The sequence below is a fragment of the Pituophis catenifer genome, unplaced genomic scaffold, assembly GCF_029215685.1.
Source record: "Pituophis catenifer annectens isolate HBS135680 unplaced genomic scaffold, rPitCat1.0.hap2 SCAF_8, whole genome shotgun sequence".
Classification (NCBI taxonomy): Eukaryota; Metazoa; Chordata; class Lepidosauria; order Squamata; family Colubridae; genus Pituophis; species Pituophis catenifer.
In genome coordinates this window covers 56,525,006-56,669,184 of record NW_027256888.1, presented here as the reverse complement: position 1 = coordinate 56,669,184, position 144,179 = coordinate 56,525,006, and the positions used below count along the sequence as shown (strand labels likewise).

General features: G+C 36.1%; 1 protein-coding gene across 2 annotated transcripts; it reads left to right on the top strand.

Moving 5' to 3' along the window:
- The first annotated feature begins 49,216 nt into the window (after positions 1-49,216).
- On the top strand, positions 49,217-121,254 carry FBXW7 (F-box and WD repeat domain containing 7). Of its 2 annotated transcripts, none has more exons than XM_070948739.1 (11): positions 49,217-49,756; positions 91,537-91,619; positions 94,798-94,939; positions 98,442-98,576; positions 105,091-105,214; positions 105,766-105,902; positions 109,126-109,239; positions 112,436-112,617; positions 113,684-113,909; positions 116,381-116,591; positions 119,488-121,254. In XM_070948739.1, the coding sequence occupies exons 1-11, from the start codon at positions 49,277-49,279 to the stop codon at positions 119,754-119,756; spliced, it is 2,103 nt and encodes a 700-aa protein (XP_070804840.1). In that variant the 5' UTR covers positions 49,217-49,276; the 3' UTR covers positions 119,757-121,254. The 2 variants fall into 2 exon arrangements, with proteins under 2 accessions (XP_070804840.1, XP_070804841.1); XM_070948740.1 differs by lacking the exon at positions 49,217-49,756 and adding an exon at positions 68,651-68,953.
- The last annotated feature ends 22,925 nt before the right edge of the window (positions 121,255-144,179 follow it).

The following is a 144,179-nucleotide window of genomic DNA, read 5'->3' as shown; positions in this document are numbered from 1 at the left end:
GGTGGTGGGTGTCCTGTGACTGAGTGGGCGTGGCCAACTCAAAGTCACACAGCCACGCCCACTCAGTCACAAGACCCCCTCCCACCAAGCCACGCCCACAGAACCCGGTAGGAAAACTTTTTAAATTTCTATTCTGCCGGTGTGTCCTTCCCTTTCTCTCGTGGCTCTGTCCACCCGCCCTATTCCCCGGAGTTGGGGAATGGTGCATTCCCCGACTCCTACTGCCCACCTTTCTCCCGCGGCTGTCTGTCAGGGAAGGCAAGCGCCTGAAAGGTACCAGAGTTGCTCACTCTCCTTCTTGAATGAGCCGCTCTGGTCCACGCGCCGGCTGTGCAAGCGCACATCCAACCTGCCACTGAATTAAATAAACAGAGTGCACTTGCGCAGCTGGCGCGTGGACCAGAGTGGCTCATTCAAGAAGGAGAGTGAGCGACTCTGGTACCTTTCGGGCACTTGCCTTCCCTGACAGCCAGCCGCGGGAGAAAGGTGGGCAGTAGGAGTCGGGGAATGGTGCATTCCCCGACTCTGGGGAATGGGGCGGGTGGGCGAAGCCTCCAGCTTCCATTGCTACTGGTTCTCCGAACCACCGGCCATCATCGCTACCTACTCGCCCGAGCCGGTCCGAACTGGGAGCATTTCACCCGACCTCATCCCATTCCTAAGAAGTCTGTAAGGGGTGTACCAGCGTGCTTACCGTCTCTGTCCTAATATTTCTTTTTACTTTTACTCTTTTCATGTATTCAAATTATGTTTATACTTTTACCTGTTATCTTATATATGCTTGACAAATAATAAATAAATAAATAAATGTAATTTGTGCCATTATGTATTTACCCTGCCTCTTCTCCCCCCTCCCCTCCGCATAAATGGATATGTGTGTGCAAGATGGGGCAGATGGAAGTGTTGAGTGGAAGACAAGGGAAAAACAAAAATAAAAATCAAACACATTCTTTTCTAAAGGATTAGTGGAAAGTGCATGTTAGCTGACATTCTAAACTCCCATCATTTCTACTCATCGCATTTCATCACTGTTTTCAGGGCTGAAAATCTGTGGTTGTGCTGTGGTTCACTGGTGTTGCAATTCTTTTTGAACTGGCCTGTTTCATTCTTCACAGCTTCATAGTTTTAAAAATTCTTGAAGATTTTGACATAATTGTTGAATTATTTTTGTTTCCATTGTTTTGAATTAATTCTAATTTGTTTTGATTCTAATTCTATTAAGGAATTCCACATTTTAATATGAAAAACTGTGTTATGATTTTATAAATATTTAAATTTAACAATTTCTGTAGAATTCAGTGTCAAATAGGCCATTATCTCCTTTTAAAGAAACAGCTTTTCTTTCCTATTAGCATGTCCACGTTAATCAGATTTTATGTAACCATAATATGAAAAGTATTGAAGCATATTATTTGCCCTGAAATATAAAAAATAACAACAAATGAACTAAGTGTCCCTTTGTGTAAAGAATGCAGAATAAAATATTTAAAAACTGGCAGAAACTGAAGCAGTTTTCTAGCTTTTATCTTATTAAAAAGGTGGGTAGAGGAGCAAAAATTTAAGATATAATTGCTGGTCATATATGAAAAACAATAGAATCTAATATAGTGCTTCTTTGGTGAAAAGGCATTACCACTTTGACTAGAAATGTTTATTTTACCCCAGAATTTCTTTTCTTTCCCCTTATACGGTTTTTTTTTCATTTTTGCAAAGTAATGGTCCTAAGCATTTCTGTCTTCCAGTACAGTATAATTTTCCCCTGTTGAATTGTTAATAGACTAAGCAACACCTTTTAGCAAACCTTTTTAGCATGTTAATTGAATAGAAAGAGGTTCAGCTATTGCCAGGCAATCTGCAAAATGAAGATAAAGTTCATGAATTGGAATTTATTAGATTTTACCAATATTAAACAGTCCTCAGTATAAACACATCGGGCAAACTTAGCATTAGATTGAGGGGTGCCATTATAGTTATGTTGTTTCCAAATAAACATAATTTGCCACAAAAACCATGGTGATGCCAAAATAACACAAGTAGTGACAACATCACTCAAATCGTGACATCTGAAAAGATACATATGTTGTGGTATTTGCATGATGATACCCTTCATGTTTCATCATTTGCTCCCCCTTACTGTTTCCTGCAGATGCCCTTAAAATACTGTTCGGGAAGACGTTAAGTAATTCACTTAAAAGTACAGATAGAAACAAACTCTTTTGTCACCGTCCCCCAGCTATTCAGTTACTGGATAATGAAATTATAGATGTTCCAGTCAGGACTTGTTCCACAACAGAGGTTCATCCACCTATTTCCCTGCAATTGGGTTACTGAAATGCACTGTGCATAAGGCTTCTCTTGAAAGTACTAGGGAATTACAATTATTTTAGTATTGACCACTATTATAACTGACAGATGGTATCATGCTACAATGTGGCTCATTTCATATGGGACATGAAGCCATTCTTGATCAGCATGTTGTGCAAATTTCTCTCGGCAAGACAGGAGATAATGCAATTTATAACCAGACTATGGAATTATAAATAAAATTATCTTTCTACAGTACTCTGAGAACTGACAAAAGTTGAAATTACATAGACTTTACCAGATCACACAAATAAATAATATTAGTGCTATTTGCCTTTGAAGGAATAATCTAATGTTAACTCAGGTTAGAATGCATACCTCTTTCTACAGAAATAGGCATTGTTCTTAGAACAAAGATCTCATGCATATGTATTTTTTTTTACCTGCACTTCTCTTTCTCCTGGAAATTCCAATTTTAATCTGAGGTTCTGGGAAAATGAGTTGGTTGCCTTTTTCTCACCCTAACAAGTACCAAACCTGGATGAGATTTATTTGTTCAGATTCCCTTTACAGCTTTGACAATATTTAGTGGCAAAAATATGCAAGCATGCTGGAAAACAAATGTGAGGCTCTAGTGGTAAGGAGAAAAGCGGGCATCTTAATCCTGACTCCCATAAATTCTCAAGCTTTTATACATTCTCTAGCCCATATTTCTGCCTTGGAAATTGTTTGATAGTTTTATGGCAGCCAACATCCATCTCTTTTCACAATACTTTTCTTTGGTGCTCTCCCTTTTATACCCTTGCAAGTGGGGCAGATAGTCTACAGCTTGTGTTAGCAAAAAATAGAACATCAAGACTGATAAAAGTGAAGAAAAGTTTACAATCATCTTACAAATGTACTGTGAGCTTGAGGTGTGTGCTAAAATAAACATGCTTCCCTTGCTTGGGACAGAGCAAAATAATAAAATTTATAAATTAAATATTATTTAAAATAAAAATAGGGACAACATAATTTTTCCCTTCCATTTTAGCAGTTTCCTATGAAAACCATCACTATTGAAGAACATAAACCTAGATAATTGTAGAGTGCTGTGCAAGTCACAGAAAATGCCTTTAAAAGACTAAAGTTATAAAAAAGAAATGTTCTTGAGAAAGACAATGTTTACTGCTTGCTCTTGTTTATAATACTCTGATATAACAAGCTTCCAAAGTAACCCCCCCCCCAGCATATACAATTCACTGGGCACACAGTACATAAAAAACAAGAGACAAATGCAGATACTAAAATCTCAAACTTTATTTATTTATTTATTTATTTATTTATTTATTTATTTATTTATTTATTTTATATACCGCCCTTCTCCCTGAGGACTCAGGGTAGTGTACAGCCAAATAAAAACATAGACTACAAACATTAAAATACTATTAAAAAGATATATATATATAAATTTGGCCCCGTAATTAAAAAACAATGACAAACCATTTATTTATTTATTTATTTATTTATTTATTTATTATATTTCTATACCGCCTTTCTCCCGTAGGACTCAAGGCGGTGTACAGTCAAGAAAAATATAGACACACAAACATCATAAAATTGCTAATTAAAATTATTACTTAGTTTGGTCAATTAAATAAAACCCAGAATTAGATAACATTTAAAAAATCATTCACATGTTCGTATGTTTAGCCCCGCCTGTTGGAACATCAGGGTCTTGAGGGCACGGCGGAAAGCACGGAGATCAGGGATATTCCGTATCTCCGGGGGCAGTTCATTCCAAAGGGTTGGCGCCCCCACAGAGAAGGCCCTCCCCCTGGGAGTCGCCAGTCGACATAATTTGACTGACGGTACCCTGAGTAGTCCCTCCCTGTGAGAACGAACTGGTCGGTGGGAGGCTATTGGTGGCAAAAAACGGTCTCGTAGATACCCAGGTCCTAAGCCATGGAGCGCTTTAAAGGTGATAACTAACACCTTGAATCGCACCCAGAAGACCACCGGGAGCCAGTGCAGCTCGCGTAGGAGAGGTGTTACATGGGCGTAACGAGCTGCACCCATAATCACCCGCGCCGCTACGTTCTGGACCAGTTGGAGCCTCCGGGTGCTTTTCAAGGGGAGCCCCATGTAGAGAGCATTACAGTAGTCCATACGGGAGGTAACTAGGGCATGAGTGACCGTGCGCAAGGCGTCCCGATCCAGAAAGGGACACAACTGGCGGATCAGGCGAACCTGATAAAAGGCACCCCTGGCCACGGCCGTCAAATGATCTTCTAAAGATAACCGTGAATCCAGGAGGACACCCAAGTTGCGGGCCTTCTCTGTGCGGAGCAAGATTTCATCCCCTATTGTCAGTGATGATACTAGCTGACTATACCGGGACGCCGGAAGCCACAGCCACTCGGTCTTGGAGGGGTTGAGTCTGAGCTTGTTTCTCCCCATCCAGATCCGCACGGCCTCCAGGCAACAGGACATCACAGCAAGGGCATCATTGGGGTGGTCTGGGGTGGAGATGTATAGCTGTGTGTCATCAGCATACTGATGAACACTCACCCCAAAACCACGGATGATCTCGCCTAGCGGTTTTACATAAATATTGAACAGAAGGGGTGAGAGGACTGACCCTTGTGGCACCCCACAAATAAGGTGCCTCGAGGTCGACCTCTGCCCCCCTGCCAACACAAACTGCGAACGGTCAGAGAGGAAGGAGGAGAACCACCGAAGCACGGTGCCCCCTATTCCTAACCCCTCCAGCCGGTGCAGTAAGATACCATGGTCAATGATATCAAAAGCTGCTGAGAGATCTAATAGGACCAGGATAGAGGAGCAACCTCTGTCCCGAGCCCTCCAGAGATCGTCCACCAATGCGACCAATGCCGTTTCCGTGCTGTATCGTGACCTGAAGCCTGACTGGAACGGATCCAGATAAGACAACTTCATCCAGGTATCGGGGTAGTTGTCGCGCCACCACACTCTCAACAACCTTCACAACAAAGCGAAGATTGGAGACTGGACGATAATTTGATAATATAGCCGGGTCCAGGGAAGGCTTCTTGAGGAGGGGCTTCAGAACCGCCTCTTTCAAGGCGGTGGGAAAGACACCCTCACTCAGAGAAGCATTTATAATCCCCTGGAGCCAGCCTCGTGTAACCTCCCGGGAGGCCAGTACCAACCAGGAGGGACACGGGTCCAATAAACATGTGGCAGCGTTAAGCTTGCCCAGAATCCTGTCCACGTCCTCAGGAGCCACAGAGTCAAACTCTTCCCAGATAACGCTCTCAAGACCTGCCCCCGTCTCCTCCCCTGGATCTACCCAATCGGAGTCCAGGCCTTCCCGAATCTGAGCGACTTTATCATGCAGGAATTGTACAAAATCCTCAGCTCGACCCTTTAAGGGATCTTCCCGTACCCCCACCTGAAGTAGGGAGCGGGTCACCCTAAACAGCGCAGCTGGGCAGTTCTCTGCAGATGCAATAAGAGCGGAGAAGTAGCTAGACTTCGCCGCTCTTATCGCCACTAGGTAGGTCTTAATATAAGATGTCACCTGTGTTCGGTCAGATTCAGATCGGCTTGTCCTGCAATCGCTCTCCAGGCGTCTTTTCCGACGCTTCACCTCTCTCAGCTCCTCGGAAAACCAAGGAGCCCAGACGAGATCGGCATCAGATCAGAGGCCGCAAAGGCACAACGCGGTCCAAGGCCCCAGTAGCCGCCCTGTCCCAGGTGACCACCAGGTCCTCAGTCGAGTTGTGAGCCAGAGTCTCAGGAAATGGCCCAAGCTCCATCAGGAACCTTTCAGGGTCCATCAGGCGCCTGGGACGGAACCATTTGGTTGGTTCCGTCTCCCTGCGGTGGGTGGAAGTGACTTGAAAGTCCATGTGAAGGAGAGAATGATCAGACCATGACAAGGGCTTGATGTCTATATCCCCTATTCTTAGATCATTCAGCCACTGATCAGAGACAAAAATCAAGTCCAGAGTGTGATTCCCCAAGTGGGTGGGGCCTTGAGCTACCTGGGTCAGGTCCATGGCCGTCATGGAAGCCATGAACTCCCGAGCCATCTCTTTTAAATTAAAAACATTTAAAAGTGTTAAGCCAGCCCGGCTTGCTGAAGAAAAGAATTAAAGCATTAAATGTGCAGACACGCATTAAAATAAAGCCTAAAATCCCATAACGATGCTGAACTTGTTCCACTGTATCTTCCCAAACCATCCCTTGAATCAGATGTCCCTTTCTGATTCAATGTTACATTGACTTGCTTTCAGCTCTTGTGTAATGTCCGAGTTTCTGAGTGTAATGGGAAGAGGTAAAATTCATTTTGTCCTAGCCACCATTTCTTGCAGTTCTTTTACCTATTTGAGACTTTAATTTTAAAATGATTGCTTAAGGGCATGACTGAGGGGATTCCTTTATGTTTCTTTACTTGGGCATGACTGGATTGGTTTTTATTGCTTGACCACTTGTTTTCAGTCATTATCAATGTTCAAGTTAGTATTAAGTCTTCTGCCTAGCTAACGGGGTTGATTCCATGTCTGGGAAGTACTGCCAATCTTGTAGACATTGTAGGAAGACAGCCATGTGTCAACCTATGGTACCAAAAATCAAAAATTGCATCTAGTGTCAAATGAGTTGTAGCTGCAGTTCATGATAGCTTATGCCAGTGATGACTAACCTTTTCTGGACCGAGTGCCCAAAGCGCACAGCCCCCCAAAATGCAATGTGGGTGCGCACCTCGCATGCACCCCACCCTCACGCATATGCGACAGAGATCTGAACACCAGCTGGCTGACGGGAGGCACGCCCGGAAAACTATTTTTATTAGATGCTGCAGCAAATGTGTCAAAAGTCTTGCTATTTGACTGCAATCATCAGATTCACTAGATTAGCCATGTGTTAAATATAATTTGTTTAAGAGTAAGTATGGGGACATTTTAAATAGCAGATTGTAGGCAAGATTCACATAAAAAACCCAAGTATGGTTCTTGCCAAGCAATGTAACTTATAGTTTGTGGATTATAATAGTGTCAATCACTCAGCATTTTCTTAATTAAGAAAATCTAGAAGCCCATGTTAGTATTTACAATGGTATGGCAATAGTAACGAAGCACTTAGTTAAAACAATATGTGAAGTGGGGAACTCTATTGTTAGCATGATGTTAACTTCTCATTCCTTCTTTCTCAAAATCAAACTTTTTAACAGAATGGTGTGCGATGAAAGTTAATGATTCAAGTCATTTGGCACCTAAGTTCATACAACACACTACAGAATTATTTGTGAACCATTATTGGTTTTTAATCATGGTGTGCCAATATGGTATATGCAATATGGTGTACTTTGTTTTGGGTTCACACAACATAACCCAGAACACAGAGTACATCATATTTTATATACATAACAAATTAGTTCCATGGCTGAGGAAGTAATTGAACCTAGGAAGCTTCATTTACGGTACAGTGAATCCAGCAGGGAGCTTACTTGTGTGAATCCAAAAAGCCCTGCTTGAAGAAACGGGAGAATTAACCATAGTAAATGCTGTCAAGGAGTATAGCCATTCTATCAGAGCAGAACCGGCTGCTTGGTATTAAGATCTCAACTGACTATCAAGTCTGTGTTTGGCAAATCCGGCTCTCTGTCCCACCCCCAACTGCTGCTCCCATCTTCCATGTTGATTAGCCACAACCGCTGCCTTATTAACGAAGTAACCCTCTTTACCGAACTCCAGCCTCTTTGTTTAATTCGCCAACTGCGATTGCGCACACCCAAATAAACGGCCAGGTTTCACACCCCGCACTCCCCCCCCCCCCCGGCCTCAATGATTTATCCCCGCGTCCGGGATTACACAACCCCTCCACGAAGACACGCAGCCTTTCAACCTGTTTACGTCATCCATTCGCGTCCGTAAGAGGCGGGTGGAAGGTTCCTGTTGCCAGGCTACGATCTATGTCATCTCCCTGCGCCGCAGTAGACGGGCCGTCCCTTCTTTTCCTCCTCCCTCCCACCGCTGGCTGTATGCGAGGGACGGCAAATAAGCGGCTCTGGACCACCGGGCGGACCGTCTCGTGGTTCCGCGTCCCTCTCTCTTCCCTCCCGAGACCGAAGCGGGCTCTCCGCGTCCTTCAGAATCCGTCCTGCGGAGTGAGCGGAGCCCGCACGGAGAATTAGTTACCCACATGCCTGGGTGCGGGGCGGGAGCGGCGCTGACCCTGGCCGTCCGGCGCCGCTTCCGCGCTCCGTCTGCCTGGTTGGGGCCCTAGCACCACCGGCGGCGGTAACTCGGGAGTGTATGAAAGCGAGAGCCGGTCTGGGGCCGCGGCCCGACCCTCTGGCCGCCTCCCCCTCCAAGGCCGGGGGTGGCCGGACCGGTCCCGGGGGAAGCGGCGGGTAGCGCTGTGGTGGAGGCGGCAGCGAGAAGAGACTCCCGGCCCACCGCTGCTGCCCCCGCCGCCGCTGCTACTGACTTTCCCAGAAGGCTTGAGGCGACGAAAGCTTCGGTGACCAGTCCTGGAACGTCAAGCGGTGCCCGCCTCGGAAGCCCCCCGAGTGGAGGAGTCCGGCTCCTCTCGAACTTGCTGCCCAATCAGTCCTGTTGGCCGCTTCCTTCTCCTCCTCCTCCTCCTCCTCCTCCCCCTGTGGGGTGAAGAAGGGTGATCCCGGCCAATCTCTCCGCTTGGTCCCAGCTCCGCTTCGTTATCCCTGGAAAGCCGGTTGGACGCTGCTGCTGCTGCTGCTGTTGCTTTAAGCTTCCGAAGTGTGCAAGGCGAGTGGAACGGAGAATGAAGTTGGGGGGGGGGGTGGGGGGGGGAAGAGAGGGAGGTGGTGTGGGAGGGGGGGCTCATCTTAGCATCCTGGGGTCTCCAGGCCCGGTAGTTGGGTGATGCACGTGGTGCTCCCCCCCCTTCGCCCCCCTCCTCCTCCTCCGCCCGGTGTCGCATGAGAGAAGGGATGGGAAGGATGCCGGAGAGAATGGCTGGGCTCTTATCCTGAATGGCTCCTGGTGGGAATATAAAGGGCAGCCGCTGTCCCTTGTTTCATATGCGCCTCACGTTGCAGGACTGTCTGCATGGTCTGCTGCGCTCGGTGACCCACCCTGTTAACTACGGTGGGGAGTTCTCCCTCAGGGTCAGCCAAAAAAGAAAAGAAAAGGGGGGGAAAAAAGCGTTTGGTACATTTTTGAGGGAACTTTAAATGCCTTTGTTGAACCACTAATGAGAGAAGAGAAGGGTTTAAGAGGGCCAGTTAAGAAACTCCGACTGTTTTCTTTTTCTTCTTCTTCTTCTTTCCCTAGAAACAAAGTACTGTAGTTTTAAGTACACTGATCTCTTGCACCATGGAGGCAATGATTCGACTATAGTGGGTGATGAGAAGTATTCTGGTTTAGCATTTTACCTTTAATAGCGTAAGCTTTATTTATCCAGAATGGGTTCCACGGTTGTAATAAAACTAAAGTGCATTTAAATATATTCTGTCAACACAATGGGCAACTCCATTTAATATTAAAACAGTAGTGTGTTATGAAATAAAGTTATCAGCAGTTATAGTATTCTGATTTTAATGTTGCTTAAAAGTTGGGGATTCCTTGTATTTGAGGAATCAAACATACAATGCAATGAGTCTTGCATTCCTCTATTGCAAAGTTTTAAATTCTATTTTAAAGTACGTTATGTTGCTTCAAAATCCCATATATTGTCTCAAACAATGAAAATGTGTATAATGCCTACTGGTACATTTGTTGCAGAATTAGATCTCTATTTACTGTAATCTTGTTCACCAGATGCATAGAATATTATTCTGAAAAAAAACCATATTTGTGTGTATGATTTATTGTATATAAATTGTTTGTATAATATACTACCAACATAAATGTTTATTTTGCTAAGATTAAACTCCATGTGTGATGAAATGAGCCTTAGTTATCAAAAATTATCCCATAATACATTTGCTGGTTTTAAGGATGACAGAGGACTTTGCTTTTGTTTCAACTAACACGATGATCTTCTCAAAACATACCTATGAAGTATTTGGTGTATACTTTTGATTATATGTATAGTATGTGAAGACTCAGGTAATGGAAGGGCAGACAAAAACAACTGTGACTATATATTTACTTCTCACTAATTGCTACTAAATTCAGTGGGAAATGTCTCTGAATATATTATTTTTTCTGCATAGTATTTTATAAATATACTATTTTCTGTGCACTGATTTTAAATGAATGTAGGCATTTACATCAAAGCAAGCATAGTTTCATTCACATAATTAAATAAGGCCTAGTTTGCTTATCCATGATTTATTAAATCACAATTGTATGAGTTTGCAATGCATATGAAAACATAAGGGGTGTACAGTATACTGAGTCAAAATAAAACCACATTGGGTGGAAGTTGAGTCATGGCAACTGTACTTCTTTTCCTTTTTAATTTGAAATATTTCATTACTTATCCAGTAGTGTCTTATTTAGTATTACAACGGTAGTTCAAATATAATTTGGTTATAAAAATTAGTTTTTAAACTTTATTGAGATAAATTAATGATAGAGAATGGAAAGGGCTTGAGTAAGAATGATTTTTTAAAATTCTACACAGTCTACACAATAGTTAATATTATATTTTTATATTTTCTATTTAGAAAGGTTAAGCCTTAAATTATAGGCTTACTACAGAAGGGATATATGTAAGAATGAATTGGTTTACTCTGGAAGGAATAACAGGTTACGGCCTCTTCTGTCATCTCTTTATTATACATGCAATCCTAAAAGAGTACCTTAGATAATAAATTTTACTGGATTTAAGAGAACATGCTTCTGAACAAACATTGTTTGAATGATTGGGTAATTGCCAATCTTGCATCAGAAAATAATGGAAATGAGAGTATTACAGTTTTTATAAAGTACATAAATTACTTTTATTGCAGTCTTAATGTTAAAGACTGATAGAGAAATACTTATTACGTCTAGGAAACTATGAAATAGATGCTTTTCCCAGATCCTTCTAATTAGTTCTAATTAGTTTTATTTTTTTTACTTGATCTGAATTTGCCCTTGTTTTCAGAGGTTACAGACCAGCTTGCCTTTTTGATTTGACTATTAAGCTATTATGGATATTACTTGGCATATCCCTGTTTTACCTACCCTGGTTCAAGATAACAATATTAATTTCTTATATTAAGTTTTATGAGTTTATCTGAAGAATAAGGGCAAGATTAATTCTTACACTTGGGGCAATTATCCTTTTTACTTCTCTGTTACCTTGTTCTCTCCTAAAATCTGCTCTGCATGGTCTTTCAAACCTCTGAAAGTAGACGTTATCTATGATGTTATCTATGTTATCTATGAGTAACATAGAAGGAAGGATATTGTCCCTCTCCCTTTCACTAATGAATTCAAAATAATAAATATATGTTAAAAATATTTATAATTGGCTAGGTAGTTATTAATCAGACAGTTTGAATACTTTATGTGTAAGAATGGGAGAAAATGTGCATTCACATATACAATATAGAAAATAAGTGAAAAGGTGCCTCTGAGATGTTTATGTAATTATGTGGATTAATCCTCCTTGTTTAAACAAAGCAAATGCAATCTTTTTAAAGCAGAATTATTTCATAAGGATTCAAAAAGTACACAAAAAGTACAATTTAGAAATAAATTATATAAAGTTTTTAAAATGTAAGCTTTCTTACTATGTGCTCTGATCTACCAGTCTTAAAATAACTTTGAAGACATTTAATGAGAAATCAAGTCCAATAGTAAAAGAACACTGAATAATTTTACTGCATGAAATTGACATAATTTTCAGGTATCTAAGTATGAAAATATACATACTAGTGTTCTACTTATTCATCTCTTTTTCTGAACTCACTAGATTCAGTGGTGAAAAAAAAATCAGTTCCTGATCACTATAAGAAGTAACGGAAACTATTTCACTTGCCAAATTTCTCACTGATATACACAAAATATTTCCTGAATGGATTTCAGCTTCACTTGAAGTGTATGAAAGTCCAAGTAAAGTACAACATGATTTCTAGCTTGTTATAAATGTTAATTGATGCTGGGGTTGTATAGCAAAAATTTCATATAACTATAATTAAAAGCTGTATTATAATCATGCACAATAGGACAGAGTTCTAGTTTTCAGTTAGCATTTCACAAATTTGTCAGGGTGTTTTGATTACAACATACAAATTGTTTTGCTTTTTAACATTGTGTTGAAGATATAAAGAATGCTGGATATCTAGTTTCTGAAAAGTGGTGTCCTTAGATAATAATACACTTATAAGCAATACATTGTATTTTTTGTAGATAGAAAGGTTGTAGATAGATTATCAGTGGGTTCAGGTTCTGAAATTGTTTTCATGTTAGTTTACTATGGGCAGAATCTTTTTATAATGTTTTCAAATTTGATAAATATTCTCTGTTAGTTATAAACAGACATAAGATCCTAATCTATCTTTGGTGATAAGCAACTTGAAGATCTTTACATATGTAGCCTTCAGTTTGATAGTTTATATGAAAATACTATTTAAAATAATTGGTAGTTGTTCAAACTCAATGATTTTGAGGTAAGGAAAAGCTTTGAAAAACTGTTACTTGTATAGTAAAAATTAATACTGTGGATCATTTTCTATAATCAATATCTCCAACCTTGTGCCAACCAGATGTGACCATATAAGACAGTGATGGTTAACCTTTTTGCCATCGCGTGCTAGGAAGGGGGTGGGGTGGGGGGTTCGCACGTGCATGTGCCCACACCCATAATTCTACACGCTCCACCCTGCGCATGCATGTGTGACCCCCCTCCCCGCCCGCTCCTGGCACACGATGGCCCGGTAGGCCCGTTTTTCTTTCTCACCTGGCTCCAGATCCTCTCTATGCATCTGGAGAGGGCAAAAACAGCCTTCCCCATCCCCTTGGAGGCCCTCCAGAGGCAGGAAACAGCCTGTTTCCCTACTTCTGGTGGGCCCAGAAGGCCCGAAAATCAGCTGGCCGGAGCTGAGCTGGCGTGCCAGGCGACATGGCTCCGCATGCCACCTGTGGCACGTGTGCCACAGGTTCGCCATCACAGATATAGGATGTTAAGAACGGAATTTTTGACACATCAGGATGATTTCAAGACTGAATAAAATAGTCTTAGTAGGATTGAAAATGACAAACATATTTTCTTATTTAGACAAATGAGTTTTAAACAAATATACCAATGGTATAAATAAATCATTTAGGTGTTCCTTACAAGTATACTGCATGTATAAAGATGTTTCAGTATTAACTGCAATTGAGGCCAAGTTTGTATTTCAAAATATTTAATTGACCATTGATAATATTACTATAATACAGAGAATGCTTGGTATTTAAAAGTTATATTTTACCATTTTACTTATAGTTTCATTTTGCTGGTTGTTGTTTACCCCTAATAAACTGGAAACAGAATAAAACCTAGATTTTTAAACAGGCATGTTAGTATTTAAAGTTATAGTTTGGAACTGCATTTATAGAACACAATTTACTTTAATCTACTTAAATATTGCCTATCTACTTATGTGCTGCTTTGTAACTAAACTTCTGCTCAATCTTGAACTGAATACAGAGCATGACTTTGTGTGTTGTATTGCAAATGCATATTATTTGTTCTGTTTTAGTCTCTTCACAAAATATATGTATCTGTGATATGACTTAAAATAGGTTGGTAATTGTTATTATTAGCTATTTGCTGTTCTACAGTTTGTTGATTTAGTTTTCTGAATATTTACTGACTTTACTGAATTCTGTATCTCTGGATTGAAATTTAGAGTAATGAAGTATATTCTATAATAAAGAATTAAAGAATATTTCGTGTATCTACATTTTTAATACGAAATCACTGGCTTCCTAAAAGTTGTTCTAAGATGGTCCAATCACAAAGTGCGATTTACCTCATGAACTTCTGCCTTGAATAACTCATCAGTTTCAACTCAGGCAGTTAAAAGTAGGTTGTAAGTTGTTTTTTAGCACTCATCAGCTAGGTATTAAATTTATAGATTTGGATACAATATTATACAGGGAAGTATTGGGCAGTGATTGTGTTTGCATGATATGCTAAAATAATGAACAAATGTTGTTTTTATGTGCACTATTTGTACCTCAGTAACAAAATTTACTGCTTGTTTTGACTTTGTGTGCTGATAACTGAAAATTACAACCTGTGACATGTTAAGCCACAAAACCTGTTTGAAGGGCAGTGTATGGTGGAGAGTTAAATTGTAGTATATATGTATTACAAGCCATGTCTTTTAGCTTAATTTGTCCCTTTGACTGGACATTGAATATCCTTACTATTATTTACCAGGTTGCATCACACTTTTATATTGCCATACTAATTAGCAGAGACAAGTCTTAACACACTTTTGGAAAACCAGAGGAGTAGGTGCTCTCCTTCTGTGGGTAAGATGGTCCAAGTGGCGAAGGCCACAGGAGAAGGCCGTCCTAGAGCCCGCCAGTCAAGGGCATTGTTTTACTTGCACTTGCCTCAAGATATATCGTAGATGTATTTTTACCAATGTTTTAAAACATACTTGACTTTCCTAATTTAATTTTTTATTTGCTGGAAGGAAAAAGATAGTCAAGATGGCTTTCAGAAAAAAGCTGGAAGTTTCCAAGAACAACATACACATTGAGTTTGGATAGGCCCAGAAAAAAAGTTGACTACATGAAAATGTGCAAATGTAAAAAAAACAACCAGAAGCATCAACTATACAAAGTGAAATTAAGTTGGAATTTATTTTTGCTTAAAACTGCAGCTTTAAGTATAGTAGATATCTATAGAAGAATTAGTATGGTAGATTCAAAGGAGATAAATGATGTGGATGGATAAGAAAAATGGTATGTTGAAATTTAGTTTGTAGTAATGTAGGCTTTAATCAGTTAAATAAGCTACATATCTTGAAATGTTTTTTTTTAATTTTTGTATTCCTTTTTTAAATATGGTCTCAAATAGCATTCAAGTAACAAAATTGTGTATTTAGATTGAGATTGTGATTTCTTCAAAGCTGGCAAGTCACTTTAATGAAAGAAATATTTTCTAAAATAACAACTGTTATATAAAAATTTAAAGCTAAATTTCTCCTGTAATCACTATCTGTAAATAGGAATGGTTGGGGAACTTTTAAATAGTTAGTCTAAGTTAGTTAATCTAAGTAAGTGCATAAATATTGAGGATTCACAAGACCAGTGCATTGCTGATGGAAATTGCATGAAACTTAAACTGTCTTCATAGTACCATTAATGCCTTTCTACTGAAATACTGTCTGTAGCAATTCAGAATCTCCTTATTTAAATTTAATTGCTTGCCCATAATTTATGCAATACCATGTTCACAGTAAGTACAAGTGATTTGTTCTTCTTTGCTGTAGACATTTTAGAAAAAGAGTACAACGGGACAAAAGAGAAGTAAACAAGATAAAATAATAAAAATATAAATAGTAAATATCTGTAGTAAAATACCAATAAGTAAAACAAGGGATCTAAAATGTCATTGAATGTATATTAAACTCAGATCCTGATTCCACCTGCCTTCATATTCCATATGTTCTATATAAGCAGCCAAGTTAACAAATGATAACAAATATCATTTCCTGAGATCCATTTGACCTCCAATCCTGATGTTCTTTAGAACAACTTTGTTTTAGAAATGGCTTTTCAGAAACAGTCCAATTAACTTACTGCCTGAAAAATAAGAACTGTAGTTGCATATTGCATTATCTTTTTCACAGAAAACATCCACTTGCACACATAAACAGAGACATGGTAAAGATAATCCTCAAATTACAATCATTTAGCGATCATCCAAAATTATTAGTGCTGAAAAACATGAGTTATGATCAGCCCTCACAATTAGGACCATCTCAACATCCCTGCAGTCATGTGATCATGATCCAAGTGCGTGGCACCATTTCCCATTTATGCGAGTGGTAGAATCCCAGGATCATGTAAAGTCAATGGGGAAACTGGCAGCGAAGATTCTGTATCATGGTCATGTGATGTCTCGCTTAACAACCTTGGCAAAAAACCCAGAAAATTGGGTATAGTCATGGGATGGCTCACATAATGACTGCATTTCAAAAGAACCTGGTCCCAATTTTATCATAAGTTGAGGACTATTTGTATACACACACAGCTCTCTGGTTCCATTAGAAACATCAAAAAAGATAAAAGGTTGTAGGTAAGGGCTTATATTACTGAAAGGGAAAAGAAAAAGAAAACTTAAGTTGAGGCAAAGGAACAAATAGCTGCACAAAAGAAGAAATAGTTTAGTCTATTCTCAAACTTTGTGACTTCCTAAAATGATAAAATATTTTTCTGAGCAATGAGTTGAACTAATGAACATCCTTTTCAGTCTAATCTGTTTTGATTGTGAGAATCAAAGAAAAAAGAAGCTTAAGAACTGAATGGTGAATAGTTTAGCCCATTTCACATTTTGAAATAAGGTAACTGAAGCTTTTATCTTCTACTGACACTTGTATTTTGATTTTACCCCCTCAGTAGTTTTACTTGTTCTAAAAGCCTATGGTACAGATTACACCTCTTTCCCTGAATAACTGCTGCTGATTATTCTAAGCATTCTAAATTTTGATTTTATAAGTAGTAAAGTCAAAACAAATGCCCCCAAAACCAGAATTGAAGACTGCTTTCCTTCTTGTAAAAACTCATGCATGAATTAACACACTCTCATGATTGGCTTCTCAAAATTTTATTTTACTGGGCAATGTCCTTTTCCTCCTCTAATTTTTAATGATTGTTATTTGGAGTTTAATGGTTGCCTTCTATACAATTTATAATTTCTGTATTTCTGGCCTCTGATTGATTGATTGGCTGTCCATCTTACCATAGGGTACCTCTGGATGGCTTACAATATTAAAATGATAAATCTGTATAATAAAATACTATAAAATTCAAAACACAATACACAGCCCTTGCTAAAAGATAGGGAGAGACTAGGATGAGCAGGGGGAGAGGTAGGATCTGTATATTAATCTATTAATCTGTTTTATTAATCTCTGAAGCCCCTCCTTTAGGGGGCGGGTTTCAAAACCCGTTGCTACCGGTTCGCTCATGGGTGCTTGCATGCGCACGTGATGCTTCTGCGCATGCACAGAAGTGTACGGATGGGTGGGCGGAGCCTTCCGCTGCCACTGCTACCGGTTTGCCCGATCCAGGGCAAATCGGTAGCAACCCACCAGTACCCTCCTTTGGTTCCCTAAGCCAATTGGCAGAGCTAGGTCTTTAAACTCTTGCAGAAGGTCAGGAGAGTTGGAATCAACCTAATTCTGGGGACAAGAACTTCCAAAAGGCAATTTTATATACAGAAGAAGCATATAAGGGATCCTGTTGCTCATGAATTCTCTTTGCCTATTTCTTCTCTCACGCTGTAACTAGAAGATCCAATCATACTGTATATACATAGTTTGTTAGGTTTGACTTAATTGGAGAGATTTATAACACTTCTGAGAAATATGTAATACAGAATTAGCTTAAGAGAAAGGAATGAAAGCACTTAAGATTTGTGCTGACATAGGATACTTGTAATAGTAAATTATTGCTGAATATTTAACTATTGTTTACCACTATTCTCAAAAAAGCCATAAACGTGATACATGCATATGCATCAACATATAATAAGTGGGTTCCTCCATATTTTGGATTTACATGCCTCTGATTCCAAAACATTTTCCTTGTTTGGCAATTGAGCCAATCTATTTCTGACATTTCTGTGATGGAATTAAAAATGCTGCAAATCCAGTTTTCTGAAGTTGTAGAGACTGGGTTGTAAAGGTTCATGCCAAGACACTATCATGTCATTATTTATAATTATCTTGAGTTCGAAATGCCAACTAGTGGACCCTGCATGTAATGGGAGAGTGAGATTGCTATTGTCAGCAATTCGTATTTTTTTTCCTCATCCATTAGTTAGATGAAAGGATTGCTGTGATGGTATAAGTTTTGAAGTTGGTTCTGATAACCCAAAAACAAATAGTGTGAATATGAAAGCAACATTATCTAAATTTTCTCTTTTGTAGCCAGTCTAGCATAGTTATGCTATAATAATTGTTAGTAAGGATTAGTAAGTTAGTAAGTTAGTATATTCTTTTGCTATATTCCTACTATATGAAATTCATCATACTAATATTATTCAACCTTAGAAAGAGAAATACCTTGATTTGCAGAAGTGGATTGTTGATACAGTATGTGTTCTCCACCATATTTATGTTGGCTATTTTTTGATAGAAAAAAAAAGAGGTTTTTCAAGTGATTTAGACAAAATTTTAGCTTGCCCTAGTTCCATGGAAATATTATGTGTTGGATTATATTTATGTTAAATATTACAAAGAGCAGTTAAGCAGGCCTTTTTTTACATTTGAACTGAAATGAAACAAATGACTATGATTTGCAACATTTCTCTGTATTAAGAATCAAATTACCATGTTTCTCTGAAAATAAGACCCTGTCTTATATTTTTTTGAACCCCGAAATAAACGCTCGGCCTTATTTTCGGGGAGGTCTTATTATTTTGGGGTGCGTGGACCAAGACAGGCTCCTCTTGCCGTCTTACCTGATTTCCAGCTCTGTCTCCCTAACCCTAACCAGAGGAAATGGGGACATGCGTTTAAATATTTTCGGGGAGGGCTTATTTTTTGGGGGGCGTTTTTAGTGCATGCGCTCAAAAGCCCGATTGCTTATTATCAGGGGAAGTCTTATTTTCGGGGAAATGGTATATTTCTAATTGTTTATTATTCTCTTTGATTTTTTATTATTATTTATAAAATTTATTGGCTGCCCATCTTATCATAGAGTAACTCTGGATGGCTTACCCTCATAAAAATATCTCTACACATATACAGTTAAAACATAAATAAACTAAATTAAACATTAACATCTAAGGACATGGGGGGGGCAAAGTGGGGGAGAAGTGGGATCTATTGTTACTCAATCAGTGACTTCCACTTCCCACCGGGCCCCTAGCTGACTGGCAGGCTCTTACAAAAAGATAGGAGGGTTGGGGCTAACCTCACATCAGGGGGCAAGATGTTCCAGAGGGCAAGAGCAACAACAGAGAAGGCCCTCATCCTGGACCCTGCCAGCTGGAATAATGGGGCTGACGGGACTTCAGCATGCCTTCTCTGCTGGCACGAGTGGGACAGGCCCATCCCAGTGGGATGAGAGGGTCCCTCAAGTAACCTGTACCCATGCCGTGAAGGGATTTAAAGGTGATCACCAACATCTTGAGTCACACCTGGAAGGAGAATGGTAAACAATGCAGCTTTTGGAGCAGTGGTGTCACAGGTGCCATCTTGGGCCCCCAAAACTGCCCATGCCGCCACACTCTGCACCAGCTGTAGCTTCTGAATGGTCTTCAAGGGTAGCCCCATGTAGAGCGCATTACAGTAATACAAATATTTTGGATATTTCATTAGCATAGGATTATTGGCCTAATTAAAATATTTAACACATGAAAGGAAGAAGAGATATTTGATAGTTTGGGATGTTATTTTAATCTTTTTTAGAATGAATACTTGAAATTTGTAATGCTGAACTTAAAATGAACTGTTAGCTGTGAGATGAAAAAATGCATAAGGAAAGGGAAAATTAGATTTAGAGCAGTTTATGTCCTATCACTCAATACAAAAGAAGGGACTCTGCTATGTTTCAGTTTCAGTAATGGGGATGAATCCTGTTGACTGTTGCCTCTTGGACTAGTAAACAGACATGTAAAACTTTGTCAAATACCATCACAGTAGGACTAATGTCTCACTTAAATTTGTTTCAGTCTTTATTTTTGCAGACCAGTTTTATGTTTTTACATATTTGGGATTAATGTTAAAATCATAGTACATTCTTAATGTGTAGTGATTGTAAGGAGAGAGTTTGATTTTTAGTTATGAATAAACTGACCAAAAATAGGGAATTGTTAACATTTTCAACCTATATAAAAATACTAAGACTTTAAGAGACATTTCTAGACTTTGTGGGAAAGCCAGAAATATTGCAGTTTGATGCATTCTCCGATGCTTCTGATGTTTCATAGACTAACAAAAGGTTGCTTTATTAGTAGCTTTAATGAACAAATCGCTTTATTGGCTTAGGCATACTGGTAGCTTTGTCGGTCCAAACAGCAATGAGTTCTTATTTCAATTCACTATTGTGCTCAAGTAGTGAAGTGATAGCCATTGACCTTCTACTAAAGCACAATAAAAAAGTTTTTTTGTGAAGAACAGAAGTACGCAAGGAAAACTGCAATGCCTTCATAGTTTGTGTGTTCAGATAAGCTCTTGTTAGATTCTCAGTATATAGCCTTAAAAATATAGCATTAATTGTCTTTTAGTGGACCTGCTTAAAAATTTAACTACATATTTAATTTGTATTTCATCCATGAATTGTTACTCTTGTATTCAAAACACAATGAAATTTATATAGCTGAAAATAATGTTATATATATAGCATTTGTACTAAATTAGTGTCCTGGATGAAGAATTTTCACGCTATAATTTGAAGAAATTATACTGTGAAATTAAATTGAAATGTTGCTATCACTATCAAATGGCTAGAAAGGACTTCAAAAATAGTACAGAGATGTTTTTTCATAAAGCTTTCTTATAGTGACCTCCCATTCAAGAACTAACAATTCTGTTTATTTTTTTTCTGAAGATAAGCCGTAAATGTCTGGGTGCTTTCATAGCTCTTCGAAACAGCCCTTCACCCAAATAGTTAAAAGTGCAGAATTAAAAGGTGGTGCATATACACACATTTCAAGTTGCTTAATGTCAATTAGCGTTATTACCAGAGATGGTTGTGAATAGATCACAGCCCGCATTTTGTGTCCTATTGATTGTTTATGGGCTAGGTTTCAGCTGAGCGCTCAGTTGAACTTTGAAATACATAACAGTAGTTAGAAAGGAGGAAGCATAGCAGGGCTCCTTTTCATCATCCCAAGACACTTTAGGACTAGCTGCTTAGGATGTCCCTTTTCTAAAATAGAGCTGCAGAACCTATTGTGAGAAGGTGGTTGAGAAATTTCTCCTTCATTCCCGCCTTTCTCATTTATTGGAATATTTGTGTAAATGCGTCTATGAAGTAGCCTGTATGAGAATCAGTTAGGATATCTGAAATTCATGTTCAGGAAGCAGGGTATTTTTTACTAGTCTTTAAATCTTATTTTATATTTCTGCATAAATGGGAATGGAACAGCAACTTGGTTTTGGGTAATATATTTTCTTTGGTTTTAACTGAAATCAGATGAGCATAGCTTGGTTTATCAATAGCTGCAGAAAGGCAAGTGATAGTAGGCGAAAAGTGATGGAACTTGGAAGTAAAGAGAAATTAGATACTGAGGCTTTAGATCAGGAGTGTCAAACTCGATTTCATTGAGGGCCGCATCAGGGTTGTGTTTGACCTCGGGTGGCTGGAGTGGGCGTGGCTGGGGTGGGCATGGCTAGCTCAATGTCACTCATGTTGGGGGTACCTATGGTGGCCCAAGCATCTGCCAGTGAAAACGGGCTCCTGGGCTCCGTTTCTGGCTGAGACGGCCTCCTGCAACCCTCTGCCAGTGAAAACAGAGCTCAGCAGGGCTGCATGCAGCCTTCCTGAGCTCCGTTTTCACTGGCAGAGGCACTGTGGGCTGGTCTTTCACTGTTTCCAGGACGGTCCTGTGGGCCAGATTTAAACACCCTGCGGGCTGAATCTGGTTTGCAGGCTTTGAATTTGACACCCCTGCTTTATATGGAAAGTAATTGACCCAGGAATACAGTAGAAAATAAGGCAAGACTTAACAATGATTAATGCTTGTTGATTATGAGTTCATTAACTTTGCATTTTGACTTTCAGTTGTATTTTTGTATCTATTAAGGCACAGGAGTATATTAATTGACAGATATATTCATATGTGTGTGTGTGTACACACACACACACACACACACACACACACACACACACACACACACACATTCTGGGATAATTCTAGGGTTATCAGCATTCTGACCTTAGGAATGAAAGGATTCTTTCTGTTCAAAAGTGATCCAGAATCTACCAGTCTCTGGCAACTGACAGACTGATAGAGTTTCAAAAAGAGCTGGGGCTTATATCTGATGATCTGCACAGTCCTGTGGATACTCTGGCTGCTACCTAATATAGGGAGGTGGCTGGAGCATTGGACAGAATTGTGTGTGTACAACCTCTCTTTTGTCCCATCATTCCTAGTACTCCCTGTGAGGAGTTGACGGGGTTAAAAAAGATCAAGAGACATCTAGAGCACTGCTGGAGAAAAACAGGATATGAATCTGATCGGGTACAAACTAGAGCTACTATTAACACCTATCACATGGTGGGAAGAGCAATGAAACATCAGTATTTCTCTGCTTTTGTCATGTCCTCAGTATATCTATCACCCAGTGGGCCTATTTAGGATCACCCTAAAACTTTGGGGAAAGGACAGCCCAGGGGTCTACTTTCAGGACCATGTAGAGGAATTTTCTGTGCATCTGGCAGATAAAATTGCCTGATTTTATTCCCAGTTGGATATTAAACCTGTTAAGATGCCAGAGGAGTAAACATACCCAGTTATCTTGGAATAATTTGACCCTGTTTGACCCGAGAAAGTGAACAAAGTCAAAGTCCACCCAGGAGGAGATGTGGGTGGGTCAGACTGATGGTGAATTCATCCTTGATGGAGAGGATGTTTCTGGCTTCTTTAAAACAGGGCTGATGTGCTCTTTCCTTTAGAAGCCTTCACTGTTGCTCTGGATAATTTTTATCCAGGCTCCCACCTTCCTGTTTTAGGGATGGTGGTTGAGAAGATGGTGGCATTGCAAACTCCAGAGAATCCTGGATGAAATGGATTATCCAGACTCAGGTTTCAGGCCCCGATATGGGACAAAACAGCATTTTTAACAGCATAAATAGTATGTGGTAGGAGCAGGATGAAGGTAGTGCATCCATCTTTGCTCTTCTTGATCTCTTGATGGCTTTCAATACCATTGATCAGGATATATATTTAGACCGACTTAGGGGATTGGGGTGGGAGGGGGAAGAGGGAGGGAGGGGGAGAGAGAGAGAGAGAACATACATTTTATTGGTATTAATAAAGTTTCAATATCTATAGATAACTTGATAAAATAAGGTATTACTTTTTTGGACTAGACAATGCAGTTATCAATATACAAATTTAAATGTGAGTTATGTTTGCAAAGGTTTTCTTTTTTAATGAGAAATAATTTCTGCAAAAACAAATTTTACAACTTTAATGCAAAAATATTTTTAATGCACTTTATAATTTCTACTATTTTTAATGTTCTAAATTCTGAAAATCCTGCAGTTGTTACACATATGATTAATTTTCTGATCTAATTACCTTTCATATTGAAAGAGAAAGGCAGAACTAGTGACTTTATAAATGGGCTTTCTTCTCAAATAAACATGATGATTAATTATGAAATTTTAGATATTATTAATACATCTGGATTTAAAGAGAAAAAATGAATGTGGAAATGAATAACTGTTAGTAATATAGAGAGATACAAAATACAAAATTATATTGGGTCACCCAGAAATGTTTAATGTGAATTATCCCCATGAAAGTATGCAAGAAAACTATAATTTATATGAGGAAAGTTATTTTATTTAGAGTTCCATGAAACTGACAACTATGACCATAGTAGTTTAGCATTTCTTTATTCACTTTTGTCCAAAACAATACAGTACAGAAGAAAATGAATGCTATTGACTACAAGGTAGCTTCTATGTTCAAGCAATCACATCCAATGCAGAATTTAAATATGATTATAGTTATTCTGAATTGTTATTATATTATATAGCATATGAAAGCAAGCAGGAAGAAAGAAAAAAGGTTCTCATTCCTCCATTACCATTCTTGTTGACCTCTCTGGGAAGGTGAGGCTGTCACACACTATCGGTCCATCAGTGAGTGGGAGAACATGGTTTGTCTTGTTCATCCTGCTCCATTTCCTTATGGATTGAGATTATATGGTCAATAATGCCTCAGAAGGGTTATGTTTGTAACTTGAGAGAGTTGCCATTAATATGGCAGCAATAAATGGCAATACTAAGTCAATTTCTGATTAAAAGGAAAAGGGAGGGTGTTGCTTCCTACATTACATTACATTACATTACATTACATTACATTACATTACATTACATTTTTTAAATCTCTCAACAAACCTCACATATGAAAGTAGGAAAAGCTACTGGCTAGTCCAGTAATAACTGTTGTCCAGAATTACTGGACTGTTTTTAGCATTAAGTTTTGGTTTAGGTTTTCTTCAGTTCTTGTATATGCACATGTTTTCTCTTTAAATAGACTCTAATTTCTTGTTTCCTTCAGCTATTTTGTCCATATTCCATCTTAATTTATTAGTCATGTCGCTTATTTATATGCTCTTTGTTACCTTTTAAAGCAGGGGTGTCAAGCTCAAGGCCTGGGCCCGGATCCAGTCTGTGGGATACTTGGATCTGGCCTGCGGTGTCACCCTAGAAATAGCAAAAGATCATCCCGCGGTGCTTCTGCCAGCAAAAACAGGCTTCCGAGTGCTGTTTTCGGCTGCCATGGCCTCCTGCAATCTTCTGCCACTGAAAACGGAGCTTGGGAGAGCCACAAGAGCTCCGTTTTCAGTGGCAGAGGGTTGGCAGCCGAAAAAGGAGCCTGTTTTTGTTGGCAGAGTGCTCGGGCCATCACAGGCACCCCTGACACGAGTGATGTTGGCCATGCCTCCCCCAGCCATGCCCCCTGGCTCCCCAGAGATCAAACACAACCCTGATGCAGCCCTCAAGTCGAATTTGACATCCTTGCTTTAAAGAATTTCAGTGCATTATACATAGCAATACTATTTTGACTTATATACCACCCCATAGTGCTTTTACAGTACTTTCTGGGTGATTTACAATGTCCCAACAATCTGGGTCCTCATTTTACTGACCTCGGAAAGATAGAAGACTGAGTCAAGCTTGAGCCCCGCCAGGTTCAAACTCTAGGCTGTGGGCAGAGTTTGACTGCAGTACTGCACTTTAATCATTGCACCACCAGGACTCCTTCATTCTGTTCCTTTTGTAACAAATGATATTCTGCAGAGTGCAAAAATGTTTTAAGAAATAATAAGCAAAAGAAAAGCAACAGAAGTCATATAAAAGCAACAGAAATATAGCTAAATCTAATTTACTTTTAATATATTTCAACTTTTTATATAATTGCAAACCATATTTGCTTCTAGCAGTCCCTCTTTTCAAGTGAAATCATTTTATTAGTTTTATTTTTAATTTCATTCACACTGCTGAAGACTCCTTGCTTAGCCTTTTTCATCTAATTCAAAAACAATTTTTTACTTCAGTCAGTGCCACTTTCTTTCAATCTTAACTGAAAACATTCTCTTTGACTCCATTCTTGCAATCATCTTTTTCTCTGTATACATATTGTATCTTTTATGCTTGCTTTTTTTGTAGCAATCTTTATGTGATGTGTATTTTTTCTCATCTACAATCTTTTTACCTCATTGGTTCATCAAGCATTCTTTTTTATATTATAAAAAAGCATACTTGAGTAGTACTCATAACACCATGCTTTTTACTCTGTTTCAAATACAATCCACAATATCTTTTCTCTCATACCTAATTCATTCTGTAGATATTAATATATCTAGTAATAATATTTTAATATAGGACTTATTTGTTTTCTTCCTGCAGTCATTCTGCTTTCATTTCTTTCACCTTTTTTCTGTGTCCATTTTGACACTATCAACATTTAGAATATCTCATTACTCTTGTATCTTTCACAAATTCTCTGTCTTTTATCATAAATAACCAAAAAGTCATGTTTTTCCATTGATTGCTTTTCCATGCATGAATAGACTTATTCTTAAAGTAGATATTTGAAAACAGGCTGTTTTGTAAGCTGATGATCATCAGTCATCTTATTCATTCATGGGTCTCTGAATGACTGGTCATTGTTTTTGTACATTCATTAAATTTCTTTCAGTCCATTTATATCACCTAACAGAATAATCTTTTAACCTGGGTCACATTACACAGAATGTTGCACAATTTTCCCCAAAACTTCAATTTCAACACCCCAAAATGATCATTTGATCTATTATTTGATGTATTATGAGCTGCGGTGGTGCAGTGGTTAGAGTGCAGTACTGCAGGCTACTTCTGCTGACTGCTGGCTGCCTGCAGTTTGGCAGTTCGAATCTCACCAGGCTCAAGGTTGACTCACCAGGCTCAAGGTTGACTTTGATCCTTCTGAGGTGGGTAAAATGAGGACCCATAGTTGAGGGCAATATGCTCGCTCTAAACCGCTTAGAGAGGGCTGTAAAGCACTGTGAAGCGGTATATAAGTCTAAGTGCTATTGCTAAGTGCTAGTGCTATTATCATTTTATGAAATGAAACAGTCAGCTCTCATTAAACACTGAATTCTCATTTTGATATGTATTCACAGCACTCTAATGATACCATATAATACCTTCTGCGTGTTAATTTTTGTATTCGTTATAAATCCATCTCTTTGTTCCCTGTATGTAATTTTCAAATCTACTCCAACCCATCAGACTACTACTTTTCAGATGTAGTACATTCTTCCTCCTTAGTTTTGCAAGCATGGAATATATCTAATTTTTTTTCTTGTGTTAATTCAAGCTTGCTACAATTTTTTCCTTTCACCATTGAAATCTTTCATACATCTCTAACCTTAACCTTAACCAACATCTGCTTTTAAAATTCTGGGAATTGTGAAGAGACCAGTTAGGCCATATGTCTTATTTTTATCCGCTGAATGCTAAATGTCTTAAATATATCACTTCCCACAAATGTTTCTGTAGGGTCTTCAAATTCTTACAGCTTTGGACTTGGACCAACTCCCTTCTGTTTTTAGTTATCTTCTGGTAGAATATAATTGTAATGCCTTTGGAAGAATTTACATATATGTAATACTCCAAAATCATGTGTGAATATTTCAAATGTTGGATCTAAATAAGTTACAAAAGGAATTTATCTATCATAATATGAAATAGGAGCCAGAATTATTTAACCTTTTCATTAGGCAGGATTATTTGAGATGGCAAATTTAGAACGAGTTAACGATAGAACTTTGCTCATTTTTAGCTTATTGCATCTTTTTCCTTCTGCAGGATGCCATTGATCTTCTTTTAGCAAAGCTGCTAACTGTAATTCACTCTGCAGCCACTTGTGCTACTATCCTTAATTATTTTGACAAAAAAGCCCATTTTTAAGATATTATTATTTTGGATTTAGGTAAAAGTAAGAAATAGCAAAAAAAATAAAATAAATAAACATAGAAAGTAGGTTTTCTCAAAATAAAAACAATGTTAAAACATTCTAGAAAACAAAGTCTTTTTATACCAAAAATATTTCAACCATAACAAAAGAAATTTATTCAGAAAATATATTTCGAAAATCAAATCCAAGTCAATGTAATATGATTAATGAACAGAGTAAGAAAAGAAAAGAGTATTTTCTTTAAAAACTGGAACTAAAAACAAGAATATAAACTTGACCAAAAGAAATTCAAATTGGTAATAAAAGAATATTAAAAAGTTGATTTTGATATAGCAAATGATTCAAGTGGTCCTTGCTTACTGGTGGTAATTGGGACTGCGAAGTCCGATGCTAAGTTGTAAGGCATTAACATCATGTGATTACATCAATTTACGATAGCAGTTCTGGCAGTTGCCATCATTAGGTGAGTCTGTAACCTCCTGGCTTCTCCATTTACTTTGCTTGCCAGAATCTGGCCATGGAGGTTGCAAATGATCATGTGACCATGGAATGCGGCAAGTCGCTTACCAAGCAGCCAGATTGCAATCACAACATTATGTGGACACTATGGCCTCAGTTACAATAAACTGTCATAAACATCCCTCACTCAGCCGCATTGTAACTTTTTGAACAGTTGCTGAATGAGTGGAGGATAAATGAGGATTACCTCACTTAAGAGCAGCAGCTAAAAATACTTTAATATATTCTAGGGGAAATCAAAGCGGACATGGTGAGACTATAAGAAACAAAATATAAGAATATTGCATAGATACTCAATGAATTAATTGCAGTTGTCTTCACTTTTGAGGATGCTCAAGTGCAAACTTATTTTGATGGGAGGGACAACATAAATGACTGAAAAAGTAGAAATGACAAAATATGGATTTAAAGCCCTTTTTGATAAAATTAAAGCTCTGCAGATATATTGTTTCTCTGTATTTCTTTAGAAAATGATATTCTAAAAAATCAAATTGACAACTATATTAATCCTGAAGAGAAGGAAGTCTTTTTAATCAGGTAAGTTACAGGGGTATATTTTGGAGGTTAAAGATAAGGAATTTTCTTTAAGAAGAAGTATGTTACAGAATGATAGTTAAGTAGTGTGTTTGTAATGAATATTGAGAAAGGAGAGAAAAGTAAATAAATGAGGTAAACTCAGACTGAGCTAACTTAATTGATGGTGGAATTAGACAGAATGGGTGTAGGCTGGAGAGACAATGGGCAGGGTCCAAAAATTGTCCCATGTGAACTGTGCAGCAGAAGGAGTGGCAGAAAAACAAAAATGGAAATTACCTTTTGCAGAACCATTGTGGCTACATCTGTCTGGAGATCTATAGACTTAAAGAACTGAAGTGAAGGTGGAAGTCAAATTGTTGCCATTAAAACTTGTAGTGCTGTTTAGAGAAAAAAAATTGTTAAAAAGATTGTAAACAGTTTTGATGCAGTTTAGGAAAGATTGGGGAAAAGTTTTAGTGCAGCCAGTAGGAGACTGAGTGCAGGCACCCAGTATGAAAGTAGTTTGGGTGGGAAGAGAAAAAGAGTCAACAGCGTAGAAAATCAGAAAGAAGGGCTATGCTGGAGGGCTGAATTGGAGTTAGGGAACTCCAATTAGGTGCACCCGGAGGCTCCAACTGGTGCAAAATGCGGCCGCGCGGGGGATTATGGGAGCGACAGGGCGCTCCCACGTGACACCTCTCCTGCGCGAGCTGCATTGGTTTCCGGTGGACTTCCGGGTGCGCTTCAAGGTGTTGGTGACCACCTTTAAAATGCTCCATGGCTTAGGGCCGGGGTACTTACGGGACCGCCTTCTGCCACCAATTGCCTCCCACCGGCCAGTTCGCTCCCACAGAGAGGGCCTCCTCAGGGTGCCGTCAGCCAGACAATGTCGGCTGGCGACCCCGGGGGGGGAGCCTTCTCTGTGGTGGCACCTACCCTGTGGAACGATCTACCCCCAGAGATACGAGTGATCCCAGATCTCCGGACTTTTTGTCGGGCCCTTAAAACTTACTTTTTTCAGTTAGCCAGGCTGGCCTGATTCTATGTTGGTTTTAAAGTTTGATATTGATTTTTAATTGAAATGTTTCAAATTTCATTTGATTATTTTTAAAATTATTTTAACTTTTGTGTACAAATGTTTTTATTTTGGCTGTTCACCGCCCTGAGTCCGAAAGGAGAAGGGCGGTATATAAATCTAATAAAAGATAAAAGATAAAGAAAGATAAAGGAAGTGAAGTCAGCAAATTAAATTGAAGGACTATGTTGAAGGTGACAATGAGAGTGACCAGATTAAAAGATTGTGTTAGAAACTGGAATTAAGATTAATTAAATAAGAGAGAAGAAAGTGCAGGAACCTAGGTGACGTTAGTGCCAGAATGAAGAAGAGAATAGTGCCAGAATGAAGAAAGAAAAAAAATCTTGTTGAATCTATGGGAGAAAGAGGTAGAAGATTGGATGGATGATGGGGAAGTGAGCAGAGACATGAGAAGGAGGGAGGATTTTGAATATGAAGAATAGCTAAAGAGATTACTGGCACCCTGAGTGGCAGGCAGGGAATTACCTGACTTGTTGTTAAGGCTTGTTGAATTTGGGCTGTAGTGAATGACTTGCTCTGAGAGGGGAAAGTGCTGATGTCTTTGAAGAAGGTAATAATGCATCATCTCAAGAAACTGTCTAAAGATTTAACTCTATTGGTCAATTCTTGCATAGTGTCCAATCTTTTGTTTTTGGGAGGTTGTTGAGAAGGTTGTTGACAGAGTGAACAACCTCTGATGGAAACTGATCAAGGAGAGATTCAACTTAGAAATAAGGAGAAATTTTCTGACAGTGAGAACAATCAACCAATGGAACAGCTTGCCTTCAGAAGCTGTGGGAGCGTCATCACTAGAGGCTTTCAAGAAGAGATTGGACTACCATTTGTCAGAAATGGTGTAGGGTCTCCTGCTTGGGTGGGGGGGTTGGACTAGATGACCTACAAGGTCCCTTCCAACTCTGTTAATCTGTTAACAACCTAAATTCTTTCCAATCAGTGTTCAGACAACAGCATGGGATAGAAATTGCATTGGTTGCTCTTGTTTTCAAAACAATTGAGCCCAAAGTTTCTGTTGCTAAGTGACACATTTGTTAAGTGAGTTTTGCTCCACTTTACAGCCTTTTTTGTCACAGTTGTTCAGTGAATCACTGTAGTTGTTAAGTTAGTGACACGGTTGTTAAGTGAATTCCCCATTGACTTTGCTTATCAGAAGGTTACAAAGTGTGATCACATGACACTGGGACACTACAACTATCATAAATATGAGTCAGTTGCCAAGGACCTCAATTTTGATCATGTGACCATGGGGATGCTGCAATGGTTGTGTGAAAAAGGTCATAAGTCACATTTTTCAGTGCTGTTGGAGCTTTGAACATTCATTAAATGAACTATTGTAAGTCGAGGACTACCTGTACTTTTTTTAAAAAAAGTTTGTTACAATTAAGATGATGATGATGATTTTTAGCTGATTTCATGAAGTTTGGTTGTATCATTTTATGTTGTAATATACATACATTATTGTTTCAGTATTCATAAATATATTTACATCCAAAATGGTTATCACACATATCTCATAATTTTTAAAGTTATGAAATTACTCACATTTGTGGTAATGAAATCTTAATATTAAATGATATTAATGCATAAGCAGGTGTAATAATAAATATAAGATATTTTTGTCTTAAAAGAATTGTTTTAAATATTGAAGTAGATTCATTATGCAGTTAATGACTTGGTTCATACATTGTACTAAACTAGAATGGGTTATTATTTTGGTTTAGTATGATGTGTGAGTTTACTGAGTATGGTTCAGCGTTAAAGTAGCTTATTGTTTCATGTTCAACAAGTCATGTTTAAAAGTTTCATTTAGTGATATTGATGATTTAATTGCTTTAGAAAAAACTGGTTCATATTTAGTATTTGCTTCAAAACTGTGTTATTTGTATGTTTGTCACTCAGATTTTATGCCTCTCAAATTATTTGTGAAGATATCTATGTAAGCCATCACTTTGCTTTATTTCTTGGATAGTTTCCTATGTGTGGTCTGTCACTGGCTCCATCTTTATGCATCTTAAGAATCAATAGTACATTAAGGAGACTGACATGAGGTGAGAGGGAAAGAACATAAATAATGAATAACAACCTTAATTGCTAATCTTTCATTCCTGTTAGGGGAAATGTAAATTTCATTGAATAGCTATATGTTTTATATTCAGTGTAGCCCAAAATTATTATAACTAGTAATCTTGAATTATATGTAGTATAGATTAGAAGCAGTTTCTCTTTTAACTAGACAAGTCGATGCCATTAAAATGGCATTGGATCTCATGCACATTAAAGCCTGATTTTCCTGAAGATAAATGACAAATATAGAAGTTGATGAAGCAGCCTTATTAAGTGGATTATTTTCATCTCAAGTCAGTATCTGTGTTCAAAGCAACAGCTACATTTTTACAATCTTCCAAAACCTAAAAACCTGAAACTTCCTTTGCCTTCTCTGGGCCAGTACAAACTGATCCTTACATTTTTATTTAAACCATGGTAACAGGTATATGGTTTTTTTTTTGTTTTTGGCCAAGTTAGAAAAGGTCTTTCAAAATTGCATAGGATAGCTTTAATAGTATTTCTTAGAATTATGTACCTGGACGTTCATGAAAAAGGTGAATGTGGATAACAGTCATGACATTTTTTTTTTGAGATGTAGGTGCAAGAAAAGACACTTTAAAGTTATCAGGTGAAGGATAATCAATGAACTTTAATTCTGCTTATGTTTTTTTATTAGCTTTCTTTGATTTCATTGCTGCATATCAGTGCAACCCTGCATAAGCAATAATACTTTATTAGCTCACTAACGTGATGACACAAGATGCAGTTGACTTTTTCCAAGTTGACCTAGTCCATGTCATCTTGAGTGATTCCACTTAATATTACTTTACATTTTCCCTGTAATGTTTTTCTCTGATGAATAGCTGTGTAGAATCAGCACAGGAAGAGCAAAGTCCTTGGCAATACCAGCTCAGTTGCATCTGCAGATGAGGATTTAAAATTCTATGCAGCAGACAGTACCTCCAGCAGGCGAGTAAAAGGTTACTGCATTATTTGCTTGTTTGCATGCAGAATCTTTTTAAAAGGCTTTTTTTAAATTTAATTTGCACTGGCTGCTTGAATTTAAATATTACTGGAAAATGAATTAATAAAAATGTGAATATCAAAAGGGCAGAGGAAGGTTGAAGGAAGAAGCAATGCTGGCACAATATAGCTGTAACCAGTCTCTGTGGAGGGGAGGAGGCATAACAAATATAGCTTTTGATGCAGAGTGAAAACACGAAGTTTTGCTTAAATATGTGTCCTTAAGCTGCTGTCCTGCCCCTTGCTTATTAAATTACCTGATGACTAAGGTTTTAGGTAGCTGCTAATAGTGCTATCAATATAAATGACAATTAGTTCAAGTCGGATTATATCGTACTTAGGTTGAGCATCTTTGTTAATGTGAGTGTGCTCTTTGCAAATGCTTTAATGTATGCTGCATTAAACAAATAAATACATTGCTTTTAAAAGCTGAAGGACAGCATGGCATCTTTTAGTATATAGGGTTTTTCACTTAGTACTGCTTCAAGTTTTCTGTATGCATTTATTTTACACTGTAATTCATTTAAGTGAAATTTGAAAAATTACTGTTATTTAGGCCACTTTTTAAATACTTTATCAGCGCTTTTGTATACAAAGGACAAATATTTTTGTTTACTTTTTTTTCCAACTTGAATGAACTAGTTTGCAAGCATATGTCTAAGTTGGCAATGCATAACAATACAATATTTTCTTTGCAAGAATTTTATTTTTAATTGCTTTGGGTTTTCTTTAGCTGAAATTTGTTTCCCTCTTTGTTATTGTGTTGTCTTGCATTAAGTTGTATCTTTGTTCAGCTTTATGTTTAGAAAATAGCTTTCTACTTTTCAATTTAAGTACAGTTATGTTTGTAACAAAGGCAGTACTTCCAAGTTTTAACAGAGCAAAAAAAAAAAAAAAATCACTCCAAGTCTAATTGATAGATACCCTATCTATTAAACACTTTAAATGGCAGGTATTCTTGCAAATCGTATTTCAATTGTAATTTAAATTGCTCACGGTTTCTACTCCTACCAATGCCAAATAATTTTTTTCCCGATATTAGGCGGAACTTGCATAGTGAATATGGGAACAGAACAGGGCGTGGTTATTTTCTGTTGGCTGCTAAAGGACTGAGCTTTCAGAGCGGGAATAACTTGGACAGAGAATGTCATTGCAGACATGAAGCTACAAAACAACAAACTACTTAGTGTATAGTGTCTGTTACTTTAGTTAATAGCTCTTTTACAAAGCAGTAGACATTATCAAAATTGCTTTTCTCATGGAAGTCTAGTTGTAAAAGGCACTTTAAAATTGCAAGCTTTGCTTAGTGTAGAGAGACTGGCTAGCATCAGCTTTAGAGAACCACTTTAAAAAATTTTTTTGCAGTATTAATTTTTGCCAGAAAGCTGCAGAATGAGGCAGTCAGCCAATTTTGGTTGTTTATGGGCCAGTACCAGTACTGCTTTCTTAAGAAATAAACTCATCTGATGAGCAAGTCAATGTGTGGCTGTGGCTGCAGCATTATTTCTTCTTTAATGAAGAGGCTGGGCCGTTCGACCTGCTGCTCGGATCTCCTCTCTTGCAGCCATATATCAGACCAGTTGCAGAGATTATCCATCAAATATCCTAATCAGCCAAAGAAGGTAATTATTTAGATTTATTTAAAATATTTCTTTTAATATGAATACAATGTTGAGCTAAATATAAGCCACATTTTAAAGTCCCTTTAGGTTTCTTGACCTTGCAGCAGCTATCTAATATGCTTTTGCAATCTCTAGGTTGTGTAGCAAAAGAAATGTGCTGCAGTAATTGATTTTATAATGGAATCAGGTGATTTACTAGCTTCCCTGATAACCACTTGCTTGCTCTGAATTGTGGAACGTTTTAAGAACATCCTGAACTAAAGTATGAAGTTGCTGTAAGAGGGTTAGACATTCTGGAATGTTCTTATTTGAATTAAAATTGCTTAATTTCTTTCTATTGCAGTTCTCCTATATGTACATTATATTCTTTAGAACTTGGGTTCTAGTTTTAAAAATACGTTTTGTAGAATTTTATAATACTGTGTTTTTGTAAACATATATTTATGATGCCAGTTTTAACAATATCCTTAGACAATAAGAAAGATCAATGTCTTTGACCATCTGTGGTTTAAAATAAAACTGTGGCTTTGCAAGTTTGTTGGGTTTCAGATGCCTTCTATTACTGACTATAGCCAAGATAGTCCGGGCAGTTGGCATTTTCTCTTCAGTCCTAAGTGTGTGATTCCAAATTTTATGTCTTGTTTAAAATATGGTATAATTTACATTTATTCTGTTTTTTGAATTAATGGATAAATTAATTAAACATTGTGATTTGCAATTTAAGTTAGTATATAAGTACTAAATAAGTATAAAAACTACTATTGATAAAATTAATGAAGCATACATACATATTTTGCTGTTTTATTTGTTTTTTTTATGTCACTATTCTACATTTTGATATGTGAGAGATCTGAAAATCAACCTGATTCAAAAACCAGTGGAAGCCATATAAATGCAATCTTTGAGCAAATAGGCAGATATTACTAAAACAACACAAATGCCCAACGGAGTGTTTGTTTTTTTCCCTTTGAACGTCTCCAATCTTCTCTCAGAATCTAAATATACTTGCCATTTTTATAGTTCTTTAAGAATCAACATATCATATCAAATGTGTCTCTAATCTAGATTAATAATTATTATTCCTATGTCATAGATAGGTATAGCCATGTGGAAGGAGAAAACTTTTGATTTGGCTTGAATCCATATTGACATAATGGCTTAAGTCACATCAAGAAATCCACCTGTAAGGGTGGGTATGTTGTTTTGTATATGTCCGTGTGTACACACATTAGTAAACAGCATTATTTTATATTAACAGTTCAGCTAATGTGGCTGTTTTTGTACACACCTATATGTATAATACAGTTCAGAATTTTGAAATAAGGAGAAAAAGCTGCTTCAGAGCGCACTAGACCATAAACATAGCAATTGTCTGCAAATTCCTGAAAATACACATACATTTTCTTATGTTCATATGAGATTTGTGTTACTTTGTATCACTAATGTTGTTATTCTGAACTATTTTTAATTTCTTTTGAAGTATAGATGTAATTCTTAAAGATTAGGAAGTATGGGTAGTCTTTGATCTACAACAGTTAGTTTAGTGACCATTCAGTTATAAGAGCACTGAAAAAAGTGACTTATGGTATGACTGATTTTTACACAGCATCTCCATGGTCACTTGATCAAAATTTCAGATGCTTGGCAAATGATTCATATTTATGACAAGGTCATGTGATCACCTTTTGCGACTTTCTGACAAGCAAAGTCAATGAGGAAGCCAGGTACATTTAACAATCATGTTAGTAACTTAACAACTATAATGATTCACTTAACAACTGTGGCAAGAAAGGACGTAAAATGGGGCAAAATTCACTTAACAAATGTTTTGCTTAGCAGCAGGAATTTTGGGCTCAATTGTGATTGTAAGTTGAGGGTTATCAATAATAACTTTGAGATACAGAGATTTTGTATAGTATGTACTGCGGTGCTATTTATTATCAGATTGTGAATTTCAATCAGATGTATTATGATTAGCACCATGGCCTCTTAAAAGTTTTTCTAAAATACCCTATTTGGATAATATTTTGAGGTTTTAATTTATTTAGAATAATAGAGTTGGAAGGGATCTTAGAGGTCTTCTAGTCCAACCTCCTGATTAAGCAGGAAACCCTACGCCACTTCAGACAAATGATTAATCTCTTCTTGTTGTTGGATGTGTTTTCATAGCAACCGATAGGAAAATGCTCCCAAATTATACATGGTTTTATCCTTTTTCTAAACACGTGCCTTGTCCAAATATCATGCTTATTTGGAATTTTAGTTCCAAAGAGAATTGAAATGCAGCTATCTTGGAGGACTACATAAACAAGTAGCTGGTTGGCAAAATAGGAGATCCCAGAGACAGAGGAAATTCAGCGAGTTTCAGATAGTTTATGGAAACTTCAATAAGAGAACCTAGCTATCAGATCTTTATTTTTGTATTTGTTGATGTTTGTGCTTTGTAACTTGAATATTTCATTGTCTTATATCTGTACCAGAAGGTGATCAGAACTGTCTATAGCAGGGGGTGGGTAAATGTGGCCCTTTTACAATCTGTGGACTTCAACTCCCAGAATTCCTGAGACTGCTTGGCTGTCTCAGGAATTCTGGGAGTTGAAGTCCACAGGTTGTAAAAGGGCCACATTTGCCCACCCCTGGTCTACAGTATTCTTCTGTCTTCAGACTGCTTAAAGTAAATGTATACCAGATGATGATTTCCAAAGTTTTGGAACTAAAACTGCCATTAAGCCATATAACACTACCATTCAAAACATCTGGAGGGCATTGGATTAAACTACATATCAATTATTTGTTAAACCAGGCTCTAGGGCAGGGCTGTCAAACTCCTGGCCTGCGGGCCAGCTGTGTCACATGTTGACTACACCCACACCCGGTTTAGCGAAGGGGAAAAAAATCCTGATATCGTGATGCCACCAAGACGACATGAGTTTGACACCCCTGCTCTATGTTTGTCAGGTTCCTTCAAATTATCTATAAAATAAGATATAGTATAAAATATAATTACACAGATGGGATAGATATTTCTATTTTATCTTGATGGCTTCAAGCTTTTCTTTTTTGGGGGACGGTGTAGTATATTTTTAAGGCATCACACTACTTTTCTTCCTCTTCAATCCTGTCTTGATTCCTGGAAGATGAATTGAAATGCCTTCTAAACAAAGTCACAATGATTACAATATTTCGTTTCAACTGCATTTTAAAAAGAACTACTATTCTTTACAATATACTTCAGAAAATATTGCCCTGGGAACAGACTATACTTAGATAATTGTAAATGAATGCATCAACAAAATGGCTAAATGTAATGAGTAAAAGCAAGTTTTCTGACACCATGCAACTTTTTATGCTAGTTGAATAATGTATGATGGCTCACATGTTTAGTATGCTTTCTGTAAGAGGACACATTCACTTCATTGTCAGGGCCAATTTTCATCAACTTCTGAAGTTCCAGAGTCCGTGCCAAATGAATCACATATGTGTGTAACTTATATATTACTGTTACTCTACTGGCAGTGAAACGCAGGTGAAATAAAGTATAATGAAAAACAAATGTGTTTGCATTTTTGAAAAAGGTAGAGATTGGCATAGGACTGACTTTTTCCTAAAGGACAATAATCTTTGTGACAGAATATTCATTTTCCTATAACAACATAGAGGAGTGCTTCATGCCTAAAGCAGGATTAGAATTCAGTCTCCAGATCAGCACCTTAACCACTACACCAAACTGACTCTCCTTTTACATTCAGTCCTGACCTTTACTAATAATCAGCTTCTTCCTTTTCACTGTTTCTCCTCTCACAAACACATTCTTTAGCTTCAATCTCTGCTGAAATGGCCCTTTTGTAAGTAGTGCACTATAATTATTATCCTCTAGTGTTATTGCTAGAATGGAAAAGTTGGTTGTCTCACAATTATGATGTATGTTGTTCTAGGTTTTTTTCTGCATTATCTTGTGTCCCAATATATGAAGACCCAACACTGAATCTACTAGGAAGAGTCTACTAATGTAGCTCATTTAAAACCGAAAGCTATTCAGGCTATTTTCTTTCTCTTGTTAACTCTGTTCTATATGGTTCTTCAGTAAGAATCTTCAGAAAGATCTTTAAAACTTACATACCGGGCTGCTCAGTTAGAAAAATTCCCTGAGTGATATATGTAACAATGAAAAGAAAAAATCCTGTCCTCAGAATTTCAATCTAGAAATATGTTCTAGATATTGATTTTATGATGGGGAGAAAGAAAAGTTTTCCCTAATGACCTGCTGTAATGGCAGTGATTTAAAAATGAAGCTCTTTATGCACCCAAGAAATAGCATGATAAGCAAGTTTTTTTTTCAAAGCAGCTGTGTGATATGTTGAGGAATCTTGGCCTGTTTGGAATCTCCTGAAAGCAATGAGGAGAAGAGGAATCTGTTCTAGTAAAAAATATTATTAGATTGAAAAAAATGACTACATTAGGGACACTGCAACAATTTTTAGTGAAACGAGCAAGCATTCTTCACTAGAAAGCACATATACAAAAAAGACAAAATATGAAAATAAACTAGAAACTAGATTTATATCAATAGTTTGTTCTTCTACATGTACATTTGGTAGCTAAAATATGTAAACCATACATTCTTACGTGTATTGAAAAAGTTGAAATTTGAAATTACAGAATGTTTATTTTAAGCCAAGAGGTTTTAAATAAGATTTTTACTTCATATCAGCACAAGTCTTTAACTCTTTTGCCATAAAAATGTTTTACATACAGGTGAAACTCGAAAAATTAGAATATCGTGCAAAAGTTCATTTATTTCAGTAATGCAACTTAAAAGGTGAAACTAATATATGAGATAGACTCATTACATGCAAAGTGAGATAGTTCAAGCCTTGATTTGTCATAATTTTGATGATTATGGCTTACAGCTCATGAAAACCCCAAATTCACAATCTCAGAAAATTAGAATATTGTGAAAAGGTTCAATATTCTAGGCTCAAAGTGTCCCACTCTAATCAGCTAAGTAAGCCATAACACCTGCAAAGGGTTCCTGAGCCTTTAAATGGTCTCTCAGTCTGGTTCAGTAGGAATCACAATCATGGGAAAGGCTGCTGACCTGACAGTTGTGCAGAAAACCATCATTGACTCCCTCCATAAGGAGGGAAAGCCTCAAAAGGTAATTGCAAAAGAAGTTGGATGTTCCCAAAGTGCTGTATCAAAGCACATTAATAGAAAGTTATGTGGAAGGGAAAAGTGGAAGAAAAAGGTGCATAAGCAGCAGGGATGACTGCAGCCTGGAGAGGATTGTCAGGAAAAGGCCATTCAAAAGTGTTGGGGACTTTCACAAGGAGTGGACTGAGGCTGGAGTCAGTGCATCAAGAGCCAGCACACACAGACGGATCCTGGACATGGGCTTCAAATGCGGCCTTTTGTCAAGCCGCTCCTGAACAACAAACAACGTCAGAAGCGTCTTACCTGGGCTAAAGAAACAAAAAACTGGTCTGTTGCTCAGTGGTCCAAAGTCCTCTTTTCTGATGAGAGCAACTTTTGCATCTTATTTGGAAACCAAGAACCCAGAGTCTGGAGGAAGAGTGGAGAGGCACACACTGCAAGATGCTTGAAGTCCAGTGTGAAGTTTCCACAGTCTGTGTTGATTTGGGGAGCCATGTCATCTGCTGGTGTTGATCACTGTGCTTCATGAAGTCCAGGGTCAACGCAGCTGTCTACCAGGAGATTTTGGAGCACTTCATGCTTCCTTCCGCAGACGAGCTTTATGGAGATGCTGACTTCATTTTCCAGCAGGACTTGGCACCTGCCCACAGTGCCAAAAGTACCAAAACCTGGTTCAATGACCATGGAATTACTGTGCTTGATTGGCCAGCAAACTCGCCTGACCTGAACCCCATAGAGAATCTATGGGACATTGCCAAGAGAAAGATGAGAGACATGAGACCAAACAACGCAGAAGAGCTGAAGGCCGCTATTGAAGTATCCTGGTCTTCCATAGCACCTCAGCAGTGCCATAGGCTGATAGCATCCATGCCACTCCGCATTGAGGCAGTAATTGATGCAAAAGGGGCCCAAACCAAGTACTGAGTACATATGCATGCTTATACTTTTCAGAGGTCTGATATTGTTCTATGTACAATCCTTGTTTTATTGATTTCATGTAATATTCTAATTTTCTGAGATTGTGAATTTGGGGTTTTCATGAGCTGTAAGCCATAATCATCAAAATTATGACAAATCAAAGCTTGAACTATCTCGCTTTGCATGTAATGAGTCTATCTCATATATTAGTTTCAATTTTCAAGTTGCATTACTGAAATAAATGAACTTTTGCATGATATTCTAATTTTTTGAATTTCACCTATATATCTAACTATAAAGATGGATTATTGTTCTTAAAAAGTTTTCCTATGCTGCTTGTGAATTCTGGATTCCTCTTTAAGCACATAAATGTGCATTTACATTATATATTATAATAAAAACAAAATTGTTCTGAACAGTAAAACAGTTATATGGTGGCAGGAAATCTTATTTATAAGAAATAATATTGTTTTAGTCGTGTTAATGATTGAATATATTCTTGGCCTCATTTCATTTCATTCATCTGGAAAGTTTAAATCTCATTACATTAATAGATTAAATTGGTGGCATTTATGACTTTTCTTTTCTTTGGAGTGCATATATCAATTTACCTTGAAACAGAAAGTAATCTAATTAGTTCCGTGAAGCATCTATATTGCTGCTTCAGCTGTTACTAAATATAAAGATGATGTACAGTCAGAAGAATAATTTTTAGGTGTTCTTTACCATAGCTCTATCGTAATAATATACTTTACATTTTGGTCTCAGTAATTTTATCTATTTATCACTTTTCTACCCTGCCATCTTTCATAAAAAAATGGCTGTATTCATTTATCCTATTCACTTACCTCATCTTAGTTTTCTTACTAAAAGAATTTTGATTCCTGTTTATATACCGGTACTTTATTTTTGTTAGCTTTATTTGTGATTTGGCCAATAGTGTTAAATATTATTTGATTCATAGAGGAAAGAAATTACCGAATGAAATACAGGAAGGTAGAATATAAATTAATCTACATGTTTTATTTTTTTGCTGACCCTTTAATTTGGAATTTTAAAATGCATTAAAGGGTATAAAGTGCATATATAAGTTCTGTGTTAAAGATGAATCTTGACATCAGATAACACTATTAATCTGTAGGAAGGGTGGGATCAGCCTTTAAAGAGAAAGTAGGAAAAAACATTTGGGAGAAAAGTAGAAACAGTCCTGTGATGTTTACTGCTGGATGAATGGATGGAAAGAATGAAATAGAGTGACATATTAATTAAAAAGAATTGACTTCTGGAATCTCCAGTCAGACTAGGTCTGTTCTGTTCCGTTCCGTTCCATTCCATTCCGTACCGTACCGTACCGTACCGTACCGTACCGTACTATACTATACTATTCACATAATTTTAAATTAATAGTAATTAGTACATGACAGAACAAATGGTTTGGTAATATATATAGATTAATTTCAGTTATATATGTTAAAATATACAGTACATGCTATTATAAAGCATAATGTTTTATCATTTCAAATAATAGTTACCGGTAGTGGCTGGATAGTGTAGGGGTTCTAGTGCCACATTTGATGCAGGAGACCGGCGGTGGTGGTCAAAATCACTTCTGGTACCTAACTTTGCCCAAGGACCAGTAGGGGTCCTTGGGCAAAGATCCCCTAACGCTTCCTGTCTACCTCAAAATATGAGAGTGACACATGAACTAGGAGAGTCATGAGTGGAGAGGATGTGAAGATGAAAGTGGTCCCAGTGGTAGTAGGAGCACTTGGGATTGTGACTCCTAAGATGGGGAAAGGATGTTGAACTAGGCAAGCCTTGCCTCTGATTAAGCATGGGTCACATTTGTGTTATTATACCTCATACAAACAAACCATCCTTTTCTAACCTGCATAGACATTTCCCCAATTTCTTCAGCTAGCCTGTCTATGATGATGATATAAAGAGAGTGAATTACATTAGGCCAACCTAATGATGTTACCATGAATAATTGAAATTTATTCCAGTTCAGTTTCAAGTACACATACCGGTCTAAACTAGTAAAAAGCACTTCTTGCTTGAACCTGCCCAATTAGCAATATATGTTTGGTCACTTGAGAGAAATGCAGACCTGACTTTGCAAACTTCTCTCCAGAATAGTTAGTTTCTATACTCATACTTCTACCTTTTTCTCCAAACACAATTTCAACTTGTTCATGCTCTTGAAAAATATTATTCAAGACTGACCAAAATATTGGAAAAATAGTAATAAAGGTAGTCCTCAATTTACAACCGTAATTGAGCCTGGCAATTATTAGTCATACAGCATCACCAGACTTGACTTTATAATCTTTTTTTTGGGCAGTTACTAAGTGAATACAGCAGTCGTTAAGTGATCTCATTATTCTCTATGGGGCATTTTTCCCCCCAGAAACTGGAAGTAAATGCAGGTCTTCAGAAAAAAGTGTAAGAACAGTCATATACACCAGGGTGTGATACAAATGGTGCTAAATGTGGGCCAGTTGCCAAACTGCCCAAATGTGGTGACATGATTATGGGGAGGGATGTCATAACTTCAGGACTGTGTTGTAAATAGCTTTTTTGGGGGAGTCCATTGTAACTTTGCGCAGTTGCTAAGCAACCGGTCATGAGTCAAGGATTACGTGTAGGTTTTTTATTCTGTGAAGTAAAAGGAGAACGAGTTGAACCTGGATCTTCCTGGTCTCTTAATTGCAAAACTAATTTTTAAGTAGCTCTGATTAGGAAACTGGAAGAAAGATCTATAGGTGTCCTTGAATCCCTTTTCCCTAGAAATATAGAAACTATATGTTCCAGATTTAGCCAAGACAGATATATCAAATTGAATAGAAAAAAAATTAGGAATTTCAATGTCGTACTGAAGAGGCTCCAGGTGCTTGTAGAGAAAGTCTATCCAGAATCACAGTGTGGATTTTGAGCCAACAGGTCCACTCCTGACATGGTATTTTCCCTTAGACAGCTGCAGGAGAAAAGCAGGGAACAAAGACAGCCACTTTTCGTAGCCTTCATAGATTTTACGAAGGCTTTTGACTTGGTTAGCAGGGATGGCCTTTATAAAATTCTCCCCAAGATTGGGTGTCCACCTCAGCTCCTCAACATCATCCGGTCCTTTCATGAGGAAATGAAGGGCACTGTAGTTTTTGATGGCTTAACTTGAGATTCCTTTGATATTCAAAGTGGAGTGAAGCAGGGCTGTGTCCTCACGCCAACTTTATTCCGGATCTTTTTTGCTGTCATGCTGAAACATGCTTTTGGAACTGCAACAGAGGGTATTTACCTCTGGACCAGATCAGACGGAAAACTCTTTAATCTCTCTAGATTGAGAGCAAAGTCTAAAGTCCAGCTGAAATGCTTACGGGATTTCCTCTTCATTGATGATGCTGCCATCACTGCTCATTCTGCTGAAGACCTTCAACAACTTATGGACACTTTTAGCAAGGCCTGCCAAGACTTTGGACTAACAGTCAGCCTGAAAAAAACACAAGTCATGGGTCAGGACGTGGATTCACCTCCCTGTATTACAATCTCTGAACAAGAACTGGAGGTCATCCATGACTTTGTGTACCTCGGCTCAACTATCTCTGACACTCTCTAGATACTGAGCTGAATAAATGCATTGGTAAAGCGGACACCACATTTTCCAGATTTACAAAGAGAGTATGGCTCAATAAGAAGCTGACGGAACATACAAAGATCCAGGTCTATAGAGCCTGCGTACTGAGCACACTCTTATACCGCAGTGAGTCTTGGACCCTTTACGCACAGCAGGAGAGAAAGTTGAACACCTTTCATATACACTGTCTCAGACGAATTCACCTGGCAGGACAAAGTTCCAAATAGTGCAGTCTTGGAACGTGCTGGAATTTCTAGCATGTATACACTATTGAAACAGTGACATCTATGCTGGCTGGGGCATGTCATGAGAATGGCTGATGGTCAGATTCCGAAAGATCTCCTGTATGGAGAATTAGTGCAGGGAAAGCACCTCAGAGGGAGACCACAGCTGCAATGTAAGGATATCTGCAAGAGGGACCTAAAGGCCTTGGGAATGCACATTAGCAACTGGGAAACCTTGACCTCCGATTGTTCAGCTTGGAGGCTAAAGACGCAGCATGGCCTTCTCCAATTCGAAGAGACACTTGTTCGGCAGGCTGAGGCAAAGAGGCAGTCCCAGAACCAGCGAAATCTGGGGACTGGGCAGGGGATAGAATGTATCTGCCCTCAGTGTGGAAGGGATTGCCACTTTCGAATTGGCCTTTTTAGTCATACTAGATGCCAGAGCACAATACCATAGTCTCTTGAGACTGAAGGAATGCCAATGAACAAAAAATGTCATATCCCCTGCGATTTGAGCTGCTAAAACTTTATTTCATGAATAAATAGATATTAATGTAATTAAGATAATCTTAGAATTAGGGAATCTAAGACAAATTTAACATTTATGGAAACAAATGTATAGAAATATTTTTTTATAGATACTTCTGAATACTGAATATCTGTATACTCATTATTTAGTTTCCATTAGAATGAAAGATGTATTTTAAAATAACACATTAACTGTAGAGGCTGTAGAGGTTTCTTACTTGATGATTTCAGTTACATCTTACGCTTATTTAAAATAATTTATCAGTTACTTTAATAAGCAGAAAGAGCTACCCTCTAGTGGAGTAATGCGAAAATGCATCTGATGTGATATGTTTCTCATTTTTAGTCTAGCTTGAAATCAAATTTGAAATCAAATCATTGCATACGCAAGAGAAATTCAGTGAATAAAAGTGTATTACTTTTGTATATTATTAGGGAACAAAACTTAGCAATACAAGAGTGGTGGTATACTATAGCAAGCTAAAACATTTTCATAACATCTCCCAAAGAATCATACATTAGCTATTTAATTGTTATTTTTTGTTCAAATATAGCATTATTCTCATTACAGTGGATCAATTGGTGCCACATCTCCTGTTAATAAATTAAATTAATTGGCTTTTCAGTGTTATATCGTATTATCATATTGTGATATGATAATGTCGTATGTGGGGTGGTAGTGGTGGTTTGGGCAAAATTTAAAGAACCAAATAGTACTTTTGTATGATCAAAGATCCATTGGCTTTGATTTTTTGATTACGACTAAATTTCTAAAACAGTTTGGTTTAACTGGAGGAATTGAATCCCAATATTTCTTTGAGTCTTTGCCATATTTTCATCCAGTTTTATGCTAATGTTATATACTTAGCCAATTTAAAATGTCAATAGCTAGTTCTTTATTACTTCTTAATGTAAATTAGTATTCCATAATCTTGTTTCTCCTAGGTCTACAAATCTTACTCCTACAGTCAGTAAAGCAAAAAGGCCATAAAGATTTAAAGTATAGTCTCATACTTCTGAAGACTATTGGAAATTACTCTTTTGAACTGAAGATTTAGTTTAAATTTAAAATGAATATTTAAGAAAATATTTACAACTTAAAATATTTTAATAGCACATATGCCTTTTCATTTGCTTTATATAAATGTATAAAATTTTAAGTTCATTGAGAACTATCAATGTCTGTCATGTATATTTTTATATACAGAATAGTGTTTGTTTATACAGTATGCTTATACTATCAAATTGATGACAAGTGGCTTTAAAACTATTTAATATGCACTTTTATTTTCAAGCCATCTCGGTTCTTGAATATTTTTGAAAAATTAGGATTGGGGTCAATTACTACAGCAAATGATTCATTAGGGATTACTACTGGTATTTATTTCACAGTGTTTGTAAAACCTAATTTACAAATATTCTATGCATTTTACAGTAATGCAATAGACAGCTTGGCTGTCTCAGGAATTCTGGGAGTTGAAGTCCACAGGTTGTAAAAGGGCCACAGTTACCCACCCCTGCAATAGAACATAGTAAATACCCTGCTACATCAGAATACCAATTGAAATAAAATGCAGATTCTCGATGCTAATCTTTGAAGGAAGAGCCAATTCTACTTTTTCATGTTGACCAGAGTGGACAACACTCTGGTCATCATGATCATCAGATCTTAGAAGTGAGTTTATTCCACAATATTGATCAGTAATGGAGAAACAATGCTTCTGGGTCTCAGCAGACATAACATCCTTTGCTATTACATCTCATCCCCTTTAGAAAGATCAGGCTATGATAAAATCATATATTGCTTACATTTTTAATAAATTTAGAATAATATTAAAATTTTATTGGTCATGCTTTTATTATAAACTTTTAATTTCACTTAAACATGGAATGATTTTATATTTTTCAATGTCTTTAAAATGGTATGCAGTGTGTTACTTTCTTCTGTTAAAAAGAGTGAATTCTCAGTATAAACGTATGCTAATTTCTTTTCACAGATGTTTGGAAATTAATTTTTATTTATGTAAGGCTAAAAATTTAATAATAAGATTAATATTAGAACAATTGCAGTTTTGTTTGTCTCATAGAAATCAAATTTTAATTTGGGAATCTGTAACAACAAAAACAATATCTCAGTTGCTATGGTCATCACAGTTTCATTGTTTTTTCATTGTCATCACAAGACAAACATTTAATAAATAGTAAACGTGTGTATGTGTGTGGAAAGGGTAGGGAGAGGAGGGAGGGACAATGAGAATGATTTTTTCTGTCTCCGTTCCTGGTTGGTTCAGCCTTTGACTGTAAGTAGACTGAGCTTGATCTTCTCCTAGGGGGAAGGAAAGAACTAGTACTGATTCTCTTACAATGAGGGGTCCTTGGTGTTGTCTGAGCTTGGTTGTTTTCTTGCAGATGTTTCATTACCAAACTAGGTAACATAATCAGTGCTAGTGATTAGTGATCATTAGTGTAAACTAGGTAATATCATTGCTAGTGAAACCGAGGACCTTTCATTTCAACCCTGAGCTACAAATATTCTCCTTTATTGGTTCTCTTACAATATATTCAACATGTGTTTACCATTCAATTGACATTTGCTGAGCATGCATATATGTCCAGGCTCATAGCTACGCAGTGTCTACTCTCATAGCTGTATGTGATACATATTGGTGTTCTCTAAGCTTGGTTGTTTTCTTGCAGACATTTTGTTACCTAACTGAGCACTGATAATATTGCCTAGTTTGGATAATAAAATGTCCTGAGCAGTTATGGCAATACTTTTAATATCAATAGCACTTAGACTTATATGTAGCCCTTTACAGCCCTCTCTAAGCGGTTTACAGAGTCAGAATATTGCTCCCAACAATCTGGGTCCTCATTTTACCAACTTTGAAGGCTGAGTCAATCTTGAGCCTGGTTACTGTGTTTTTCGGACCATAAGACGCACCTAAATTTACAGGAGAAAAACAACGGGAAAAAAAGTTTTTGGCCTCCACATGTTGCGTTTTCACCCTCCCTGGCCCCCAGAAGCAATTTGCAGTGCTCCACACGGCCCGTTTTCGCCAAAAACGGGGCCGTCTTTGGCTTGCAGAGTGTTTCTGGGGGCCGGGGAGGGTGAAAACATGACTTGGGGAGGGTTCAGGAGGCAAAAATGCCCGTATTCAGTCTATAACACGCACCTAAATTTTCACCCACTTTTCGGGGGGGGGGGGAAGATGCGTCTTATACTCCAAAAAATATGGTAGATTCGAATGGCAGGCAGCAGAAGTAGCCCTTAATGCTGCATTCTAACCACTGCACCACCACAGCTTTTAACTACAACAGTTGAAATTCTTTAAGAATTTACAGAATGGTTTTTGAATTGTTAACACTTTTTGTAATCTTTTAGCCAAATGTATAAGTTTGTAAATCTTGAACGATTTTTATGTTGTCAGTTATACATGTATATATTATTTGATGCATTTCCATTCCCCTAAAGTAGTGGTTCTCAACCTTCCTAATGCCGTGACCCTTTAATACAGTTCCTCATGTAGTTACTACCGGTTCTGTGGGCATGGTTTGGTGTGTGTGTGGGGTAATGTGACTGGGTGGGCGTGGCCAACTTTTTTTTTTTTTAACTTTTAAAAGCATTTTTTCTACAACCTTAAGAGGTTGCAGGAAAAAATGCTTTTGGAAGCCTCTGATGATCAGGCAACTCAGCTGGGATCGCCAGAGGCTTTTAAAGGCAATTTTTTTTCTACAACCTCTTCAGCTGAAGAGGTTGCAGAAAAAAATGCTTTTGGAAGCCTCTGACAATCCCAGCTGAGCCGCACGATCGAACCCGCCTGGAACCGGATAGAGGAGCGGTGTCTCAGTTCCTAAGACCATCGAAAATATGTGTTTTCCAATAGTCTTAGGCGACCTCTGTGAAAGGCTTGTTCGACCCCCAAGGGGGTCGCGACCCACAGGTTGAGAACCGCTGCCCTAAAGTATTACCATAATTAGAGAAAATACATCCCATAATCAGTTGTGAAGTAGATTTTTTAAAACAATGGTTGCCTTTTTAAAAATATTTTCATTACACCTGACATTACCATCAATGTCAAATTTAAATGCAATGGTCTATTATTGGGTTATTGTGGGCATATAGTGTGTTGTTCTTAATATTTCCTCCTATACCACTTAGATTTAATTTAATATATAAAACAGAATATTTATTAAAATGCATAGGAACAAGATTTTGTTTGCAGTAAGTTCATTGCAATATAAAATTAAGTTGACATGCTTCATCAGAAGTATTCTGTGTTAAAAGATATCCTTAATATCTAGATCTATATAATTAAAGAGTATAATAAAGTTTATAATTGTGACAATTCTCTTCTTTTTCTCTTCTCAGAATGTAAAAACATTTGCATCTTCAGATAGTTTAGGGAAGGTCCAAGAAGTAGCAAACTGGCTTTTGGAAATGAATCAGGAACTGATATCTGTTGGCAGCAAGAGACGAAGAACTGGTGGGTCTATTCGAGGTAATACTTCATCAAGCCAAGTGGATGAAGAGCAGATGAATCGAGTTGTGGAGGAGGAACAACAGGTACGACAACAAGATGAAGTTGTTGCAAGAAATGGGGAAATTGGTGGAGGCCAACCTGGACTGTGTCATAGAAATGAATCTCAATTGGAAGAAAACAACAACAGATTTATTGAAGTAGATGAAGATTATTCTGGCAACCAAGAAGAGGAGGAGGAAGATGAACATACTGGCATACCAGAGGAAGAGGAGGACATGGAAGAAGAAGAAGAAATGGACCAAGACAGTGATGATTTTGATCAATCTGATGAAAGCAGCAGAGATGAGCAAACTAATTGTAACAGTATCACAAATTCAAATGGTAACATGGACTTAGCAATACATCAGCAGTCATCGCCATTCTATATTAAATCTAAGGTGAGTAACTTTAAATACTTTTAAGTACAGTTTTAGAATGTAGAGAATAAAGTTCCCAAGATGAATACATTCAATTTATCAACTATCCTGTTTCCCCCAAAATAAGACATTCCCTGATAATAAGCCCAATAAGCTTTTGAGCACATGGCAATAAGGCCAAGTGCTTATTTCAGGGTTCAAAAAAATATAAGACAGAGTCTTATTTTGGGGGAAACATGGTATTTGTAGCACCGTTCAAACATTTTTCTTTGAAAGCATAATATCTATAACTAAATAAAAATAGCATTACTATTTCTGTTCTTGCTTTTTAAAAAATCTCTGCTAAGATTTATGTCAAAGAATTTTTCCTTCTCTAATTTCTGAACTAAATGTTCGTAATTCTAAATAGGCTTATTCTCATAATTTCTGAAACATCGGATTTTGCGGGACAATATTTTAACTTCTTACTTTTGTTTATAAATCTGTATTTGCAAAGTACTGGTGCAATAGGCTGTCAAAACCTGGTTGAATAACAAAATGTTTTTTCTGATATTCTGATGTTTTGTTTTCCATTTTAGTATTTCTGGTTTTTATATATTAGAAATTAGGAATTTAATTATCTATGATTTTGCTTGCATGACTTGCTAAGCTATGATGTGGTTAAATCTAGCATGACATCTGAATGTGAACTATGGTTTAAACTGTTTAAGAAAGGCCTTAATTGTAATTTGTGATCATTACTATCATGGGTTAATTCACTTAAAACACAGTGCAAACTCATATATATTGGACACGATCTTCTAGATCAGCCTTTTACCAGAGATGTTAAAACTAGTATAATAGTTCCCTGCCATTCTGAAATGAGAAGTACCCAAAATCTTTAATATAATTAATTCCAAAAATAGGCTTAATATAGCTTTAAAAAGCAAGAAAAAAGAATCATCCCTAAGAAAGATGGCCTTTCAAAAACAATTGCTATTTTAAAAAAATACATTCTATTCACTTTGCATTATCACATTCACCCCAAAAATATAAAGTCTGATTCCTGTTGCTGATCTCTGATATAGTATACAGCTGTGATTACCTTTCCTTCTACTCTTTGCCATGAAAAAGAGGAAGTACAAAGAGGAATTGTTCCAGTTCTAGAGTCTGCTATTCTCTGGTCTGCCAATGTCAGTGAAATTTTTCATTTTTAATTTGAAGTATTTATAAGTTAAAAGAATCAAGTAAAAAACAAGGCATGTTAGCTAGACATCTTATGTTAGCTAGACATCACAAAGTTTGATGTGGTTATGCATGCCATGGTTGGATAGGTAGGTAGCTTCTAGTAGGACTGCCAGATGTAGTTTAACATATCTGTAAAGATGTTCTGTTTGTGGATTAATTGTTCCACAACAGTTCCATTCCAAGTACAGACAGGTAAGATGTCAGGGAGGCAGCCTGTGAGTTACTGAAATTAATTTGAAACTTGCTATTGGAACGAAAATACTATTTTGAGTACTGTGAAGGTGAAACAGAGATCCACGGTGTAAGTAACAACAAAAATGTAGTCCCTTATATTAAGATATGACGTGGAAAAAATACGTATAGGTAGTCCTTGATTTATAACCATTTGTTCAATGACTGAAGTTATGGCGACATTGAATGATGAGGCTTACATTGTGCCCAAAGTTTATGGCTATTGCAGCACTCCCACATTCACACCTCACGTAATCAAAATCTGGGTGTTTGGCAGCCCTCCTGCTTTTAGACCACAGGGTAGCTGCAACTTGCCCTGCCTATTTTTCCCTCTGTGTCCTTTTGGCTGCCTGCCATCCTACCTTTCCACTGCTGTTGCTGGCATTCACCAACTCATGATGAGGCGTGCCTGTCCTGCCTGCTGGGCCAGATGGGGTTGACTTGACATGGCATTAAAAAAAAAAAAAACGTGCACAAAGCAGCTTAAAGGCATCACAGTACACAAAACTTCCTTTTGTGCCAGGCTCCTGGAGAATGCTGACATTTGCTGACAAGTTAATGAATGCTGCCACTTGCTGGGGCAGGATGGGGAGAGAAATAATGACAGTTGCTGGAGAGTGAAGGCTTCCCAGGATGTGACAAGCGGCCCAGAGCTTGCCTAGTTCTGGGACTGCTTGCAAGGCTGGGTGGCCAAAATGACATAGCAGGGAGCAAATTAGGTGGGTGGGGGATTGGAGGCCGCCACCTTATCTTACTGAAGGTCAAGGCTGGGAGGGATCAAGCTGGGAATGGCTTGGCTTGGCTTGGGCTGGTTATTTGATTAAAGACCCGTGATTCCAATTTAACCACAACAGGAAGAACTAGGGTTGCCACGATAAGTCAGTGCAGCCATATGACATTTCACTTTATGACTATATTGATTTATGACAGCAGTTCTGATCCCAATTGTGATTGTGCAGTAAGTCGAGGATATTCACAAACCTAATTTGATCTTGCAGTTGGCTTGGGTTCCTGAACCAAAAATTCATTTCCTTATCATTTGACTATAGTATACTGCCTTTGTGCACAAGCCAGTGTCAGCATCATGCAGTTTAGATTAGCAACATAGCCAATGTTTTCCTTCTGTTGGATGATGATGCACAGTAGCATTTTATTTATTTGTCTGATTTAAAGGGTCACTCAGTGGACTAACAACTCAAGGCAATTTTCAAGGAAGAAGATTAAAAACATGAATTGACAAGGCAATAAAACACTACTAAATAACTTCATAATAAGTTGCTGTATATTGCCTAAACTTATTAAAATGCCATTTTCAAACGCTAGAGGGTGCAGTTAGATGCCTTCATATATAATGCTGCGGAATAAATACCATTGGTACTGTTTTTCATATTCTTGATATTTTTCAAAGGGTACAGGTAGTCCTTAACTTACAGCCATTTGTTTAGTGACCATTCAAAGTTACAATAGCACTGAAAAAAGCGACAAACTACTCACACTTAATGACTGTCACAATATCCCCAGAGGCATGTGATCAAAATTCAGGTGCTAGGCAACCGGCATTTTTATGACAGTTGCAATGTCCCAGGATGATGTAATTGCCATTTGTGATCCCCTGGCTGGCTTCTGACAAGCAAAGTCAATAGGGGAAGCCAGATTCACAACTGCATGGTTCACTTAACAACAGCTGCGATTCACTTAAAAACTATGGCCAAAAAAGATCATTGGAGATGACTCACTTAATAACTGCCTTGCTTAGCATCTGAAACTCTGGTCTCGATTGTGGCCATACTTTTTAAAATATGGAATACAGATAGTCTTCATTTTCAACCTTAATTGGGCCTGGCAAATCCATCAGTAAATGAAGTGGTTGTTCAATGGTTGTGACTGCCCTGCTTCACAATGTCAGTACCGGAACTCTTGTCGTTAAACAAATCCTGCAGATTGTTAGGGGAGGACCGACCTGGATCCAACTTGGTCCTTCCAGCATCAAGCCTCCATTCTTCCAAGGCAACGGACTACCTCCCCTACATCTCCCCCTGTTAGTCTGTCTCTCCTCCATCCCTGCCCTTTTGGCCACCCAAACATCATAAAAAAAAACTGCTGTATTCTCCCACTATCACTGCCAATGGACCTTCCTCATCATCTTGATTGTTGTGGGTTCTTTCTCCCTTCCTCTGGACTTGTCACTGCCACTGAGGTGTGCAATATCAAACCCCATGGCACAGCATATCAGAAAGCCCCTGAACATTGCTGTACAAGCAGTCCCAGAACTGCAGTGCAGCAAGAAGCACTGGGACATTTTTGCCACATCATGGCTTGGCATCATGAGAGCATCTTGCCCCAAATGATCTCAAAGCTGCAGCATGACAAGCAATCCCTGAGCACTTGGTTGAGAGTCCGTTTCTTCTTGCGTCTCATCAGCAGCTTACCAAATGGCATTGATCACCTGATTCTCTTGCAAGGCACTGTTTGAGGAGTGGTTGCAAGTCCCATTTTTTTTCAGTATTGTCATAACACTAAATTATGGGAACTACCTGTAATTGTTTATTATATGTATGTAAATTATTAGTAACAAACTATGGATAATTCTTCTCTTAGATTTTGACTATAACAATATAATAATGGAATGTAATGACATTTTAAAGGAATATTTGTTCTGATTTTTGAATGTTTGAAGGTATCATCCAAAAAAATTGATAAGAATCATTTAAATTCTCTCCAGTAAAAAGAATTTGGATTCACTAGCTACATAGTAAATATTTTTGGAGCAAAGACTTTTCTATTTACATTACTCGATAAAGACTGAGACTGTAATGCTTATGCAATTTGCCAGCAATTTAAGGCAACTGCTTCCTGTAATGATTAATTTGTATTTGTGTGTAAGTGTCAGATAATATTTAAAATAAATTACAGAACTAGTCAAGGCACTTGAGTGTAAAGAATAAAACATTGGATTTGGAATATATTGAATATTTGTGTATTTTCAATATCCTTATAAATTTTACAAGCTTACAACTAATAGTGCAATTTGTTCTATTTTCTGGTCTTGTGTTATCTGGCTATTTAGAGTTTGATAGATTTATTGCACTTTTTTCCTGGAGATGAAAATGGTGTACAAAATCTTCCCCTCAACTTTTCTTTAACCAAGAATTCCATGAAATATATTGAGAGAGAGTGACTAGTTCCAAGTCACTTAGTCAGCTTCCACATGAAACAGTAAATTTGAATCTTAGTCTTCTCAATCCAGTCGTCTTAACCACAATACCGTATTAGCTTTAGTGGTACTGTATTTAACATTTTGAAACCTAAACAGGCATTGGATACTGTAAAAAACAACAACAACTTGTTTTTTTGGGGTGGAAAAGCTTATATATCTGAAGTTATACCTAAAATGGCAAAAGTGTGAAGGAAAACTATGAGTATTGGTATAGGTTCCTTACAAGTCTCTTATACTTAAAATGAATAGGGGTTACTAGAAATGAGGATTTACAGGGAAAGAGAAAGACAGTACTCTTTTCAAAGGTGTGAGTGGTCCTTTCTCCTTAAAAGCTATGTCGAACATTGTGTATGTTGTACAAATTGTTCATTTCTGCTTAATATATCTATCTTCATTGAAGAGAGATGAAAAGATTGCAGAAAATATGACTTCAGTAACAGGGTGATCAGTGCCTGGAATGCACTACCTCACTCTGTAGTTTCTTCCCCAAACCCCCAAAACTTTAACCTTAAACTGTCTACTGTTGACCTCACCCCAATCCTAAGAGGTCTGTAAGGGGCGTGCATAGGTGCATGAGCATGCCTGCCGTCCCTGTCCTAATATTCTTTTTTACTTACCCTTTTCATGTATTCAAATTATGTTTATACTTTTACCTGTTATCTTATATATGCTTGACAAATAAACTTACGATTATGATGATTATATTGGAGCTGTGGTGGCATAGTGGTTAGAATGCAGTATTGCAGGCTAATTCAGCTCACTGCCAGGAGTTCAATCCTCACCAGCTCAAGGTTGACTCAGCCTTCCATCCTTCCCAGGTTGGTAAAATGAGAACCCAGATTGTTGGGGGCAATATGTTGACTCTGTAAACTGCTTAGAGAGTGCTATAAAGCACTAGGGAGCTGTATATAAGTGCTATTACTATTGCTATTAAGTTGGGAGTCATTAATAAGGACACTTTAAGACAAGTGTAGTTTGTTCTGTTCTTGAATATTTAAGCTTTTCATGTTTAGTTTAAATGTATTCTTGCTAGCATTATCACTATCTTACAGTGGTCTATTTGAAACTGCTTGAAAAACTTTTTAATTTTTTAATTAATTATTTTTAATTCATTAACTTTTATTCAGACACTTTGATTATAATATTTGAAAGACTGAAGCAGTATCTATTTGAGAAGTAAAGACTATTCCTATTGACTAGAGAGATTCATCATTTTCAGCTGCCTGGAAAGAGACAATCCAGAAGCTTCAAATAATCCAAACTGTAGCACTGGGATCAGTGGTCAACATGCCTTGATATGCCCATTTAACAATTCTGCTTTGCAAGCTCCACTGGTTGCCAGTTTGCTTCTGGATGTGGCAGTTGTTATCTATAAAGCCCTACATGATATAGGACCTGATTACTTGAGGGACCACTTTTATTTTATAGTATCTGCCCAATCACTTTGATCTTGTAGAATTGGCATCCTCTGGGTTTCTTTAATTAAACAATGTCATCTATCAGGACCCAGGAAATGTGCCTTCTGTAGCAGTGCCTGCCCTCTGGAATTTCTCTTAAGATCCAGATGGGCCCCACTTGACTGTTGTTTAGAAGAGTCATGAAGACCTGGCTGTCCACCCAGGCCTTTGGTAAAGGAGAGTGAGATTTTTCACTTCACTTCATTCCATCCTGTTGTTCTTGTCTTGTTTTATATTTTTAAAAAATCAATTCTATTGTAATTTATTGTAAATCGCCCAGAATCACTGGGAGGTATATCAGAATTATTATTACTAGGCGAACAACAGCCTTATTCCCTCTATCACTCTCTCTGATGTCAGTGGAATTATTTGATATACATTTGAAGGTTTCCAGATGTTCCTGAATCCTAATAGTGTAGGCTTCAGGTCTGTAGGGCAGCTAGCATAAACAAAGTTGACAAGGTATGAAGTACTTATGGGAATCACTCTCACTTAAATTTATTTGTGAAAGGCATCCATTAGAGATCTTGATGCTTAGAGGATTGTATGATACATATGTATCACAAATATTATAAAGCAAACTATGATAATAAGAAAAAAGGTGTTAGTGGAATGCTCTCCAGCACTTACTGAACTATCAAATCAATTTTTTATTATGGCCCTAAGGCCAACAGACGGAAAGAAATAAAATAGTTAAAAATGAAAATAGATAACATTTAAAATTAATAAACATTTTCCAGACTCAGGGAGAAGTGAATAGTAGATACAATGGAGAATTGGGCAACACAAAGTATATTTATAAAATGTGGTCAATCAAGGACAAACAGAATTTATGATCCCTCTCAGAAATGTCTTAAAGATAGGATAAATGAAAGACATAAGGATTTTCTGTACAGATAGAACTGAAAAAAGTTTTGCTGTCCATATAATTATATATACATTGAACAAGGAATACTTTTGTAATATTGAACCAAGATGGTGTAAGACAGTGGCACTGAACTAAAAAAAAATTGCAACATCTCATCAGTTGAAAAAAGATGTTGATGCTGACTTTGAATAGGTACTAGACTTGTCTGGACTCAGAAACTAAACAGGATTGGGTTGATTAGTATTTGGATCAGAGACTGTCAATAAATGGCCTATACATTAAGAATCCAGAAAACCTCTTTGAACATGGGTGTCAAACTTGCCGCATCACATTGATGTCATGTGACATATTGTGACAGTTTTTGCCTTCATGGCACTGCGGTGGACATGACTCATCGGCCCTGCGGGCTACCAGTTTGACACCTCTGTCTTTGAAGAAAAAAGTGGCAAATTGCTTTCATAACATTGTCATATTTATCTAGCCACAAAATATTGACATCTGAAGACATTGTTATCTTTCTATCTTATTGAAAGTTTTGTATGCAGAACTGAATTATCCAGACAAACCATAATAATTGGACTTAACTTTACAATCTCAATTTTCTTCCTCAGAACTTTTGCCTTTATTCTTTGAAGTACCCAAAAATAAGATTCCTCTTGATTTCAGTCAGACATGGTGAGTGAATCCATTAATTTGTGTGAATTATTTCTCACACTGATAAAAAAACCCTGACAGACATCAAAGTAAATTTATTTTGTAAATTTATACAGCTGGTCATCTCACAAATGTGACTCTAAGCAATGTACAAAATTAAAAACAATACAAAAAACATCTTTAAAAAGATAAAAAGTAATTTAAAAATAATAAATACTTACAAACTGCTCTTCCTTCTGAAAATAAGCAAAAAGTCCTTTACATAGAAAGAATGGGAAGAAATAAACATAAACAAGCCAGTTTAAAGTTGTCTTTATATAGATATTTCATTTGAACAAAGAGCACTCACTGGAATCTTTCCTCTAGTAGATTCTGTTAATTAGACCTCTAGGAAACTAGAAAAGATCCTAAAAAGTTTATACTGAATAAAGAGATCTTAATTTAGAGATCTAGTCAACTGTCAGCATATAACAGCTAGAGACTGCCAACATGTAGTGATCTGTTCCAATTGTATATTGTCTGCACCTTTATCTGGATCATATTTCTATTACAGGTAGCCCTCACTGATTGTAATTGGGATTGAGAATTATCACTGAGCAACACTGTCATAAAGCACGATCTTATGAGCGCACCGACCTATGATGGCAGTTCCATCAGTCCCAATTGCCATTGTTAGGTGAATCCCGTAGTCATTTCGAGCAGGTTTCTCTATTGACTTTGTTTGTTGGAAGCCAGCAGTGAGCTTCGCAAATGTTGGTCATGTGATTATGGGATGCTGCGATGTTGTAATAGCAAGCTGGTTGCTAAACTCTAGAGTCATGATTACATATCCATTGGGGTGGCTGCAGTATGAAGACTGGTTGTAAGTCCCATTTGCTCAGCACCATCGTCATTTCAAATAGTCACTGAATGATTGGTTGTTATATGACGATTACCTATAATTCAATTTTTATTCACTTTTCTATTCAGAGTCACATAAGACAGTTTAAATGCTAATGTGAGGGAAGTTATTTACAGAGGATGTTAAAGAACTCTTGAAGAAACTACATCAATTCCTAAGGACTTACTTAAAACAGGTAGCAGAAACCAGTTTGCATCAGAGAAGTAAAAAAAAAAGATATCCTTAGTTTCCTGTAGCTAAACTCACAAGAACATTAACTACCAGATCACAAAGAAACCCTGTAACAGTACCTTAATTTGCAAATGGGAGAATTCTGTAATTCGTGTAATTTCAGGAATTTAAATAGGGTACTTTCTGGCAGACTTTCAAGATCTGATATTGTACCCTGTAATAATTGACTTCAAATAGTTTTTGCAGTGTCTGTTTTCTGGCTTGGCCTATCTTGAAGAGCTGACACTAGTGAATCATATAGAGTTTGTGTCCTAATTGCATTCTCTTCTGCTCAATTGATGGAACACTGACAGCCTTTCATCTGATGTACCGTATTTTCCGGTGTATAAGACGACTGGGCGTATAAGATGACCCCCAAATTTTCCTGTTAAAATATAGGATTTGGGCTATACACACCGTAAAAGACTACCCCTCTTCCAACGCACACCAAATAAAAATTAAAAAAAACATCAACTGGCTCACCCACAATGTAAAAGCAGCTGTGCTAGACCCAAAATGGCCCCTGCAACAAGCAGGAACCTCACACAGCCACAAAAAGCCCAAAAAAACAACTTTCACACTTTATACACACACAACACAACACAACACAACACAACTGGCTCACCCACAATGTAAAAGCAGCTGTGCTAGACCCAAAATGGCCCCTGAAACAAGCAGGAACCTCACACAGCCACAAAAAGCCCAAAAACCCAACTTTCACACTTTACACACACAAAATTTCACATACAGCTTTGTGAGATTTTGTGTGTTTGTGTAGTTAGAGTGAAACACTACAAAAACACACTAAATCTCAGAAAGCTGCACAAATATTATTTTATTTTATTTTTATTTTTATATGAAAGCTAAATTTAAAACTTCCTAAACTTTAAATGGCTAGGTCTAAAAAAGAACAACTAAAAAAAACCCCAATTAACTATTTTTTTTAAAGCTCCCAAAGGGGAAAAAAACTTACCCAATAGAACAGAGGTCTCCAACCTTGGCAACTTTAAGACTTGTAGAGTTCAACTCCCAGAATTCTTCAGCCAGTTTTGTTGTGCTGGCTGAGGAATTCTTGGAGTTGAAGTCCACAACTCCCTGCCTGCTTGATTTCAGGCAGGGAGTTGCTTGCTGATGGAATGGATTCAGGCAAGCGAAGCAAGGCAAGCAGCTAAGGCAGTGGTTCTCAACCTTCCTAATGCCGCAACCCTTTAATACAGTTCCTCATGTTGTGGTGACCCCCAACGATAAAGTTATTCCTAAAACCATCAAAAATATGTGTTTTCCGATGGTCTTAGGCCAGGGGTCCCCAACCTTTTGGACCTCAGGGACCACCAACTTCATAATTTTAAATTTCGCGGTTCAGACAATAATGATTTTACCCAGCCAACAAAGCACACTGTACTTATATCCTTCCTCATCCATTTTCTTAAAAAAAGAGGGAGAAAAAACACTTTTAAGGTTTTACTAAAAACAGTTTCCAATTACATAGTATTGGCATAAAGCCTGGTTAAAGCAAACATGCTTAGTCATAAAGACTTGAGACAAACCATTCTGCTTAAGGTTTAAATTGAACTGGAATTGAACCATTATCTGGTTTAATGCAGATTACTTCTGGCTGAAATACCATAAATTGGGCATCTTAACCATAAACCAGGGATATGAATTTTTTTTGTATGGGTGCTGAAGGCTATAGTAAGTACAACATGTTGGAGCCTGCGCTGCAATAGGGGACGGAAATATAAAAGCTTTAAAAATACAGGAAGATTAAATATTGTTACTGTTAATGTAATCATCTGGACTCCCAGTACAGGATGGGGTCCTTCAGGTACTCTCCCTCCTCTCTGTCTCTCTCTGTCTCCTACTCTTTCTCTCTCATTTTCGCTTTCTCTCTCTCTCTCCCTCTTTCTTTCTCTCCCACTCTTTCTCATTCTCTCTTTCTCTCTCCCCCTCTCTCTCTCCCCCACTCTCTCATTCTCTCTTTCTCTCTCTCTCCCACTCTTTCTCTCATTCTTTCTCCACCCTCTTTCTCTCTCTTTCTCCCACTCTCTTTCTCTCTTTCTCTCTCCCCTTCTCTCCCCCCACTCTCTCATTTTCTCTTTCTCTCTGTCCCCCTTTCTCTCTCTCCCCCCACTTTCTCTCTCTCATTCTGATTCTCTTTCATTTTGTCTCTCTCTCTCTCATTCTCTGATTCTTTGATTCTCTCTCTTTCATTCTTTGTCTCTTTCTCTCTCTGTCTCATTCTGATTCTCTCTCTTTCTCTCTCATTCTCTCTCTCTCTTATCTCAATGGCCAGCCAGTGTCTTGGGGCTGAGAGGAAGTCAAGCATCTCCCTGAGAGACTGAGGGCTGGAAGAAGTGTGGGAGCGAAGCACTACTTGAACTTGTGCGGCATGAGCATTCGCCTTGGTATATTTGCGCCAGCCGATGGCCAAGGCAGCCCTCATCTCTCTGCTGAAAGTGCAGCATCAGGATTCTGCCTTGGTATATTTGCGGCACAAGGCAGCCCTCATCTCCTAATGCTTGGGACTCGGAGCGGTAAATGGTGACTGGTCCGGGGAACAGCTGGATTTTGCTCTCCATTGCGGACGCCAGATCAGCCCCCTTGACGAGATCGGCACAGCTTCCCAAATCTGAGTTGCTGGTGCTGACTGATGATGCTACGGGAGCGCCGACAACATTGAGGGGAAGCTGTGCCAATCTCGTCAAGGCTGCATGCCACTCAATGCTGGAACCAGCTGGTTGCTGAGTGGAGCTTCCCCCAGGCATCCAGGGGGATATTACCGACACTCCGACTTCCCCAGACAGGTGGGGCTCGCCATCACTGGGGGTCAGCTGGGGAAGTCGGAGCGTCGGTAATATCCCCCTGGATGCCTGGGATGGTGGGGGAAGCTCCCCGACTTTTGAGGTGATTTTCCTGTGTTAAAAAGTCGTCTTATACGCCGGAAAATACGGTACTATCAAAATAAAGCTACAGATAGCTTCCCTGTTTATTCCAGAACCCGTAACAGAGATTTCTTTCCTTCTTACACTTTTATGAAAAAAATCAGGAAAAAGAAGTGCCATGTTGACACTGCATGACACTAGTCATGTTTAATCTGTTTCACTTGTGGCCTATCAGGATGGATCAAAGGAAAGGACCCTCTCAGCCATTTTTAAGCAATTGAGAGATCACGAGGCCTTGTGCAATAAACCATCCAAACACAGCACAAACCATTCAGTGAAGGGATTTCAGCAGATTTCAAGAACTTTCCTTAGTAGAAAAAAATGATAAGGTAACAGTCTGATTTATCACTTTCTCCAGCTACTACAGAATCAATGCATGACATTTTTTTTTCTTAATACAGGAGTACTGTTTATCTAAGTGTCTTATCATGCAGCTGCCATTGCTTGTTAAAATGGCTTCTGGTCTAGTTTTCTCTTTCTGTACATGCTCAAATAGCTTTTAGGCACATTCTACTGTAAATTATAGTATTTGGTTTATAGAATCAATTGAGAAAATATTTTTTTTAAAAAAGTAGTATTGTTATCATTTTTACCCTGCCCTGTTCCTTAAAAAAACCCTCCAAAGATGATTTACAAAGTTAATGATACGATTAAGTCTTATAATCTAAACTGCATAAATTGGGATAGAAATCATTTCTGATAGCTGGCTCTCTTGACTGAGTTTGAGCACATCTAGTAAAGGAGAGCCTGCCAGTTTTCATAACTATTGGTTTTATTAAACCAGTCTTACTGTTTTTTCTAACGTTCAGTTGAAAACTATAATCCATTAGTTTATGTTCTACACTCTGGAACGATGGAAAACAAGTTTTTATTTTGTGTCACATTCTTTCAGATCCTTGAAAAGTGCTATCATATGCCATCTCAGTCTTTGCTAAATGCCCAATTTCCACCAAGGTCCTCATATAATTTTTTATCCAGTAACCTGATCATTCTCTCTTTTTTTAATGATCATATTAGGTATATAACCACCTTTAACGTCATATGTACACAATAGTCAATATATCTACTGAACAACACAGAGTAAAGTGGAAATTACTTCCATTATTTAGAAATGATACTTATGTTGATATACCCTAATACTGTATTTTTCTTTTCTGCATTATCACTCTCTGAGTCTTTACCCTGTTAAAAATTAGGGTCTTAAATGCATATAAAAGAAAGATTGCCTATATTATTGCATATATTTTAAAGGTGTACCAGTACACAACAAAACAAAACAATCACCAAGCAAATTCTTCAAGAGCAACTGTAGTAGTTATTCTAACAGCTGGTACTATCCTAAGATAACCAAAGAGTTTAACTTAATCACATAAATCAAGTTATATCCAATAAGGATTGGAGTGACATTTCTAGAATATTTGAAGAACACAAGATGATGCAGCTGGGTTTGTGTTACATATTTGAAATAGTTTGTGGAATATTTTAATGTAGGAATGAAGACAAATGTTCTTGAAACACTAATTTAAAGCAGGTAGGAGAAGTGAACTAGGAATTGGTGTTTTCTTTGAAGAAATGCTGTGCACGTCTGTGCACAAAAATAAACCTCCCATGTTTAACTTATTTACTTCGTGAACACATTTTTCATTATTTTCATGTAGAATTGTCTGAGATAATTTCACATAGACACACAAACACACAAACACAAACACACACGACATAGGACATTTGTAATAAAAAAGAGGGTAATCTACTAAATAATTTATTTAGTTTGGGATTAGCACATGGTTAACTGAAATTTATTTTGCAAACTGTTGCTGCTATGTTGCTGAACCAATCAAAGAATGGATGAAACTAATTTTTCCCTTCCCTTCCTCTTCTAATTTGGAATCCCCTTCCAGATAAATTATAACACCAGTACACTTATCTGAGATTATAATAAAAGGGACTGTCGAGAGTAGAAAATCAGGTGTTCAGTAGTTCAAATAAATATAGCTACAAGAATCTAAACTACTAATGGTCAAGGCAAATTGGCAGTAGATAAGAGTCAATGGAATTCAGGATGGGCTGGATTTAGATCTCTTGTGGGCACGAAGGGACTCGAGACTGATAATGTCTTACCTCAAACTTACCTTGGGTTCAACCTGGTCATCACCTATAGGGACAGGATTAATTCTAGTAATATATCCTGTAATAGTCTCTTAGCATCCTGCTATCTACATACAAATGAGATTAATTTGTATTTAGATATTTCACAAAGTGATGCTGATGGTACAGCAGAAAGATATTAGATATATTGAGATTTTTATGTGCCACGCTGAGCAGCTTATAGCAATGTAGTAGTAATTAGCAAGCAATACTTTCAATAAAATGTGAAATCAAGGTATTTTTTTAAAAATATATCTCTGTGAGGTAATAAAAACATGTTTAAAACCTAAATATTAATGAATAATGTAAGACTTTCTGAATAAGAAGTTTCACAAATTTCATATAGGCACAGAAATAGTATTATCCTTTATAATACTATCCTTTATAATACTATACTAAGTATTCAAATTTTTACAAAAAATTACCTCCTATGTTTTGTTTGTTATTAGCTCTCAGTAAACTCAGGATTTGAGATTTTGTACAAGTACATATACTTTTTATAGTATAATAGGAAGGTTACTACGGGTCATCTATTTGAATGGAAATCCTACCATTGAAAAGCTCTTGCATGTTGCTACATGAACATGCAAAGTATTTAAAAAAAAATATGATCTCATTTTAATGATTATTTTTGCACTGTACACTTTCTGACATAAAACTTACAAAACAAAGCATGTTCACCAATAGCATGGTCTTTAAAATATGTTTTTAAATAGATGCTGAAGTTTCAAATTTTTATGTGTGAGAAACTTCTAATTGAAAATATATTTCTATGTTTCTATGTTACCGTATTTATCGGCGTATAACACACACTTTTTCATCTTGAAAATAATGTGGAAATCGCATGTGCGCGTTATACGCCGATATGTATTAAAAAATACTGTAAAAAGAACGAATGGCGAGTTTACCGCATCTGAGACACTGTCGGAGATAGCCTGGGGTGTGTTGGGGTCTTGGGCAGGGGTGAAATGCCCCCGGTTCGGACCGGCTCGGGCGAGTAGGTAGCGATGGCGGCGGGCAATTCGGAGAACCGGTAGCAAAAATCCCTGCCCCCGCCCCCCATGCCCAGCTGAGCCCCGCGATCGTCAGAGGCTTTTTTCCCTTTTAAATGGCTCTGAGCAGCCAAGCTCTGACATCCCAGCTGAATTGCCTGCTAATCAGGCAACTCAGGATCGCCAGAGCCATGTAAAAGGAAAAAAGTTTCTTTTTTTCTCTCCCCCCCCCTTCCTTACCTTAGTTGCTGATTGCATGACGATCGCAATCCATGCATCAGCAATCAACTGAATATCCCTGTCTGCAATCAAGCTCATTGGTGAGCAGCTCTTTCTGCCTGCCTGCCTTGACTTAGGAATTCTGGGAGTTGAAGTCCACAAGTCTTAAAGTTGCCAAGATTGGAGACCCCTGTTCTGTTGGGTAAGTTTTTTTCCCCTTTGGGAGCTTTAAAAAAAAAAGTTAATTGGGGTTTTTTTTTAGTTGTTCTTTTTTTAGACTTAGACATTTAAAGTTTAGGAAGTTTTAAATTTAGCTGCTTTTATATAAAATAAAAATAAATAAAAATAACATAATATTTGTGCAGCTTTCTGAGATTTAGTGTGTTTCTGTAGTGTTTTACTCTAACTACACAAACACACAAAATCTCACAAAGCTCACAAATTTTGTGTGTGTAAAGTGTGAAAGTTGGTTTTTTCGGCTTTTTGTGGCTGTGTGAGGTTCCTGCTTGTTGCAGGGGCCATTTTGGGTCTAGCACAGCTGCTTTTACATTGTAGATGAGCCAGTTGTGTGCAGTGCATTGTGACTGTGGCTATGATTGAACTACCTTTGTTATGTTTCAAAGTTCTTTATTTAAAATTTACTTTTTTTCCTGAAACTTCCCTCTTAAAATTAAGGTGCGTGTTATACGCCAGTGCGCGTTATACGCCGATAAATACGGTATATGAAAATATATTTCTAAATGCCGGATATTTTTGTATTAAAGATCTCTCTCTCTCTCTCTCTCTCTCTCTCTCTCTCTCTCTCTCTCTCTCCCTCCCTCCCTCCCTCCCTCCCTCTCTCTCTCTCTCTCTCTCTCTCTCTCTCTCTCTCTCTCTCTCTCATAGTATTTACTCATAGTACAGAGTAGTACCGTGAAAATAAAATATGCACAGAAAAATGAAAAACAACTAATTTTCAACCTGGATCAAACCTTTTCCCAGATCTTACTTTGAGAAAAATGTGCACCTGCATGGGGGTGGGGGTGGAGGTAATCTGCGCCAGGCATAAATATAACAGTTACAGTAGTAGAAGAACAATGGTATTGAAAATTAGGAATCATAACAAAGTAACTTCAAGATGAATGCGTCTTCAAAATTACTGGTTTCTAGCAGAGGGATTGTGGTTTGACAATGCATAAAATCATCTTTCCATTAAACCTTGTAATATCTTGCCTTAAACAAAAGGAAAACTGAATAACTTCATGGTTATGAATACAAAACAATATTTGAAAAAATAAATGAGTGCTCATTGAAGATCTACAGCATAAGTTAGAAAAAAAATCTAAAACAGACACATGTAAGAGTTTAATGTTTTAAGCAGCAGAGATTTCTGCTTAACTCAGTCTAAGTAGTGGGGCATTTCCTTGAAAGAGGAATTGGAGGAGATACAAGTGGATCAAAAGGAAGGAGCTATGTAGCAAATGCAGCAAGAGATTGAAGAAGAGACTACTATGATGGACACTACAGGTATAGACTTTTTGTGTTCACAACATAAACATGGGTTTTAAATGCCTAATGTGGAATATAAAATGGGCAAATACCTTGCAAAAAAGAAAAAAAAAGATATTTCACTATTTTAAAAAGTTAAAGCAAGATGCAATTTGTGTACAGGAAACATAAGAAAAAGGACAAAAATATTTGATTCATAAACATTTGAGGTAAGAATTTATTATGTCAGGGACAAGTAAGCAAAATGAAGTTGTTTTGTATGTAAACCCACAATTATGATAAAAACTAGTATTGACTGGTGATTATGATAAATATGTGGGGGTTGAAATTAATTTGAATAAACCAAGATTCTGATATATGCCTCAAATGATAACAAAGCTGCATTCTTTAAAGGACAATGAAAAACTAAATAGATTTGCCATATGGAAATTGATGGGTTTTTTGGAGACTGAAATGGCATAGTTTGCCCACAAAAATATAGAATCTCTGTGAAAGGCATTAGCAATATCAATAGCACTTAGACTTACATACAGTGCTTTACAGCCCTCTCTAAGTGATTTACAGAGTCAGCATATTGTCCCCAACAGTCTGGGCCCTCATTTTACCTACCTCAGAAGGATGGAAGGCTGAGTCAACCTTGACCCAGTCAGGATTGAACTCCTGAAGTGAGCAGTAATTTAGACTGCAGTACTGCATTCTAACCACTGCACCACCATGGGTCCATTAAAAGAACGGATGGCATTTTTAAAAAAATGATGGATAACTTTGAATCTATAGAGGCATGAAAATGGTAACAACAATACGTTTCTCTGAAAAACACGGATCTTGCTGAAGAATAAATATGTTTTGGATTTTTAAAATCTTGTTACATGTATTAGCCAATGACTTTCAATAAACCAGTGACTTTAACATATAAGAAGAGAGTTAGAACTTATAAATGGAAGCTAAAGCAAACTTTGCTACAAAAGGAATCAGTAATGGAGGAAATTGAAATAATTTTTTGAGATCAATATTTAAAAATTAATAATCAGAGGGAAACCAGAACTTTTCTTATGAGCAGCCAAATAGAAAATATTTATGGAATATTTTTTTCCTCAATGATAACAGCAGGAAGGCTACTATGTGTACAAAGATGGAAAAATACTGAAATACTCCCCAATGGAGAAATGGACTGTGGAAAATGGCAGAATTTGCAGAAATGGCAAAAGTGACCTGTTTGGGGATTAAACAATAAATACATTTATAAAAGACTAAAGATCCTTTATTAACTTTTGAAAATGAAAATAAAATGAATTATTTTTGGATTTGTTGATTAAAAAGGGTTGACTACGGGAAGACAGAAATTATGTAATATAATCTTGAATGGGGGAGAAGAGACAATAGGTCGGTTTGTAACTGTTGTAAAGACATTGGAAGTAATTTCTTTAAGTAATCTTGGCATTTTTTACTTTATACTGTTTCTTGCACGTTTGTCTTTTTCTTAATCTTTCTCCATGTTAATCTTTATTCATGTTACAATATATTATATATTAGAGGAATTATATATTAGTGGAATTTTGCTGCCAGTATCAGATTTGGAGAGCAAAATTGTAGAATATGTAATAATAGCAAAATAGAGTATATATCCATAATAGAAGTCTAATCAAATGTAAATGGGACTGCTTCCCTTATGCACTGTATATTACATGGCAAGACAATTTTAGACTCTTGAAATATGATTTCTAAAAAAAACATGAGACTAATAGAAAGATACATAAACTAAACAAATAATAGCAATCTTCAATGTTCACTGTAAAGCACAATATCCAGATTATGGGAAACAAATGGAAAGAAATGGTGAATGTATTACTAGAAAATTTTCCCATGATGTTTTTTTTTATTCTTCATTTCTCCCTACTTTATTCTACTGTTGTAATCTAATGCAGACATTTTTCCTTTTATTATTCCAACAATAAAAATATATTTCAAATTAATCAAATCTTACATAAATGAGTTCCCAGACACATATGTGTACACACCAAGACGGGTACACAATTAATTCAAGCCCTAATAGATATAATTTATTCATGGCTTCTATGATTAAGATTTAATAGTGTATTTGTTTGAAATAGTTGTAATTGGAAACGTTAAAGCCTAGTCTCACTTAAAACTCCTATCAGAACCATAATTGACCTTAATTTGGTAACTCAGCTGTTTTAGTTCTAAGCATTTGCTTTTTTTCCATGTCACTTATGTTGATAGTATATGTGTTAGTGATACTGCATGGGTGGGCCAATAGCTATTTGATTGGCAGGGACAGTCTGTCGCCATAGTCATTTATAATTCCTGTCTATGCTAGGATAGCTTGTACTTCACTTAGCAGCAGACAGGTCAAGACACTTACTAGGAGAGACTGAGACAAAGGCAAAGCAGGCCCTGAAAAGCCGAATCTCTGCTTTAAAATCCTCAGTTGTACCAGATACTATTTTTTAGTAATGCCCTTTGATTGCGAATAATTTTGGACCAAGTGACAATAGTATAATGTCAAAACCAGGGAAAACTTCCTTAAATCATGGCTTGGTTTCTTTTGATCTCCCAAGTACAAAAGAGCCTTTGCCACACCAAACTGTGATGAAGATATTTAGCATCAGCATCATTACCCAAGGTCTTCCTTTTTGTCGTAGACGGGTAAGTTTGAAAATGTTTTCCCCTTGTATGGGAAGGGATATATCTAAGTTATGAAATTATGTATCTTTAAGTACTGTAACTTGGTTGTAATTATTTCCAGTTCATAAATCCTTTATTTCTTTAGATAGAATAAGAAAAATAAATATATATAATATGCTTTAAGAAGGTTTGATTCCTTTTTATTACCACACATTAACCTCAAAATAAATGTCAAAGAACAAATACAAGATTATAAAAAATAATGTGTAGCATTTTCTGGAAATTTCCTCAGTGCTGCAACAACTCTTTGTAACTGCTGATACAGAAGAGGAATAAATAAATACATGTTATTTGAGAAACCTATTTTTTTAAACCTTGTTGAAATGTTAACATTAATATTTTATATGATTAAAGTGCACTGAACATTTCTATGTCTTATAAAAAGTCTTGGTTTCTCAGTAATAAATTGCTAGCTTTTAAGTTACTATAATTTTAAATACTACTAATAAAGTCAATTAATTATTTCTTATATTGCTTTCATATTTCATGTCTATCTTACATGTTTCTTAGTTCCAAAAACTTTTTAAAATAATTCTAATTAAATTATACTTAAACAACATGCTTTGATCACACAATATTCCATGAGTTGTTTAATTTAACATGGTATATTTTTATTTTTCAAATACTTCTTAAGCTTTGTTTATAATTTTGATTTAATTTTCCCTATGATGTGATTAGATATCGAATCAAGCAAGATATTTATTCTTTCAAAAATTTACACAGTGAAACCACTGAAAATAATTGTATTTAAATGATCTTGTTTGCACATAATGCTAGAAAGTTTCCTTTTCATTTAGACTGAGGTCAGATGATCTATCAGTGGGGTTACCTGATATGTATGCTACAGTTTACTTACATTAAAACAGAGGTGGTAACGATGCTTAGTAATGCTTCTGAAAGGTTAAGATATTTCTCTTTAGGAAAAAAAAAACGTAACTCTTACTTTATGGGTAAGAGTTGACTGATAAACAGTTTGGAAGCATATTTAAATTTTAAATACGATCAATATTTTGAACATTCTTAATTATTTAAACCTCTATAGTACCAGTTTTCTCCTTGTTTGAACTCAATCACTGTATAGGAAGCAAAAGCGTACAGCAATCCTTGCAGTAAAAATACTTTCTGTTAGGAGATCTGACAGTTCATGTCTTATGTTTCTCTATCACTAGTTATATTCAGCTTCCATTGAGCACATTACTATAAATGGCCATAGAACACAACAGTAGCCATCTACATTTCTGTTACTTCAATCAAGAAGCATAAAGAGGTCTAGCTCTATATATTAAGTGCTGGATCTGTTCATTTTAACATGGAAGCGTATTTAGCATTCTGTAGCTCATAACTGAAACATCTATAGGTAAACTATTTCTCAACTAAATGAAATCCCACTTCTGGCTATACAATATTTCTTAAGAAGCTCATCATTAGAATTCCTGATTAAAACTTTTATCTTGCTTAATATTAATACTAAACAAAGTTACATTGTCGTTTTGGTTTCCACATTTCACTGCAAAGAAGCATTTTCGAAATAGTGTTCCTCCCTTGATTCAGTCATCCATTGAGCCGAAACCTTAAGTTCCTGTCAGTTTCTCTATTCCCGTGAAAGCATGCAATTTTGCAATATGATTCAGTGGATTTTAGAAGCTACAGCCTTCTACTAATAACTGGAAACTGAAGTTATTTTAATTTTATCTAGTCATATACCCGTTATTTTAGACAATGAAGTCTGCTTGTTCGTTTAGTATCTCTCTAGACCAGGGGTGTCAAATTGGCGCCCATGAGCCAGATGCGTAACGCACAGGCCATGCCCACCACAGCTTCGCGAAGGGAAAAACATCGCAAAACATCACATGACAGAAACGTGATGCTGCAAGTTTGACACCGGTGCTCTAGACAATTAGTACTTACCTCACTTAACAGTAAAAACTTACATCCTGCATGGACATATAATTTATGCTAATATAGTAAATGTTTGATAGCCATCATCATCTGTTTGGATCTGCAATGCAGATTAAAAATCTTGAAGAATATCTGGAAGCTTCAGCTGCTACAGAATGTGCCTATGTGAGCAATCTTGGGTACCCAAAGAAGGGTACATATAATACTTATGCTGCACAAGCTGCATTGGATACTGGTTTGCTTCCAGGTCCAATTCAAGATGTTGGTTATGACCTTTAAAGCCCTATATAGCACAGCACTATGTTGCCTATGGGGTGGTCTTCGCTCAAGTGTTTTCCATGTGCAAATTCTGTAAGAGGAATAGACATATAGATACTTAGATTGTAGGAACCTAAAGTAATGCAATACTGAAATGATTGGGGGGGGGTTATGATTGATTATTCATACTTTTTTTGTGCATAATTCAATCCAGTAAAATTTATATATGGTTTGTAGCATTTGGAATAATTATTTGCTCTATGAAGCTACAAAGTTCCAAAAGTTTTCTTGATAATGTCATTAATGGTACGTAGATAATGATAAAAGTAGCATTAATAGACAATGTTTAGACTTGATCTTTATATGCATTGCTTTTGCACTCTTGGTGCTATGTAGTATATTTAGTGAAAAACACTAAAAAACATTTATAGCAAGTTCATATTGAAAGTGTTACAATTTTAACTTTACTCTTTTGAGTATTGTAAAACAGTAATAACTTCATAAAATTTTAATGTCTATATTTGCAATAATTAAGTAGAGTCAAATGGAGGCACATGGCTAGTCATAGGTTACTGGAAAGCAGACAAGTAAAGTTGATCTTGCTTATCTTTCTTATCTCTGAAATGACATCTATCTGCAGAGCTTAATTTTTCTCCCTAACCTGAACAGTTGAGCATGTTTTGAAACTAGTCAATGAACTGTAACCATCTTCAGATTTTATTTTACAGTAAATAGGCAAGGCATCCTAATAAAATAAATTTTATCCTAAAAACTAATAAATCTGTGAAATGGAGCATTATATTAATGTTAAAACTAAAATTTAATATGAAAAGTTGCATGGGACAGAAGTGTGATGGGCTGCAAAGAAAATGTTTGTAACCTCATTTAGTTATTGTTTGATTGATTTGTACCTCTTGGAATAAAAATACACTTGGCAGGTAACATAAACATCAGATTGCCAACTTTGTTCTAGATGTTTTCAAACATATAAACCAACCATTTGCATATCTGCTTGGATTCATAGTTAATATCCCCAAAACATTGTTCAATTAATCAAGGATTAGCATTTACATTAAAAAAAAGTGTACTGTTTGGCAGCTCCTACTTTTTATTTCCATCTCTTTCAATCTGAATAGCTTCTCCATTAGTTGGTCTCAGCAAAATGTATGCCCTGGTTTTGTATTCTCTAATGTTTTATTAATGCTAGACTTGTCCAAGTCGCTACATATTGCCAATCATGAGAGTCCTTATAGAGTGCCAGCTTAAAAAGATGAGTCATTTGTGACCATAGCAAGTTTACATTCTTGGATAAAGGTTTTCAGAGGTGGGTTTCAGCAGGTTCTAACCGGTTCTGGAGAACCAGTAGCAGAAATTTTGAGTAGTTCGAAGAACTGGTAGTAAAAATTCTGACTGGCCCTGCCCCCATCTATTCTCTGCCTCCCAAGTCCCAGCTGATTGGAAGGAAATGGGATTTTGCAGTAACCATCCCCTGGAGTGGGATAGGAATGGAGATTTTACAGTAGCCTTCCCCTGCCATGCCCACCAAGCCATGCCACACCCACAGAACCGGTAGTAAAAAAATTTGAAACCCACCACTGATCTAACTACACGGAAATTAAATTTAGTATTTGGCCAAGTTGCATAAGTATACTCTATATTGTAATAGTGCACTTTTACTATATTAAATATATGTTTGTAAAAATACATGCTGATAAAGCATTTCATTCTGTGTTCTGATGAAATTTGAAAACAGTTATTTCTTAGTTTGCAGAATTTTAACCGTCAAGCATGAAGATTCCACCTCTGAAATTCAGAATTCATCCCTTTTACTTTGAGGGACTTTGAGGATGACTTTGCAGGGCAAAAATTCATCTAGTCCTGTGAAAGAAGTCTGCCCTATTTAACATTTTGTCTGCAAATGCCGAATTACAGACTATCACATCTGTTTTATTAAATATTTGCGATGGAATGCAATGTTAGTATTTTAGTAGTGCATAAATGAATATGCCGTTCTAATTGTTCTGAGTTACAAATGGCAGACATTCCTGAAAGCAAGTTGCTATTAATAACACTGTTATACATTTTCTTCTCATGATAACGCCAACAGCTGACAAGAATGCAGGCCATCTTGCCTATTTGCTTTAGTGCAGTTGCATTCCATTCACATTTTTCTCATAGCACATTGTTCTTCAACATCCCATTTTAAGAGATTCCCTAATTCCAAGATCGGTATCAATTCATAATTTTGGCAAAGTTCCCTGTACTTGAGAAAGAAAAAAGTGTTTATTGCAGATCTACTCTTTGATGCTAACAATATTTATCTTGCTGATGTTAATTTCATTTTGGTTTTAATTATTTACTGGCTGCATATATTTCTGATCTTGTTCCTCGAGAACAAGCCTTATTATTGACATAATTGTATATACTGAATTTTCAAATTTACATTCAGTTTAACTATTACTTTATCAGATAGCTGAAACAAGGTTTGGAATATTTGTGGTGCAAGGGTTGGCTTAAGGATCTCAAGATAAGGTAATAGTTAATGTCTGGACTGATGCAGTTTTGATTCATTGATTTAGATTTTCAGTTTCTGCTTGCATATAGACATGACAAATAAATAGTTGGCCATGTATGTACTTTCAGTGTAGCACTGCAGTTCTTACATGTAGTTCATATTAACTTATTTCACAAATTTTGTACGCTGCCCAATCATAGGCTTTTAAAATGTTCACAATAATTAATATAAAACAGAAGGTTTTTTTTAAAAAAAGATAAGCCCTGTCAAAATCAACACAAAAACCAAAGACTTAAACATAGGCTTAGTACATACTTACGCAATGATCAGAACAATATATAACAACATTCTATCCAACAATCAGCTACATTTAAGCCTAAAAAACGATGATACTCTTCACCTCTTTCCTAAATAACATTAGAGAGAGTATAAATTTTGGGGCCCAGAACATTTGCTAGGATGGGGCAGCTCCCAAATGGCCTTTTTCTATTATCTGTGATTCTATTATATATCTATGATTTCTATTATTCTCAAGGGGAGAAAATCACAAACACACCTTCCTGATAAAGGGACATAAAATGGGCAAAATCTAAGTTAAGGAAGATTATCTTGTAGAGGATATTCTTTGTAATTTCAAAAGTTTGCATTTAATAATCCTTCACTCTCTCCCCATGAGTACATAGGCTTCCTCACTCCACTTTCCTTAATAGTGGCACTGACAGATAGAGGTTACATTGAAGGGGTTTTCATTGAGTAAGGGGCAGAACATGCTCTGAGGATTACCCACACAGTCCATATCAGTCATGCTATCATGCAGCTGGAGATCCCTTCAGCTTCCTGGTGGCTGCTGGCAGAAAAGCTGTCTCTTGCCTCAGTGGTCAGTGGTCAGTGCAGAAGTCTCATAGGAGCCACTATATCACCTCAATCTATTGCTCTCCTTCCCTCAGCAGTAATCAGGCAGCCTTCTCTAAACACATGCAAAAAATGTTTGTATCCTAACAATAAAATAAATACATAGGTGCGTGTTTTGAACTCATTAAAACATTTTGTGTGTTTTAGCCTTTTAATTATCCTTTGCTAAATAAAAGGTCTGTGTTTTGGGGAAGTGGATGGAAACCTTTTAGAACTTAATGATGACCTTCTAGTGACAACTATTTTTCTGTTGCATGTCAATGCTCTTCTGATCATATAAAATGTATATTCCTTGAAAAGAATTGTTCATGATTTCTGGAGTTTAGGAATTCAGTTTTTTGTTCTCCATTTTTCCATTCCAGTTCTCTAGTAATTTTCAGAGACTACAGTTCTGCCATATTCTCCACTGGTGTTCCCTATGATTAAAGTTTCTGTTCTTTTATTTTCTCCTTCCTTACCCTAAGAAGCTCTCTCCTTCAACTAATAATGGATAGTTAGTGCCTTGTTTCTCTTCTGAGAAAATATATAAATATGAATAAGACATTCTGACTCCTTATTCATTACTTTCCCATTTATTTCTCCTTCCAATAGTCCTACAAACTCTAGCCTTTCTTTTTAAATTCTGACATACCTAAAAAAAATAACTGTTTTGCGGGATTTCTAACAAGTCTCAGTTCATGTCATAGTATATTATGAGGGAATCTCCTACATTAGATTTCAAGTCACCCCCGGCAGCAGAGAAGAGCTCTTCTAAATTATTCTGAGAAAGCAGTTTAGTTTAAAAAAAAAACAAAAAAACTTTAATTTTTGTACATTATTTCTGCAGACTGTACCCATTAAGTTTTTATTTGTGCTAAATTGGGCTCCTTGTGGGTTTTAAAAAAGTATATTTGGCAATGCTTAAACTTGTTTTATTGTTCTCAGTTTGATCGCTTAGCAATGAATTGCATGGATTCTGTCTAGAGAGATGTTAATGTGTAACTCTATCAAATTATTTGCATCCTTGGAATAACTACAAATGCAACAAGAGTAGATCTGTACTATCTAATCCCTCCAGGAATCTCCTGCAGTTTCTTAGAGTCTGCAACAGATTTCCTACTTAGGCAGTAAACTATTAGCTCTAAAACCTTCAACTCAATTGGCATTGTTCTAATTCTGATGAAAAAATTGGAGCATGATCTCCAAATATCAGACTGCCATATTTGATCCCAATTTATAAACAAAACTGAGGATACTGAAACAGTTCAGCAACTGTCATGAATGCCATGAAAGGCTGACTTATGTGGAACAAGGTGGTTGAATATTGAAATCAGATCCATAGAATGTTAGCAACATCTAGACTATTTTTCTAAGTATTAATATCTCAATTTTTCATTTAGATAAATTACGGTAGTTTGCTATTTCATTGTATATGATTGTTTTCACATGCAGTATAGTATGAAATAAATGCATTATTTAAAAACATAGTATTTTAGTACTTAGCAAGAACTAGCAATTTTTGAGACCTTTAGATGCTGTTTAGTAATAAATTGACATGCTTTTCCATTACTGAACATGTAGGGGCACTGCAACACTGTAATAAAAAAGTGTTGAGACGAATTAGTACAAACTCTAAAAGTATGTTTCAGAAATTATACTTCGTTAAACAAATTCTGCCTCTGAAAAAATTATGTATATCCCTTGCAAATTTTAGGGTTTAAATATTGTATTTAAAATATTATTAGGGAGATTGGTATGGAAAAATAATCTTATTAAACTAATGCTAATTTTTCTATTTTCTTTCTATTCTATTTGACCTAAATTGATTTGATAAGAAATATATAAATAAATCTTAATTAACATATTCTAGAATCAATGAGTATGATAATTAGTATTTGTATGTATCTACTCAGATACATCTAGTTAAAGATCTAGTTAAATCTAATAATCCAATGTATTTAAAAAATCCAAATGAACAAACAGAAAAATTTAATTTTTTGGTATTCGTTTCTTAATACTCTTTTCTCTATTTCTTTCACAGATATACTGAGAAAAGAAAAACTGTTAATATTTCTTTTTCCTCTCCAGCAGTGACCAGTGAAAGTTTATTACTTTTTATAAAGTATTGACTATGATATGCTTAGCAGTCTTTGAGGACTGGTGGGCATTTAGATATTAGAATTAGCATACTAACTTGACTGGATTTATATATTGCTTCAAATGCAGTAATGCAGAACATAATACAGCATATAATGAAAAATGTTATGTTTAGAAGTCAGGATTGTAGAATACAGGCTACATTTATTGTAAATAGTTAAGATGTAAAGAAAAAATGGCCATAGGAGCTATCCTATAACCATTAAAATACAACTACATTTTAAGGAAAAATAATTATATTGAGATAGGAAAAATTATCAACCAATATACATACTTCAGTGCAAGTGTATAGATGTATACATTGGTTGAAACAAGTTTTCTCTGAATTAATATATAGGTATTCCTCGACTTACAACAATTCAAAGTTACAGTGGAACTGAAAAAAGCGATTTATGACTGTTTTTCACAGTTAGAACCTTTGCAGCACCCCCATGATCATGTGATCAAAATTCAGATGCTTGGCAACTGGTTCAGCGTCCCAGGATTATGTGATCTCCTTTTGTGACCTTTTGACAAGCAAAGTCAATGGGGAAGCCAGATTCACTGAATAACAGTGTGACTAACTTAATGACTGCAGTAATTTACTTAGCTCGGTCGCAAGAAATGTTGTAAAACGGGGCAAAACTAACTTATCAAATGTCTCATTTAACAATATAAATTTTGGGTTCACTTGTGGTCCTAAGTCAAAGATTATCTGTATATATGTAATGTACAGATATGTAGTGTACACATATTTCCTGGACTCTAGGGTCTTCATAATTCACTAGTTTTATAACTCAAACACTGAAATCATATGCATTGCTGGATCTAACTTTATCCTAGTCTAGCATCATTAATACTGGCAAGATAAATCTGGAAAGCTCCCGAACAAGGGATGATGATGATGATAATGATAATGAAGATGATGATGATCATTGCCTTCTGCTTCAGTGGGTGCCATAATTTTTTATCATTCATGACTAGCAATACAAATTATAGAAACATGTACAATACTGATGATAATACTGCTTGTAAGATATTTGAATACTTAACATAAACATGTTTTTATCATGGTTGGAATATCAGGCAATCAAAAGAATTGAGCAAGTATATACAGTATGATTTGAAAAACAAAACTAACATTTCCTGAAGCATACATTGAAAATACTTTTTTTTTTCTTGTTGGCTTTGAAATCATTTCGGGAGGGGAAATAAATAAACAGAAGAATGTGATTGATGCTGAAATAGAAAACTTTAGCTATGAGAAATAATGTATGGTAATTTATAAATACTGCTTTCATCATAGCCTCTGAAGATCCCAATGTTAATTTATGAATAGACAACTTTTATAGGAAATTTATGCCTTTTTTGGAAATAGGCCGAATATGTAAATGATCGGAATGGCAATTGGCATATCATTAGTACATCAGAAGTAAGCTGTGGAAAATGTGAAGAACTGATTCATGCATATTAACAAAAGTACTTTAGAATTTAGGCTTTTCATTCAGCGCATGTACCCCTTCTTGAGTTTCATTCTTCCCCGTGGATTGCCCCCCTTCTTTAACTATCTGTACTGGCCCTTTTCTTTTCCCCCCCAAACCTCCCCCATCTCTGTTCAATGGATAATCTGTAAAGTTCATGCTGCCACTGCTGCTTTGAGTGGGAGCGTTGTTTTGCCCATTTCGTACCAGCTTTGTTACTGTGCAGTATTTTTCGGCTGTTTTTGCTCATTATCATACAGCTGGTATTTAGAAGAGTGAAGCAGGCAGAAGCTGCACTGTCTGCAAGTATAAGAAGTTCTTTTGCATTTGGGAAACTGGCAGATGGGGCATGTGTTTTAAACGGATTTTGCTGATAGCAGACTACATTAAAAATCATTCTGAGAAAGACTAAGGTCAGCCTATGAATTCAGAGCTTGAGAGGTATTCAGCTTTTGGAAACCCTTTTTAGAATATAAATTAACGGACGAAAGTGGAAAATGCACAACTGTCTACTTAATTTTCCCATTTGATAATATGACTTGTTCATTATCTATTAGCCTTTATTATCTCACTGACAAGCAAAACATACATATTTTAATAGAGAAATGATAGTTATAAATTTTGGAAATAATCATAAGACAATTGTAAAATATACCTTTGCACATAAAAGGACCTAGGTAGTAGAACCCAAAATGTTCAGTTTCAGAATTTCAGAGGACGACAGAGCTACTACTGATAAACGAATAGCACTGAACCAAAAATCTTACACAAATCAACATTTTCCTATTTTGAGGAAGTAGTTTCTACTTGAAGGTAGATTTTATTTAATATTAAACTGATCAAATTTAAATAAACTACTTGCATAAATATTCTAGATATTCTATTAGATGATATTCATATAATTCTATTAATAGCTGCAATTAGCAGACATCCTTTAGAAACATTTTTGTCCTAAAACTCCAAAATCATAAGTAATGGACTTGAAGTAATTATTTAATAATTTATGTCAAATCCAAAGTCTAGTATAAATGTAGTCATGCATAAATTGAAAAATTGTTACATTTGATTCATCCCATAGGAATTATAATAGCAACCTCATGAAGAAAAGAAATGCAAACTTTATATTTTAAAGTAATAAATATGAGATATAATAATAAATATGTTGATATTATAAAAATATAGAGAAATGATATAGTCAGAATTAAAATTACCAATATAAATTTCCCACATGTGATATGAATTGTTTTTTTAAAAATGCAAAAAAGTCTGGGAATTTATAAATAGAGCAGATCCAGAAATCTTGATCAACTAAGTCAAAATGCCTTTCTTTTGTCTTTTTCCTGAAAAGAAAATTCAACATGCACATGATCCCATTGCAGCAAATCAGATATAAATTTATCTTTCTAGGATAGAGATCATAAGAAGCTATATTTTTTTGTTTACATCATCCCCAAACTACTTCATGTTATAATACACTTTTATTGTTTCTACTTGCTTGAATGCCTTTTCTCATACTATCAATTGCAGCATCTTCATGGAAATATTATTTGAACTGAGATGCAGCAGAGAATATTGTAATTATTCTATTCATATTTGAAAAGTTATTTTGGAAAGACTAGTGCTGGGTATTTTTTAATTTAGTTTTTGGGATTAGTTTTTAAAGTCATGTAAAATTCCATATTTTCTACAGAATATAATGAAGTAATGATTTTATGTACAAATCTGTTTTTACCTTGTGATATATGTGAAGCCGTGGGAATATAGGAGCCTGGTGGCGCAGCAGACTAAAGCACTGTTATTAACATCAAGCTGTCTGCAATTACTGTAAGTTCAAATCTCACCAGGCTCAAGGTTGACTCAGCCTTCCATCCTTTCTAAGGTAGGTAAAATGAGGACCCAGATTGTGGAGGCAATAAGCTGACTTTGTATAAATATACAAAAGTATGAAGGCTATTGCTTAACGCATTGTAAGCTGCCCTGAGTCTCCAGAGAAGGGCGGCATATAAATCAAGTTTTTTAAAAAAATGCTAAAACAATATCTAGCCATAGTAACTGATTTTAGATCCCGAACAATAAAACTCAGATCAGATTTGTCCAGATAAAGGACATTCAGCCCTTCAGTTATTATATGAGCTGTATGCTCTCCAAGAGAATAAGACTTCCAGTTTGGAAGCTTGTTTATTTTTGTCCTAAAAATATTTGTTATTTTTAAATGAAAGGATTATTGTCTTTTCCTTTTTTAAAAAAACAATAATCTTATGACAGCATGCTAGCTGTGAGCTTATTGAAGGAATTGGAAACATCTAGCTCTAAGTTGCTTTGGCCTGCCAGCCCAAGCTATCAATCAGTGGTTTCCAAACTTTTTCAGACTATGGAACCTAAAAAAAATTCACAGAAACCCTTATCAAGAGATAAAGCTGTAAGGATAGAAAAATTGCTGTATTTGAAAGCTTTTTTTTTTTTTTTTTGCCTTTCATCTCTCAAAGAAGTACGTAACTGAACTGAATTGAAAAACTGCTACAGATTGTCAAATGACAATCTCTACCATTACCTCAATTTGCTGTTATTGCCGTCATTTTTGAAGGAATATTGTTAATGATCATAATTTACTAGTGCGGATTAGTTTAAGAAACTATTAAATATCAATTTATCTGCAAAAATATTCACTAGGGATGTTTTTAGTCAAATATCTAATTCTCTAAAACTTTTCGTTTTCCTATTTCCAGGCTAATCTGCCCCTTTTCTTTAAAAAGTGGATAATCAAAAATAGCAAGAATGGAGAAAATCAAAGCCAAATGGCATAATTTAATATAATTTAAGTCTTTTTTTTATTATTAAAAGATTTTGGTCTTGCAGATTGTTTCATCCTTATTTATTTATAATAAAGTATATTCTGTTTGTATCACAGACTCCATACATAAAACAATAAATACAGCATTATTACACATTATAAGTAGTAAAAGAAGGGCAACATAAGAAATGCAATCAATAGTGCTGTAACTTATTCACACCACATACAGATAGTCCTCAACTTAAGACCATTCATTTAATGACAGTTCAAATTTACGATGGTCTGGAAAAAAGTAATTTATAACCCATCCTGTAAGTTACAACTGTCACAATATCTCCACAGTCATATGATTTCGACTTGGTTGCTTGGAAACCAGCTTGCATATAGGACGGTTGCAATTCTTGCAGTCCCAGGATCGTGATTTATGGCCTTCCCAGCTGGCTTCCAACAAGTAAAGTCAATGGGGAAAGCCAGATTCGTTTAACAACTACGGTATATATTTGCTTAAGATCTGCATAATTTGGTTGATGCATTACAGTGATCTGCTTAATAACCGTGGGGAAAATGGATGTAATATTGAGCCTGGTCACATGATGACTTAAAGACTGTATTGCTTAGCAACTGGAATTCCCAAAACTATCCATATTATTCCCCAAAGGCCCTGGGACAGTTAGATATTAGCTGTCTTATGAAATCAGAAAGGAAGGAGACACTTCTCCTTTGGGAGAACCATGACCTGGATGACTGTGACTCTCCATAGACATCAGGTTGGAATCCTTACGCAGCTACAAGAGTCCTATGTCCAGTCCCCTGTGAATTCCATTGACCCTTATCTAGTGGCAATTTGCCTTGACCATTAGTGGATTGTATTCTTGGGTATAGGTAGCATGTAATAAATGGTTACCCCTTTGAACTCAACTCCTGTTTTTAGTTACTTGTGTCTGACATTCTTAATTGCAAGTTATTTCTTCATGATGAATGTGTGTGGGGACTTAATGTTTTATTATATTAATGAAGGCTTTTGTTTAAGCATTGAGAATGATTTAGTGAATAACATCTTATCATTAAATTATCAAAAGTAATTTACGTAACAATGACCTTTCAAGATAAAAGCTTTATTAGCTTTGAACTTGTCATCTGCTACATTTGAGTACTATAGAGGTTATTCTGCCACCCACAAGAAGATTTGTTTAGATGAATTGATGGAGATTTTGCTCTTAAACAATCAAGCAAAGCAAGTTGCTGCAAAAGATCCTGACACTTAAAAAGGTTACAAAACATTTCCCCCTCCTACTCTAAAAAGACATTGAATTCAACTTAGTTGTTAAAAGGTAGTAACTGTGTGTTCTAGTCCTTCCTTAGGCATGAAAGATGCCTGGATGATTTTAGAACAGTAACACATTCTCTCAGCCCAATTCATCTCATAGAATTCTTGGGGAAAAATTGGTAAAGGAAGGAAGGTATGTTTGCTGCCTTGAGTTATTTATAAAAAATAATTAAACGGTGGGGTAAAAAAAATCTCAACACCCCCAAACCTTATCGCCAGGGAAAATACCTTTTATATAAAAAAAGTGAAAGTGAAATGCTTGTGAATCAAGGTCTCTTCACGACTAAGTATTTTATCAGGATAAAAAGAGGCTTGTTTTCTTGCCATGGGCAAATCTCTGAGAATACAGATTTAAAAGTCCCCACTTCATAAATCATGGATAGAAATTGTTCAAATAAATTTTCCCTTGAAAATTTTCTGCTCTTGCAACATAGAAAAATAATTGATTTGATTTGGATAAATGTGTTCACTTACCTTTTCAGTTGAAGCCTTGGTCTGTATGAACTTTTATAACACCCTGAATGACAATAAGTTAAAAAAAAACTTAAAAGAACTTGCTAAAAGTGTATTCTAGAGATTTCTTATTTTTGTAATTACTTCAGAGGGATCACAGCTTGGATAAGGTAATATATATTAAAGTAGGATTTTGTTTTCATTTTTAAGAAAAATATTGTCAATGGGCATATATGAAACAGAACATATTTTTTCTCCTTAATCTTTCTTGGATTTTCAGTATTTTCTGATGAAAAGGTGATCTGTAATAAGACATAGCCTAGCTATATATTATGCAGACATACATCTACAACTGTATGATAATGCAATACCATTTTGGTTTAGTGGTTAAGGCACCACGCTAGAAAGTGGGAGACTCTGAATTCAAGTCCTTCCTTAGCCATGAAAGCTCAAGTATACCATCTATTTCCTTAAAAGACACAGAATAAAACCTTCCCAGCTAATGAAGCAAAAAATAAGTATTTTTACTTTGACTGGAACAGCTTAATCAAAATAAAGCTATCACCATTTTTGAGAACCCTTTTCACCAGATTGCTTTGGATTCTGTGATTTGAGTAATCCAAGAAAAGGTTCATCTGAAAAAGGGCTATTTGTCACCTATTTGTGGATGAGGTAACCATATATAAATAATTATATTTCACTGCTCTATTACAGCAATGTAATCTCTAATATGGAAACTTGGACAAGCTTTTAAGATTTTGTTCTTACCTCTATAATAATAAAGTAGCATTCCTTAAATTCTGGTATCTTATTTTTTATTTGGTATATCTCAGAGGACTGATAGCCCCAAACGCAAAGCCCACCAGATCCTTAGGAAAAACCCTAAACTCTTGCTGAAATCCTCCAGGTCCATTACTGCCTGGGGCAGACCTATTTAATGGTTCTACCTAATTTTAAGGGTGGAGTAGCTCCAGCAAGCTGCAGTACCATTAAAGACTAATCCGATTATGACAGAGGAGTAATAGTAACATCTTTACCTTCAAATCATGTTGCAATGCCCCAAGACAAAAAACAGATCATATGTTTCCTTTAGGATAGTTCAAAATCTTAAATGTTTTTCGATCAGTATCATAATTGATAGAATAGGTCTGTGTTCTGTGTTATCCAGAGACATGTTAAAATCCTCAAGGACTATCAAATTTAGGGATTCCACTGCCAACTTGTAGATAGAATCATCTTTTGCATCAAGGTCTCACATCTAGTTTAAATGCATTACAGAACCTCTGAAAGCCATCAAACTTTCCCAAATGACAACCACTACCTCATTTTCCTTGCTCTGGAGTCCAAGCTGATATCACATAGGAAATCCAGACAGGCACAATTTTGAAAGAGAAACACTGACCCTCTGGGTCTACCCAGGTCTCATTTATATATGGAGGGTAGGCTGCTTTTTTCATGATAAGGACGGTCTTATTGTAATCGTTCTGGTCTTTAATAGCAACAACCCAAGAACAAGCATTATCAATAAAGGGCATAAAACTATAGGCATAGCCGCCTTTTCCCCCAACATTCATCCATTAATTGGATGAATAGCAGACAAAATAAATGTTCCTTTTTTTAACCAAAATAAACGAGATGACAACTATATATTCATTTTACACTTCATTTTAAGGCCTCATTTTAAGTAATTTTCCTTCTATACAGTACTATATAGTACAGCTCTGAATCTGTCTGCCTGCCTGCCTGCCTGCCTGCCTGTCTTTCTAAAACACCATGGCAGTTTTAAGACATTCAGATGATAGTCTATAATACGCTTTCAAAATTCTCAACTATACCAACATAAATGAAGCAACTATTTTATTATAGGATACTGGTAATGAAAAAATTATAGAGTGGAACTCAATATTGGTTCCTCAATTTTGAATATTGGCTTCCTTATAAGTTTTTTTCCTCTTTCTCCTCATAATAAGGATATAATTTTTATAATTAATATTTTAGCCTTTACATTTGCTAACTTTAAATTTTAAAAATTGTTTTTGTAACTATTTAAAATAATTGTGCATGAGTAAATAATCTGCACTTACTTAGGTTGCAGCTTGAGGGAGCTGATTGCCTTCTCTAACAGCTCAGAGTATTCTTGATTCCTTCATCCTCACTTGATTCCTGCTTATGCCTGATTTATTATTATTATTATTACTGGAAAGTTGTTAAATTGTTAAATAAGTATTTGTTTTTGACAGACTTAATCTTGGCACCTCAATTCTTTTTGTAAATTGTGGATATAAGACTTTCATTTCTTCCCCCCTTACTATTGAGACAACAGCCTAGTTTCCTGAAAATTTTAATGTTATTGCCTTATTTAATACCAGCTTTTCCCTGAATATTTACCTATTTTGGAGAATTTGTCATAATAAAGTGAAACACAGGAGTCCATTAAACTATGCTACATAACTGTTTTGAAGAGAATAAAGATATATCTGAAAAAAATGATTAAAATAGTATTAATTTCTTACTTCCTCTAGAATTTTGTTTTGCATGCCAACAAGATACAAAATATATCTAATAACTGTATCAAGAATAATTGGAGAGACGAGGTATAATAACTCTATTTTATGGTAAATAAATAAATTTATTTATTTTATTATTATATTTAATTTATCAGATTTTTATCTATCTTTATTACTTTATAAGTAACTCAAGATGATAAGCATGCATAATATTCCTTCTATTTGTACTGTAGTAGTAACTGTAAGAGGTGGGGTGGGCTCAGAGAGAGTGGCTGCCATTAAGTCACCAAGCTGGCTTTCATGCTTAAGAATGGACTAGAATTCACTATCTCTGATTTCTAGGCTAGCACATTAACCACTACACCAAACTGGTTCTGCTAATTGTGAATTATCCATGTATGTGAGTATGTATGTATGTATGTATGAATGAATGAATGAATGAATGTATACAGTATACAATATATACTGTATTGATGCCCCATGCTTATCCTGGGGTACCTATATGTACTCTCCTATTCTAAACTGTTCCTACAATGAAATAATATGGATACAAGTTTTTCATTCTCTAATATTACTGGAAAATCAAATTTTCATCAGAAAATTTATCAGGGTTTTGAATTACAAAGGTTCTACATAAGCTGGCTTCCTATTCTATACTTAATTTCCAATATTCAGAGGTAATGTGGATGGAAGGGGTGATGTGACTGACCAGGGAAGAAAAGCAAACAAGATCCCACTATCTGTCGTCATGAGATTGTAATTAGATGAGAATAAACATGCAATACTTGTATGCCTTATTGGTTACTGCGATGTATATAAATAACCTTTCTCTATATAGAATGTTGAAAGTCAGTCTGGTGTAGTTGTTAAGGCACCAATGTAGAAACCAGGAGACTATGAGTTCTAGCCCTGCATTAGGCACAAAGCCAGATGGGTAAACATGGGCCAGTCACTTTATTTTAGCTCTAGGAAGGAGGCAATGGTAAACCACTTCTGAAAAACCTTGCAAGAAAACTATAGGCAATCTAAGAATTAAACACAACTGAACAGAAGAAAAAAATACAGAATTATATCTTACGTTTCATAATATGGCAAGTACGGTACTGTTTCAGGACTGTATGCTAAGCAATTATGCTAAGCAATAGCATGAAAAGCAAGCATATAGCAATCATTAAATGGTTTAAATATCTTTTAGTCTCTGCAGCATCATTATTGTCTAATACAGGTAGTCCTCAATTTAGGACCACATTTGAGCCAAAATTTCTGTTACTAAGAGAGACAGTTAAGTGAGTTTTGCCCCACTTTATGACTTTTCTTGCCATAGTGGTTAAGTGAATCACTGCTGTTCTTAAGTTAGTAACACAGTTGTTAAGCAAAGTCCCCATTTACTTTGTTTGTAGGAAAGTCTCAAAAGGTGTTCACATGACCCTGGGACACTGCAACTGTCATAAATATAAGTCAGTTGCCAAACATCTGAATTTTGATCACATTATTGTTGGGTGCTGTAACGGTCATAAATGGGAAACCAGTCATAAGTCACTTATTTCAGTGCCATTGTAAGTTTGAATGGTCCCTAACCAACTGTTGTAAGTCAATGACTTACGTATATAATACGTATAATTCTTACATTGCCTATGATTGGAATCAGCAGAACGATGCACATGTATCACAACAATCATGGTGTGGGGAGTTGCTTACTAATAGATAATAAGTTAAAAACTCACATATTCTATGCACACTTAAAAAACAACAACCAAGAACCCTTTTTAGCATAACAAATTACTTGAAGGGAATTTTATTCAAGTAAATAATAGACTGTAGCATTTTAAAAAAAAGCATTTTATTAATATCTTATACTAAAGTATGAGGGAGGCAAAGTACAGTGTTAATGGCAAGGATGCCATCTGGAGAAACTATGAACATATCTTCCACACAAGTGCCATACCGCAGTTATTAACAGTAGAGAAAGCATCATGTTCAGAACATGTGATAGTTCTACTTGATTTAGCAAACTTCTGCTGATCGTTTTGTTTGTTATCCAGAACATACTGAATAATGTACTGCTTTTATTTCCCTGCAGTATAAATTATTCTCCTTTTATAGATGTTGAACTGCTGTGTTTTGATAAATCTGGTTAGCTGTTCGTAGCAATGACCATGACTTTGTCCATGATTGCTTAGAGTGTTATCTGAAGAAGTGATGATGGTTTATTCCTCTTAAAATCAACATAAGAAATCAAGAATTGTGTCTTGCTCTGAGTTGATACATATTTTAAAAAACAACTTGGTTCCTTTTCTTCCTTTTGTTAGTGAGCTGTACTTACTAATAGTAGGAACAAATCAAAGGGAACAGGGCACTGGTAGTTTCCTGATAGGATATGCAAGCCTTCCCTTTGAATGTCCCTCCTTAATAGGCTACCGTGGGGTATCTAATGGTGAAAGAGAAATTGGTCACATGACTCCTGAGATATTGATTGTTAAGATTTCTAAGTAACTTTCATTTTTTCATTTTTAATTTCATACTTTCTGAATAAAGGCTACAATTAATATATCTTAAAAGAAGGGATACAGATTTAAAAAACACACTTCAAAAAAAAAGTGCAATGGAAGCAAGTTACCATGGAAAGTCATGGAATAAATATTTTTCATTTTAGTTTTAACCAAAAAGCAATTAGAAAACATTTTCAGCGTGCCACATTTAAGGTGAATTAGATGATCTCATTGTGGAATTGCAGCTTAATATTTGTAGCTTCCTGGTAGATGATGCTTAATAAGATTGGACTGAATGTTAAATATTCCAATGTCATGAGCTTTTTTTCTCAAATAAATGAGATTGCCAAAAGGAATGCTTATCTCAGATTATTATACAATTAACTGTACTTTATGGAGCATTTTCTGTATCCATTAGGTTTGGCTTAAAGGTGCAGACAGCTTGCCTGAGGGCCACAGTACACTTGTAATGAGAGAAAATTAACTTGTTTGCTGCAGCTGGCAATTTAGAATTAGCCAGTACTATTCTGCTTGCCTAAAACGAGGGAGATAAATTATTGGCCTCGGAACGATAGAGTTTCCGTGTTTCCCCAGTCCCAGTGGCCAATGTGAGCAAAGCATGGGGCTGCTTTAATTTCCTGCCGAAGTCCTTCCCATGCTCTATGCTCACAGGCTCCTTGGAACGGAGCACCATGTAATTGATGTGCAGTCTGCATTGCTGAAACTTGGACTGCACCATTCTCAGCGTGAGGGAAGATGTAATCCGATCTCTCTGCGCCGCTGAGGGGGGAATCCGTTCAGTCAAGGCTTTGACTGGGCAAAGTCTCCTCCAATAATCTTCCCTCCCGATCTCATTATTCCCCCCAAGTTCTTCTTCGACAAGCCCCTGCGTATGTATGTATGTGTGCCGGGCGAAGCTGCTGGATCGCGAGCTTCCTTCTCGTTCGCAGCGGAGTTTGGCTGCTGGTTGTGTTGCCCAGTCTTCCTTTTCTGACGTGCCCGAGCATGTCCACATTAGAGTCTGTGACATATCTACCTGAAAAAGGTTTATATTGTCAACGACTACCAAGCAGCCGGATACTTGGGGGCACAGAATCTCTAAAGGGGAAAAATACCGACAACATGGGCTTCTACGGCACTTTAAAGATGATTTTTTACAAAGTAAGTAACTCGCGCGCTTTCGAAAGAGGCATTATTATTCTGTATGTTCGGCAGAAGAGGAAGGGAGGAAAAATCCGTATCATTGTAGATGGCTGCAGTATCTCCGTGGTTTCCCCCCCTCCTCTTAGTGGGTGGCTGGATGCTTAAAATTCTGTGTGTTGGATAAAGGCAAATAGCGAAAAGGCTCAGTGAGATGCGAAATGCTTTTATTTTAAAATCAGCATGAGAAACCAGGGAAAGATCAAATTATTTACCTTCGACTGAAATGGGTCTTCACATTCAGCTCAGCACTTTAAGCTTTTTAAAAAGAAGACTTTTCTCTCCGTATTCTCTTTTGCATATTGTCTTCACAAAAGTATTTTTATTTTATTAATGCTGCTGCCCTGGAAACAAATAATTCTATTGCTTTATGTAAATATTTGCATCAGGGAGGAATTTTAAAGATGTGCCTGGTGCATTCCCAATAGCAGTGCAGAAAGGATCTGTTCTTTCAAATAATAATGCTAATACTAAATAATACTTTGCCATAAAATTCAAATGTTTTCATGAGTATTTATGAATTACGTTTTACATTATGTAGTAGCTCCACATTAGATTATTCTGAAGGGAATAAACTTTATAGGATGATGTATGATAATTTATTGCGATCTTTTTTTAATACAGTGTGCATTGCAGAGCTACTGCATATTTCACAATCTAGATTAAATAGGGATTGAAAAAGTTTATAATACAAATATTGAGAAAATTAGAGTTTGATAACATTCTTTGGCAACTATAGAAACTGTTTTGAATATATCCTGTACTTCTGACACAATGAAGTTGCGTTTAAAGTGGGAGTTTATGTTACAGCTCTGACTCCCAGAATTTGCCTGAAGAAAAATATTTTTTTCTGTGAACGCCTTTTTTTAATCATGCTATCCCGTAGGAAAATCAAATTAAAGATTGAAAACATTTTTCTTGAATAAACATGTTAATGTTGCATTGGTAGATAGTAATATGAGGAATCCTTTTCCAGTGTTTCCTTATTCTGCACACGAGTAAAAATACGGTTTCTGTTATTCTGTGTCTGTGTCTTAAAGAAGAGGCATGCTTGTAAAAGCAGGTTGTTTTCTCATTTTGGTTTTTAGTTTTGTTTGGTAACATGCGGAGTTCTGCTCCATATGAGCCGGAATCATAAGATAGGTTAACTATAAGAACAGCTTCAATACTGAAAAAGTGAAATGAATATGCAGAGCAATTTACATAGAATATTGTCCAAAATGAAATGTAATACATTGGGTGAAAGCCCATAAGCACATTTTAAAGCCTTGGAAAATTTTACTGTATCTTCGTTATCATTACCAAAGCACCAGTACCAGCTCAATAATTAATGTATATCCATTTAATAGAAAAAATAAGCATAATTTGCTTTGAAGGGCAGTGTACCTTGGACATTACAAAGGCTATTTTCAAAAACCAATATGAAAATTAGTATTGGTATGATATCAGTTATTTAAAACATTTATTGTATTATAAAATATCTACAATAATAAAAATCCATCCATTTCTATATTCATCATTCTGCTCAAACACATGCTATTTTACTTAGGCAGTGTAGCAAGTTATGGCTGCATTGGTCAAATTTGAAAAGTTTGCATTATAAATAGATTTTAATAAACCTGTTCTAAGCAATTTCATAGAGTAATTAAACTGTATTTTATAAAATTCTTGCATACAGTTTTAATTTCAATTGCTTCCCTGGAAGTTTCTAAAAATTACTGAGCGAATTAACATTTAATAATTTGTTTGACTCAATATGTTGATTACTGGGTATATTTTCTGTTTAGATGTACTTTTAAAGCAAAACCTTTTTTAAAAAAATCTCTGCAAGTTGGAGTCAAATCTTCATACATTCACACTCCCCTGCCATGTTATTCTTATTAGGGAAAAAAAACACAGTTTTATTAAATCTGTCAAGAGGAGTTAGAAATTCAAGGAACATCTCACAGAAAGGAATTGAATGTCCTTGATTGCTTTTCATAAAATGTTTCCTAAATAATTATGTAAGAACCTTTTTATATATTTATTCATTCAGTTATAGACCACCGAGTCCTCAATCCTAAACAATTTACAATTAAAAAGAAAAAGAAAAAGAAAAAAAAACAATTATGAAAGAACACAGCTGATCGAAAAACTAAAACAAAACTATAGGACTTCCATAACCATCCAATTCCAAGGTCTGGGAGAATAAGCATATTTTAATCCTTTTCAGAAAGTTATTAAAGGGGCAGTGTGGATCTCAATCTCATCATGTATTTTTATGCATTTTTTTTCATTCTGAGCAATTTAAAAAGCTAGTACTTGTAAACCTAAGTAACCAGATTATAGAAGACAAATTATAGTGTATAAGTGTGTAGAAATAAATATAGCAAATATTCTGGAAGCCTAATTACTATGGAGTGCAAGATTGCACAGAAGGTTGTTGAACTGTTGGAATTATTTAAGTTTTATTTTTTAAATTATAAATCCTAATGGTCATTCAAAGGGACTAAAGGGTTGATAAAAAGAGGGGTTTCTTTCAAAGTAATATAAACTGTTCATTACAGTTCTACCTTAAGGTGGTAAGCTAACATCTTTTCTCTTGTCCCATTTTACAGATGAAAAGAAAGTTAGACCATGGCTCGGAGGTCCGTTCTTTCTCACTGGGAAAGAAACCCTGTAAAGTCTCAGAATATACAAGGTAATTTGGTGTAATAAACTGTCATCTGTTTTCAGATACTTTATCATATGCTGTCCAGGCACCTATTTCATGTTTATACTCAAACCAAAATTCGGTTCTCTGCAAAGGACCGAAATTAAGTGCTAACTACAGAAATATTTGAATTCTGAATTAGAAATAATGGGTTATAAGGCTTTAATAGCACTGTCTCCATGCAAAGACTCTTGCAGGTCAGGACACTTAACAGTTTACTGGGTTGTTTGGAATATAGAATTGACAATATATCTGATGCTAATCATAACATTCTTGCATGCAACAGCATGATACTTCCTGACTCATTGAATTATATCCGTACCAGAGAGTGGAGTTCCATTTATAAATTAAAGCAACATACATTCATCATGAGCCAGTCTTGTCAGTTTATCAACCCTTTAATTTCTTTTGGCCAGGAATTTCAGTATCAGTGCATTCAGTTCAGCTTTACTACTAACTGGTTGCCATAACAACTAAATACAGTTCTGCTGCATTTTGTCATGTACAAATCTGCATCACTGTAAAACTTGCTTTAACAGGCTATTTATCTATTATTTAAATATAAATTCTTTTCTAAATTCTTTATGAATTGAAATATATTCATTTATGTTATTCACAATTATGTCTTCAACACTGCTAACACTAAGAAATTAAAAAAAAAATCATCTATCATACTCAAGAGTTTTCTGAACTGCAAGATGAGCAGCAGATAAATTTGATAAATAAATATTTGTACGATCGCCCAGCTTACAAAAGTGTGACTCTGGACTTAAATTGAGACTGAAGTTAACATTAAAAATATGAGAACTTTTTCATTCTAGCCTAATCGGTTCTAATTGTTTCTAATTGGGGGGGGATTGTATAGATACTCCTATAAAACAATGCATTTTTGAAGACAATGTTACTATGAAGCAATGTTACTTTTTGGATTTGAATTATGGCAGGAATATTTGGAATTGATTTCACATTTAGTAACTTGTATCCATGAAATCAAACTCCTTGAATTTTATTAGAAAATGAAAATAATAGTAAATACAAAGGAATTCTTATTATAATCTTAAGACAAAATTTATTTAACTATGAAAAATCAAATAATTTAATTTGCGCTGTAATGCCATCCTTATTAGACATTAGATCCTAATTTTGCTTTCAATGGGAGAATATAATGAAAAATGATAAAGTAATGCTGTTAAACACAAAAAGCTATCTTATACACTGAAGCAGTTAACTGATCCATCTAGAGTTTTTGACTTCTGGTCTCCCTAATTTTAGTCTCTGAAGCAGAAGTTTTTTTTTTTTTTTGTAGTCCTACTTCTTGAAGTCCTTATAACTCTAAATACTTGAAAATAGAAAACCATAGCTCCATTTTTCTTTTAAATACATTTTAGTATTCCTACACAAATATTTTTCAAATATTTAGCCCTGTAGTAATTGAGTCTCAGAAGAACTGGGAAGGAAATAAGTCAGCAGCTAAGTATTCAGAAGTATGTTAGCAATAAATGCACTGATTAGAAAAACTGAGTTCAAGCTTTGAATTTCTAAGCAAAAATTATTGCTATTCAGACATTTTGTTAAGTATTTTTCATAATTTAGTCTGTTCAAAGGCAAGTCCATATGAAATATGCTTGTAATAAACAACATACCATAGAGGTTAACATTATTTTAAAACTTGAATATTTTCCTAGCTCTACTTTTTAATACAGGTAGTCTTCAACTTACAACAGTTCGTTTAGTGACTGTTTAAAGTTACAACGGGACTGAAAAATGTGACTTATGACCGTTTTTCACAGTTGCAACCTTTGCAGCCTCCCCATGATCATGTGATCAAAATTCAGATACTCGGCAACTGGTTCATATTTATGCTGTGTCCCAGGGTCATGTGATCACTTTTTGCAACCTTCTGACAAGCAAAGTCAATGGGAAAGCCAGATTCCCTTAACAACTGAGTTACTAACTTATCAACTGCAATGATTCAATTAACAAAAGACCTTTCTTGTCTTTCTGAGACAAGAAAGGTCATAAAATGGGACAAAACTCACTTAATAAATGTGTTACTTAGCATAAATTTTGGCCTCAATTGTGGTCGTAAGTCAAGGACTACCTGTACTTTTAACTTGGAAGATGATTAAAATTTTATTTTTAGTTTTGATTAATATTTATATAAAGATAATTCTAAAATTATATTTTCTGGACAATCCAGAACAGATCTGGATAGCTATAAAGGGGAGAAGGAAAAAGAGAAAGTTGAATTAGTCAGTATCCAGTTACATAATGATATGGTCAACTGACGACCACAGTACCACTTGCGCATTAATTATTCACAAGTAAAGGTGCAAAATAATATTTGTGCATTATGCTTCTACTTTCAATAGTATTGCCAGCCCTCTATGTCTTTCCGAGCATACTATAAGCTGTAAAATACTCAACTAGGGTATTTTACTCCTTACTGTTTTCAGTGGACAGTCATCATTCCATGATAACTGGACGTACTAATTCTTCCTGACACGTTTTCAAAAGTTTTATTGGTTTATTTGCTTTTGCTTTTCAGTGTGCATCTGGAGGGGGGGGGTATATTTGTTTGTTTGTTTGTTTGTTTGTTTGTTTGTTTATGAAAAATCAAGTTTTCTGTGTATAGTATTGCTCTCTTTAATTCCCAGTGGCTATTTCTCTGCACTATTTTTGTTTGCATTTTCTACATGAATTCACTTTGAGGCTTTATGGCTAAGATTCAGCATATTACCTTGCAATGCCCAGATGACTATAAACTGGTACATAAACACCAGGGATTGTGAGATTTAAAGTAATTTGACTACGTAACTGAAGCTCAAAAATACTAGTGAATCAGTGTAAGCCCTTTGATACATCTAAAGCAGTACTTCAAATTCCTTGTTACACCTTTTGGATAACATCCCTTCTTCAATAAATTAAGCTAAACTTGACTCACATTTTAAAAATTTTATAGGGTTTAAATACAGCATTTTTTGAAGTTTCATAGACTTATAAAATATCAAAACACTGAATTTGTAAAGGAGATGGGATTGGGTAAAGTGTGCTAATAATAATGAAATTTGCTTAAATAACTAGAATTGAAGTTGCTAAAGGAAATGTTATATTTAATAGAAATAAATATTTCTGGAATCTGGATTAATTATACTTCCTGCCATAGCACTACTGGGCTTGTGCCTTGTTCAGCAACACCAACTACATTTGGAGATCTGAGAGCAGCCAATGGTCAAGGACAGCAACGCCGTCGCATTACATCTATCCAACCGCCAACTGGGCTTCAGGAATGGCTGAAAATGTTTCAGGTAATAATAAGTTTCTTTAATTAGCTAATTAATAATTCAGAATACCTTTTTGTGAATCTATTAGAACAAATGCGGTATATTTCACTATAAAGTTACACCACTTTAGTTTTCTCTCTTTATTCTTTTGAAATAATGAAAATTAATAATCTATGTGTTGTGTGTATCCTGCTCTTTTTTTTTCTTTTTCCCAGTCTTTATTATAATAAAATAAAGGTAACATTTACAAAAGGTTTTAAAACCTTTTAAACCTGTGGGTTTTGTCCGCAAGTCGTAGCTGACTTTAAAGGACGGTGCTCATCTCCATTTCTAGGCCATTGAGCCAGTGCTGTCTAAAGATGTTTTTGTGGTCATGTGGCCAGCATGACATCACACTGCATTGGAGAGCATGTGACGAAACATAGAAACACTTATTTTCCCACCGCATTTATATACTATTGAATTGCTAGCATGGCAGAAGCTGAGGCAAGTGATGGGAACTCATTCCATCAAGCAGTGGTAGGACTTGAACCACTAGAGCACAGACCTTCTCCAGCATCTTTAAAGCCATTGAGCCACTGCGCCTCTTTGATTATCTTTATTAAATTTCAAAGTCAAACATTAAATTATAATGCAGTATACATTTAATTGGTCCTGTATGGATGCATTAAATTAATTAAGTGTGTTTAAAGACACAGTACCAAGTATAAAACAAGGTGGATGGACTTAATTACATTGGTGGTGATGGTTGCATTATTGAAAAACTAGATTAGACACAGATAGTCATGGAGAAAATCTATTTTAGGTGGTTGCTACGAATTAACCCTGACTTGATGGCACATAATCAAAAAAGATAAAGTTTTATAGATCTTAGTTATAAATTAAAATGAAAGATTTCTACTTTGAAATATTTATATATTATTTTTTTTAAAAAAACACTTAATATAGAAACCATTGTGTGTAGTATTGGTTTAAGAAAGATTAAATGCAATAACATTCATCCATAGAAATTAGCATGTTGTAATTTCAATTTTTTTAGTGTAGTTGAATATAGTTACTGCCATTGGATATTTAAAAATATCAGTTCAGCATGTAATATACCATATTAGCTATTTACTAGCATGAAACCTAAAAAACTAAAAATCAATCTTCCTTATTAGACTACGTTGAATTGTTATAAAATTAGTGAATAATAGTAACAAAATTAATACTTCTTGAATAAGCCTAATTATATAATTCCAAAATACTTTTAAAAAATATACAATCAAACAATGAACATGAATATTATTCAAGAACAAAAATGCATATTATTAAAACTGCATGCATGTTTTGATTCCCTAAATATGTTAGAAAATGTCCCATGTAGGATTTCTGCTTCCTAAAAATCTCATCCTAATGCAACTTTCTTGAAATAAATATATTTTTTAAAAAGGTGAAGTGTCACAAGGTTCTGGGTGGTATATAACAAAGCAAGAAGTACCGAAAAACATACATGTACTAGATATATCTCCAGGGTGAACAGAGCATAATGCAACCTGGGTGCTTAATTTGAGGAACTCTGAGCTCAAATGAACTAACTGACGGAGTCAGATTTGGCAAAAGTATATCTGATACTTATAAAAGTGTATAGAGAATTTCCATAACGCAAAAGAAACATAATTATTCATCTTTCATGGACGTTAAAGAATTGGGTAATCATAAAGAGAAAGTGATTTATTGTGGCAAATTTTAAATAGGATTGTTAATTGTTAATCCTATTTTAAAGTATAGAAGGGTGAGCTGATTCAATTATTAATATGTATCTTAATTATAAGGAAATTTTAGTAATATCTTGCATGTTCAGGTATTTTGACATCTAATTGTCAGCAGAATTTTCATACAGTCAAAACAAGCATGTAAAATACTTAACCATCAGGGATTTAAATACCATTAAATTATTTTCTGTGTCCATATAAGAATGACCTTATTTGCAGTCAGTGAGCAAATTACGTACTCCAAAATCTCAAATGATACTTTCTGATTGTTGAATCATAATACAATATAGCAATCTATGCTTATCGGTATAATTTGCATAGTCATGTTTAAGGAAGTACATTTTAAAGACTGAATATGTGGCATTTTTCATTGCTAACTAACTCCAGGAATCCATAATAGAACAGAATAAAAAAATTGCAAGGGACCTTAGCGGTCTTCTAGTTCCAATCCCCTGCTCAAGCAGGAGACACTATACCATTTTGGACAAATGGCTGTCCAATCTCTTAAAAACCTCAACTTTTGGAGGCAAGCCATTTCATTGAGTTATTGTTCACACTGTCAGGAAATTGCTCCTTAGTTTTAGATTGGATTTCCCCTTGATAAATTTCCATCCATTACTTCTTGTCCTGCCTTCAGATGCTTTGGAGAATAGGATGAACCCCTCTTCTTTCTGACAGCCCCTTAGATAATGGAAGACTGCTGTCACGTCAGCCCTAGTTAGATTAGATATACCAATTCCTGCAGCCATTCTTCATACATTTTAACCTCCAGTCCCTAATTATCTGTGTTCTTTTCTGCACTCCAGAGTGTCAGCTGCATGCTTCTCTATATACATGCAGTTCTATTAAGGACTACATGTTGAGTGCAGTTTGTCAGCCAGTTATGAATCCATCTGATTGTAATGCTGTCTAACCCACATTTAGGGGGTATTTTTCAAAAAAGTCAAAATGGTAGTCGCTTCCTTTGTTATCTGTGTTGATGTCACACAAAAATACAAATGAGTACAGCTTTGATCACTTGGTTATCTGCAGATAACTGCTAAAAACTATGAATATAGAACTCCTGATTTAATCTGTTTTCTTTTTATTTAAAACTTTAAAAAATTGTATAACTGCACATCTGTTTTTGCTTACATTCTGCTAACTATAACTATTATGTTTGTGTCTTCGAGTCAGTGTTGACTCTGGTGTCTATTTGGACAAGTCCCTGCAGTTTTCTTGGCAAGATTTCAGAAGTAGCTTGCCCTTGCCGCCTTCTCAGGGCTAAGAGAAACTGACTGGCCCAATGTCATTATCTGGCTTTGTGCTTAAGGTGGGACTAGAACTATGGACTCCTGGTTTCTTGCCTGCCTTATTCCTTAACCACTATACCAAACTGGTTCTCTTAAACATACCTGTTAGGTTTTAGTAATTTTAGTAATCTTTCTTAGGGTTTCAGAAAGCCTTGAAAACCTGACTCTAGTCCCAACATGGGGTTGATATTTATCACATTTAATGTCCCCTGTTTTGTATTGTGCGATTTGTTAGCAGAGTATTTCAGTCTAGGATGTCTGTTGATTTAATATATCTTGCTGGTTTTTTGTATATTAATTGTACTCCACCCTAAGTCCACTGGAAATAGCTGACCAGTGAATTTAAATGATTAAATAAAATAAGAATATTTTTCTACTTCAGGAGTTCATTATAACAGTTTCCAAATGTTATAAAGATTTTCTAAGTACAGTTTATTGAAACAATAGTATGAAAAGTACATGCAATTTTGTATCTCTCAGAGCTGGAGTGGACCAGAGAAGTTGCTTGCCTTAGATGAATTGATTGATAGTTGTGAACCTACCCAAGTGAAACATATGATGCAAGTGATCGAACCCCAGTTTCAAAGAGATTTCATTTCCTTGCTCCCCAAAGAGGTGAGGATTCTTATTTAATATTGGGCTCTGGGTACTGTTTGACTATATAATCTATCATTTGCCACCCTTAAGCATTTCCTAACTAATTATAGTCCTCAATATTTTCAGCATAACACTGTTAATTGGTGTTAAAAAAGTCTGGAAGATGAAAACTGCTATGATTTAATAATGTAGTTCTTAGCTTAAATAAAAATGCTTATGAGACCAGTGACTTTATTTCATTGACTAACTTACTTTTTGTTATGGTCATTTTTTATTTGTAGTTTTTTTGAAGCTTTACAACTAATTTAAAATAATTTAGATTAAATACTTTCTATGTTGTTGTCATCTACCTTCCCGAAGGTTGCATATTATCTTTCCTGGGGGGACTAGTTTCATTTTGTATGACATAATCTCTTGTAGAGTTTGTAGAATTTTCCTTGAACTAAGTAAACAGAGAACCTATTTATTTAAATATATAAATCTTTATTGCAATCTTAAACATAGACAAGTCTTATTCATTCATTTATTCAGTTTTTATGGCCACCTATTTATACATCACCCTGGTTAGCTCACACATTTTAAAACAGTAGAACAGTTAAAACAAAATTCTTACAACCATGCAGAGGAGGATGGGTAGACAATGACAAATTATTCAACCATACTAAAGGGCACTCTTTATGCCTTATCTCAGTGACTGCAAAAAGAGCCTGGTCTTCAGTGCTTTCTTGAAGGCAGATAAAATTGGGTTTGGTTAGATGTTGAAGGAAATATTCCAGAGGGCATATACAATGACAGAGACACCACACTTCATGAATTGACAGTGTTTAATAGATGAGACCCAAAGCATGCTGACTTTGGATATTATCAAATGGGCAGACATAATAGGATACAACCAGTCCTGCTTCTATATCACGCAGGACATATTAGATAACAGTTAGCACCTTGAATTGAATTCACAAGCCTACTAATAACTAATACAACTTGTATACGGGTAGTCCTCAATTTACAATAATATTTGGGACCAGAGTTTCAGTTCTTAACTCGGGGGGTTGTTAAGTGAGATTTTATGACTCTCGCTTGCCACAAATCACCGAAGGTCTTAAGTGAATCTTGCAGTCATTAAGCACTTCCCCCTTGACTTTGCTTGTCAGACACTGGCTGGGAAGGTTGCAAATGATTCTGGGATGCTTCAACCATTGTAAATATATGCCACTTGCCAAGAGCCTGAATTTTGATCACGTGACCATGGCGATGCTGCAACAGTCGTAGGTTGTGAGGACTAGTTGTTAGTCCTTTTTTTCAGTGCCGTTGTAACTGAACTGTTGCTAAACAAATGATTTTTTAGTCAAGGCCTACCTGTAATAGTGTTATAAGAGGGTACAGCTGGTGCCAACCATACTGTAACAATTGTAGTTTCTGAGTGGTGTTCAAGGATAGTCTCATGTTAAACATATTGCAATTATTTTAATGGGCGGGGACTAAGGTATGAATGATCATGAGTAGGACTTCCCAATCCAGTAAAGGGTGCAATTGGCCCATCAGATGAATATATAAAAAGACCTTCCTAACCAAAGAGGTCATCTGCTCCTTGACCAAGAAAGAAATGCTCTGACTAGGGAAATGCCACCCAATCCACAGATAAAAGTTGGTAAAGCCCCAGAAATATGTAAATGATTCTTGCTAGAATGAGCTTAAATATAAGACCCTGCTGTTATTTCTTCAAATCTTTTGCCTAAAAATTAAATGTTCAGTTTACTTAAAATCCTTTCTCATAGAAGGATGTCTACTGTGTCTTTGAAGAATATCAGTAAAGTTGTCACAGGGAATACATGTGCTAAGTATTAATTAGAAAGGAAAGATTAAGTGGACAAGTAGGTTTTAATCATTTTTTTAATTCACCATTTTTCCAAAGAATGCTTTATGTTTCAATTAATTGTTTTTTTGCCAATCTGTGAAGTAGGGTTGAAAAAATGTCATGAGAATTCTGTATAATTTTGAGTGTAAGCTTATTTTGTCAAACACCTTTCCCCTCCCAGTCCCAATATCTTTTGGCAAATTTTAATGAACACATTTAACAGTATATCATCCTGTTTTGATGGATGTACTTTTAAAATGCATTAGCTAGTATTGAACAGCCACATTCAGCCTATCAGGATAGATGTTGTTTGGTTGACTGTATTTTTAATCATTTCCATTGCCTATATTGTATTTCAGGAAATTGAACATTCTAAACATATTTGAGGTTTTATGTTTTGTTGCAATGTGCATAGGGAAAGGAAGGCACAGAGAGCGCAGGTATTATGGTGCAAAATGATGACAATTTTGGCCTAAAAGAAAGTAATTCAGATTGCTGCATTCCATGCTGCTTCCCAACTTTACTGTCTGCTTCCCAGCAATATCTTCAATTTTGTTATTCAGTTTAAGGAATGAACTAATATTCTGATTCAGACTTAATTATGGGATGGAACATTGTCTTGTCTCATATTATGAAGATCAAATTGAATATAGAGGGATATATTAATAATTCCCAAATATGTGTTTTGTGGTCTTTGACAAAGTGGTAGTCTTGACATGGAAAATGGAGAGGGTGAGTAGCCTGGATTTAGAACAGTTATATGTTCTCATTTGAAAAGCTTATTATAGCAGTTAACCAGTTCAGTAGCCAGTGTTGGGAGCCTGATAGAAGCCTTGGGCCTTTTTTTTAAAGCACAGCAACTACCCAATTACCTAACGGCTTCCCAAACAAGAGTCAGGTGAGGTTTATCTGGAGGGTTTCTTTAAGCTAGGTGTTTTTAATTTTTTGATTTACTCTTGGCAGCTGCCTGAACAAGTCCCTGCAGTTTTCTTTGCAAGGTTTTTCAGAAGTACCTTACCATTGTCTTCTTCCTAGGGTTGAAAGAGAGTGGCAATCCCAAGGTCAGCTAACTAGCTTTGTGCTTAAGATGGGAATAGAACTCATAGCCCTCCAGTTTGTATCTGATGCCTTAACCACTACATCAAACTGATTCATTTAAAAGAGTTTGGTAGCCTTTAGAAATTCAACATTGTATACCGCAGCGCCTCCCCCAACCTTTGTGGCTTGTTTTGAGTTTGAGTTTGAATTTATTTAGATTTCTATACCGCCCTACTCCAGAAGGACTCGGGCGGTGAACAGCCATAGATAAAACAGATACAATTTTAAAAACAATTTAAAAAACATATTAAATAAATTTGGCCCCATACTAATTACCGATGGGGGGGGAGAAGGGAATTGGGCCATGTGAGTAGTGGGCTGGTGCGCACACGCAAATGCAACTCAACTTGAACAAGCGGCAGGATGGCGCACATGCACCTGGACTTCTACAAGTTGAGCTGTGTGCATGTGTGCACACACGCCAGCCTGTCGCTTGCACAGCTCAATTGCAAATAGGCCACGGCCTGGTAGTGGGCTGTGGCCTGAGGGCTTGGGAACCCCTGGTATATAGGTAGTCCTCGACCATCGTGTATCACATAAAGAAATACATGAAGATGCAACAAATTGATTTGTTGCACAAAATAATTTACAGATGAATCCTATGGCAGGTAAAGGGTTTGGAAGGAGGTCTGGCAGATATATTCAAGAGGTAATTTCTAATGGCCCTTAACTCTATAATTTTCTAAACCAGCCTGTAATTGAGAACATAGGATTATGATTAGTTCAGAAATACTTTGAATTTGTTCTAAGTTACTCTCCTTGCACTCAAACATGTCCCTTAAAGTGGAAGTATTTAGAGTCTTAGACTTTACAGTTTTCTTTTAGAACTACTAAAATAAAGTAGATTTAGAACTACTACCTTTACTTATAATTTGTCCTAATTCTCCTAATTTGTCCTAATTCAATGATTTGAGTATAAAATATAGTATTTTTCTTTTATATTCTTTTTCATTTACGTTCTGTTTCTTTCCAATCATGTCCAATCATATTTATATAATTGCTTTGAATTAGGTTTTTAGCCTGTTAAAATATCTCAATACTATTAAGGACATTTAGGACAATATGCACATTTTAGAGAGCATAAATTACCAGATTAAGAACTGAAGAAAATTGAAGTGCAGAACTATAAATATTTTTGATTAAATCAAGGAGACTAAAATATATAATGCTTCATTAAATAAATAAGGCAATATAATATTGTTATATAGAGTTTCATAGCTCAGGATCACCTCATAAATGAACTTGTCATTTATTTTTAGCAAAATAATTAGAATCACAGGTTATATTGTGCAGTTATGTTGCAGTTATGTTGCAACCTGTTTTCCTCAGAAACCATTCTTATCAAATCCATTGTTTTTTAAATTAGGTCTTCAACTCTTCTTATTATTTATATAGAAATTCCACTTATTCTCAAAAATTAAAGTCTGTTCTACTATTTTATTATTTTTACCGTAACCTGGTCATTTGAAATACATCAGTAGTACCAATAGAGGAGACTGTATGTAGTTCACGGTTGAACTGTGGATTTCTTGGTGCTTTCTGAGCATGGTTGGTTGCAGAAGTTTAATTACCCTGCTGGGTAACATCATCAATGTGAGTGACTTTGGATTTGCTCCCTGATTAATATTCAGTAGCTTCCCCTACTAGTTTTGGTGGAGATGTGTCCGTCGTCGTCGTCCCCTGCCCCCAGTATCTTAATTAGGGTATTGTTCTCTGCTTAAGGGTTTATCTGGTATTAATCTCTGCTTATTTGGATGTTGATTGTTGAAGAAGATGTGTTCTGGTCTTTTGGTTTCCTTTTTGGCTTTCTTACTGTCTCTTTTTAATGGAGAGTAAATATGGTTTATTTCTGCGTGTCTATTGATGGCTATTTGTCTGAATCTTCCAGGAATTCCCTAGCATTTTTGGATTTACCTTGGATGCTCACAGTTTCACAATTGAAACTATGGTTGAATGTGACCATGTGTTATGAGATTAAGGAGTTTTCATGTGTCTTCTAACAGCTAGTTTCTATTCATGGATACTCTGTCTTAGAGATTTAATCTTGATGGGTTATCAGCATTTTTCTGTGTTCTAGGGTTAGGGATTGCTCCAGTTTCTCCTTGAGATTATTTATGGTGTGCTGGTGTTTGTGAGCATCTATGATCATTAGCCACATCATTTATCAATTGCTTTGTTGAGTTATTTTCCATCCAGCTGTGCAGTTTATTAGAGGCTTATATCTGACTGGTGGGCAGGGCATGTTGTCGTAGGCATTCATACAGAAAAATAGTCATTTCTTAATCAAGGTTTGCTACATGCAATTATCTCCCATTTGCATGCTTTCTGAAGCATTTGACACCTATATATGATTCCAATAGAAGAGAATATATGTAGCTCAGGTTTGAAAGGTGGGGTCCTTGGTGTTGTCTGAACATGGCAGAAGAATGCATCCAATGAAAGCAACACTATAAAAACTCCATGATCTCACCACACATGAATTGACTAAATCACAATTTCAACTGGAAAATCCTTTTGTGTGTGTGTGGTGTGCATATGTGTGTGTTCAAGTCAAGACAACTGCCCAGACAAGTCCCTGCAGTTTTCTTGGCAAGATTTTTGGAAGTGGGTTATTCATTTATTTTTATCCTCCATTTATTATTTTAATTATTTTTAAAAATATTGTATCTCAACAGGGCAAACATGCATAATACTCTTTCATCCTCCTATTTTCTCCACAGCAACAATCTTGTGAGGTGGGTTGGACTGAGAGAGAATGAGTGCTGAAAGTCACCCAGCTAGCTTTCATGCCTAAGGAGAGATGTATGGTTTTCTAGCCTGATACCTTAACCACTAGATCAAACTGGTTCCCAGTGGTTTGCCATTGCCTCCTTCCTAGGCCTGAGAGAGAACCCTATCTGATTTTATGTTTAATGCGGATCTTGTGGTTTATAGACTGCTGGCTACAATTTGGTTTGTGAGCAAGCTGGCTCGTGAGCGTCTTAGGCCAATCTAAATCCCAAAACACTCTGGAATTCCTGGAAGTTTAGCATTCAGACAAATCAGCCATAAGTCGACACCATATAAACCATATTTATACACCGTTCAAACAATACAATAGAAAAGCTAAGAAGGAAACAAAAAGATCATAATACATTCCTTCCAACAGCTAACACCAGATAAACTGGAATTTCCATCAGAGAAACAATGAAGCAGAAAACAATGCCATAATCAAAGAACTACCAAGGACAAAACCCCACCATCACGAAAATAGGCTACTGAATATTAATACGGGAGCAAACCCCATAGACATTCATATTGTTGATGTTACCCAGCAGGGTAATGAAATATCCGCAAGCAAACAATTAAGTTAAGAGAGTACCAAGGACTCCACATTAGTCGTTGTCGTCATCGTAGCCTCTAAAATTCAAGGGTATTTCTTGGGATTTTGGAGAAGTTGGGAAGATACAAGCATTATGCATGTTGTGTTTGTTATAATCACTCTTTCTTGATTATATAAGTGAATCTATAAAGCCCAGTAAATTGCCTAATTCTTTCAATGAGTTTCAACCCACTTTTTTTTTTTTTAAATTTTTGTAGCTGGCTCTATATGTGCTTTCTTTCCTGGATCCCAAGGACTTGCTGCAGGCAGCACAAACATGTCGATACTGGAGAATTCTGGCAGAAGACAATCTTCTATGGAGAGAGAAGTGCAGAGAAGAAGGTAAGGTTAAAATTTTTATCTTCTGAGACTCGTTGAAAAAATGCCTTTGGTTATGGAAAGATCATTATTTTGAATATTTATATTTCACCAGCAATACAGATCCAAATATGTGTTAACTTGCTATATTAAATCAAGCAAGCCAATAAATACAAATTCTGATATTTGAAGCTGGAATTCTAGAATTCACCTGAGAGCTGCTGAGCCTTTTGTTTGTAGATTCAAAGAACAGAAAGAGATGTGCCTCATGTTCCTCCAGTTTGAAAATAGCTTGAAAATGAGTAACAGCAGCTCAGCTATTATACAGAGAATAGTTAATATTTAATTTAAAAAGTTTAAATGAGATTTTTGAGATAATAGGAGTAAATAAATAGGGGTTCTAGGGTAAGGCTTTAGGGTAAATTGGATAGAGGATAGAATAGTTTTGAGTTGCATGACAAACAGGTGAGACATCGCTAAGTATGTTACACAATTGGCAATAGTTTATCATTTTGGAAAGGGAGGGTAATGAAACATGCAACTAACATCATTTTGGGTTTGTTTAAAATATATAGGAATTGATGAACCGTTACATATCAAGAGGAGAAAAGTAATAAAGCCTGGCTTTATTCATAGCCCATGGAAAAGTGCTTACATCAGACAGCACAGAATTGATACTAACTGGCGGCGAGGTGAACTTAAATCTCCTAAGGTAACCAAATGTCTTTGAATAGACTATTATGAACATAGAAAAATCACATCTTAGTATTGGTCTGTTCTGATTATTTTTAATATTTAAGAATCTAACTTTGTTCAAATAATTTGCAAAAGTTCAGCTTCAATATTTTGTATTATCTTATCTTTTTCTCTCACATGTTATAAGTACGGCAGCTCAAAACCATTTTACCAATTCTTGTTATGCTGGCAGCTATATCCATTTTAATACATACATGCAATTTAGCATATCCTATACAAAATGTATAAATGCTTCCATTTATATGTTAATTTTCACAGTCAACAAAAATTGAATTTAAAAGTGAGCTGTATTCAGTTTTCAATGCTATTTATTGAAAAATTCAAGATAGAAATTATGGTAGATAAAACTGCTCAGAACATATCCATTTTCTGAATAATGGAAGCTACTCTATATCTTACTGGTCTCTGTGGCTTTTCTTCCTTCCAGAGGCTCCCTAGCAGGTATAATATCCTACATTAAGAGATACTTGCTTTCTTTATGGATTTCTGAAATTGTAAGGGTTTTACCAAATGAAGGGGGCAAATATTTCTAAAAATAAGGCAAATTATAGTATGCAAAATATAACAATTAAATCATCAGTTCCAATGGTGTTATCCTTTTGTGAACTTTGCAAACAGTTAAAGGTGCTCCTTCAATATACCAAGGCATCAAGTTATACCTTTATCAATGTGTATTAACAAAATTGGATGTGACTGTAAATACATGCCACTTAACCAATAGTATTATGGTTAATCATAGTTTATGGAACTTGAATTTGGTCATGATACCTCACAGATTAAGTACTAAATAATTCAAACTAGGAGAATATTTAACAAAGTTAGATTGAAAAGCAAAATCTCCAGTTGTTTTCAAACCATAACAGGTTGCTGCAAGAATCTCCTAGGAAGATGTATATGTCTTACCTTAATACGTCATAAAGATGAAATGAACTTTTCACTGCCAGATTTTACTGATAAAATAACCATACTGCCAAATCTTTTACTGTGTAAATAATTGCTACAGATGTTAATTTTGTGGCTTTTTCAGTTAAATTTATTTGTTTCTAAGACCAAGATTAGTCCATTACTGTAGTGCATAATGAAAACTATGTTGCTGTATCTTAGTGAAGAGCAATTCAGTTAGGCATTCTTTTATTACAATATTTATTTTCAAAAGCCATAATATAATAGATTTGTCTTCAAAATTAAGATACAGAAATTTTTGAGGAATGTTACTGGGGCTTATGAGAAAAGAAAAATAGCATTATTTTAATATATGTTAAATCACAGCAATGTCTGCAGGCATATAATTCAGTCTTGTACAAATTAATCAACTTTAGATCTAATATGTCTATGGAGATTGTTAGTCATCCAGGTCATAGTTGTCCCAAAGGTGCTTTTTCAAATAATTTGAAATACAATCTTTGAAGATGTTTTGCTTCTCATCCAAGAAGCTTCTTAAGCTGAAGGAGCTTTCTGAATGAGAAGTGAAACATGTTAAAAAAAACAAAAACAAAAAACAAGGAAGTCCAGTTACCTCTTGAAAAAGCATCTTTGGGATATTTAGATCTATTAGTTCCTCTAATGGAAGAACTAGTAAGGGACTTGCCTATGCAAACATTATCATATAGAAGTTTACATAAAGCTTGTGAATGCCTTTTAATTTTTTATGGAAAAAAGTATGATATAAATTATTTCACCAGTGAACAGAGAAGAAGTCTGCTTTTTTGAGCCAAACATTTTTGTCTAATTTTTCTTCTTTCCTAGTCCAGTGAGTAATGAAATCCAGATATCAGGGTTAGTAAAAAATCAGCAGAGACTCAGCTGGATTTGTAATGTTGCTGATTTGAAACAGCCTATATATACATATAGAAAATGGAGTCACAATTAATAGTAGGAAAATGTTACTAGAAAGAAGCATGGAAAGATAAATCATGTTACCGTATTTTTCGGTGTATAAGACGCACCTTTTTACCCCCCCAAAAGGGGGTGAAAATATGGATGCGTCTTATACGCCTCAGGCTGTGCCCTGCCCACCCGCCGGCCCCCACCCTTCGGCCATTTTTGGGCAGTTCCAGGTGGCAGGGATCTGGGTCGGGGCACAGCCTGAGGAACAACCCTCTTTGGGATGGTCTGAAGGGGGGGGGAATCTGCCCGGCAGCTTCTGGGAACAAGGCGGGTGCCACGATTTGCGGCTGGTCACCCCTCTGGCCGCCCAGCACGCAGCTTAGGGCAGGCAATGGCCGCAATGACTTCACTCCCCAGCAATGTAGGAGCTGCCGCCTAAGCCCTCTGCGCCCAGGAGCCGAGTGAGCTGAATGAGAGCGCCTAAAGAAAAATGCTCCTCCTTTCCAGCCACCGCTGCCCGGATTCCCCAATGCAATAATCAGAGCCGCGTTTCAGGCGGCGGGCGGCCAGTTGCCCTGCAATGTGCAGCGGGGAACTGGGAACAGTTTTGGATTCGGGGAGGGGATTGCAGCCCTTCCTCCTGAAAGTGCTTTTCTTCCCATTGCACATTCCCAACGGGAAGAAAAGCACTTTCAGGCGGAAGCGCTGCAATCCCTTCCCCAAATCCAAACGGTTCCCAGTTCCCCGCTGCACATTGCAAGGCAACTGGCTGGCCACCGCCTGAAACGCGGCTCTGATTATTGCATTGGGGAGTCCGGGCAGTGGTGGCTGGAAAGGAGGGGCGTTTTTCTTAGGAGCTCTCGTTCGGCTTGCTCAGCTCCTGGGCGCAGAGGGCTTAGGCGGCAGCTCCTACATTGCAGGAGAGTGAAGTCATTGTGACCATTGCCCGCCCTAAGCTGCCTGCTGGGCAGCCAGAGGGGTGATCAGCCGAAAATCATGGCACCCCCCCTTGTTCCCTGAAGCTGCCAGGCAGATTCCCCCCCAGACCGTTCCAAAATGCTGGTAGGCAGAGGTAGAATTCTTGTTTTCTTGATTTCCTCCCCCAAAATTAAGGTGCGTCTTATACTCCGGTATGTCTTATACACCGAAAAATATGGTATAGCAGTATGGCAGCTTGCTATGAGTTGAATTGGTAAATTGGATTAAACAGCCGAGAGCTAAATGAAACACATGTTCCATTGTATTAGGAGAAATATCCTATTTAAAAACAGTAAGAACTACAATTTTTATTTTAATGGTATGATCAATTCTGGTTTTGTTTGAGATGTGTGGTTTTTATCTTATATTGTTAGGTGCTCAAAGGTCATGATGATCATGTAATCACATGTCTACAGTTCTGTGGTAACCGAATAGTCAGTGGTTCTGATGATAATACATTAAAGGTTTGGTCAGCAGTTACAGGAAAGGTAAATATGTTTATTGCATTTTTAATAAAGTTCATCCCAAATTCCTTGCTTTGTAAAACATGCTTTCTATAATTCAGTCTGATATTTGTAATGTATAGTTCTATTCAGGGGTGAAATGCTACCGGTTCGGGCAAATTGGTAGCGGCGACAGTGGGTGGTTTGGAGAACCGGTAGCGGCGGCAGCAGCATACTTTATTGCGGTCATAGACCAAAAAAAACAAAACATCCAAGACACATAGCTGGCACACGACCAGACTGAAGCGGCAGCACGAGGCTCTTCCCAGATGTCATTACTTCCTGGTTAAAACCAGGAAGTAACCTGTTTCATACCCTCTGCACATGCACAGAAGGCTTTGCACATGCGCAGAGGGTCCAAAATTGCACATCACGCACGCACACTTGCAAACCAGTAGGGAAGGTAAATAGATTAACCTCTGATTCTATTTCATCTTCTATACTTTCCTATTCACTTCACTCCCCATTTTAAACCAGAGTTCCCTATTAATATATGAAATGTGGTATTCTGCTTTAGAACAGAACAGGCCATCTTGCAAGATGGAGAACAAAACCCAAAGCCTGGGGCTGATATAAGGTTCATAACCCATAATTTATTATGCATGTTTGAGCTCAAAAATTGAACTACTACTTGAGCAGTATTACTTCATCACTGTAATGTTGCAGTGGAGATCAACATCATATATTGCCCTACATATGTGCTATTCTTTTATATGAATCCAGTATTGTCATTGGCAGCATATTAGCAGTTCTTGTATTCCGACATAGCTGTTACCCCACCCTAAAAGATTTTAACATAATTGTAGGGCATAAACAGGAAAAAATGCAATGTTACAGATAGAATGTAGCATTTAATTTAATTTAAATAACAAATATGTGTTTATTTACAATAATTTGTGTGTCTCCTCAGAAGATGATGTAGCTAATTCATTTAGCGCTGTTCACTAGAATTCAGACTACCTTTATGGTGGCATTTAAGCTACTAAGCCAAACTAATTACTAGAATTTAATCCATTTCATTTATTATAGTCTGGGTAATACCTATTTGAAAACCATTATATTTAAAATACTGTGCACTTTCAAATTCCAATTAAATTGCCTTTCATATTTCCAGCATTTATACACAACTAAAATTAGTAGCAGAAAGTGCCCAAAGAAACAATAGGGCTATTTAGAATATTTTCCAGCCCAGGACAAAGGGCAAGTATCATATGTACTAGCCACAGTTTAGTTTTTAAAATTAGGTCACTGGCCAAAATGTTGAATTAGTTGCAGTTTATAAAAATTATGAATCTTTTAGATTATTCAAGCAAAAAATTTAAAAGCTGTTTTCAAGTAACCCTGTCTGTCTATCTCTAGTTCTATCTCTAGAGGTCTGTCTGTCTGTCTGTCAATCAATCAATCAATCAATTTATCATCTCTGTAATTTAAAATAATTCATATAGAATTTGTGCATGAAATTATCTCAATTGTTGGCTTACATTAATATATCAACCACTCATGGATATGATTCTGCTGGATTGCTATAAGCCCTCTTTGAAAAAAAGAAATAAAATCCGTATCAATGTGGCTTTCCTACAAACTGGTTAATTTCTTGGAGTTTGCAAGTTCTTGGCTAATAAAAAAGCTATTTCAAAACAATCTGAGTGGCTAACCCTATTTAAGGGAGGCTTGAAAAAACTGTAATCTAACCAAATATTTATTAATATTCTCCACAGAAGAGTGTTAATTCTAGCATGGTTTAATGCTTTACCCTCTATGTTCTTGGAACGAAAATGCTTCTAAGAAATAATAAATGCTTTAGGGAAGAACTCGTAAATCTGAATTTATTTGTTCTTATTAATTGGGAAGAATGATCAATTGGGAACAATGAATACTTCTGCAAACCTCTTTCAGTAGAGATGACTCAGTCATATTGAATGTAGACCTAGTTTCTGATTTTCATACATTTCCTCTCTAGGATAGGCGGATGGAGTGCACATTATATTAATTTTAAGGAGTTTTAGTTTCCCTCCCCTCAAGTTAAAAAAAACCCTAATGTCTAGACATGTTGCTGTTGGTTGGCAAGACTCTTAGTCAAAGCCAATTCTGATTTGAAGCTAGGTTTGGAAATGAAAGTATAGATGTTTTGAGCATTTAAACTTCAAGTGTTTTATAACTATAAAGTTGGAGGATGGGAGATCGTCTGCATTTTCATCCCAATAATATTGAGGTTTTTATATGTATACAAATGCACATTAGTTTATTAATCAGCAATGTACTAGAACTCTGAAAAAAAATGAAAACAATTGACTCAATGATTACGTATCCATACCTGCATGGTGATTTTTACTAATGTCCTTCTATAGAACAGCATTTGTTTGTATTTATATCCCTGATACCACTATTCCTGAAACTACTAGCTTACAGTGATTTGTAATATTAATAAAACTATTAACTTTAATGTGAATTTTTTAAATTCTAAGATAACCAAATTTAAATCACTGTCATTTAAAGTTTTGTTGAAGAGCATTTTAAGCTTGGATGTTTTCAGCATAAGCTCTGCATCCTTAAAGTGAACTTCTTCTAAGAAAAGGGGTAAGGCTGCAGCTGGTAAAATGTATTTCTGCCTGTTGTCTCAGCCTGAGAGATCAGAGAGAGATCTGGATGCCGTAGTGTTTACAAACCACATATATTTATTCTTGGTAGTATAATATGGGTCTATAGTATAAGTATAGAATTGACTGTAATTCAAGTCTCATTCTCCTAGAATTAGGAACCCCTCCAACAGGTGAGCAACCCATGGGTCTCATGAGCCCCTCATGCAGGGATATACGTTAGTCCTGGCCAGCAAAAAACAACAAAGTTTGAAGATGCAGTAACATGAAAAAGCAACCTGTTCCTTTCTTACACATGTTGCAATAACATACAGTTTTATGCTGTTCCTGTATCAGATTCAAATCAAGTATATATTTCAATGAATCCTGGCTAACTTGCTGGTGCAGTTCCACTAATCCATTTGTATATAATGGAACAATTGAAGAAGGCCAATGAGAAAATCATTGTGTTCATGTTACCACATGAGTATCTCAGGTATCAGCCTGAAGAATGCAGAATATTACTATGTGCAATAATAATTTGTATTAGTTCATCTGTCTTTTGTTTGTCTAAATGATAACCAGATTTAATTGTCTATTTTCAGTGTTTAAGAACACTTGTTGGACATACAGGTGGGGTCTGGTCTTCACAGATGAGGGACAATATAATCATTAGTGGATCTACAGACCGGACCCTCAAAGTGTGGAATGCAGAGACTGGAGAATGTATACATACATTATATGGGCATACCTCAACTGTGCGTTGCATGCATCTCCATGAAAAAAGGTAAGCATTCTTTGTTTTAAACTTAACAAACATACTTTCGTATGTTTAAGTATTTAAGTATTATATTTTATATTTTATGTATATAGTTTGTTGAAGTTTTATATTTAATAGAAAAATATTAGGCAACTTGTAAATACAAATAAACTATTATGCATTATACATTTTATTCTTTCGTTTATGTTCAAATTCAGAAAAATTAAAAACAAAAAGTTTCCTGAGAAAAAAAAGAGGATGCAAAAAAGAATACAAAAGTACTTTGCACATTTTCTTGCAAAGAAAGTAAACAGTTATAGTTTCTAAGTCAAGATATTAAAATATAAGACAGATCAATATACAGAAGAAGCTACTTTCAATTCATTATTAAAAGGTGTGACGCATGCAGGTAGTTTAAACCTGGGATCATGATCGATATGAATATTTTGTAATCGGGTGTCCCAAGTAAAATAATGTGATATTAAATAGAAGAAAAATACAGGTAGTTCTCAACTTACAACCATTCGTTTAGTGACTGTTCTAAGTTTCAGCAATACTGAAAAAGTGACTTGTGACCATCCCAATGGTCACATGATCAAAATTCAGATACTTGACAACTGGTTCTTATTTATAACGATTGCAAGGTCCCAGGGGCCTTTTGGTCACTTTTTGTGACCTTCTGACAAGCAAAGTCAGTGGGGAAGGCAGATTCATTTAACAACCACGTTACTAATTTAACAACTGCAGTGATTCACTTAACAACTGTACCAAGAACAGTCATAAAATGGGGCAAAACTCACTTAACAGTTGTCTTGCTTAGCAACAGAAATTTTGGGCTCAATTGTTATAAATCGAGGACTACCTGTATAAAGATGTTTAAGAGTCTTAATCTCAACCTATCCTAGAATTTACTGCAAATATATTTTCTTTTTCAGGCTAAAAATCTGGTTGTAATATTTCAGTTAAATATTTTTTATCATCCTATCTATAAATTGGATCAATTTAAATGTCTGCTTAAACATACAACCCTGGATTTAGTCTGGACTAAATACTGCTAAAACAGCCACATTATTTTTATTTTTCCACTTCCTAGAGTTGTCAGTGGGTCTCGAGATGCCACCCTGAGAGTTTGGGACATAGAAACAGGCCAGTGTTTACATGTTCTGATGGGTCATGTAGCTGCAGTCCGATGTGTACAATATGATGGCAGGAGGGTTGTTAGTGGAGCTTATGATTTCATGGTCAAAGTTTGGGATCCAGAAACTGAAACCTGTCTACACACCTTGCAAGGGCATACTAATAGAGTCTATTCATTACAGGTAAGCGTTTTGTACTGTGCCTTCAGTATTCAACCAGAGTAATTAATTGTTGCCTAATATTTGCTGAGAAGCCAGTACATTATTGGCAACCAATGAGGTCAAATCATTTGGTCTATGCATTCTATATTTTCCTTTTTCTTCTTTTCCCTATTCATCTAATCTTTTGTGTTATGACATTAAAAAACAGACCACAGCCAGAGTGCTCAGAATTCTTGTAAAAGTGCCACAGAGCACGTTTACAAGAATTCAATCCAGATAATCTGGAATGTGCTAGCTGTTCTGACTACACATCCATATATTTGAGGTGAGTTTCTTAAATTTAACTCAAAGAGCTAAATTTAAGCATACCTTTTAAAACTGTATAACTTGTGCAATTAATAATAACCATTGAGAATGAATAGGGATATTTATTATATATTATTATGGTGTTCTCTTGTGTTACAAAAAGATCTGTAAAGATTTTTTTCTAATAAATTACTAATGAATTGGGTAAAAGATTTTAGATGGAATCAAAGTTTTAAATATACTTAAATTGAAAAAAAAAATGAATAATTCTCATTGGATGTATCTGTTAATGACAAGAAATGTCTATTTACATTAGAGTGTCAGAGATATTTTTTGTTATTATAAGAAATAAATTAATAAGAACCATGAGATAGTGGCACTTGTGTTTAAAGAAAATACTGTTTGCTTTGCAAACAGTTATATTAAAGTTATAACAGTTTTATTTTAATTGTCTTCTTTTTCATGCACATACTTGCACTTATAACTACTTCTAAAATAGAAAGTGTAAATATAGTTGCATTGATTAATTTGCTTCATTTAATCAAATAGAAATGTTTTAAACATTAAGATGAATTTTTAAATCAGTGTAATAGAACTTATTGCATATTTCATTTATTGGATCTACTTCTACTATACTTGCTACAAAAAAAGAAAAACATGACAATATTTTAACAAGGATTAATTTTTTAAATTTTTCAATTGCATTGTGGAGATTAAAGAATCTGATTTATAGATCTTGAAGTTACATTCTTTTTTTGACAATTAGACATTTATCATGGCATGCTGTCGATAACCACTGATTGAGGTTCATTGAAAGCCAGTTTAATAACAGAACATCAGCAGCAATTCTACATATATTATAGAAAGTTTTCTAATATCATGAAAACTAACAAAATTATCACGTAAGCTTCTTTGGAGCACAAATCACTTTATCAGAATAACTTCTTAGATAGGAATCTCTCTCTCTCTCTCTCTCTCTCTCTCTCTCTCTCTCTCTCTCTCTCTCTCTCTCTCTCTCTCTCTCTCTCTCTCTCTCCCCCTCCCTCCCTCCCTCCCTCTGTGTGTGTGTGTGTGTGTGTTACACATACACACACACACATACATACATACACAACATATATATAGTTAGATTTGAGGTTAGTGAAATGTAGAACATGTCAGTGACTATAATATTGGTAATAGAAATATCACAAAACAGTTATTAGATATGACACTGGCATTATTATGCTGAGCTAATTAACATCTACAAATCTGTACTGTCTAACTTATAAGAAAACTGAATCCCTTAATGGAGCATAGTTCAGGTATTTGGGAGTAAAATCTTGTTTGCTTGTTTAAGGCTACCCACATCAATATCAGGGATAGGTTGTACTAGGGAGAAGAAGACTTACTATGCCCCTTTTTTGGTACTGACATTTCAGTGCTAGATTTGAACCTGGTTATTTTGCATAAAGATGGATCAATTTATACAGTGCAAAGTATAAAAAGAGGTTGCTTACAAAGAATGGCATGTGTATCATTAGTAAATGAAGAGGTGTGCAGCTGCTAGCACAAGTAACTATTAGATTCTGTAATGATTAGTAGATTCTGTCCGATAGAGGTCAGATATAAAGTCTACTACGTGATGACAGTGTATCTTGCAGGATTTGAAACAACATTTAATCTTAGTATGTCTGAAAAGATTTGATAATAAAATACACATTAATGTGGCCTGCATTGTAGTATGCTTTTCAGATATAGAATTACAGGTGAGCAGAAATGCTTTTCAGTCTGTTAGTAGATATTAGAAAATAAATCTTGCATCCTGTCTAAATCATATTAAACTTAAATATATGGGAATAACTTTCACTATGATAACATTGTTCCAGGTTGCACCTCCTATAAATAATGGAGGTACATATGCACCGAACCATTTTTAAAATGAAAAGTTACTCCATGTCAAAAACTGACTTCTTTTTTCCAAATGAGTAGCAAGCAGCTTCCTGAAGCAAAGTGTTTATCCTTAAGAAAAAATGGATAATTTTGATAAATTTGTCATACATTTTCTTAATATGTAGAACTTGGTAATATCAGATTTGTATCAACTTACATTCTGAAGAGATAAAATTGTGAACATAATTCGGCAACTAAGAATAATCACAATTCAATATAAATATGTTGATATATGTAAACTTCTTTTCCCATAGTTTGATGGTATCCATGTGGTGAGTGGATCTCTTGACACTTCAATCCGAGTTTGGGATGTGGAAACAGGAAATTGCATTCACACATTAACAGGTCACCAGTCATTAACAAGTGGAATGGAACTCAAAGACAACATTCTTGTGTCTGGGAATGCAGATTCTACCGTCAAAATCTGGGATATCAAAACAGGACAGTGTTTACAGACGTTACAAGGTAAGATTTCACAGCCTTGTGTAACTAAGTCATAAAAGTGTTTCAATACTAATCTATATACATGTATGCATGACTATATATTATTTGCATATTTGTGAACTATATATAATTTTTAAAAGATTGGTTCAAAAGTGGTGTTTATGTGAATCCATACTGTGTTTCCTTGCACTGTTTCTGGTAACAATATTTGATCATCCTTCAGATACATTATAAATGGTTTAAAAATAAATGTTCAGTTTGCTTAAGGTGGTATTTTAATGCTTCACTCTTAAATTGTCAAGGTGGATTTTGAGGTTTGAGATATTTTTCTTCAATTAATAAAAACAACCCAAGAATTTTGTTGGATGCTTTCAAAGCTCTTATAAGGGTATATGCTTCATGGAAGGAAAAATCTTATTGTGTAATTTGGAAAGCAAGGTTAAAGAAACTGTAAATATTTATGTAAGAATTCCTACCACAGAATTATATAGTAGTTTTAGGTCTGCCAACCAGATGCTTGGCTATTTGTATGCCTCTGAAATTGAATATTCATTAAAGAGTTTTAACCAGATTTTGGGAACAGGGAAAAACTGAGAAATAGTTGGCTTCTCAACTAAAACAACTGAATTATACTATATCTATACTGAAGCATTCTGTGAGAAAAATAATCTGAGACAACATATTTCAATTTTTATACGCTTCCTCATAAATAAAATCTGCAACTACTATAGGAACTGATTTTTTAAATAATAGAGTAAAATTTTCACCAAAAGTACCTTTGTTGGATTAGCACACTTGTAATGCTGCAACAACAATTAGAAACAATTAATTGTATTCAGTTTTGGTGTGGGTTTCTTATAGAATGAGACCAAAACAAAACCTGTACAGTATTTTTTTCCAAATAATTTTATTAAAGCTCTGAATAAAACAATTAAAGATAATAGAAGCTAGAATAGAAGGGGGAGGGGGAGAGAATTGCAAGAAAAATAAATGTATAAAGAAAAACTTTCCTTCCCCTAAGAAAACAACTCCTGCTTTGTGGCAAATATAAACAATTGTCTAATCTCCTTACCTTCTCTTAGCTAAAAAATATATAAAACCTTTCATCCCATTACCCATTTCTTAATAGCAAATCAGATAAATAACATCTTCAATCCAGTTACCAACAAAAATATCCATTCAAAGCTTTAACATTAATTAACATATATAAAACTGAACATTCCTCAACTCACCTCTTAACTGTAACAAAATCCATTTAAAAGTCATAAAATTGTCCCAACATCATAATATAAAAAAAAAACAAGCTTAACTTGACAAAGAAGAACCATTACCCTTTATAAAAGATGCACAATGTACCAAATAACATCTTCAAATACACATTCATATGTTCACTCTACCGCCTTCTGCTACCGACGGCCTCCCACCGGCCAGTACGCTCCCACAGGGCAGGGCTCCTCGGGGTGCCGTCGGTCAGACAATGTCGACTAGCGACCCCCCAGGGGAGAGCCTTCTCAGTGGGGGCTCCTGCCCTCTGGAACGAGCTGCCCCCGGAGGTACGTGGGATCCCGGACTTGCGCACCTTCTGCCGTGCCCTGAAGACTTTGTTATTCCAGCAAGCCGGGCTAGCCTAATTTTAACTATTTTAAATTTTAAATTGGATTTTAATGGGATATTTTTAATTATGGGCCAAAGTATTTAATCTGGTTTTAAATTGTTTCTAATTTTTATATTTATGTATTTGATCTTGACTGTTCACCACCCTGAGTCCTTCGGGAGAAGGGCAGAATAAATAAATAATAATAAATGAATAAATGAATAAATAAATAAATAAATATTGACAGATGCACATTTCACCAGTCTAAAATAATCTGTCTCCTAATACATAGAAAAATCTGAAGATAAATGTATCAGCAATAAATAAATTTTGCATTTTAAAAAAAAAAAAAAAAAATTCCTTATTTTAACCAAAGAAAATAGTTAAATGTAAAACCAGTGTTAAGTACTATAAAATTAGTAATACATAAATTTTGATTTAATAAATTATACTTATATGGAAAAAAGTTTTTATATCACATCCAGTAAATAAATACCGTATTTTTCGGAGTATAAAACGCATCAGAGTATAAGACGCACCTACCATTTTTGGTGAGGAAAAGAAGAAAAAGAAATCTCCCTCTGCCTCTGTGCAATTTTGTCTTGTTACAGCAGACAGCCTGCTTTACTTTCATTTTCGTTTTCAGCATAGCTTGATTAGCACAAGGAAAAAAGAAATCTGCTCTAGCAATTTACCTTTTTGCAGCAAGCAGCAGAGTCCTGCGCAAAACAGCTGAGAACAAATCAGCTGAGAGTCGGGAGGCCAATCCAATCAACTTGTGCTAATTAGGCTGTGTTGAAGCTGAAAGGAGCTGTTTTTTCTTGCTGTTTGCTTGCAAGGAGATAACTGCTACGAGGCAGAGGCCAAAGGGTGGGGGCCAGTGGGTGGGCGGGGCTACATTCGGTGTATAAGATGCACCTAAATTTTTATCCCCTTTTGGGGGGGGGGGAAGGTGTGTCTTATACTCTGAAAAATACGGTACCCCTTTGCCCAAGTTGCACTGGTTGTCTCCAGACCTGGGCCTGCCGTTTGGCCTGGATCTCTGATGGCATTCCATGCTGGAGGTCTTTAATGGACTAGGAGAAAGAACCAACCTCCACCTATTGTATTTTGGATTTTAACTCATTTAATGTCCGTCCTCTGCTAAGAAACAGACATGGGGACCGCCTCCTAGAGTCAGACATGACCAGACAAGGGAAATCTTTACCTTTATAGAAAAATATCATATTTGCTTTTGGAGGAGGGGAGGGCTAGTTTAGTAGACTCTGATGTTACTTTTTTTGCTAGCTTAATTTTGAATTTTTTTTTTTTTTTTTGCTCTAGGTCCCAACAAGCATCAGAGTGCTGTGACCTGTTTACAGTTCAACAAGAACTTTGTAATTACCAGCTCAGATGATGGGACTGTAAAATTATGGGACTTAAAAACGGGTGAATTTATCCGAAATCTAGTTACATTGGAAAGTGGAGGAAGTGGAGGTGTTGTATGGCGGATCAGAGCCTCCAACACAAAGCTAGTGTGTGCAGTTGGAAGCCGGAATGGGACTGAGGAAACCAAGCTGCTGGTATTGGACTTTGATGTGGATATAAAGTGAAGCTTGAAAAGATTATTTTGTCCAGAAATGCAAATGATGTTCTTGTCCTTTCTCCCTCCCTCTACAAAAAGGAAAAAAAAACAAAACCCTTGTCCTTGGTGGTGCAGGATGTTGGCTTGGGGCAACAGATCCTAAAGACCTACAGGCTACAAAAGAGAAGACACAAAAATTGAAAACTGTAACTGACAAAAGAGGCATTTGCTTTTCTCTTTACATCAAAGACTTCACCTTGGAAAGGGCCAGCTTTGCAAAATGTGACTTTCTGTATCAAGCCAGGTGCAATTATTTCTTTTCTGTTTTCCTCTCAATGATCACTGAGCTTTGTTGAGATGTAGAAGTTGTTACAATTCTTGTTAATCCTGTTCTTTTACTCTACCTTATTCTAGAAAGGAGATGCATATCTCCATTATCAGTTATTGTCTTTCAAACAAGACAGCATCTGGGAAAGCAGAGTCCTTTATGTGTGGAAAAGCTAAACTTACTGTGAATTGTTTTGTACAGTTTTACAGCTTTTTTTTTTTTTTTTTTTTGCCAACCATTGCCAATGTCAATCACAGTATTAGTCTTCGTTGATCTCTTTTACTCTTGCTTCCATCTATGTTCTTCAATGCATAAGTTACTCTGAGGTGGCAAATTGTCCTGGATTTGAAGATTTCTCAGATGGATTTAATATATGATGCTGGTGCTAGAAGTAGGTCTTCAATTATGGGATTGTTGTCCCAGCCCTGTACTGTATTCCCAGTGGCCAAACTTATTTATGCTGCTAAATGAAAGGAAAAAAAAATATTTTTATTTTTTTTCTGCTGTGACGTTTTAGTCCCAGACTGAATTCCAAATTTGCTCTAGTTTGGTTACAGAGAAGAGACTTTTTTGCCACTGAAACTTGAGCCAACTGTGCCTCTAAGAGGCTGTGAATGGAAAAGTTTCAGACAATTTAGAGTGAAGTTTGCTTGCAAGTAAAGAGAGTGTGTGCAACGCTTATTTTCTTTTTTCTTTTTCTTTTTTCCTGGGCAAAAATTAAAATACATTCCTTAGAACAAAGCTCTTGCAGCCTGTTCTGTGGGGAAGTTTCTTTGTGAGGGCTGTGGTGAATGGAATAAACAGACACGAAACTGACAATATATTTAAAAAATATTCAAAAGTGAAAACAAAATTGCTGGTCGGTTGTAGTGTTTTACAAAATTTGAGAATAGCTGTTACAGTTGGGTGAGTAACTGACAAAGCAAAAATGCTTCAGTTTTTCTGTTAAAGTTGTCATATAAAAAAGAATGCAATTGTCAAATTGATTTGCCTCATTCTCCAAGAGCCACAACTCAAGTTGAACTGTGAAAGTGGTTTAACACTGTATCCTAGCTGATCTTTTTTTTTTTCCTCCTTTTTTGGTTTATTTATAGTCTGTTTCTTTTAAAGAAATCAGATTTCAATTTGTTAATTTTAGATATGTAACAACCTGACAGGATGGAGGAAAAACCTTTAAAGGGATTGTGTCTATGATTTGATTCACTTAGAAATTTTATTTTCTTATAAATTAAGTGCAATAAAATGTGTTTTTTTCATGTTAAAAAGTCTTCCTACTAATGATTTAATACTGCAATATTCTCAAATTTGGATGGAATGGAACATTACAAAAGCATTTATCTACTTGTGTGATAGGATGAACATACAAATTTTGAATTGACTTTTCAGATTTCCAGCAAAATCCTCATTTCCCTGGTTGTTAGAATCAACTGAAAAACATTTTTGATTCCATGTTTTGAAGGAATTGGAGCAACAGTTGGATTTTATAAATGTAAACAGCCTAAGTTAAGTAAAAGTAAATAAGGTATTGAATATTTTCCTGCATGATCTACAGAGCAATAAGGATTCTCCTTTCTGACATAATTACCTAAGGCAATTAGAACAAAAAAAGTTAATCAAAAGCACCAAAAATACGTCTGTAAACTGGAAAAGTAGGACATTGACAGGTCAAATATGGTTCAGTATTAGTCATTGTTAAAGTGATGGTACAAAAAAAGAGGCTAATTTCATGGTAATTGGTAATTGAATTGGTAATGAATAAAAAAGAAATCTTGGAAGCACAACTGGTAGCTCAATGAAAACAAAAGTAGTACGGAGCTTCTGTGCAAGGAACAAATGTTTTGGAGGTAAGTAAAAATGGAAATAAAACAGTTTTCATTACACATTTAACCAGATCTAGAATAGTTATTTTAAAACATTGACATATTGTAGAGAAAATTGCAAAAAGGCATAATAATAAATAGAGCGGTGTTGCTCCATTATGATGATATTTGGAACATGGGGGCTTTTTGGATTAGCAAAGCAAGCAAAGGAACAGGAAATTTCACATTATTATAAAATTGGTACATAGAATCGTTTTTCCCTTGATAAGAGAATAAAACATTGGATTTATTCAATGCTTGAATAACTCAAGCTGCATTCTGGACGATTCCAGATGGATGAAAACAACTTCTTTGTATCATGAGTTTTAATAACAGCTATCAAAAAGAAATTACAATTCATAGAGAATAACCCTATTAGTGGTTTTTGTTTATTACATGTAAGTTGATATACTTCTGATATACTTCTTATTGCCTAAGACTCAAGTTTGTTCATAACAAATGAACAGCAAAATACACTTCAGAGAATCCCTGTCAAACTAAAAGCTGCCCTATCACCAAATAGGGAAAATGTCCTGCAAATTTAGTAGTCAGCCAGGAAATAATGGGACATTCCTCACCATAGGAAGCTATTTGGAATCTATGGGAAGCCACCAAGAAGGTCTGTTGGCAGATTCCTATCCTCATTTCATAATGGACAACATCTTCCAGTATTCCTTTTTTTAATATTGAGATGGGCTGACCCTTACCATGAGAATGAACTTCACATATTTCTTCTAGTTTCTAGTTATTAGAAAATTATGATAAGGAAATACTAAAATCTGTAATTCAGAAACTTGCATCAATAATATTCAGTTTAATGAAAAATAAGGACAAGATAAAGAGCATAAAGTAAATAGAATATGATGAATAAAGAGTTTCATAAGCTTGTTATTTTTTTCACTTGGGGAAAATCATACAATATCTAGGAAGTATAACAGGTTCTACCGGTACCACAAGAAGATAATTTGGAATTCCTGGAGATAGGAAATGTCTACAGTCTTGAGGCAAATAATTGGAATGTTGCACTAAATAAAAGTGGTAATTAAAACACTGCAATATAATATTGAAAATTCTTTCAACCCTCCCTATATGCAAACACACAAGTGAATTAATTGGAATAAATAACAAAGGTGATTACACCATATTGTGATATTCATGTACATGCCTACAAATAGTATGAGTGGACTCAAATAATTAGAAATAATGTCTGTCTATAGACATTAAGGAAAATTATTTCACCACATTATGATCTTTGTCATATGAGTGTAAAGGTAAAGAATAGTATTTTATTTTTTTCTATTAGCAGTCTTCTTCCAATTTTGTCATGGAAAAGAAATTTGAAATTGAATAAACAAAAAGGGTAGAAACAAAGCAAAAATCCAAATAAATGTAAGTCACTAATGTTATCAACAGATTTTTTTATATATACATACACACACACACAAATTTTTGCAGAAGTATTTAAGATACAGAACTGGGTTCTGTACAGGGTTAGATGCAGAAATTGAATGAATCTCAAGGATGGGAAAATGCATGTTATAATACAGTCATTTCACTGATTCCTATCTTCCTGATAATATAAAATTATACAAAATTCTTACTTTAGCCTAATGCAATTAGATACTTTATATATGCCTTCTTATAATAGTTACCAAACTATAATTTTATGCTTTCCAAATTCCCTGATATAAGTTAAATCTTAACTGAATTTGAACCTGAAAAAGCAAGAAATGTTCAATAACACTTTATAAAAATAAATTATGTTTCTTAGCAGGCACTAATACCAATATTCCACAACAGTATTAGATTTTCCAAAAATCAACTATAAATACTAATTTCTTTTGTTTAGATGAATAAATATATACACAAGCTGTGCTGCAAACTGCTACATTAAAAGTTCTAAGGTGGATTTAATTTGAGAAAATCTTAAATTTCAAAAGTCTTTTATTCAATGTATTGCCTTTCTGACTAAGCGTGTAGGTAAAATTGTATTTCAATGATATCTTCATATTTCAAAGTTGCTTCAATTTTATTCCCAACTTCTGTTTTGGCCAGAAATATAATGTGCTTTTTAAAATGAGTGTGGATGTCTGCATTTAACCTGACATTATGTCATTTGTTGGTTTGATATTTTAAGAAGCACGTAATATACATGGAATAAACTGACAGTTTGGAGGCTGTATAACAGCTGAAGTAAAGCAGTAACTCCTGGATATGTCTATAAACAGTTGTTATCTTTCTGATATTCATTTCAGTTGTGGGGTGAAATTCAGATTTTATACTTAGTCATTGAAAGGTTTGAATGGATTGGTATAATTTTAAGCTTTGTGGCTTCATGATTCTTATCTTTGCATACATTTTTTATACACTTACAGGGGTTTTTGAAGGTATATGTTGCTAATTTAAAACTGCTGTTTAATGGACTGCTAACTGTGATATATAAGTTAATGGTTTATGAGATTATTTTGCTTTGACAAAGTCAATTTTGCGATTTAAAATGAGATCGAGCATATAAAAGTGCCTCTCCTTATGTCAGTCGCATGCAATATACGGAAACCTTTTATTTTCACATTTCTTCCAAAGCATGAAAAATCACAACAGTAACTAAGGTAATAATTCAGTGAAAATTAAGTTTGCAGAAAATATATTTTAAGATTTTGACTTTTGAAATACATTACTTCCCCGTTTGAGGGAAATTACCAGTTAAAACAGTTTGGGTAATTGACAAAAGGCTAATTAATTTTCAACTATCGTTTAACTATTCTCTGCTGCCCAGAATTTTTTTTTTTTTTATTTATTTGGTCACTTCTGGTCAGTGTTGAATCCTGGGAACTGCTTGCACAAGTCCCAGCAACCCCTGCAACTAAACTGACTCCAATTCTACTCTTTGCAAATCTTTTAGAAGTTAACATTTTCTGCTAATTAGACTTCAAGTGTATGACATGATCAATCAGTCTATAAGAGACCAATCAGTGGTGAAATCCAGCCGGATCTATCCGGCTCGTGCGAACAGGTAGCTCCAGCGGCGGGAGGCTCTGCTCACCTGCCGGGACATCATTACGTCCTGTTTTTGACCCAAGGCGCATGCGCTCCCATTCCCAAACCAGTAGTGAAGGTAAGTAGATTTCACAGCTGAGACTAACTAATAAGCACAAATCACCGGTCTTCTTTAATGCAGAATACAAATACTCTTGATCGTTCACTTTTCACTAAATAGCATTAATAGGTCACTGTTCTTTGCCAGACACAATCCCTAAAGGCACATGTTGCTATAGTGGAAATATCTCCATTATTTTGGACTATTATGATTAGCATATTGGGCTAAATCACTGAACCTTATATATGAAGAGACATATTATTCACAGTAGGAAATATACTTCTCTAATGCCCTTCATAAAAGTTTGAAATGAGAAAGCTGGCTTTATTGGAGCAGCTATGTTAATAAGTAATGAAACTAAAATGTTTATATTCCAGTTGCATATATGAGCCCCGAATTAGCATAAAATCGTGCCTAAGCAACTTCAATTTGAAGATGCTAAAAATCAATGGTTTTATACCACTCCTAGGTCTGCCCTTTTTTCTCAACAAGAGGCATTATTCAAATTTGAGCAGTAACTATTTACAGTATATTCAACACTCCCTAAGTGCAAGATTCCTGCATAAATAAAACATCTAATTTGGATAAATGTCAGTATTTGTAGCTAACCATCCACCAATGTTCCATGAAGTGAAGAAGCTACTACATCGATTTGAAAAATTTATTGACTTTTTTGCCATACAAAATGAAGTTTTGAAGGGGTATAAGATTAACAGTTAAACATCCAACATATAAATAAAATTGCATAAAAATAAAACAACCAAAATCACCCAGTTAAACCACAAAGATAAAAATTAATTCAAAAAGCAATAAAAATAGAGGGCATTATTTATAAATGTTAGGATATTTCTAAATAATTATCTCTGGAAGATGTCAGGACAGAGATAATCTGTCTCGCATAGATGTTGGGATAAGTTTTCATTGATAGTGCTATTTTGAAATTAGTAAAGTAGTACAAAATTAAACATCTGGCACACACAAAAATTACCACCAGTCAACTGCAACTGTTTCTTTGGAACAGTTTATATTCTGCAATGATACCTTTAAAATTATTTTAAAATATGTTGTTCCAGCTCCTTAGGAATGGCTGGCTGATTGTGTGACCAACCATAATCACTTATTAAATCTATATGTACCTCACTCATAATGACTCTGGATGGCAAGAATGTAAAGCTGGAAGCCAGTGAACTGAATATTTATGACTACCATTGAACTTTAGCTTAAGATGGTAGGAAAGTATGTAGGTAGGTAGATGAATAGATGAAAGAAAAGGAAAAAAAGTGAAAAAGAAAGAAAGAAAAGAAAGAAAGAAAGAAAGAAAAGAAAGAAAGAAAGAAAGAAAGAAAGAAAGAAAGAAAGAAAGAAAGAAAGAAAGGAAAGGAAAGGAAAGGAAAGGAAAGGAAAGGAAAGGAAAGGAAAGGAAAGGAAAGGAAAGGAAAAAAGAGGAGTAGGAAGATTCCACCAACTATGGAAGCTCATTGAATGGCTGAGTTGCTCATTTCCTTTGTAACTCAGGGAAAATAGGAAGTGTGCACCAATATGTTCTCCTCAGTGAAAGGCAAGATATAAGTACAATAAAATCAAATAAATGATTTTACTAATCAATTAACTAATAAAATAATTGATATACTATAATTTGCATCCTAATAGAGAGTCTTGAGTTTCTTCATGGTAATATTTGTCGATGAAACCTCCAGTTTATACGAAAGGGCTTCTAAAGATGAGTCCTGTCAGTTATCACCTAGATCAATTGGCCCCCAACATTTTGGGGACCCGGGAATGGTTCCATGGACAGATTTTTCCGTGGACTGGAGGGGATATGGTTTCATGTGCTGCCTGTATCCTGTGGATGAGGTTTCAGTTGTTTGTGCGGCCTTGTTTCTGGCATGCTGCGGACCGGTGCCAGTCCATAGACTGGGAGTTGGGGACCTCTGACCTAGATCATTAATACTTCCCTTTTGAAGCATGTGTTTAAAGAACAATTTTTCTATCAACTTTAACAACTATTCCATACCGGTATTAAGTTACAAAGATAGAAAAATTGCTGGTGCTATAGTTTCAAGGCATCTTTGATGATATTTGGGTTATTGTTAAGTCTGAATTTGCAATTGGATTACTAGATAACAATGCTTATATATGGATACCCTTAGTTGTACATAGAATACAACACACTTGGGCGGTTTGGTAAGGAAATCTGAAAATTAACTGCCTTCCAATAGTTAAAATAAGGCGTTATGATACACTTGATCTAGGCAAAAGAAAAAGCACTTCCTACTTGGGTTTTTCAATACCTGTTCTGATTTGGCAGCTGAAGGATGACTAGGTTAATATAACTTACCAGTAAATGAAAGAGTTAAAAAGTGTACAATAGAGAGGACATATTATAAATAAATAATGCAATCTTTCACATTGATATTATACAAAGCTTGCTTTTTGTTCTCATTGGGCTCAAGGTTGACTCAGCCTTCCATCCTTCTGAGGCCGGTAAAATGAGGACTCAGATTGTTGGAGGCAATATGCTGACTCTGTAAACCACTTAGAGAGGGCTGTAAAGCACTGTGAAGCGGTATATAAGGCTAAGTGCTATTCCTATTATTTTTTTACTTATTCAAGTAATGTTTAGTCGGTAAATCCCTTGCAACTGTTTGCAAATATGAAAGCAAAAGCAAGAGAATTGTGAAACTTAAAATGAGTATTATTTTAAATGCAACTTAAAAAGCTGATAATAGTTGACTGAGACAAGTCTGCCAAGGAATGAAAGCTTTTTTCCTTCCTTCTAGATATGTTTTCGTGAAGATACCAGGCAAGACGTATGGTAAGGATATTACAAAAATAAAAGTACTTTGCAAGGAAAATTAATTTCCTTTTCAAACGTTGGATCTTTTAGGTGATAGTGTCTAGAAGAAAAACCTCTGAGACTGATCTCTCATCAATCAAGCAAGAAATAGGGCCTATTCAAATAAACATCCTCTTCATATCCTATCTATTCAGAGCTTCAGAACCAACATTTTCAATTGGACTCGAGAGCTAAGTAGCAATTAATACATTCCAGTCAAGTGGAATGATATGTTCAAAATCACTATGTCTTTTTCTCAGTGCTATGAATTGACTGGAGTTTAGGATATATCTTCACATATAGCTCTGCATATAACATAACTGCAGTAATCCAGGTTTATTTTATAAGGGGAAGCTAAAATAGAAGTATTGCTTAGAACAGGGATGTCAAACCCCCATCATCACGGCATTGTCACGTGATGTATTGTGACTTCCCCCCCTTCGCTAAAATGGGCATGGGTGGGGCCAGCGTGTGACGCATCTGGCCCAGAGGCTGCGAGTTTGACAGCCCTGGTTTAGAAGAAAAATGGAAGAAGGTTGGTGTTATGGAGGAAAGAAGTTGAAAAACTGTGGTTTGTATTCTAAGACATGGGAAAACATCAATTGTCTATTGTTTGGTTTCATAATCCAAACTATAGAAAGCAGATCAAAGGTTTAAATACACTATCCAGCACCAGTTGCTCAAGTTTGAAAGAATTAGGCACTGTGCAAGTTATTAATTACAAGTCGTCTTTGCAATTAACAAATATAACTAAAACAGTTTCTACAATTTCCAGGATTACTGACATCCAGCACAGCTGGGATAGAACAAGTTGTCAATGTGTATTAAAAACAATGTTTAAAAACCTGCCCAACATAATCTAGTGCACACTGAGTTTATGAATGTCTAATACACTATGGCAGTTTATGGGGCTTCATTTTACAATCTTTCTTACTATACTGTAAATGCATTTGCAATTCTCAGGAGATTTTAAGGAACATTTGAAAACCAAGAATCCGTTTTTATTACATTAAAATAGTATAATGGAATTCAAAAGACATTAACATTTAAAATATACAACCTGTCAAAAGATCAAATTATACACAAGAAACAATAAAAAGCAAGCAAATGTTATTTTAACTTTTATCTTTGTGACACTTTTAATTCCATTTTAAGAACTTTAAGAACTTTTTATACTCCTTTCAATGTGTTATCATTTTACTTTGCGTATATTTGGCTCAAATACTTTTTTTTTCTTTTACATTGTGGTTGTTTACAAAGGCAAAACTTTCAAAGGATTTACTTAGCATTTTTGGTCTTGTTTCTCATTACTATGACCTCTATATTAGTGGAGCCAATTTTGTACGAATAAATTAACAGAAAAATAGTAAATGCCAATTTATTCTTGTGGTAGAAACAGGTGTGGTACCAAATCTGACTTGCTGTTTCTGCTTCATTATATAAAGACAGATTTAGGTTTAGCAATTGGAGAGTTGATTAAAATGGCATTTGATGCAGAATCATGATCCAGTAAGCATAGCACTTTCCTTGAGTCTTTTCTCTTTGTATCCCTAATGTTCAAACTCTACAGATCTATCTCAAGTTACTACATATATTAATCTGGTTGTATGGCAAAACATATTCCTTTTTTACATGGATATTTATTATTTCTTCCTTTTCATAAAAGCTCAAAATAAAACTAATTGAAGTATCTGACTGATTTGCAAAACTGCCCACTTACACAATATATAATACAACCAATGATGCATGGAGGGAATTCCTTTCGTCTTTTCTGTCTTATTATATTCTATTTAGTACCCAAGTCCCTTTATTTATGCCCACCCATTCAAGATGTATTTTCTGCCTCAGTGACACATCTTCATTTAATGAGTTTTGGTGCCAGCAGCAATAACAATTAAGCCTTTGCACTATGCTTCCTAGCTTTGTCACTAAAAAAGGAATACTCAAATTTAGCCAAAAATAAAAAATAAAAGAATACAGGCCCCCAAATAGTTCTGACATATTCATAGAAGAAAGGTTTTAATTAGAATTTGTATAGGCTCTATTATTATATATTAGTATGACTAGGAATGCTTCTTGTGACTCCTATTTACTAGTAATTAATTGCACTTGATTTTCCTATTTCATGAATTTATTCTAAACCATAACTTCTAAAAGTACCATAACTTCTAAAGTAGGTCACTGGTCATACTGACAGCAGAAGAGGAAAAACAAAGGGAAACACTTGGTAAAGAAAATATGGCAAAAGGAAGTTGGAAAATATATCTTTCTCCTATTGTCCTACACCAGCATAATTTACAGTGATTAACATGTCAGATTAGGATTAAAGAGACCGAGTAATAAAAATTCACTAGTGACTTTGAATGAGGCACAGAAGGAATACTTATTGAATCAGAAAAAAACTGGTGGGATAGCAAATATCAAGATGATACTTCAATTAGTATTATATATAAAAATATTGTACTATCACTAATGTAGAAGATTGTGCAATGATGAGAGCAGGAATAGCTGGAGTTTTTGGATTAGACATTTTCTAATCTAGTTTTATAAAAGTGGAAAAGTTGATATCTAGAATAACATTCAGATCACGTTTCATAAAGATTGGCCTGTTGAAACTGCTATGCCAACGAACAAAAGGTGGCATACATAATTTGTTTCTAATTATATCCATGTGCTATAGCATGATGCAGTTGAAATATGAGAGTTCACCAGATACAAACACATTGGCAGAATATATTTGTTTGGGGTAGTTTGGCAAGAAGCATTCATTCCTGGCAGAAGGGGTGGAAGGGAATGAATGATTAGGTTTAGAGTTTATAACGGGAAGAATATTAGTGAACTATTTACCAAAAAAATTGTAACTTAGCTACTGCGTTATAATGCAGTAAACTGCATTATTGGATGCATGGTTTATAGAATACATGGTAAGAGATAGATCTGTTTGTAGCCAGTTAATGGGATCACTTCTCTAATAATTCAGATACAGTAACTACAAGTTCAGGAAAAAGATCTGTAAATGAAGCTGTTTTTAAATAATTGTTAATTAAATAAAATGCTTAAATATGATTATTAATAAAGTACCAAGAAAGTAGTTGAATATCTTGATGGAGCATTCACACTGACATATAAAAAAGCCTACTGGTCACCTTCTTTTTTGCAATCACATTATATATATATCTAAATGATGTATGTATATATAATTATCTAACACAAATTATTTAAGTTTCCTTAACTTTCTCTAGCATTGAAAGAATGTAAAACCAATTTCAACACATCACAAAAGTCTGAAAGGACAGTTGGGTTTCAAAATCTCCAGTGGTTCATTTAAAAGTTACTATAGACACTACTGAAATTAAGCCAACAGAAATCTGGCTAGACTTCAGGGCAATTTAGATGGCATCCAGTAACTGGAAAACAAATCTCTTAACATCTCTTCAAAAATGTTGTATCTTCCATTTTTATCTAACTTTCCTTTTTATAACATTAGTTATTGAATATCCGCAACTGTTATGCCTAACTTCTAATGTATTTTCAGCAGGCTTATTTTTTCTGAATTAAAAGATGCTGAATGCTATACCACCTTCTAAATTAATTAGGATTTTTAAATTATTATTTTCTTCAATATTTTGATCAGTAATTAAATCAATAAAGGGCTACCTTTCGAGAGCCGTATCTGTTCTTTATTATCTAAGCCTGCTAAGTGAATAGCCAACATTGCAGAAAGGAATCAATATGCAGTGAAAGGAGCAATGGAATTAGGCCTTTAATGATGGAAAATGAAAGGTTTTGAGGTAAATTAACTGTCTGGTGATTCTCTTTCATCTATGGCCAATTCCAGTCAGTGTTGGTGGGAAAGGAGAGGCTGAGTCCTAAGCCCTTGAAATATGTAGTGCCTCAGAACTCAAGCCTTTTGTCTTTCCTTTTAATATCTACATGAAATTGCTTGGGAGGCCATCCATCAGTATGAGGTGTGGTATTAATCAGTATACTAACGATAATGTGTAAGCCAATTATATACCATCTCTACCCCTAGTTGGACAGATGATGCTGTAGCAATGTTGGCCAAGTGCTTGGAGGTGTAAGGGGAGGAATGGGGAGGAATTGGTTTTGGCTCAACCCTGGCAAGGTAGAGTAGTTCTCCCCAGATCTACATAGTCTTTGACTATGGATGGGGTTGCCCTCCCTCAGACTGAGTTGGTGCACAATTTGGAGATCCTCCAGCTGGTCAAGAAATAGATGACAGCCATTGCACAGATTCATCTGGTGCACCCTTTTCTGGGCCAGGTGGTTTTGTTCATGGTCACTCATCCCTTGGTCATTTCCCATTTAGATTACTGCAATGTGCTCTACCTGGGGCTGCCTTTGAATACCACCTGGAAGCTATAACTTGCTGTCAATTTCCTTGTGGGTACAATTCAAAGTGCTGATTATCACCTTTAAAACTCTACGTGGCACAGGGTCAGGTTACCTACAGGCCTGTCTCTCCATAAGACATCTACCCATCCTACGAGATCAGCTAGGGTAGGCATGCTCCTAGTCCCCTCTCTGAAACATTGACACTTTTTCATAAGTGCTCCTGCCCTATGGAACACTCTGTCCTTTGAAGTTCAGCAAGCCTCTACCTTCCTAGTCCTCCAAAAAGCACTGAAGATCTGTCTTATCTCCCAAGAACTAGAAAAGGATGAGATGAGAGAAGATTTAAGAGAGAACGTATGTCTGAAATAACTTTGATGTCAGATTTTTAATGTTTATTGTTTTAATATCATTTTGTATTAAGTTGTTTTATTATTCATATTGTTTTAATTGTTGTTTGGAAACCACCCAGAGTTTGATCTAAGATAGACGAATATAGAAATGCTTAAATAAATTATGGATTGATAGATGTATCGTAAGAATCAATCTTGCTACTTTAAATGAATCTATGTCTCTCAAACCAAATGAATTATGCACCAGGGTATTGAAAGAACTAGCAGGAATGATCTGTGGACTGCTGATTGTAATCTTCAAAATCTTCTAAAGACTAAAACTTCCAATAATGTGCTGGAAGACTTATTCAACACAGGGAAGAAGTATTTGGCAAGCTATGGGTGAATTAATTTAAAGTCTGTACTAGAAAGATAATAGAATTGATTGTCAAATAGCATGTCTGGCAGTATATAGAAAAAAAATGGTACTTTACAAGGAGAGAGCGCAGAAAAAAAATTACCTTATAAGGAGCCAGCATCGTTAGTCAGGAACAATTTTTTGGGGGGATGAATCGCTCTTTTTATGCCAGAATGATTAGTTTAGTAGAAGAATGGGATATACAATAGATTGATCTTGATACAGCACTTGATTAAGGATCTCACAATGTTCTTGTGGATATTAAATAAATGTGAGCTAGAAGATACTGCAGGCTGTGGATTTGCAACTGATTGGATAATTAAGCAAAACAGCTGTTTGTAAATAGTTCTGCACCAACCTGGTGAAAAAGTACCAAGGGACCCATGCTATTCAACACATTTATCAATGATCTATTGGCAGATATAAAAATAATACATTAATTTTGCAGATGACCCCAAGTGAAGGGGTAGTCGAATACTTTAGAATAAAAACCATGAATGAAGTGGTTTGAGTAGCCTGGATATTTACTAATGACAAATATCAGGACTTGCATCTGATAACAAAAATTCAAATACAAAAATAGTGCATGCGAAAAGCATATGCAAAGTAAGGAGGTTCCTCTTGAAACTAGCAATTACTGGATATGTCTTTAGAGTTGTAATAATGTTCTGAATGAAGTTTCTCCTCAAGAAGAAATGGTAGACTAAAGATCACTAAAAGCCAATGACTACAGCAGAATGAAGAACTGGCTCTTCATAATTCTCTGCATAAGGAGATGACTTGATATTGCTCAGAATTGCTCCAGATATTGGAGTCAGCAATTTAAAAAAGACACTGGGTTCTCATACTTCTTTTTATAATCATTTTTGGAAATTGTCTGCTTTTCAGCTATTAGGGACCTTTGGATTGATATGTTTTATATCATCGGATGAATTCCCCTTAATATTTAGTGGTAGAAATATTAAATACAAGTTTAATGACTTAAAAATTTGGAGGGAGGTCAGAAAAGGATGATTTTAGAATATTATACAGTAAATAGACTAAGGTTCCAGATAAATTACAAATAAGATTTTGGAATTAATTATAAGAATCCTTCCCATGGGAAAATACTTTTGACTTGAATTTTGACTTTCAGAAGTGGACACTAGAGGAAATTAGAGGGAACAATTAAAGGAAAACAACACTTAAATTTGAATTAAAAATAGAATGTTGCAAAATATTTTAGTATTGGACATATTGAAGAATATTTTTGAATAATGTACGCAGATGTCTACCTCTATAGATTGTGTTTAAAAGATCCTATGGAAAAAGAACAAGTTTTACCTGACAAGGCTGAGACTGATTTGAAAGTGGATTTAAAAATGACAGGCAACAAGAATGAAATGAAATAAAATATGGACATGCAAAGGAACCAGTAGGTTTCTTAATAATTATAAAGGGTATATCAAATTATGAGAGTGACCTGAATAATTTCCCTATGTTGGATTTTCAAAAAATGGTTGCTAAAGCTTGGAAGAATTTTGTGAAAAAGGAGAAAGGAAAATACTAAATGCTAAAAATACTAGTATGGAAAGAATTTTAATAATTGTGAACAGAATTTTAATTCAAATTTGAATTGATTCCTATACTGTTTATGACCCTTCTTTTGATCATCAACATGATCCATGTTGATCAAAGTAACCAAACTAAAAAGCTATGTTGCAAAGATCGCTAATCCACTTCCTCCTCTAGTAATTAGTGACCAGACTAAACTAATTAACTTATGCAAATAATAGCAGACAGGGAAAATCCTTTCACAATACAGAATTTCCCCAGGAACACAAATTATGTACCTGATGACCAAAACCACCACATAGGCACACATCAATGAGAAGCAATTCACTCAGCAAAATAAGATATCATTTCCACCACACCTGCACACCCATCAAATTAAACATTACTGAGTGCAAGTTCATATAAGCACCCACCTATCCTATAAATATTATCAGCCTCTGTAGCACAGTTTGTAGCTACCTTCAAGGGCTGCCTGTACGCTCTTAAACCTTTTCTTCTTCAAACACCTGGGTGTACTATCGTTCCTATGCAAATCCCAGCTTGAACCGGGGTCCCAAAATTCTTGTGACACTAGTTAGATTTATTCAACTTGATATGCAGGATTATCAGTTTACAGACAAATGATAGTCATTCTGCTTATTATTTACTATTAAATAATTTGTGAGTATCTAAAACCCCCCAGTTCAGAAATTTAAAAAGTATAGTTGCCTGACAGTTTAGTGAAAAATCAGAGCGCTTACTTGCTTGACTTTACTTTTTTAACTCCAGATTTATTTTCTCCATCTTCTCTAATCTTCCATTTATCAATATATTGCTAAAGCTTCCCTAACAGGATTAATAGGTGAAGAACACTTAACTGTCCAAGAAACAGGCATTCCATTTTTTTAAAAAAATGTGCAATATATATTTTATGTTTGCTAAGTGGAATCTATCTAGGCCTGGCATTGTAATGACCATACATGTGCTAAGGAACATGTATGCTTAAATGCCTTAAGGCCTCCTGGCTCATCACTGTTATACTTTTGACAGATGAGGGAGACTGTTTTAGGAAAGCCTTATTAATTTTTCAGGTGGAATACATAGATTGACAGTTGTGGTTATTCCCTACAATAAGACCATTCAGATAGTACTCAAGGCTAAGTACTCAAGAACAGAAATGGGATTTGACCTTTCATGTATCTTGTGGCAGATCATAAGGAATCACTTAACACTTGTATATTTGAAAGCTTACTCAGTGTATAGTAATATATACCTACATAAACAAGACATACACAGGTGGTTTTGAAAAAAAAACAAGTTATGTGCATAATTATTATTAATTATTATTCTGATCAATTCTTGCCTATTTTGCTTGGCAATTGCCTATTTGGATCTTCTGAATATTAATCAGAAGTCATTTAGGTTTAAAGTTCCAGAACCATCTCAGCCATAGAAGCTAGTAAAGAGCAAGCAGATTCTGAACAAGCATAAAGATATTATTAGCTCAGGTTTTGTGGATCTCTTTGATTCTAAAGTATAAATCAATGCATTCAAAAGAACAAAGCTATTAAGTTTGTTTTGATTCCGTGTCCCATTTTTCTTACTCTTATGTCATGCTATCCTACTTTCATAATTTTGTGACTTTTAAAGACTAAAAGTATGTGTGCCTATGTGTATATACACACATGTACACTCACATACATGGACACACAAATGCACACACATGTATAGACATACACACCTAAATACACTACAGATATTTAACTATGGCCTTTTTGTGCACAGCTTTTCTCATACTGAGATGAATTCATTTGAAAAAAAAATGCATTTTTAGGGTACTTTCTCAAATACAATCAGAAAAGAGACTCAAATTAAATTTATTTGTATTTTTTAATACTACAAATAAGCCTGTGTTTTTCTCAATTATTTTGTTTTCAGGTATCTTACTTGTTTATTATTATTATTGATTGAGTCTCGAAAGTTACACTTGGCCAAATCCCCTTCGGATCCCGTAAAATAATCTGCACATTCTTATGATATGTTGTCATCGATATGCATATTTTGAATTGTTAACTACATTGCAACCTTCTAATACTAGCATAAAACTATTCTATTCTCCTAGATTATAGAACTGCAAATTCATATTCATATGTTCATATAAACATAAGCAAAAATATTTCTTTAATAAGACACTTTTATTGCTTTAACTGTAGTTTAGTTTTTTTTAAATTTATTTATTTATATGCCACCCTTCTCCGGAGACTCAGGGCGGTTTACAATGCGTTAAGCAATAGCCTTCATACTTTTGTATGTTTTATACAAAGTCAGCTTATTGTCCCCACAAACCGGGTCCTCATTTTACCTACCTTAGATAGGATGGAAGGCTGAGTCAACCTTGAGCCTGGTGAGAATTGAACTCGCAGTAATTGTAGGCAGCTGGAAGCTAAATACTACCTTTAACAGTAGCATTAGTCTGCTGCGCCACTCAGGCTCCTTTGGGTTATATGACACAGTAAAATGTATTAATTTAGTTTTTTAAAAAAATAACCCAGACATTAAATAAATACAGACGTTGATTTGTTGAATCAGCCATACTTAAAACATAAATGGCTCGTTTTTAATGGTTTACAAGCTGTAGGACAGAATTCTGGGAGTTGAAGTCCACAAATCTTAAGGCTGCCAAGTTCAAAGACCTCTGCTGTAGGATCTTATGGTACTGAGTTTGGCCTTTATAACCAGGTTCCACTCAAAGAAACACAGCATCATGAGGTAACTGTCTCATGCAGGTTGCATGTAAACCTTCTTCAAGAATAAAATACAAAGCAGTTTGTGATATTGCTTGTCAGGTAGGATTGCCGGGGTGGGGGTGGGGGGTGAATATCAGAAGTCACATGAGCAAAGCCCCCACCCCTTTATAATATGCACTGTGATGCATCCAAAAAGGGGATTTCATTCATCTGATCATGGCTACCATTCGACTTTTTTTAAACTTGTCCCTCTGTGGGTGCCTCTCTTATTTGTTGCGTTGTTTCTTTTTTTTTCTTATATCTAGATGTTTGATTTGTTGTATATTAAATAGCTTTGCATTACTTTTAGCATTTCTGCATGGCTACTTTCGAACGTTTTTACAATTTTGAAAATAGAGTTGATCTCTCTGTCAATCTAGTTTTGCATTGTGTTTTCTGGCTGTTTTCTGGCTGTGGCATTCTGAAGAGTGAATCCAGGAAAGCCAGAGGAATCATTCATGTTATGCATATCTCCAATCATTGGCAGTGAGACAGAACAGAGAGAGATCAGCAATGGGGCAGCAAATTTCATGCCAGTATAATTTTTTTGCTAACTCAAGGATAGATGGAGAGCACTTTAATTCAGTAATGGGGAAACATCCAAAGCTTAGTTGTACACTGCTATTTCCAATTTTCCAGTTTACTGAGGCTATAATTTTATAAGCTTACCTGGAAATCTGCCAAACCAAAGTACTGATTCAGAACCTATGTGAGATGAGCTCCCCTCTCCCACACATATTTATTTGCATGATATCATAAATGGGTGAGGATTGCAAGCAATGTTAGTATATCCAGGTTTCTATGGTCTGGGAAATGCTGGTTCAAGGCAGTGAATGGTGCTTCAGGCATATGAGACTCAGTTCATTCTTTTACCATAGGAATTTTTTGCTCAGTCCACTTCTCAACTCCTAGAATCCACATTATCTTTGTGTGGTTGTGTTTTGCATAGGATAATACCATCAATGTAGAACACCTCCATGCTAGCATTAGGAGCTTCGAAGGCAACAGAATTTGGCCACCATGATAAGTGTAGAAAAGCTGGCAAATTTATTTACTTTATCAAATGTATTATATCTGCCCACTCCAGAAAATTATGGGAGGCTTACCAAACCAAACAATTAAAAACGTTTTAAAACACATGAAACAAACATGGCAGCACAGTTTAAAACTGCCATACCTATTAAAACACAATAGAAAACACTTTCAAGGTTACACAAACATACCTTCCCAGGCCTAGAAAGAAAGCTAGGCCATATGGGCCTTCTGGAACCCTGGAAGAGTGGACACCATATGCATTTCTTGGGGAATGCTGTTCCAGCAGGCAAGGGTGGCAACAGAGAGAGCATGCTTGCTTGGTCCTATAGAAGTGTTAGCGAACCTGTTCATCACTGAGTGCCGAAACGGGAGTGCGTGCGTGGGGGAGCGCTGGTAATCAGAAGAGCAGCTCTCTGGTGCGTGCATGAGGGAGCATTGAAAACCGGAAGAGCAGTTCCCTGGCGTACATGCGAGCACCAGGAAGCTAATCTCCTGGTTTCCAGTGTGTGCATGCGCACCGGTCACCTGGTCTTCCAGTTTGTGGCACACATGCACATGCGAAGACTAGCTGGCTGGTGTGCATGCACATGCCAGAAACCAAAAGCTCTGCTTCCCGGCGTGTGCATGCCAGGGAGCTGCTCTTCCAGTTTTCAGCGCTCCCGCGGATGCGAAGACCAGCTGGCCGGCAGACAAGCAACGGACGACAGCTGGCGTGCCCGGAGAGATGGCTCTGCGTGCCACTTCTGGCATGCATGCCATAGGTTCATCATCACTGTCCTATAGGATAATCACTTTTAATTGAGTGCACCCATTCTGCCATGATGCACAGAGAAGGGAGAAACAATAGGAAGTAGGCAATCTCTCCAATAACTAAATCTTATGCCATGAAGAGTTTTGTAGATAATAGCCAACCTTACATTTGCAGCCAAATGCAGCTTGCAAAACTGTGATGACACATGGCCATAGCAAGAAAAGCCCATTACTACATTGCAGTTTCCTTTCTTAGGGTTTGTGAAAAAGTGAAGGTGATTCTTTTTAGGCACGGATCAGAGAAGCTGAGTCAAGACATTCAGTTTCTGTCTGGCAAGCAAGTTTGATTTGCTGAAAGTTCTTGCATGAAGTTAGCCAGAAAGCACATCACTTCTTGGCTAGTGGCTTCCTGTGAACTCATAAACATGGGAAAGATTCCAAGGTACTTTGCTTGATACATGAATTCATGTACACATCAAAGCCTTCTTTTTTTTCTTTTTTTTGGGGGGGGTGAATCTCATATACCGTATTTTACAGAGTATAAGACACACTCCCCCCCCCCCAAAAGTGGGTGAAAATTTCAGTGTACCTTATACAGCGAATTTATTTATTTATTATTAGGCTTATATGCTGCCCTATCTCGAAAGGACTCAGGGCGGCTCACAACAATAAAACCACAATAATCCATTATACAAAGTTAAAATGCCTAATTAAATCAGATAAAGCTAAAAAACCCATATAAAACCCCATCAGACCAGGCCGGGAGACTCGAATAGCCAAGTTTTTAATTCGCGGCGAAAGGTACGAAGGTCAGGTGCCAACCAGAGCCCCAAGGGGAGTTGATTTGAGAGGGTGGGCGCGCCCACAGAGAAGGCTTTACCCCTGGGGGCCGCCAGCTGACATTGTCTCACCGACGGCACCCTGAGCAAGCCCTCCCTATGGGCGCGAACCGGGCAATGGAATGTTGTTGCTGGCTGCAGGTGGTCTGCCAAATATCCTAGGCCTAAGCCATGTAGGGCTTTATAGGTCATCACCAGCACCTTGAATCTCACCCGGAGGGCAACCGACAACCAATGCAGGTCACGCAGGAGAGGTGTTACAGAGGAGTATCGGGATTCTCCCATCACAACCCGCGCGACTGCATTTTGCACCAGCTGAAGCCTCCGAGTGGTCCTCAAGGGCAGCCCCATGTAGAGAGCGTTACAGTAGTCAATATGGGAGGTGACTAGCGCATGAATAAATGTGCGTAGGGTATCTCGGTCCAAGTAGGGGCACAACTGGCGCATCAGACGGATCTGGGCGTATGCCCCCTGGTCACGGTCGTTGGGAATGTTGGGAAGGGGGATTGGTGAGGCGCCAATCAGCTGTTTTAGAATGTGCCACGGTGGTGGTGGTGGTGAACTGGCCGTGGCAAACAGACGGCAGCAAATGGACTACACTGAATGGGCAGTGGCGATGAACAGGCTGCGCCGAATAGGCCACAGCAAATGGGCCACAGCAAACTTGCGGCGGCGAATGGGTTTGCTATGCTATCATTGTATTAAAATATTTTTTATTGGAGAAAGAACCTTTGTAACAAGTGAAATCTTAAAGTCAAGTCTGTCTTTGTTCTTCAGAGATTTTATTTTGTCTTTGATTTGATTAGAGCTTGGGGTCAGAAATGAAAGTATCCCTTTGGGCTGGCAAACCATCTTCACTTTCATTTCCAATAATTGTCAGACCTGCCACAAACATAAACCTCTAAGTAGAAAACAATCCTTGGCTCCATTTGCTGAGAAAGTATATTTTTATTAGAGATCAAGTATATTGCAGTAACGCATAGCCAGAACTGAGATTTGCACTGCAAAATCCCTATGTTATATTTCCCCCTCCTTTCTCCTCCTTAACTGTCCTTCATTTCCCATCCCAAGGTAATAAAATCTTCAAGCTGTTTTCCTAATGGTCAGTTCAAGCATGCTCTGATAAGCCACTCCTTCCTTTTTCGAACTGGGTGACCTTGAAGCAGCTTCTCGAGATGGCATAGTATGTACTTTCGGTTTCTCAAGCATTCCCCCCTTCATCCCGCATATCAATGAAGCACAAGCAAGCCTGAGGTGGCAGCTGACAATAATCTACTGTTTATTTAAAATGACAAGCCGGTTTTCTCAGAAAATCTGGATGTATTGCTCAGAGGAGTATCTGTAATTTATATCTATTAAAAAAATCCACCTATCTCTTGCTGACTTTGTGGTACACATGTATTTTAGACCAGGTGAACTGCTGAAATAATGGAAAGGCGGGAACATATAAAACTCCAAGTAATAAGGCAATGCTTACATAGTTCTTTTTAAAGAAATCCAAAACCAAATTCTCAATTACATCTTCATAGTTCATCAGTGTTGCTTCTTCGTGTTATTGCTACTGTTTGCTTGGCAATATGTTGTCATTGATATTTGATTTTAAATTGATATAATTAAGACAACAGCAGCTGACTCCCTTCACCCCGTGCAACTAAGAATAAAACCAGCCAATCACCCAACTCCTATAAAAAGATATTGTACTGCTTGGGATGCAATGTTGGATTATTTAAAGATGTTATCTGTGATAACAGCAGGATAGCTGAAACTATTACAATATGCTGTGAAAATTTTACACTGGTATAAATAACTTGATTCCAATTTGAGCAGACTGCAAAAAAAATTAAGAACAGAGAGATTGATGCCCCGGAAAGATCAATGATCCATCCAGTCTCATATTCTGCTTCTGACAATGGCCTGATGATCAGGAGAAGAAATATACACAGCCAGTTGTGGGACACTGTACCAGAGGGAAAAATCTTTTCCTATACCCAGCTGGTGATCAGTATCTGTTTAAAAGCATGAGAATTGATGGCCATTGTAAATTTCAGCCTAGCTGAATCTAAATTGGATAGTTTCTTATTGTCCCCAAACTGCTCTTTGCTTGTCTTCCTCAAAACTACAGTTCTGTTGACCATAACTAGACATTGTTTCTTTTTAATAGATGATGGCTGAACATGCTTTTCTATTTTCATGGCCTGGCAAGTTTACTGTTAGATTAATTGACGTTGAAGGGTTTTCCTTAAAAAATTAGTTAATGAAAAGATTGAAAAAAATAATAATCATAGCACCATCTGGCCTGGGGCGGCTAACATTGCATGCAATAAAAGTACCAAAAAGAAAAGTTGTTTATTTATTGCATCAATCATTTTACTGCCAGACTGGTAGTTGTAACTCCTCCTCTTCCTCCTTCCCAAGTCTCAAAATAATTAAGCTAGTCTTGGGTAAAATGCTTGTTCATTAGGTATGGTATGCCCCATTTCCTGCCTGCCTCAGGCGAGAAAACCAGGAGCTATATACTTCATTTCCTCATTTCTCGGTTACTCGGTACATTTCCTTGTTGCGGCAAAGCTTTGTTGAAGTTCTACTCCATTCTTCAACTTTACTGCAAAAGCTTTTTATGGCTTAGAGACAATTTGAAGAAAGATACCCAGTGTAAAAATGACAGAAATTTATGGCAGTACTATGTCTGCTTATTGTCTCTTTCTTCCAAAATTCATAAACTTTGATCTAAATGGAGCCCTGTTAAGATACTACAGTGTCCCAGCACTGACAATTACACAGTATTAAGGAGTGCCTACTCACTTCAGGTTGCATGGCTAACTGAATAAGTTACAGAGAATATTATTTTAAACGGGAACATGATTGAACATTTCATGCCATTGCCAGTTGGGCACATGGCACAGAAGGTATAGAGCAGATGATCCTCACATAGCTATTGGATCTGCATGCTCTTTAGCTCATATATTTTATCCATGGTTTTATCTGCAGTGGTTAGAACGCAGCATTGCAGGCTAATTCTATTGATTGCCAGCAGTTCGATCAGGCGTGAAATGTAAAATTTGTTACTACTGGTTCTGTGGGCGTGGCTTGGTGGGGGGGAGGTAATATGACTGGGTGGGCGTGGCCAACTTTTTTTTTTTTAACTTTTCAAAGCCTTTTTTCTAATGCTTTGAAAAGCCTCTGCCGATCAGGCAACTCAGCTGGGATCGTCAGAGACTTTTCAAAGCATTTTTTTTTATCACCTCTTCAGCCAAGAGGTTGCAGAAAAAAATGCTTTGAAAAGCCTCTGACGATCCCAGCTGAGCCACACGATCATCAGAGGCTTTTTTTTTTTACTTTTAAAAGCATTTTTTCATTGGAAGAGGTTGTAGAAAAAATGCTTTTAAAAGTAAAAAAAAAAGCCTCTGATGATCATGCGGCTCAGCTGGGCATGGTGGGGGGTGGGGCACAGGGATTTTTGCTACCAGTTCTCCGAACCACCCGCCGCCATCACTACTGGATCGGGAGATCCGGTCCGAACCAGGAGCATTTCACCCCTGAGTTCGATCCTCATCGGCTCAAGGTTGACTCAGCCTTCCATCCTTCCAAGGTTGGTAAAATGAGGATCCAGATTGTTGGGGACAATATGCTAACTCTGTAAATTGCTTAGAGAGGGCTGTAAAGCACTGTGAAGCGGCGTATAAGTGTTATTGTTGTTACTCTTGCTATCCCTACAGTCTGTGATTTCTATCTTAAGATTTGTAGTTACCTGACGTTTTCCCACTTTTTTTCCAGAGTTTTCCTAACTATGCAGAACTTTTTGTTAGAGTTAGAGGTGTACTAACTATGAAGATCTTCATGGATTTGGAAATACTCTTATCTACTTCAGTGGTGGGTTTCAAATTTTTTTACTACCGGTTCTGTGTGTGTGGCATGGCTTGGTGGGTGTGACTTGGGCATGGCAAGGGATGGATAGTGTAAAATCTCCATTCCCACCCCACTCCAGGGGAAGGTTACTGCAAAATCCCCATTTCTTCTCGATCAGCTGGGACTTGGGAGGCAGAGAATAGATGGAGGCGGGGCCAGTCAAAATTTTTACTACCGGTTCTCCAAACTACTCAAAATTTCCGCTACCAGTTCTCCAGAACTGGTCAGAACCTGCTGAGACCCATCTCTGATCCACTTCCTTTAACAACTTCATCACTGATACAGGAGGCATATTAGCCTGGAGACCTGTTCCAATAGCAAGACCTCATCTCTTCTTCCATATTCTTTTCATCTGGGACACTGGAATCTGCAATGGATA

Bases quoted from the DNA above. Each gene is read 5' to 3' on its own strand.
- FBXW7 (XM_070948739.1), top strand. From the start codon at position 49,277: ATGAATCAGGAACTGATATCTGTTGGCAGCAAGAGACGAAGAACTGGT. The intron at 91,620-94,797 runs GTAATTTGGTGT...TTCCTGCCATAG, and splicing joins AAAGTCTCAGAATATACAAG to CACTACTGGGCTTGTGCCTT. The intron at 113,910-116,380 runs GTAAGCGTTTTG...CTTTTCCCATAG, and splicing joins ATAGAGTCTATTCATTACAG to TTTGATGGTATCCATGTGGT.